Source organism: Nycticebus coucang, chromosome 5, assembly GCF_027406575.1.
Source record: "Nycticebus coucang isolate mNycCou1 chromosome 5, mNycCou1.pri, whole genome shotgun sequence".
NCBI classification, from domain to species: Eukaryota; Metazoa; Chordata; class Mammalia; order Primates; family Lorisidae; genus Nycticebus; species Nycticebus coucang.
Window position 1 is genome coordinate 15,685,279 of NC_069784.1, and position 144,179 is coordinate 15,829,457.

Below are 144,179 nucleotides of genomic sequence, written 5' to 3' on the forward strand. Positions count from 1 at the left end.
CACCTGCCTTGGCCTCGCAGATTACTAGGATTACAGGAGTGAGCCACTGGACCTAGCCTGCATTGTGGTTTTGAAAGTTGTCCACCATTGAAATCGCCCCGACAGTCCTGATACTAAAAGTATAGAAATGGGAGGGAGCCCAATTCTAGGCATTACTGCCCAAATTCTTAGTAAAAACCCAACCTCTTTCTTAGCCTTGAATATTCTCTTTCCCCTTATTTAGAGACTTCAAAAGGCCAAAGATCCTTTCTCCTTTAGGGCCAGCTGCTCTCTGGAGAATGCACTTTGGCTTTCAAAAAATCCACTTACTTTTGGCTTAGGTGTGGTGTGTCCTGAAATTCTTTCCTGACCATCATCAACAACAACCTGAGCAAATCTCCGCTTGAAAGACAGTAACACCATGGCTGTGGGGTGCTCACAATCCTGAAATGCTAGACAGAGCTGTGTTTCTCTGAAGATGGGGGAGGAAGGTGGCAATAACAACAACAAATATTTATTGAGAGGCAGGTGCTTAGAACTTCACACTGAATGCCCCAGTTAACTCCCACATAGGGCTACAGGGGAGGCTCTGCTGTGCCCTGAAGAAAGTGAGGCTCGAAGAAGGGCATTTGCCAGAGTGCCAGGCATTGAACCCCAGGTCATCTGGCCTGAGTTCTTTCAAATAACCTTATCTTACTGGGAGTAACAAAACCTGTGGAATTTGTTTCTTTCGGGTAAAATTCCTGGCTGTATCAGTAACTTTGAACTTACCTGGTGATCTGGAGTTCCCTGGACAGAAAGGAGAAAGGGAACCACCCTCCGCGTTGCAGCAGCCCCTCCCAGCCCTTCCCTACTCACCCTTGGACTCATCAGGCCTCCAGGCTTGAGCCACTGACCCGGAGATCCCCTTCCCCTCCTGGGCCCACTCAGGTCCGCCTGGTGCCTGGACAGTGGCTTGCCCTGTCCCAGCACTGGCCTCACCCAAAGGCCCCTCCAAAGCTGCTATCCCTGTCCACAGGGCTTCCCTTCCCCTTCCTCCTATGCCCCCACGGTGCCCCTCTAGGAACCTATGAGCTCTTAAAGTTGTTTAAATTATATGTGTGTCCCCAGCACCATGATTAAATGCATACACAAAACGTAACTGAATGGATGAAGATGATTACCCCCTGGTAAGACATTTCCTAAGTCGGATTGGATTCTTGTAGAACTTGAAACCCAAGGATAACCTCACCAGACTTACAATCACAAAGTAGAAGCTTTCAAATTATTGAGTGAGATTTATTATATGTATACACACACATATATATGTATATATCTAAAACAAGGAAATGTTAATACCCTAGAGACTGGTGCTTGTTAATTTCCTCACCACAAAACTCTCCTGCAGACCATGCTGGTGTTTATTTTTAGGAAACAAAGACCTTTTCCACCCAGCTGCTTTATCGAAGAGCCAAGACTGGAATCCACATCTTCGGCTTCTTATTCCAGTGTATTTTTTATTTCATAAGAAAACTAAACAATGATGTTAAGTGGTAGAAGGCTAAGAAGGCTAATAAAGTAGAGAATCAAATCTTTGTAGAGTTTCATTTTCATTTTTCCAAAGCCTTGAGATTACTGAGTAAAGCATTCTGGTGCTATGCAGCCCTTAGAAATCTGTAACCCCCCATCTAATAATCAGGCACCTGGGTCAGAACTGCAAATAGCTGTGCAGATTCCTGGCGTGGGAAGGAAGCAGCAGAAGGAACATTGCTTACAGCTCTTCAGGTCTTAAAGTGGGCTTCTTGGAGTCTACTGGGACATATAGTCTCAAGAGATTCTGCATAGCCATGGAATTTAAGGATTTTTAATCACTCACCTACTGCTCAGGGAGGGCACTACAACCACAGGCCGAATCACTGAGAAAAATAATTAGTCCAAAAATGTAAATAATAATGGGGAAGTGGAATCTACCTTTGCTCTTTCCACTCTTTCTTGTAAGTGTAAAACTTGATATTTTAGTTAAAACAACCAAAACATGAAAGATTTACTGCAGTTTTGCAGTGAAGAGTAATGTGGCAGAGCTTTGCATAGGAAAAAGTGTAGCCGTGTCAGCTGAGATTTAAAAACCGAGATATGGTCAGGAAAAAAAATTGAAAAACAAATATAATATTTGACTGGGAAACCTGTAGCTAAAATATAAAATCAACCTAATTTCTGAGGAACCTGCTTATTTTGTGCAGTAAGTATTTCATGACAAGCCTATTGCATCAGTTTAGGAAGAGTCAAAACACATTGGGATTAGCTATGTTTGCTTGTTTTTTTTTAATCCCTCCAATTTCTTCCCCCAAATTTGAATTTTCCTTTGTACTTTCCACATTATGATATAGAACATTTACTGAATAAATACCAATTTGGACTAAGCTGATATTAGGTTTTGATGATCTACCTATGTTTAGCCTAGGGACTAAGTGATTTTCTGAATTCACATTTTCATCAGTTTAATGAAAATGAGGTAATATGCTGAAATGATATTTTCTTAGATTGTATTAAGGTTTATATCATCTAGATCTTTCACAGACCCTGTGTCATACTTTTTCTCTAAATCAGATATATTATGAGCTTGCAGATATATTAATGTTTTTACTGCTAACAGCATTCTAGAGGTTTAAAAAGCTAATTTTATTATGTTTCTTGACCTTTTTCTAGTCTTTATACCACTAGCAACAGCATAGCTGTAATAGGACAGAGCTTGACTAATATAATTTTGTTATCCTTAAAAGCTTTTGTCACTGTTGTGTCTTTTGAAAACTTAAAGGTTTATGAAGATTTGTACCTATTCTTAAAACAGGACAAGAATGTAATTTGCCTATTCTCACCATGTTTCTATTACTATTTCAGAGATTGAAGGCTGCCTTGAAATAATGTTTCCAAATGGAGAGTATCCAATTCTGTGCAACAGTCAAGACACTACTCAGGCTACAAAAATCTCAGTACTTTTGAAAGCTACATGAAATAGTGCAGTTTATGCCACCATAGTGTGTAGAGACTCATTAAATGCAAACTTTTATCATAGAAGACCCAATACATGATGACTATCTTTTCATAAGGGCTTAGATTGCGTTCATGTCACATTCTTCACCATTTCATGCTACTTTGCATATCACGATTATTTTGCAAATATCCACCACTATACCTCAAGCTTACCATAAACATGACCACAAGGTTATCTGCCTATGGCCATCTGCTGGCACCAAGTCATCCCTTTCTGAAACCCCTGTTCAAATATTCCTGTGGAAATGACCAAATTCCCAAGTGACAAATGCAAGTAAATTTCTTGCACTGGATTTGACAGTGTTCATATTTCTATTACCAGTGTATATTTGATAAATAAATGATGAAATACCTTGATTACCTTATTAGTTTATGAATTTGTTTAGTTTTGTGTTTTCCAAAGTTTGCTCAATAGAACTAGTCCTGGAAGATGCACTGGATGAAAGTCTGGGAACTGGAAGGAAATTAGTCCGGGAACTGATGCTTAGACTAGTCAATTTCTGGAGAATCCCAGTGCATCTTAGTATAGCAAAGACTCCGGGAGAGATTAAAGTAATGAAGCACCCAGTGTTTTCCAAATTTACCTGACCATAGTGATGAGTATTATCAGCATACCCTATATATACATGATGAATAATTAGTAAATAACTCTCTCTAAATTATTATTATCTTATTCTGTACAAAAGAACTGAGTGTTTTATTTTGTTTTTAAGGCACAAAATAAAGGTTCAGAATCCTTGAAATTATTTCAGGATCACTTACTTTGTAACTTAAAAATATTTTCAGTCATTTAATTAAATGAGATCATGTGTATGTATTCATTATAATTATTATAAATATTTTAACTTTATCGAAATCATAACAAATTTTTGAAAATACATTTTTTTTTTTTTTACAGTTTTTGACCAGGGCTGGGTTTGAACCCACTACTTCCAGTATATGGGGCTGGCGCCCTACCCCTCTGAGCCACAGGTGCCACCCTGAAAATACATTTTTACGAGTCAACTTTTATATCATTTTGTTGTCAATTGAAAAAGCAAGGCATGTGTGCCTTAATGATCCCGCCTTGGGATTTTTATCCAAAGTGCTTGTTTTCTTTAAAGAACAATTATTCTAAGTTATTTATATACAATTATCCTAAAGCACAAGGTATGAATTGCAATAAGATATACTTTTTGAGGCTTAGTATGCTAGATTGTAACAATGACAAAATTATAGGCCAGGTGCGATGGCTTACACGTGTAATCCCAACAGAGGGATCACTTGAGCTCAGGAGTCTGAGACCAGCCTAGCAATAGTGAGATCCTGTCTCTACTGAAAATAAAAAAAAAAAAAAAATTAGCCAGGCACGGTGGAAGGTGCCTATAGTCCCAGCTACCCAGGAGGCTGAGGCAGGAGGATCACTTGAGCCCAGGAGTGGGAGGTTGATGTGAATTAGGCTGATGGTGTGGCACATTAACCTGGGCGACAGAACGAGACTCTGTCTCAAAAAAAAAGAAAGAAAGAAAAGATAAGAAAAAGAAAGAAATGACAAAATTAAAAATTCTTCAAAAAAAATAAACTGTAGACCTGAGGTGCTGACATCATCCTAATCAGATCAGTAATATTTTTATTATAATTTGTGATGCTAGATATAAAGATATAAAAGTGCCATTTCTAAATGTTAACACAGTCTGCCTTCTAGCTAACTAAGAGGAGTTGACACCAATTTTATTAATTCAACCCGATTTGAAAAGCAGGTAAAGGCATCTACATGGTGCTATAACATCTGTATTGCAGAAAAAATTACTGTGAAAATACAGTTCATCAGCCTACACTTGATCAAGAGCCAGTCTCTTCTATTACAAAAAACTGTGTGTGTGTGTATAAAACAGAAATAAGCATTTGATGACATACTGTAGCTTTCTTGTGTTAACATATTTTATTACAGTAACATATCTGAGTAATTGAAATAACTTCGCCATACAGATATCACATGCTGGAGCAGGACAATGCAATGCTAATTGCACACCGTGTTGACATTTCAAGCATATTTTCTATAACATTTGCATTCATATACAGGTAGTAAAGCACACGGGGATAATTTGAGTCATGATTCGTGTTAGCAAATGTATTGTTTTCAAGCTAATCCTCAAAGCTGGGATCTTCAGCAAATCCATTAACATTCAGACTTTGTAGCACATACAGTAGTGATTGTGAGAACCGAACAACTCAGGACCAAGAATTACTGTTAGCCTTTGAGACAGAAAGAACAATGTTATTGGATTACTTTTGTAAGGTGAGCCTTCATACTAATTTAGGAACTATTAATCTATTGATGGATGTCTTTACCAATAGCTTCAAGTTAATAGGAAGGGATAAAAATCATAGCTTTGTGTAGCTCTTCTTAGATAATGCAGCCCAGTTAATAGAGAATGTGTTACCTGAGTAATCTTCCTTCAATATACTGTGTACTCATATATGACAAGGCAAAACCCCCACAAAAAAGGCCAGCAATCTCAAAGTGCCGTAAATTTTAATATACCAATTTTGGTTGCAAGACTGTTATCTGTAACCAGGCATCTTGCTTTATGTAAATCCTGACAATCAATGCGCTTTTAGGCATAAAGACTGCAACCTGGTTCTTAAAACATCTCAGCAGACAAACTGAACTGATCCAAAAATATATTTTATCTATGTTTTGTTGTCACTAAGGCAAAGCCACACCACCATAAAATGCAAGAAAAACCAATGTTTAAAAGGCAGAAATTCTCTTTTCTTGACTTTGTCTACACAAAGGTCGAACTTCCATAAGGAACTCTGAACTAAAAAAAAAAAAAAAAAGTGGTAACCAATGAATGAGAAAACAGTAGTATAAGGAACAAAATTTTCATTGTCATGAGTAATTTCTACATTCATAATTTATTCATAAACCAAGATTAACCCACAATATTTAGATAACTAATACGGTGCTTGAAAACTTAAATTTCTTAATTGAAGAAGAAAAATAAATTTTCAAAAATCATGAGGTCACAAGAACATAATTATACAGTTATGCTTTTTATTGTTTAATCCTTAGGACGAATTAAATTAAGATTCAGAATGTAAATTAGCAATATAGAACAGGAAAGGAAAGTACGTTCTCTTCGCTCTTGAGGTATTTGCTATTATTCTGTTAAGAATATACATTTCAGAATTAATCAGTGCTTTATATAAAATCAAATAATGGTGTTTATGCATTTTGGTACTTTTGAAAAAGTCAAGTAATGAACGTTTAGAATGAAAGAGAATTTTTAAACAGAATTACTATGACATGCTAAAGAATAGTGTTTGAATGAATTAATATCGAAACATCTGAAATTTCAAGTTAGATAACATCCCATACTCATATACTTTACAAATTAAAAAGAGAGTTAAAATGAAATCATTTTCTTTATGTCTAGAAGCCACTATTATCTAGTCGTGTATACAGATGAGATGAAAAGAAGGTCGGGTTTTTTGGTTTGGGCTTGGTTTGGTTTTATTTTAGGGAGGAGGAAGAAGTTGAAGCTTTTTGTACACTTAGACCTAATTTTGAGACATGATAACATTTATATAGATCTTTACATCTTACAGATAACCAAGAACATTCAACTTTGTTCTAAGCAGAGGTTACCATTTGCTTATTTTCATATTTGAGCCTGTTACACTTCATTTTTATATGAGCAATGTAAATTACATGCTAATAAAGTAAAATTTGTTGCTAGTAAAATTAATCAAAGTAGAATCACAAAAGTTCCTTCAACAGACCACACAGAGCAAATGATAACTCATCTACAATGATAGACTATTCAAATGAAAACTAACTCGCCCTCTAAGACCATGTATGTAGATGATAATTTAAAATAGAAAGGTTGCTTCTTAAGCAAGTCTGGAAATTACTCCAATCTTGTGTAGTTCCAAAAAGCATTCCAATCTGATATTTCCTGAATGAGCGACGACATGTTTTTCTATAACAGGATGAAAATATGCTTTCATTGTCAGTAAAATGAATTGCCTATTAAGGCAAAACCTCTGGTAAGACTAAATAGCTTCTAGGGTTTTTAAGGTAAAGCTGTTTTCTCAGAATCAGATCTGTAGTATCAATTATGCTGGTATGTCTTAACCCTAAGAATAAAAAATTTATAATAAAAAATAAGGAATATTTGTACCTCTAGAACATTTCTATGGCTCTCGAGATTTCCATGGCTTACTGTGTCTTTTCTTCTTAGCTGCTCTTTAGGGAACAGATCTTCAGTAGACGTAATCCACAGCGTACCAGCAAGTATATATGAATAGTGAGCACGTGGCTTTTATTCACAACATCACATCAAACTAGATCAGTACCGATAGGTAAATGTGGGCAACGAAATTCTAATACTCAAAAAGAAGGCCAGGCTTAAGTAGCTAGACAAATGAAATCTGTTCTTCAATCCATCGAGTAGTTTCATAAATTTACATTTACTCTTAGTTTTAAAATGTTCTGTTTGCGTGCCTTTTTTTTTTTTTCCGACCTGGCGCAAGGGGTCCTCCCAATGTTGGCCATTCTTATTTTTTGTTTTACACAAAAAAATTCACGCTTGTATAACTAAAGACAAAAGTTCCAAAGCATACGCAGTAGCAAATTAAGTGGCCATTTGTGATTTTGGCTTATGCAAATGAGTGGCTAACAAACTTTAAACACTTAAAAGTTATGCCTCCTTTCTCGCCAAACCATGAACTTTCAAAATAATGAGTAAAAACTCTTCATGAAAAGATTTGCTTGTCGATTGTTCTTATGGTCATTTTGTAATATTCCAATTTTCACATTATTTATTGTAAGAAATCTATGACATATTTAAGATTCACAAAATGGAGTCATAAATGGTACACTTGAAGTTCCTTCATTCTGACATCCTTGTCCCTTTCTTCCACAAGGATAATAGCACATTTTTCTTTGGGAAGCATCCCACAGGAAAAGTATATAGAGAAATGTGCATGTTATATAGTCATAAAGTGCTTAGCAATAATTGAGGAAATTTTGAACTATTTCAACAAACTCAGAAGATGGCTTCAAAAGCAAAATACAGCTAACTTACAACTTTAGGTTGCAAATTATCCAGGTTGTGAATTAATTCAGGCCAATTTGCCCCCTCTTAGTTGTCCTTCTCCTGTGGGGCCATTTCTTGATTTACTGGAAATAACTTTTAGGATAATAAAAGAAGGTATAAGGTTCCTGAATTTTGAAAATAATTAGCATCTGTGAGAAAATAAAACTGTTGGGGGGAAAAGTTTGAATAAATTCTAAAAAGTGAATATTGCACTTTCTGGGAATTTCAGTATCAGCAATTGGGTTGTTTATATTTTTTACGGAAAACTGAAAGCTCATTCATTGTTTTGAAAACAGTATTAAATAAAAAGAAGCATTGCTGTGAAACTTATGCATAATAACTTTGGACGGGAAGAAAATGTCATACTCTATTTTGATTTAAAATAAAACCCTCAAGGGTACATCGATGATCAGTAATATGTAATAACTGGAATCTACTATTCACAATCATCTAAATGTTTTGTATGATGCAATGAGAAACTACTGTGTTAGACTCTGCAGTGTTAAGTTGGTCTCAATCTTGGGTGATTCCTAGGGCAGGTGTGAGTCATTATTACATCAAAATGAGTTTCTGCAAAACAGAAGAAATTGTATTTCACTGTATGTTAAACCCATCAAAGATTTACTTTCCAAATAAAAACAAGTGATATGAGACACAAAACCATGCAGGAAGATTTTTATCATCACTATCAATTTCTATTCCTTTATGTGACTCCCTGTGAAAAGTAAGAATGAAGACAGTTTTGCATTTTAGTTTTAACACATGGGATTGTCTTTCATTTTAGATCATAATATGATCTTAGCAGATCTTTACTGAAACTGCATATTATTATAAGTAGCTAAATTTCCACACAAAGGAATAAAAATGTTGGGGAGTCAGGTCATGAATTTTCTAGTACTTTACAGTGTGCTGTTGTGATGATAAAACCCGTTCTATACTTAACGCTACCATCGAGCAACACCAGGCTTCTAAATATTTTTGTTTCATTTTAAATGGCTGCTGTAGATGAGAATTAATAAGGTATTTTACTACTAACCCCTTTCTGAGTCAAAAGGCATGATATCTCGAAAATAATTTAACACCGTAATGGGATCTTCAAGATCAATTGTTTTATATACTCTGCAACAAAAATAACATTTCTAGTAGGAAGGAATTAATTATAAACCTAGCAAATTCTAGACATTCGCATATTTGTGTAAACAATTTTAACATGGTTTATTTCGTTTCCAGAAAGGTTAAGTCTTATAATCAGTTTTCTGCTAACTCTTTTTTCATTCATCATCATATTAATAAATATATACGTTATTTGAGTGCATGTGTGTACATATTATCACACATGTATATATGTCTTATATACATAAAACAGCACTTAATGGTCACTTTCTCTGCATGTTCAACTCGAAGGGGGAAACATCATTTGCTATTATGCATAACTCATGGCGATCTTCCTGTTTCACAAATGGCCATATCGGGATGTAAACAAAAGATGGGAGCGGGTCATTCCAGGTGAATTGTATTTCAAGTTGTAGGACGGTGTTCTCATGAAGAATGGGGTACTCCCTGGTAGCAAATACCTAAAAATGATAGTTAATGAATTAGATTTTTGTAAGTAAATTATTATTAACATCCCCCATTACAGGGTTATAGGGTTATAAATTTACATATTTTATATGAGAAATGTTACTATAACAATAATGTAACTCACATAAAAAGACTTCTTCGCCCAGACTGTGAGGGAGCAGGGGCAAGGGTCACAGAGCATCACCCAGAGAGTGGAATACAGACAGACATAACATATAATAATAAAATAGTGTCCCATAAAGATCCACTGTCCTGTGAAATTGTTTATGTGGCTAATGTTAATTTAGAATTCATCGTTAGTCCCTTTCAGTAATGTGTAGGGCCGGTCAAATACATCTTAAAAACATGTGAGATGAGAATTTGACTAGCCATCTTAACAATAATTGTTCCAAAGATGTTGTAAGCACTGATATATCTTAATAATGTGTCATTGATACATTATGACTATAGGTAATCCTGTAGAAAAAGTTAAAGATTGACATTTATAATAACTAGGTATAAATTTTAAATCTCAGACCATACAGTGCTTATGGTTACAAAACATCAAAACCAATCATGATTACTGGTAACATGTAACCCATGAAGCCAAATGTATTTCAAAATATGTGTTTGTTCCAGATTTTAGAAAGATAATATAGGGCATATACTATATCGTACCTCTATCAAGGCCTTAGAGCAGCATCTTGTAAACCATTAATGTATAAATATTCACAATACATTAGAAAGATAAAGGCTATAAATAACTTTCTGTCGATTCAGGTTAGATTTGCAAACACATAAGTTACAATTTTTCAGTTTTCGAAGCTCTGAAAATTAGGGATTGTAAATAAGACGTTGTGTACCTGTATAATATGTTTTCCTGTGAAGAACTTTGATTAGCATTAGTCTAGCCTGATGTATAAGTCTATAGAGAAAAGGTCAAGGAAATCCACATGAACAAATTAATAACATTATTCCAAGTATAAGTCCTAGTATTGATGAAAAGGACATTCTATAAAGTCAGGACAAAGATATTTATGAGGAATTTCCTAGAGCAGATGTAGCAATAGAAGGAAATTTGTAATTATCAGTAGACTTGGAAAAGGAGATAGGGGTAGACCATCAGATCGTATATTTTATTTCCTTTACTGGACAGTAGTATCCTCCAGTAACAGTATTGTACTTCTAAGGGATACATGAAAAATTTGAGGTCCAAGGGCACTGCTAGCTAACTATTCTATTCCAAATAATACTGATAACTGTGACACTTCCATGTCAATGGAAAATGACATTTATAGTTTTGTTGAATTTTGTAGAGAGAAAATAAATTCGCTATAATCAGATTAAAATAATATCCATAAATATTTCATCATGAATTATCTACTAAAATTTTCTAAATCTATTATCTAATGTCACAAACTATAAATAATTGCTCAAATCATTAAGTTAATAGACCAGTAAAATAATACACCCAAACCAAATTGAATCAAAATAGCATACTGGGTGAAGAATAATGAAACAATTGATTTCTCACATCACAGGTTATATAAATTATTTTCTTAGTATCACTCGGATAATTTATATGGATTAATTATTATGTCAAGAGTTGGCAGAATCATGATTAATCTGACATCTTTTGCCATGGAAAGGCCATCCTTACCATGTAGGGCAAAGGTGCAAAAGAAATTAAGGTGTTTGATCAAAACTCACTATTCTGTGGTAGTTGAGAGTCATTCTACCCTCTATTGAAGATATATCCTTTTGCATTGATAATTACACAGTAATTACAGTAAACAGTAACTTCCATCAAATTTATTTCAAAAAAATTCCAGGCAATAATTATTGACATTTCAGTAACATTCACATAAACTTCTGAGATAAAGATCTCCATTTTGCTTAAGAAAAAAATAAAAGCATCAAAGGACCACCACTAACTTAGTCTATTTTACTGAATATACATTTACATGGTGTTTTCCATGTGCACAGCACCACTCTAATCGCTTAAAAAATACTCAGTAAGTTCTCATAACAATTCCATACTATATATATTATTGTTAGCTCCATCTTACAGATAAAGAAACTTCATGAGGCAGATGGGCTCAAGTGCCTTGCCCAGGGTCACACAGCTGCTGATCAGCAGAGCTGGAATTTAGATCCATGTAGACTGGCACGTGAGCAGCGCCCACCACCACCCTACCCTGTCAGGACAATTCCACACAATTGTCACTGTATATGAATCTCAACTTCAAAACTAATGGCTACTATTTTTATATTTATCTTTTTAGAAATATGAAGTATAAAATAGCCTATAAAGTAGAAAAATATACATGCCATGAACCTAACCTTTTTAACAGAAGCAGAAAAAGTCAAGATGAAACTTACTTAAGATTTTAAAAGAAGAAGAAGTTCAGCATGAACTCAAAAAAGCATATGAAATTACACTGGAAGCAACACTTTGCTTCCTTAATGCAAGTGCTGTGGGGTATTTTAAAGGGTTACCGGGAAATACAATGGAGTATTTGTCTTCATATCTCTTGGGAGATCACATACTAGCTGAACATCAAAGATTATTTATGAAATGTTCTTTGAAATGTAGTTCAATAATCTGATTTTTTTTAAACAGGAAGACTATCTCAAGGAAGTAGATTTATAGATTATGTCTAAAGAGTAAAGCACCAAAAAATGTGAAACGTTTACAGCTTTATTTTTTTTCGCTAGCTTATTCTTACTGTAGAGACATAGCTAACTCATAGCTAACTCATGCCAGGGAGAAACAGCTCTGCCTGCCCTGTCTCCATTTGCTTCCCTCACAGAACTTCAGTCCCCGTCCTCACACATCCACCTACAGACATACAACACACACTTGTGTGACTCCTGACTGATGGAGATCAGTTAGTCTCTTATGGACCAACTTATTACTGTCTAGAACAGAAGATTGGTAGAAAATTTACTTCGAAAACAAGCTACACCACCTTCAAGGATCTTCCTGGAGTAAGACCAGGACCCCCGATCCTCCCAGAATAAACTCAGGTTCACAGTTTGGGGGATCAGATAAATGAAGGTCAACAGCATACCTTTCCTGTGTGTTCAAAAAATAATTGTTGTCGTAAAATGTATAACATGAAATTTACTAGTTTTTGACCATTTTTAAGTGTACAATTCAGTGACATTAAGTACATCCAGTGTTATGTAACCATCACCACTAATTACAGAACTCCACCACCATCCCAAACAGAAACTTTACTTATTCAATACTGGATTCCCATTCCCCCCTCCAACCCTTTGGGAACACCTATTTCTGTCTCTATAAATTCATCTATACCATATACCTCATGTAAACAAAATCACAATACTTGTTCATTTGGTCTGGCTTGTCTAACTTAGCCTGTTTTCAAGCTCCATCCATCCTGAAGCATATATCACAATTTCAGTCTGTTTTATACTCGTATTCTGTTACACATGCAGACCATATTTTGTTATCCATTCACCTGCTGATGAACTTGGGTTTTTTCTCTCTTTTGGCTATCATAAATAATGCAGCTATGAACACTGGTGTGCAAGTACTTGTTTGAGTCCTTGTTTTTAATTCTTTTGGGTATGTACCTAGATGTAGAATTGCAGAGTCATATTGTAACTATCTAACTTTTTGAGAAACTGTTTTGCTACCATGACCGCACTATTTTTCATTCTCACCAGCAATATACGTAGGCTCCAACTTTTTCATATCCTTACCAACACTCATTACTTTCTACTTTTTTGCTAATAGCCATCCTGATGATGTTCACTGTTCTGTGGTTTTTACTTTGACTTTAAGAAGGGGAGAGCCCTGATTTGAAGTTTCACATTTGCATACGCTACCAAGAGGGATTTGGACAACCTCTTGGGGCCTCAAGTCTTCTCCACTATGAAAGAAGTCCACTGGTTTCTGCCATGTCTGGCTCATAGCACATGGAGCCAATGAAATGCAGGTGTCCCCCAAGCTGCTCCTAAAGTCACCGTGCACAAGGAAAATGGGAAACTGTAGCTATATGTGCCTTTATTTACAAAATATTCATTACAAAATTTTACAAAGAGATGGCCAACACGTAGAAGATATTTTATAAATATTTTGTAAAATTTTGTAATGAATATTTCATGAATAAAGGTAGACTTAGCTACAATTTCCCACTTTCTCTATGTATGGTGACTTCAGTGGTGACTTTTGGGACACCTGTATTATTTTTAATGTAAGTATCATAAATGTCAGCCTTACTGGGAATACTATCCCTGTTCTGAAATAAATACATAGAATGATCCAAGACCATAAATAGCACCGCGTATTTAACTATTAAAACTTTTGAATTGTAAAGTATAAGACGCACTCAGAAAAGTGCATAAAACATAAATTACCAAGTTAGTGAGTATTATAAAGTGATTTCTGATATCACTACAATCCACGTGAGGTAACGGAACATTCCCAGCATCCCAGAACTCTGTGTTATATTACTTCCCCATAATGTTAACCACAATTCTGATCTTTATGATAATTAATTCTTTGCTTACCATCCAAGTATACATTCTTTAACGTTAGAATTTAATCTTGCCTGGTTTTGTGTTTTTAATAAATGGACATAATATCTCTTCCTTTGTAGGTGGCTTCTTCTGCTCAGCTTTATGTTTGAGACTCATCCATGTTGCTATGAGTGAGTGCAGTTGTTTTCATTTTCAGCATCATATGATATTCCACTGTATGAACATTAGAAAAGTGCCATGCATATCTGGGTCGTTTCATCAGTAAATGCTACCATGGTCATTCTAGCAAGTCTTGGTGCACATCAGCATACGTCTGAGCTGAAAATTTATTAGGAGCCTACTACCTAGAGAAAGGGTAGGCTTTTGTACGTAATGCTGAACTGTTATAAAAACAATTTTTACTGTCACCAGCAGTGGAAAGACGGCTCCTATTACTCTACATTCTCATCAATTCTTGGTATACGATGATGGGTAATTTTCGTTCCCCTGATTATTAATTAATGTAGAAGTTTTTCAAATGTTCGTTGGTCCTTGTTTTCAAATATCTTATTTTTCTATTAATTGGTCTGTTTTTTCTTAGAAATTTGTAGGAGTTCTTTTATAATCTGTGTAAGAGGTTTTTGTAGATTACATGGGTTGCAAATACCTTCTTCCATCCTGTGGCTTTCTTTTCCATTTAATGGGGTCTTACGATGAATGTGTGTTCTTCGTTTTAATATAGTCAATGACTCATCCATTCATATATGACTAGCACTATCTTTATAATCTCTGAATTCCTCTAGGTCATAAAAATATTCTTTTATATTATCTTCCAAAATCTTCAGTTTCATCTTTCACATCTACAGACTTAATTCGTCTGAAAATGATGGCTGTTTATGGTGTGGGCAAAGTTAAGCTTCTTTTTTATGATTATTTGGAAATCCAAATGTCCTACCACCATTTATTTAACCAATTTCCTTCCCCCATTTGTCACAGATCAAGTACCAGTCCTGCCTGGGATGGTTTATAGCTTTTCTGAATAGTTCCATTGGTTCATTTGTCAATTCTATCAATTTTATCAATATTGCATGATCTTAAATTGCTTTAACTTTGTTACAAGCCTTGGGACACTGTAGTTACTAAATCTTACCATTATTCTATTTCAAAATTGTCTTATCTATTCTTGGTCTTTTTCTTTCCTATATAAATGTTAGAATAAGCTTTTGTCAAAAGCTTCTCTCCACCAAAAAAAATTTGTTAGGACTTATAGCAGGATTACATTTGAATTTATAGATATATGAAATTATGTGAGAAAAAGTGACATATTGATAATATTGATTCCAATGATAAATAAGTTCTCTCTTTCCATTTTCTTAGATTTTCCTGCATAAAGTTCTTATATATTTTTTCTAGATTTATTCCTAAGTATTAGATATTATCCCATGCTATCGATAAATATTTCAAATTTCATATTTCAGCTGTTTGTTGATGATATACAAAGATACAGTTCATTTTTATACTGACTTTGATTTCATCAAAATTATTAAATTCACATAATGATTTATCTGTAGATTTATTTGCGTTTTTATGAATACAATCATATCTACCAGTAAAGAGTTTTAGTTCTTTCTTTCAAATTTAATGCATTTTATTTTGCTTATTGCATTAAAATAGCTAGCACCTCCCTATAATGCTGAATAGAAGTGGTAATAATAGATAGTTTTGTCTTGTTCTTCATCTGAAAAAGGAAGTATTTAACATTCCAACACCAGGTACATTATAATTTTTTTGTACTTATCTTTTATCAGATTCTCTTTGTTTCTAGTTAGCTAAGCATTGTTAAAAGCATAAATGTATACTGAATTCTTTCAAGGGATTTCTCTGTATCTTTTGAAATTATGTTTTATTTCTATTACTGTAGCGAATTACATTGATCACTTTTTAATATTATTGTATCCTTAAATTGAAGAAATAAGCAGAAGCTAGTCATGATGTATATTTTCCTATTTAAACTTTCTGGGTTCATTTTGCTAATATTTGTTGTAGGACTTCTGCACCTACGTTCAGGAGTGTGATTGACTGTCATTTTCCTTTGCTATAATGTCCTGGTCATATTTTGGTATCAAACATATGGTAGCCTCATACAGCAAGTTGGAGAGTTGATAGAATTGTTTAGTGAAGCCACCTACACTTGGAGTGGGAAGGCTTTTAATTATTGATCTTATTTCTTTAGTAGTTCTGACAATTTAAGGCTTTCTTTTTCTTCTCGTGTCACTTTTGGTGATATTTGTTATTCTAGGAATTTATTAACTTCATCTAAACCAAATTTATCAGCGTGAAATTGTTAACAATATTTTCTTATCAAGTTTCAAATATTTATAAGGTCTGTAGTAATGCCTCCCTTTTTGTTCTTTATGTTAGCTATTTGTGCTTTTTTGATCTCAATCAATTTCACCAGGTGTTTATCAGTTTTATTAGTCTTTTCTGAAACTACTTTCAGCTGTGTTTATTTTTATTCTTGTTTTTTGGTATTATTGATTTCTGCTCTCATCTTTTATTATTTCCTTTTTCGGCTTTTTTGGGGGGGTTACTTAAATGTCATTGTCATCTTTAAAAATGGTTTCTTCGATTTAGTTTTTGCCTTTACTCTTTACTAATACATTCAAATAAGTCTATAAATATTATCCCTAAAATATTGACTTAGGCATATTCTATAAGTTTTATTTGTAATATTTTTGTTATTATTCAGTACAAAATATTTTATTACGCCCATTATGATTCATTCTTTGATTCATGAGTTATTTATAAGCATTTTTTTTAACTTTCCAAAGTATAGATTTTCTGGTTATATTTTGTTATTGTATTCTAGCTTAAAGGAATTGTGGTAAGGAAAAAAATTCTATACAATCTCGATGTTCTTAAATTTGTTGACATGTGTTTTTTAATCCCAGCATATGGTTGACTTTTGTAAAATTTCACACTTTTGTATTATTTTGTAATTTGTATTTTGTAATATTTCACACTTGAAATATTGTATACTGAGGTTATTAATTTCTATATATGACAATTAAGTCTGTTAACTGTAATACTAAAATTTTCTGAACTTTCACTGATTTTTTTTCTAAGAAATGATTATTAAAATTGCCATCTATGGTTGTAGATTTCTCTACTTTTCCTTTTAGTTTTGTCGGCTTTTGTTTTGTACACCATCTGGAACATGATCACTCCCAGGAATCAAGAGTGTTTACTGAGGCCCAATCTTGGCAGGTCCTGTACTCCTACTTTTCTCCCCAGGCTCACGAGACTGTCAAAAGCACCACTCAGTACTAATAACAGTTGTTCACTAACAAGTACCTTGTTAATGCTCAGATGTCTTCAAGCAAATGTCTTAGTATTTAGTGCAGCTTATGTACTTGTTATCAGAGGAAGGATTTGTCCAAGTACCTCATATTCTATTACCAAAAGCAAAAGTACTAACTTGATGGTTTTTAAAAATGTTCTCAGCTGAAGAACTCCTGTGACATTAGCTTGTGTGAGAGCTCAGTACACAGAAGATAAAAAGACAGACATGTTGAGGCTGAAAAGTAGTCAGAGATCCCAAAGCTTCCCAGGGAAGCCTCCTTATGGTGAAATATTGAGCTGGTCCCAAGAACTCTAGTATCCTGGAGATACATACACATATATACACACACATACATGTATATATTCACATATATAGATGGATAGAAGTTCAGAAAATTAAGTTTGCAAACTCATCCCAGTAGAAGTTCAACATACCTCATTGCTGAATATCACTACAGTCACCTCTGAAGTGCTCTCTTTGGGAAACTACACACTGATGTCAGTGCCTAGACCAACCTTCAAAGCAATTTTGGAACTCTTTTTCTAGAATGGCCATCAGAACTATCATCATATGACATTTGACAATTAAGTTCACAAACTCGTCCTAGGAAAAGTGCTTTGAAAGGTGGACTATGCGCTGGCGTGGGTGCATAGTTTCCCAAAGGGAGTACTTCGAAGGTGACTGCGGTGACATTCAGCAATGAGGTAGATAGCATAGCACCATTTCTAGGGTAAGTTCACAGACTTAATTATTGGACCTTGTACATACACAGATACAAGGGCTACCTGGAAAGTATTAAGCCATGTAATATGAAAAATAAAGACATGCATGGCTGGATATTTTCTGGACAGCTGTGTGTGTGTGCGTGTGTGTGTGTGTACACATACATACCATCTGGCTTTATACATCAGTTCTACTTGCTTAGTTATTATGAGTCCATCTCTGAGAAATGGCTTCACTTGGTGTGCATATTAAATTATTATTTTTCTGAGACTGCAAGGTTGAAGGCCACTCTCTTCCATCTACTAGATCCTATATACTCTTTAAAGCTTCTTAAGAAATATCCTATAGGTCTTTGATCAAGATAAACATGGTCCATAAACCTGACTCATGTTAGATCTATTTTTTTTTTGTCTTCTAATTTTACAGATAAATTAACCAAAATGTATCTCCTCATAAATTGTTTAGGCATGCTTCATAAATTATTTATGATAGATATATTTATATTTATTTACAATTTATCTTTATTATAAATATTATGAATATAAATGCATCTTTACATTTTACCAAGTATATTTCATAAATAAAATGTATCGATCCATTAATAAATATTAAATTAAGTGACTTCCACATTTCAGTAAAATGCTATAAGGTCCACTACTTATCTATGAGGGAAGGAAGATATGGCCACTTTTTACAAGTCTTTAAATTAATGTGACCTTGTTGTGGGTTTTAATAACTAGATATTAAGGGGAAATGTTTATTTCATTTCACTTGTGTTTCCATTGAGAAGAACTGTCACTAGTGTAAACTTCCTGTCCTCTCAACCAGAACTCAACTACCTGATTTGTGAGTTTAAAAGGAAGGCACAGACATACTTAGTTCAGCCCCATTTTCTTTCTGCTTCTGCCTTTCTGCAGAGAGGATGCATTCTTTCTTGTTCTCCTGCCGACACTAAAGGATCTAGACCAGTGGTTCTCAACCTGTGGGTCGTGACCCCTTTTTAACAATGAAAATACTTTGCGGCATTAGGAAGGTTGAGAACCACTGATCTAGACTTTATAGGGTAGTGGCAATGGAAGGTTTGGGTTGATCCAGTTCTGCCTTTGGCAGGGTGGATAAGTTTAATTCTGAAATTCAGTATGAGAAAACTCACGTGGTTCACACCTATACCATGTCCCTTAATGTAATGTTTATCAGTAACAAAGCTATATTTTGATGATTATCTGTCTGACTGCTGCATTTCTCTCCCAATGGTTTTGAACTTCACCAAGAATCAAACTGTATTTACTAATACCCAAAATGCTTACAATTACTATACTGGGGTCATCCTCACCATTTAGCAGAAGTACAGAAGTCTAGATTCCAGGATCAGGAATACGAGGAGGGGAAGAAAATAAAAGGCTCTAAAGCAACTGCAAAGCATAACTTCTTCCCCTAGAGTAACCAGGAGGGCTCGTCCTATTATACAGATGGCCATAAGTTCATGTGCAACTTTACATTGTACACTATTCTAAATTCCACACGAACTTTATAGCCACCCTGTGTAGTAGAACCTCTGTAAGTTGACCATCCAAGGGACTGTAAGAAACTAGCCAACATAAGAAAGTGGTCAACATAAGGAACTAGGCCTACTGTACTGATACATACATATGGAGCATGTCTGGTCTATGAAAATTAGGTCAACTTAAGGAGGTGGTCGATGTAGGGAGGTGGCCAACTATGGAGGTTCTACTGTATTTTGCCTACCCACAAAAGCTACAAGATCAATCAACAGAAATTGGCTTATGAAATCTGGAATTGCAGCAGTGGCAATTCAGAGTTTGACTGAATTCCCTCCTAGGCTGGAACTTAAGGTTTTCCCAATCATGCTTCCAGAATAATCTTAAAGAGAAGGTTCTACATTTATATGTTGTGATGTCTAAAAAATGCCCTTCATTCTTTCAAATCAGGTGGAAATACTAAAGAAAATATTAAAGTTGTATTTGAATAATTTGTTTCAGTCAAAATGTTAAAACTATGGAATATAACTTTGATACTTATGAATTTTAAATACTAATGGTTAACTTCACCTCTGCTTATTGTTATAATCAATCTGCTTCTGTTTGCAGAGGAGTCAAAATAGGTTAAAGGTCCTATATAACAGGACAATAACAGAATCTAAGACAAAGATTAAAAATACAAATTTCAATAATTTATGTGAAAATATTCTTTTTTTTTTTTTTTTGAGACAGAGTCTTACTCTGTCACCCTGGGAAGAGTGCCATGGTGTCATAGCTCACAGCAACCTCAAATTCTTGGGCTTAAATGATCCTCTTGCCTCAGCATCCCAAGTAGCTGGGACTACAGGCGTGCACCACCATGCCTGGCTAGTTTTTCTGAGATCTTTTTAATAAGCAGATGAACTTTGCATGGCTTTTAGAAAACCATTTCAACTAGACAACATTTGTAAAACTCATTTCTTAAACAGAACTTGACAAAAATTCACCTGCTACATATCTGGCTGGCAATAGAAGTAATAGAGGCATACTGAGCAATAAAAATGAAACCAAAGGCATCTTCCTGCTTGCAGAAGCCACGGGATAAATGCTGAAATGTCTCTATTGAAGAACAAAAGCTAAATGTATCACTACATTTTGAGTGCTCTTATACTTGGTTTTTGAAAGCAAAATTATAAAAGTCTAATAATCTCATTTCCATGTATGTTCTATCATCATTATGTTCATGATTGCTGCCCTAGTTCGGTACCTTAAGAGTAAAGACTGTGCTGATTAAAAGTATTTTGTAGGTAGTAGCATGTATGAATTTTTGGTCTTTAGCTTTCTCACCAGCCACATAAGCAAAAGGAGACTCAATTTCAAACAGTAATTTAGCATTACTTTATATAAAAGTCACAGGGGCTACAGAATGTGAGCGAGTACCTGGAATTACCCCAGTCGGGACCAATGCCTGAAATTGATCCTCTGGTGTCAGTTGCATATTTGTAAACCACTAGCAGGCACTGTTTACAAAGCTCGACCAGGCGCTGGCAACATTGGAGCTGCAAAGAAGTCATCACCTCTGGGTTTTTACTGAACGTACTCTCCCAAGAGCATCTGTTGGCATGGAAACAGACATGACCTCGTATTTACGTTCGTGGTTAAAAATGGCAACCAGTTATATCACTTACCTAGCAACAAACCTGTAAGGGAGAGCAGAGACGGCCTATGATAACTACGGATAGTTGAAAGGCATGTAACAAATATAAATTAGGAAAGTGATCTTTACATTTAAAAAAACACAACATTGGGTGGTACCTGTGGCTCAAGGAGTAGGGCTCCAGTCCCATATGCTGGAGGTGGCGGGTTCAAACCCAGCCCTGGCCAAAAACCACAAAAAAAAAAAAAACACAACATTGAATTCGTGTACTATTTATCTTCTTTTCTTTAGAGACAGGGAGGCTCTCTGCGTTCCCCAGGCTGGAGTGCAGTGTCTAGTCACAGGTGCGGTCACAGCCTGTTGTGGCTCCTACTCCAGGGCTCAAGCGATCCTTGGCTTCAGCCTCCCAAATAGCTGGGACTGCAGGTTACCACAGGCACAAACCACCTCACTCAGTGCTATCTGTCTTTAAAGTTTTAATGCTGCCAACTGTGGGTAGCTAAGAGGATGATTTTCTAATACCTCCTATAAAATGGAAATGCGATATATTAAAATATTTATAAAATTCTGAGCTAATTGCTCAAAAATTAAGTGTTCTAGGAATGTGTATTTTTTACCTTAACATTAATAATGATCCCACAAGTGATTAAAAAGTTGCTGCAACTTAATTTGTGACCTCTCTGCATTAGAATAATTTCGGTTAGTCACTTGATTACAGCCACCCTTTCAAAAAACACTTTTAGACAGCATTATGTCCAGGATATTCCTAAAACATAGATTCTATCGATACTCTTAACAGTGGTGCTCAACCTTCATAATGCCACAACCCTTTAATACAGTTCCTCATGTTGTGGTGACCCCAATCATAAAATTATTTTCTTTGCTACTTCATAACTGTAATTTTGCTACTGTTGTGAATCGTAATATAAATATCTGACATGCAGGATGTATTTTCATTGTTACAAAGAGGTCACGACCCACAGGTTGAGAACCGCTGCTCCAGAAGTAAGGTAACCTTAGCAAGTACTACCCTATTGCAGTCCTAACAGTAGTGTTCTCTCCTCCAGCAGCATACTCAGCTTATTCCAAAGGTAACAGGGCATACTTCCTTGGTTAACGGCAATTGTGTGTGCCACACAATTCCTAAGGGGCCATCACGACTTAAATCAGGAAATAACCTCACCAACCCTCCACCAGAGAGAGCCAGAAAAACTGGCTTATTTCTTAGTATAAATGAAACTCTTTTCAATCTTGGAGGAGAAATTCTGGTTTGAGATTTGGTAATGATTCAAGTCTCATTTTACATAAACCAATTCGTGTAACCCTCAGAGAGAAAAGAGTAGACTTTTAGAAAGGAAAAAACATTAAGGAAAATATTTTCCTACGAAATGCACTTCCCAATGGGAAATTCAAAGACTCAACCTTCTGTGGATATTTGATATATCTGGAATTTTTTAAAATGCTGTAGAAACTCATAAAGGTATTTCTTTTTAGTAGAAAAGCTACTGTTTATTTTTTCGGGAGAAGCATGGTCTCAAACAGACAGCTTGTTATCAGTGCCTGACAAGTTTTCTTAAAGGAATGAGATTCAAGTGAGTTAACTGAAAGAAACAAACTTTCTTCAGTGTTGTGAGTTGTTCAAGATTAACTATAATAGACTAAAGATAATCTTGTTTTGTTAATTAACAAACGAATAAAAGTTATTTTCATTCAAGAAACAGTAATGCGCTAGTTAAATTAACTCTAAAAATGAAATTCAAATTGTTACCAAATATAAGAAAAACCAGGTATGAAACACATGTGTTTATCAAGATATTTAGATGCAGACATAAATATAAAATCACATTACCTGATTCGATCAAAAAAAAAAAAAAAACACTGGAGGACATAAATTAATTAGGGAACATGTATATAATTAATCTACCATAATCTAACAGACCTGGGCATAGAGAAATAAAATTTTGTATAAATGCAAATACACAAAGAAAACATCCTGGGCTTTGACTTTCTTTCTGCTGGGCTTCTGGGTATGCCTACAAAAGTCTACCTCCATCACCACCCTCCACCTCCATCACCACCCTCCACTGGCAATTTGGATGTGTTTATTTTTTGTTACTCTGGAGCCATTTGATTACATCAACTGTCAGGTCACTCACATCATGGTACCTTTTCTTTACCTAAATTGGGGTTTGGAGGTAGAAAAATAACAAATAAAATGGAAGAAAGATAAAAGGGCTTCTTTTACACACAGAACACTATAATTTGATGTAACTTTTTGAATAATATGTGATTTATAACATGACCAGCTTTGGCTTCTCATTTTCTCATTCTTTAAATATTTAAAATAAAAATATGAATCAAGGTTTTGCACTTATTTATTTCTGGTGGACATATTTACCACCACTGGCCAAAGGCTACATTCTACTCTACCAATCTCTATTGAAGTGTCAGCATTCCCAACCCCTTGTAAAGAAAACGAATGACTCCTGCTTCGTTTGGCAATTGGTGTCCCCACCATACAAAGGAATGTGAGTAAATCAGAACTGTGCCACCTCCTCTACCTGCCACCTGGCATAGCTGACTAAGTGTAAAATTCCTTTTATAATACATGTGCTACAATGCTTCAATTTTCAATCTGATCAACACAAAGTTTTTTTAAAAGGTGAAAGGAGGGCCAGCTGCAGTGACTCACACCTGTAATCCCAGCACTCAGGAGGCTGAGGTGGGAGAACCGCTTCATCCCAGGAGTTTGAGACCAGCTTGGGCTACATAGGGAGACCTCATCTTTAAGTGAAAGAAAAGGTGAAAGGAAGTAAAAATAGTTAAAAATACCAGTGTGTTTATCAAAGAAACCAGGGTCTCATCAACCCACTCTCTGAATCTAAATTCTAAGATAATGGAGCACCAAAATTTATGAATTTTTAAAAAAGCTAAATGATTAAAAAGTTCTTTCTGGCTTCCCCTAATCCTCAGAGATAAATGAAAGGAAATTACTTTAAATTACTTTTATTATTATTTTTTTTTTTTGCTAATACAAAGTATAGAATACTGAATACTTCTGGCAACAAAGGGAGTTATTAGCAAAATACAGAAACTTAAAATCCTTATGTTATCCAGTAATCCAATCATTTTCATCCACTTCCTCATCAAAACATTTCATAAAGCGGTCATCTAAAGAGTGAAACTGATTCATTTCTTTCTCCTCTGGCACAAGTATTAATTTATGATGAAGCAGTCTAAAGTTAAATAGCAGAAAGAAGAAAGAAAAGTTTTATGAAGGACAATATGCCAACTGAATAACCACAGGCAGAAAGATTAATCAGTGGAAAAGTACTAACAGCAGCATGTCCAGCTGGAAGTGAGGGAGAAAAGGGAGATATCTCCCACATGGCTTTATGTAGACCGTGTATCTCGCGCAATTCAGCCTGGAAACAGACTGCGGCCTTGGAATGTTCCTTAAAGTTTCTTCTCGCCCTGAGATTCTAAAAGAAAAGCTTTTACAATAGGATAAACTCTACAAGGAAATGCTTTTGAGTAAAGGGTCCAAGCCAGATTCTCTTCTTTGGGGTTGACACATCAGGGTTTTGAGTGGAGATGGGGCTTTCCGGCACAACCCACTCCTTCCCCCACACTGCCCCCCCCCCGCTCTTCCCTGGGGAACTCCTGCTCTTCCTGCACCTCTCAGCTGAACTGTGACCTCCCATACACACTTTTCCTGAGCTCTCAGGCTTGTATTTGAGTCGGGCAGAACTCTAGAGTTCCCTATCTCAGTGAAACATGGTAGATAATTTTATTTGAAAAACTTCTGAGAGCTTTTTCCTTCAAGAGAACACGTTCAGAATTCAGGTCATCGTAACACTCCCGGGAGGCTGCATGTGTTATAAAGACTACTGGGCATGGGCTTCAGAGGCCTGGAAGAGGAAAAGGGAGGGACAGGCTGTTGTCTGTTTGATGTGTCAGCAACCCGCCCCCCCGCCCCCATCCCCGGGCTGATTGTAGGGAAACCTACCAGAAAGACCTACATTACTCTCTAATGTTTCTGGAGGCCGACAAGGCATGGTTTCCTGACTTTGTTTTATCTGGGGAGCTCTTGACAGGCAAAGGCAAGAATCAAAGTGATCCAGGGTCATTTACATTTTTCCAAGACTTTACACCAAACCATGAAAGAAAGATGAAGTTTAAATTAAAATCATTCCTTGAGAACTGAGAAGAGTAGGTTTTCACCTTGACTACTGGCTGTTAGACCAAAAGTTATAGGAGTATATGTTGCTGACACATGATTCAGAGGATACAGGAGAACTATTCTAGGTCCAAACTGAGACTCAAACACACAGAGCACTATGTGACCTTATTAAATTAAGGAAGCCTAAGAAATTCATTTGCAAAGATGCAAAGTAAAACCTGATGTTAAACTCACCTCTACCAGCTACCAGATTGAAAAAAGTATACGGATAGGGGAGTCCAGTTGGACTCAAAGTTCCTCCTGCTCCACCCACCAGGCATAAAGGGCTCGGGATTTGGCTAATGCGGTGGGACGTGCAGTAAATCAAGCAGGGAAGCCACTGGCAAAGCTGCTGTGGAGAGTCAGTAAAGTCTATTTAAGGACTTGGGATCTCGACTTGGACCACCTGAGTTTAAATTTACTCAGGGAATGTGGGCAAGTGGTATACTCTGTTTAATCTTCAATTTCCTCATCTGTAAAATGAGGATAATAAGAACAGTTTACTCAAAATACTCTTGTGGAGATTATACAAATATTTAATATGTAAAACGGTGTCAGACATTTAGTAAGCCTTCAATAAGTGTTATTTACTATCACCATAATTACTAGTAGTAATAGATACCAAGAGAGAAATCTGGCTGGAGTACTGTGCCAGAGACAGGAGAAAAGGATTCTGAATCAAGTCACAGAGTATGGTATCAAAATAGTTCAGGAAAGAGAAGCCTTAGAGGCAAGGAAGTAGCACTGATGGGCCTCTTTAGGGTCTGATACTGGAGACTGTCCACAGTCTCAAAACCACAGCACTAATTTCAGAAACAAAATGTCTCACCGCTTTTCATGGTAGAGAGTAGCTGGGATTCACATATAATGTCAAATCAATGGATTAACAAATAGAAAATAAATTCCCATTATGAGATCAGATTGGGAGTACCTTTCCAGAGAGCCACCAACTAAGGACCATGGAGCACAGTTTAAATGTTTCACTAAGTCTCCATAGAAATAATTTATAGCTAAGATTATTCTCAGATTTCATCTCACCCTAAGTGCCTGATGAATCTCTCTGTTGGTGAATATCAGCAGAAGAAAAATACGGTACACATAAGTCTGCAGATAGTATGTGTTACTCAGTATCAGAGGGCTAGAATATTTAAATGGAGGCCATTATGAGATTTTTCAGAGTAGAATCCTCTGTTGAGGTTTAACAGAAGAGATAGGAATAGCATGGGGCTTTACATAGGAGTCAAACAATGCAGAAGGGATTGGAGTGATAGGATGTGGAAAGCACCCCAGTTAAATAGCCAAGGACATCGACAGTTCAGAGAAAGGAAAGAACACATTTTTAAGAGATTTGAAAAACAATGAGTTTGATTTCTGGAGCAAAGTTCAAGTAAGAGAGTAATGAGAAAGAAGACTAGAGAAATAAGGAAAAACTCAGCATATTAGCCTTTTATCTGTAGATAAGAAGTTTAGATTTTAATGATAAACGAGGGAAGTCATTTTAGAAAATGTTATGAATATGTAGTAAGGGAGACAAAAAAATTGGAAGCAAAAATGCCCATAAATTTATTAATTTCACTCAGCCTTTCTACCAAGAACAGATCTTCTTGTCTGAAATCCTGTCATACTTTATCTGTGTCTCTTTTGTATAAATAATACCATGTTTTATCTACTAGATATCAAAGCTTATTGGTTAAGAGCATAACTCTGGGATTAAGGCTAATGAATTTCAAATTCCAGGTCTTCAGCACCTGTCTCATGCCTCAGTTTCCTTATCCATAAAATGAAGATAATATAGCACCTGTCACAAACTGATTTTATGAGGTTTAAATTACTTACCACATGCAAAGTGACTAGCATGATGCCTGACACCCAGTAAGTAAAGTAGCTTATCTATCACGTTCAACTTGTGTTTCCAAAAATATCTAACACAGTAGTAAATATGTGATTATTATTGACAGAATGAATGGAAAACAATCTAGTGTAGCCACAGTGGAGTGGGACAAAAAAATTAGTAAGACTTAGCAAATAGTCAATAAAGACAGTGAGGGATAAGGAAGACGCAATGCCCCAGAGATATCAAACTTGGATGACTGGGAGAATAAGGACAGGATTAAGGGAAGCCATTTTGAATAAAAGGTCATGCGACATTTGATTGTAGATGTCTCAAGGCTGAAATGACAGTGAGTCATAGCAGCACTAGGATTCTGGAGAAGAAGAAGAGTGTAGCTAAGATTTTAGAAGTCAGCTGCATAAAGGGAACAGCAGAACTTGAAGCCTATTGGTTTGAGACTGAGATTTTTTTTTTTTCTCTAATGAAAAATACCTTCTCTCCACTGAATTCAAATTAGTTAGGTGGTGGTGTGTTCATATTCATCATCTTATCTAATCAGCTTAATTGATATAAATTATGGTTGAGTACTAAAAATTACATGCAGTCAAATTCCATATTTTAAAAGATCACTAAAGAAATGCAGCCATTTTACTGGGTTACGGTTATAACCAATTAGTAAAATATTAAAAGTTACAATCATAAAAGATGGCATAGAACTTACCCTGAATCACAGAAACAATTCCACAGTCCTTGACCATGATTCCAGAGTAAGCGATTAAAAACCCGGTTGAAAATCCGATACAAACTTAATTCCTCAACATCAGGTACCTTCCAGATGCGTGGAAGAACTGTACGGATGCTTGTTTTTACTATGTCCAAGACCTGGTAGAAAAACGAAAGTACTTAAGATCAGGTATGTTTATATGTGTCTAAAATTCATACACACACACAGAACAACAATGTAGAATAAAAAGTCACAAATAGATCCATGCACTTTTGAAACTTTGGTATATGACAGAGGTGGAAAGTTACACCAGAGTAAGAAGAGACTATTCAATACATGGACATGTTAAAATAATAATTTTATGGAAAAGAATAGGTGACATTGAATCCCTGCTTTATTAAATTAAAAAGAATCAACTTAGATGGGTTAAAGTCTTACGTGTTAAAAAACAAACCATCAAATACCTTGGAAAATATAGGAGAATATCCTTTAGACTTTGGACTAGACAAATGCTACTTACCTCACAAAAAGGTATGGACCACAAAAGATTGATAGATTTTGATAATTTAAGAATGCTTGTCATTAAATATACCTTAAAGAAAATAAAAGGCCAACTTCCAAATAAGGAAAATATATTCATAACAGATATGTATGACAAAAGATTAGTATGGGGAATATATAAAGAATGCCTGACCAATTCTTAATATAAACAATAGAAAAAATGAAGACAAAAATTTATGGCTAGGCATTTCACAAAAGCGGTAACAAACATGCCTGATAAAAATACGGAATAAAAATTAAGACTGTAAGATGTAACTTCATATCTATTTAACTGACAAAAATTAAAAGTCTGACAATCCCAAGTGCTGACGAGGATACGGGGCTACACAGTCTCTTAGACGTTGTTAATGTGAGTACAACCTGGGGCAATTACTGTGGAAAACAGTTTGGCATTATTTCCTAAAGTTGAAACTTCATAAACACAATGGCTCAGTGACTTGATTCCTAAAAGAAGCTCTCATAGTAAAAACAGAAGGCATGTATAAGAACATTCATAGCAACTGTTAGCAATCATAAATAAACCTAAGTCTCCAACAATGGTAAAGTGGGTAAATACACAATGGTACAAGCTCATCCCCTTCAGACTAGGGGTACTGCACAGCAGTCCAAATGAATGAAACACAGCACACAACACAGAGCATCTTGGTAACATAATGGTAAGTTAAGAAAGTACATACCAGAAATAACATATAACACCCTTTTAAGAGGAGTAAAAACAAATTTTTAAAAAACGCTTATGGAGAATACACATGGGTATAATAAAAAATATATAAAGAAAGCAGAACAAGGAATGGGTGAACACTGAGTTCAAGAGAATGACTACCTGAGACGAAGGAGCCAGGGAGAGAGCAGGGAAGACACATTTGGTTAGACGTAGGTTACTGCCAAGACCCGAGCTGTGGATTCGGTGTTGGGTTCACAGGTAGTGTAAGAACTGTGAAAACACTCACTAAAAGCAGCAGGCCGTGCATAGACGGATGATGAGAGGGGATCATGAAACAAGCACTGTGATTAATCTGGACAACAAAAACCCTAGAGGTCCTACAAAATTTGTAATCCCCCCAAAACGACTGCCAATAAATAGTTATTCCTAGCCAGCCAAAGTGGATTTTTCACTTTTTGCTTTTATCTAATTATGAAAACTGCCTATAAAAATGACAGAGAAAGACGAAAAGGGGGAAAGACTTTCAAACATAAAGGCTGAGTGAAAACATGATTTCTCTCAACAGGCAAAAACATATGAAGAATTGGAGGCAGATGAAAGAGTAATCTGTTTCTCTTTAAAAGAGCAGTATTTGAGAAGTGATACTAGTTCTCACTGATCAAAGGCAAATTTAGAGTAAACATCTGTTTAAAAATAAATTTAGTTAAAAATGTTCCAAATAACATCTCAGTTATAGAAGAATAACAGCTACGGTTTCTTGCACTGAACTGTGTGAGCAGCAGCATCCCTGCCCTTCCTGGTCCAGCTTCCCGCACTGCGACGTGGGCGCAGAAGGTCAGGGCGTATCGTGGGCAGGGGAGGGAAGAAGGGGGTGCGGAGGGACCACGCAGCCTGTGGTGAAGGAGGCTGCGAAAAAACATCTCCCTGGAAAGGCTCATTATTACAGAAAATGAATGCTTAATTATAAAGAGGATTTTTTTTAACTTTAATATGAATTATTCACACTAATGCTCATAGAATATGCGCATCTGGCATTAATTCATGCCTTAAATTTTTATTTAAGCTATTGGTTTAACGCTCCATGTTTTTTATTGTAAAAAGCAGTGCTCATGTCTGATGTGATGGAGGAATTGGCACTGGCAGTGAAGAGTCCATTCAAGTCACTTGCCTTCTCCCTATCGTCCTTGCTGTTTTCTGTCCATGTGTTAATAAATAATAACAGGCCAGAAGGAAGGACAGAATAAAAAGTAGCCAAGAGAACGAATAAAAATTGCCTCAAAGATAAATATGAACTATATAAAATAACTGAAATTGAAAAGTGATATCAGGGTGGCGCCTGTGGCTCAAAGGAGTAGGGCGCCGGCCCTATATGCCGGAGTTGGCGGGTTCAAACCCAGCCCTGGCCAAAAAACTACAAAAAAAAGGAAAAGTGATATCAATATCAAGAATTTCAACATTACCTTAATCATTTTTCACATTATATTATGAAGTAATTGTTTAACATTACCATTATCGAATGCTAAAGCTTTTGAGATTATGACATATTCACTTAGTTCTTGTTAAATACACTTCAAGGGCAAGTAATATGTATGGGCTGCCTGTTCTGGGCCAAGCACTGTGCTAAGTACATTATTTAAAGGAGAATCTCTTGGTCACTGCTCTGTATACATTTTCATCTTCATGTAGAGGGAATTTTAAAAGCATGAGGGCCCATTATCCTAGCCCATACAGCAATAAAAGCAGCAAGTTCAGAAAGGGGCCAGGAAGTTCTAAGGGGAAATGGTCCAGCTCTACCCCTAATGTTTCCTCCAATATGATGAAAAATCTTCAGGCCTCTTGGAATCCCACCAAGCACCCCTACCTAAGAAGCTATTTCCCAGATTGGTGAGAAGGGCCCCATCTGGGCAATCAGATACCTCCTCCCCCTTTTCCAGAGCTTTCCACTGAGAACACACATACCCCCTTTGTATCTCTTTGCCTTCCGCCTTCCAGAAGCCTCCCCAAGAAGGCAAGCTCTGGTCCTGGAAAGAGGGATGGGTTAGGGAGACCCAGGCCTATAATTTGGAGGCAGGAAGAGGCATAATCCAAGGGAACAGAAACTCAAATCCTTCATCTGTCCTCTGCATCTTCACAGAAGATCTTTCCTTTGTCTGGAACCGTCTTCTCTCTTTTTTCCTGGAGAACTTCTATGTCTCACCTCACACATCACTTCTTAGGAAGAACTTACCTGCCACTAAACTATTGTATGATACCTTAGTGTCCAGTTCTTTCTCCTTTTGCAATCATCTCATTTTATTTTAATTTCCAGCTTAATCAATGGAAACTACTATCTACATAAGAGAATGGATTATGCCCATCTTGTAACAACGTCACCAGGTCCCCAAGGCTTAAGACAAGGTCTAGTGCTTAACAGTTGCTGATTTCAGTGAGCTATTCCTTGAAAAGAGAGAGAGAGAAGGAGAAACCCAGCCCCCCAAAAAGCAAATATATAAATAAGTAATTGAAGAGCTTTCTCCCCTGGATTTTCTCCTCTTCTATTGCATTCCCTTCTGTGATAAGCACTTTTGTGACTCAGACAATTAAACTCAAGCAATTAAACACTAGAATTTCAACCTACTGAAGGGGTAGAATTACTGTACGATTCTGTAAATAATCTCCATACTACCGTTTGCCAAAGGTTTAAATTAAATGTTTGCTGGAAATAACACAAAACATGCAATTCACTTTTCTGACTAACCAACATATTAAGTCATGGAATATTATACAGCAAAGAAAAATGAAAAGGAAAATCTTAAGAACCAAAAAGAAAGAAAGAAAGAAAGTGAAACCTACATAGACAAGGTAAAAATAAGTGCTAAGACTTAAAGAAAACTTACTCTGCATCAAGCATTGCCCTAAGCACTTTTATGTATATTATATGTAATATACACTTTTATGTATATTATTGTATAAGCATTGCCCTAAGCACTTTTATGTATATTATATGTAATATACACTTTTATGTATATTATTGTATAAGCATTGCCCTAAGCACTTTTATGTATATCGTATGTAATATACACTTTTATGTATATTATGTATTTTAATTCACTTAATCCTCAAAACAAAAACATGAGGTAGATACTATTGGTCCACTGTCCCTTTCCAAAAATCTGGCAGTAGATTCCATAATTGCACACATTACTATTTCTGCAAAAAATATATAAATATTCAAATGTAAATATTCAAACCAAGGGATAGATACTTTTGGGTCACCATCACTAAATGAGTTCAGATGGGTTAATTTTGCTGCCCGGTGGTTACAAAAATTCTGGGGATTGTGAAATCACTTTAGCTCTCCATGAAAAACTCAGGCCCAGAGCAGATAAGTAAATTGCGCAAGACCACCCAGCTGGTAAAGGGAGAGCTGAGCATCCAGACCTACCCTCTTCACCACTGCCTCACAATTTTGTGTTTCCAGATGCAAACAGCAAAAGCCTAGTGAGAAACCAATTGACTTTCCTTGGACTCAGATTCAGCTATAGTCAAATGGTATTTAGGAAGCAGCGTGGGGTCACTGAGCATCAGCAAGGCTACCTAGGTGTCTCCTCCATCACAGCCATGGAGGATGGACTAGTTTGCTAAAAAGCTATATAGATGGGGCACAGTGACTGCACTCTGAGCAAAACACCCACTGGATGATTTTAAGAAAGCAGAGAGCAGGCAGGCAAGAAATCAGATTGAGATGAGGTGAATTCTTGCCACTTCTATTTATGATGTGTTTTGTTTTGTTTTTATTTTTGGTGCTTTCGGGTTAGAAGAAATTGGATGGAAGATGAATAATTTGGGAAGCCCAAAAACAAATGGTCAGCAAGGCCCCCCTGTGTTCATCTGTGGGCTCAAGTGAGGCTAACTTACAGAACACAGACATCCATTTCCTTACGTCAGGACTTTTAAAAGCATCCCAATCCAACATCATGCTCTCCAAGGGAAAAAATAAATGGGAGATCAGTCAATGACAACATTAATAAAATGAAAAGACTTGTGTTTTCCGTAAGAAGTACAGCACATCTGAAGGCATAAAGCACACGGACAAATTCATATTTTGCAAGAACATACAGATGTTGAATGACAAACGGCTCCATATGGCTGAACAGTTGGTCCTAAATTAAAATAATGGCATGAGGTGAAGGCGGTTTAGAAATAACATTAAAATCACTACATGCTGTACTAATGATGCATGCAGCAGCCGCGGCTACAGGGTGAAGGCATCTTTGCTGATGCAAAACGAACAGCTCTAAACAGCATCTATGTCAGCCCAAATGAAGAAGAGATGGAAAATAATGTCATCAAAATGCATGCAGAAGCAACTAGGTGCTGGGAAGAAATGGCTATTTGGAGAAGTAATACTTGACAAACAAGGAGCTCTTAGAACCCTAAAATAAATGCAAATATAGTACAACCTTAACATCACCACTTATTTCTCTTCATCCTCCGATCTTAGTTTATCCCCCGATCATGCATCAGAGAACGAGCTTTTCAGCAAATTTGGCATTCTTCACAAGGCACCAGCAACTGCACTCTTTTCATACTTCATGTACATTCCTCCCAAACTATGTAAAGCAACTGCATCCTTGGCAGAAAGGTAAATTATGCAAATGTGTAGTTACCACAACAGGACGTTGAGTAAGCTTAACTGTCTCCATTTTCACCCAGTGAGGATTCTTTTCAGTATTTTATTCCCATACCCTTGATCATGTTACACCCATTAAGTAAAATTTGAAGTAAGGCAAATAATTTTATTTCCAAGAACACGAGAAAGGAAGTCAGGTGGAAGACTTGCATGAGGCATTATCTAACCTTGGTTTTATCACACTCTGATGAGCAACTAGCAAATGCCTTGATCACCCAAATACATATTTCAACAAAGGTCTCTAAATGGAATGAAGATGTTGAAATAAGCATCTTGGCCCTCCACACCTGAATGATGCCTGGGACATGGCAGGCTCTCAATCAATACCTACTGAATGCATGAGTCAGTGAATGAATGGGTACACAGCTCTGAGAATCCCAATGGTGCCTCGCACAGCGTTTGTACTGAATTGACAACCACAACATATGTCAAATTAAACTGTATCATACACAGCCTTTGAGGCAGCCAGGGAGACATGCCAGTTAAATCAGTGTCTCAAGGGGTACAGTTAGCTGATGGCGTCCCCATTTGGGGTGCACTGCCATATCAAAGCCGTGATTACACTCTCCCCAGATGGCTCCCAGCCAAGGATTGAGCATGGCTGGGATACTAGCAAAGGGCTACTTCTGTCTGGTGTGATCCCTACAATAACCATGATGATAGCAAGAAAAAATTGCTACAACTGAGTTGCACACGTTTAAATCCTGGGCTTCCACTTCCATGCACAGCTTGGGACTAGCGTTCTACTTTGAAGGGATTCAGGAAAGTGGGCATCTTTGCAAGATAAATTTGCACTGGTTAAGAACAGCCCTTTCTGTACTTTGAGAGCCAAAATTCAATATATGAATTCTTCTGCCAAAAACAGAACTGTCTACTAAGTTACCTACGTAGAAGAATGGCTGTAACTGCTTGGGTAGTGCAAACCATGGGATTTAACAAGCTTTTATTGAAGAGGGGATGTATCATTACTTTCTACAGGCACAAAGGAAATGTATACCTTTGATTTACACCAAAAGGAAGAAGCAACAAAGGGGCTCAAAGAAAGGGGAGTAGAGTTGAAAAGTTGTAATGAAGATCCCGCCTCGCACGTTAGTTCTCCCACTCGCTCAGCATAACAGTGTGTGATTAACACTTAAAGGTGGTTGCACATCTGACAACTGGAAGAAAAGATTACACAGAGATAGCTCCAAATACTCTCAGAGTCAAGCAATATGGAAGAAGATATGCAGGCATTCAATCTTTCTAGTAAATTTATAAATAACAAACTTATTTTTACTTTAAATTTAACTCAATTGAGCATGGTGCACTGAAAGTTCCTTCCAATTCACAGATATTATGAATATTCTCCCACATCACTTCATCATCCTATACAATGTTTGTTAGACCTTCTCATACCACATGTAAAAACTACAATAGCACTGTTTTAATTTGTGGTTCTTTTTCACATAAACACATATCACTGGTAAAGACAGAAAGGTACAAAAGGAAGACAGCTTGCTATTGAATCTAGAATTAAAAGTGTCTAGAATGGAATCAACTTAAGCAACGTTTATAGAAGTTCTATGGGAGGACGGAGCTCACTGACAGCCTGTGTGCCTACTGGAGAATAAAAACAAAATTCACCCAAATCAGAAAGGCTTCCTCCGTGAATACAGGGACCACATATAGCTGGCATTTGTCCCTGTGGACCCAGAATGCCTCTGGATACATGAAAAGGGCCCCAGAGAGCCAATACACTCAGAGGTCCCGCACTTGGTGACTGTTTCTTATTGTATCCTTTGCCCATAATTATCAAACACATGGCACAATCCGGTTAACTTCACTAATGTGTGTTTGTCTCTTATGTCAAGAGTCATAGTCCTATTTGATCCCAGGTTAAGATCTATGATTCCAGAATAGTATTCAAGTGAATGCAACTGAATGGTGTGGATGTACAAATCTATTGATAGACTTTTAGACTGCTTTAAATGTTTTGCTTTTACAAACACACAGTACTACAAGGAACGCTCATATACACAGATCTTAATACATTCATGCTATTATTCTATAGGATACAATCACGGAAGTGGTTTTGCTGAGTCAAAAGGTTATGAACATTTGTCATTTTAATAGAAACTGCAAATTACCTCCCTACAGAGTTGCACCAGTGTCTTCCTTGTCTAATAAAGGCCCTCTCATTCATGTCATTTCCATCACTGAGATTATCTGTCTTATTAATTTTTGCCAAGATGATGGTTTTCTCTTGCTTTTCCTTCATCATTAGTGAGGCCAAGGATCTATTTCTATGTTAATTGGCTATCTGAAGGTCCACAAATTGCCTTTTCATGGCCTGTTTATATGCTTTGCTATTCTGTTAATATGTGTAGGCTAGTTTGTCTTTTCTGATTGTGGTGGGTATTAGTTTACAAGTGTTACTTTTTGTTTTATATGCTACAAATACAAATAAAAATTCCTCAACCTCCCCATCCCCTATTCAATTCCCCTCACTGCTTCTGCCTTTTAACTTGGTTTAAGATGTCATTTGCCATTCATCAGTTTCGATATGATGAAATCTGTCAATCTTCTCCTTTAACCATTCCAGGTTTTAGCTTTTTAAGAAGTTATTTCCATTCTCTAAGATATTACAGACCCATCCTTTTACACTTTCTTTTAAGTCTTTAATATTTTCCTTTTAATATAAATAATATAAAAGTACAACCTATATGGAATTTGGCTTTGTATGTGATGAGAGATAAGGCTCCAACTTAATTTTCTTACAAATAGTCAGTTGGCTCAAAACCAGTAGGTGGAAAAATCATCTTTTCTCCAATGATTTGAAAAGCCATGTTTATCCTGCATAAATACTTTAATCTGTTTCTGGACGCTAATTTGTTTTAATTAGCAATTTACTTGCACTCATCTTTCTTCTGGATTTCAGAAATTACATGGACTTGAGGAAATTTGGGGTTCCAACTCTCAGAAAAGGCCCTCATCTTCATTAGTCAGAGCCAGCGTTGCTGACATGGCAAACACATGTCCAAGGCACACCCTAATTTTTTCAGTCGCCTGTTACCAGCTTTGCTGCGCACCCCCCACCCACAGCAGCATGGTGTGGGACACCCCATGTGTGTTTGTTGAATGAGTTAATGTGGACTAGTGAGTTCACTCAGACAAAAGTATAATATGTAATTTGAAAGTCCTCATAGGATCAGTGTCAAGTTGCAGCTGATTAACAATTCATCCCAGTAAGGGCAAAAGATAGTTTATATCATTGAAAGAATACAGCAGTTTCGCTAAAGCTACTAAAACAGCCATATCTCCTAAAAAGTATTGTTATAGTGCATTCTGGTGGGCTGCTCAGGGTGCCGGCCACTCCTGCCTCCACTCTCCAAGACAGCAAAGTATTTTTTACCCTCTCTCCAGATTTCCAGAAGAAAACCTTTGCATCTTCCTACCACACTATCATGCACCCTGCTTCCTTCCTGGTAGAAATAAATGCCCTTGGTAAGGACAAACCCCCAGCTAACTTGCTCAAGAACTTTGTATTACCTCTCTTTCCTGTGCCATTCCTCTCTTCTAGATCATTCCCAGCAGCACACAAACTGTAAACATCTTCATTGTGAAGAAAACTTCATCAGCCCACATCCCTCTCCAGCTACCACATTTCCTTTCCCCTCTGTAGTGGAATTCCTTGGGGACGCGCCTGTACTGGAGGAGGTGTTGTCCTCTCCACTTTTCGTCTCTTGAACAGACTCCAGTCAAATTTGATCTCCACTGCTCCTCTGACTTTGTTACAATCGGGGTCATCACTACCTCCACGTTGCCAAAAACAGTCACTCGGACTCAGTGCTCAGCCTACGACCCCTATCAGCCACATCGGACTCAGTGCTCAGCCTACAGCCCCTATCAGCCACATCGGACACAGCTAAGCACTCTGTCCTGTTCCAGGACATCCAGTTCTCGTGGTTTTTTGACAACTCGCTGGCTGCTCCTTCTCAGGCCTCTCTGATGAATCCTCCCCAACTCTCCGATTTCTCTCTGTAGGAGTGGCCCAGGCCTCCATCCTTGAAACTCCAGGGAATCTCATCTAGTTTCAAGGCTTTACGTATCTTAGAGATGCCTCGATTTTTTATCACCATACAAAACCTCAGTCCAGAACACAAGTCATGTATACAGCTACACACTCAGCACCTTTACTGCGTGTCCACTCAAGACGTCAACACTGCAAGTGTCCAAAGTCAGAAGAACAAGAGCAACCCCAGCCCTGCTCCTGCGCTTCCTCGGCATCTGCCCATTCAGCTGCCACCGCTGCTGAGCAGCCTTCGGCTCTGCCTCAGTTACTCTGAGTACCTCCTCGCTGTCTTTACACCCATCCCGCCACATTCCCTGTCCCCCAGTCTGTTCTCCATGAGTTGCTCTCATGATCTTTTAAAGCTATAAACCACGCGATGTAACTCTTCTACTCCAAATTTTTCAATGGTTTCCATCCATCATTTGGAATAAAACCCACTATCTTTGCACCTCTGAAGTTGTGCTTTGAGCACTGCCTGCCTGTCCAACCTCAACTCTAACTACCACATCACTCACTTTCCCCCCAAACACAAACTGTGAATAGACAGACTGGTGCCTGCTGTGTCTCGGGTGTGCATCAAACTAATCTCAGGCTCAGGGTCTTTGCTCCTTGCTCTTCTCTCTATTGGATTCTCATTTAAGTTTCGGCTCAAATGTTACCTTTTCCCTACTATTTTCTTATCCTGCTTTCTTTTTCTTCATAGTCCCTAACACAGTCATCTCTCAGTATCTGTGGGCACAGGTTTCAGATGCAAAATCCCTGGATGCTCAGTTCCCCCATATAAAATGGTGCAGTACTGGTTTATCTGTAACCTGCACATGTCCTGCCATATACTTTAATTCATCGTAACTGTAAAGCTTAACACAATGTAATGCTGGGTCAACAGCTATTACATTGGAGTCTTTGGGGAAGAAAAAAAGCCTGTACATGTGTGGTACAGATGCAATCATCTTATTCCTCCAAATATATACCTGGATACACAAGCCACAGGTACGGAGGGCTGTCTGCACTACAGTACATCCCGTGTTTGTTATCAAACACCTGAACTAGAATGGGAATCCCATGAAAGCATGGGTTTCTTTTTACTTGCCTTTTGTTATCCTCAGAGACTAATACAGTACCTGACAGACAGTAGGGACCCAATAAATATTTGTTGAAGAACTAGGTAAACAGATGGGCATGCAGAAGGTTTGACTTCTACATGAACTTGGCATAACGATCATAGCTTAATGCATAGTCTGTCAGGGCAAAACTGTTTTTGAGCATTACTTACTTTGCGTTGTTTTGTGGAGTCCAGTTTTATGAGCCAATAGGAAGCCACTTTTGTTTTATGATGCTTCCAATTATCGATGATCTATTTTGGGGAAGAAACATTAAGAAGTTAAACTAGATTGTTTATCAAAAGTAATAAATACAACGTTATTTTATGTATATAAATGAACATCAACTTTATCAATTAATTTATGTAATATTAGCCCTGTAATATTACTTGCAATAAATAATGCTGCCTTTTATAGAAAGACATGTAAAAAGATCTCTAACATGAGGCAAAGAACCCATTTGAATTCAAAGTTTTCTCTTCTTTTTGGACCAAGAACACACTCCCTAGTGAATGAAAGTCACATGTTTTTAGGAATATAATATTTGGGAAGAAATCCTTATTCCAAGGGCTGTATCTACCGTATCATTCACAATAACAAAATAGGGAATAATGCATTAGAAGGTGTCTGTAAATAATTAGGATTCTACTATCCCTTTGTTTAGTTTTTTTGTGCATATCTCAAAATTTCTAAATATATATTCTAGTACTATATACTGTAGCAAACAGATTTAAATACTCATTGCATTTGGTGAACGTGTAGTAATCTAATGCCTAATGTATTCATTATATTTTGTTAATTATATAAGATTATATATGTTCTTTACATCGCATTAGCCATGGATATTAGTTCTACTGTCTACCTAATTTTCTTCAATCTGATTCTAAAAGGTAGAACATAACTAATATCTCTAAGAAAAATATATGAGTAAAATAAAGTGGTACAAAGTCATTGGCTTTATGCAGAACTTCATCAATAACATAAGGAAATGAACACATATATCTTATAACCAGTGTTATTTTTCTTTCCATTCCTTTGATATAACATAAGTAGCAGCTCACTTGCAAACAAGATATCATTTTCACTTTTTAAAAAGTATATATAAAACAAAATGTATGTTTGGAGGCTTTGTTTAAGACTGTCCTTATTACACAATATAAACTGTCATTACAGATGTTCTACACCAGGAATGTCTCTTTTATTTTTGTTTGTCTGCTTTTTGTTTCTGTACACTTGCTTCAGACAGGTCTAAAGCAACGCTAAAAAAAAGACCAAGTGCCTGGCTGTGGTTTTTATCCTACAGTTGGCCACTAGATGGTGACTTCTCCTCTGGAAAAAAAAAAAAAAATACACAGGGAACCCAGAAAACAAGGCTCTATTTCTGAGGAGTTATCTAAGAATGATCTTTAGAAAAGGATTTCTAAATAAGGAAGTAGAACCTTGTGTGAAGAAATGCTCTTTCAACCAAGAAATATTTATTCAAATATTTGAATATTTGAACCTTTTTCTGAATTAGGACAAGGTCGTTGATTCTCCTGTGAATGTTAAAAGGACCCTCTGCCATTTCAGAAAGCTCCACTGGGTGGTGCACATGTGTGTCTAACAAGAAAAACACACTCAGCTCAGCATAAATCATTTCAAAATTTAACCCCCCAAAATATGACATTAAAGGTGTCACATCCAAATATTCGTGAAATTTTATGCCAGGGTCCCAATTTTCCATCACAGCCCATCCCATACTAGATCTTTCTAACTCTCTGTAGATAATTTCTTTAATCATAATGAACAATAATTACTTAGTACTAATTATTCTCATTTGATGAAGCAGTCTTATTAAAATAGGACTGTGTGCTACAATCTATTTTGCATTGCTGATTATAAATGTGATCTCATTGTTCTCGAATCATAATTAAAATAAACTCCTATTTTTCTAAAGCTTGTGGATATTGAAAATAACCAACAGTCAAGTTTGCTGTGTCATTGAGCATGTCCTCAGGAAATAAATTTCAATGTTTTAAGAAGAATATAAAGCACTGCCTCCTTGATATTTTATTTATATAAAACACTCACATCTTCTATCAGAAGTTCTGACTCTGCATCTGACTTCCCCGGAAACCGGATCTTCATGTCCTTGAGAACAAACAAGGTCTGACTTGTTAGATCATCTTCTTGTTCTTTTGTTTTCAGCTTCCGCAAAGACTCGCTCTGAAATGTCAAAGAACACAGACTTTTGGAGGGGGTCTTATTCATTGTGCCAGTGTAATCTGAAAGACATTTCTAGGTAAAAATGAGGCACTTTTAACTTAAAAAGTAACAATGAAAAAGGAAGGGAATTTTTTTAGGTTTATAAATTCTTAAGATTAAACGGTTATGAATCCTAAGAGTGTCTTTCACACTTCCACATAGCTGTATTTGGCTCAAAATGCCAAAATAAAAATATGACCACTGAAAAAGCACTTCCTGATTAGTTTCGTGTGTTATATAAACCTTGATTAGACAAAAAAATCTTGATTAGAAAATAAATCAATCATTGCTGCCAAGTGAAATTCATTCCCTTTCTATTTCCCGACTCTTCCCTTTGGAAACGCCATCCACATTAAATAACAAATTTAATAAATTGCTAGTCTAAGTGAAGACATCTAAAAGTAAGCCTGCTTGCAAATAAACTCACTCCTTCCTCAATACTGAATCTCAGGGCTTCATGCTGAGGCGGGAATACTGTGTATTAATTTAATGTGCAGAACTTTATAACAACATTGTAGTTCATTGCCCTAAGGAAAATTTGTCAATCATCTTTTAACCTACTAATCAACTGTACATCACATAAAATTTTCCACAAAAAGATTTTCCTCAAATTTACAGGCACACTGCACAATACGCTGCAAAACTGTACCTTTGCTCGCGTGATTTTCAACAATATTATACCACTACATTAGCAAATGGAATAAAAACAACAGTGTTATTTGTCACCCATCTTCAAGTTTGGTGACACTGTGGAGTCAGCCTTTTAAGAGTCCACACTAAATTGTAGCCTAAGATAGAGGAACAACCCAAATTCCAGGAGGCCATGAGTTGAATTATACAGAGGGTCTGCGACTCCCTCTGTCCTCCTCACCTCTGCCCCCGCTGTCACCTAGATTCTGAGGACAGTACTCCCTGCAACCATGAAAGAGCAAAGAAGTTGCCTTACCTCCTGTGAGTTGGTGGAGCTGATTCCATTACTCTGAGGTACATACCTCACATAGGAGGAAGCACGGTTTAAAGAATGTGACCGAGATGCCGAAGTTGGCCGGGGTATAGATATCATTTGTTGAGCAGAAAAAGGGCGGATGTCCCTGCCAGAAGGTGACTGCGCAGAGATGGACCGAGGGCAGCTGACTGAGCGTCGTATGGAGCCTACTGACGATGAAGAAGAGGGCGATATGGTAGGATAGTGTCAGTACAAGGGTCCCACTGTACTGGGTGTATATAAACTCAAGGTTAGACCAGGTGGGAGCACAACAACAAACATCACGGCTTAGGCACCATCGTGAGAATGTGAGTTTAAAGTAAATGTTTCCATTTACACAGTGAACTTGGTACAGAACCCCTGTAACGTATAAAGAAAGGCTCAACTGGGAATAATACTATTTTAGAAGTAGTATTTTAATGTTATATATTCTCAAACAATGACATGAAAGAACCCGAAGAAAGGAAAATTAATATTTATAGAGCATCTTCTATAAGCCAGGCATTGGGCTGGGTGCTATACTTTTATCTTATTCTTCCTTGAAACCCTCTGAAGTAGGGATCTCATTTGCCCAGACATTCAGAAAAAGGACTTTCTCAAGGTTGCACTGCAGAAAAAGTAGCCAAGCTCAGGTTTCAATCCTGACCTATCTAATTCAAATGCCCTCCCACTTTCTATAATACTATGATGCCATCCACCATCTCTGGGATTAGACCAGTCACTTATTAGAATCCATGTATAGGTTAGAGATGTTACGTTTTATATCAAGATCTGTAAGGGGAGGGAAGGAAGGGGAAGGAGTCCAAAGAGTGGCCAGGCCAAAGAGATAAGTTATAGAATTCAGGGTCCATGAGAAAAGTAATGAAACAAAAGAAAATATAAAGATTATAAGATTAGTACTAAACAGGTAGGCTTCTTATTCATTGGAGGAGAGAATTTTAAACTAGATTAAATTTCAATAGTAAACGATTTAAGGGAAGGAAAAAAATTGTAGACCTATAGGGTTCTTGTCAGAACACATTATCTAGGGGAAACTATAAAATATCTTCCCCAATGCATACTAAGAACATTTAAGGAAGAGAAGCAATTATCCCAGATAAATTTTGATTCCTAACACAGAGAAATAGATTACCTATCTACAGTCAACATTTTAATTTTTAAAACTCATATGTCTATATATCCTCTGTGCTGTTGTCTCTCTCAGCTTGGGGAGAGAGACTGTTATAGCAATTCTTCTTAATCAAATAATTTAATAAAACTCACATGAAGTCAGGTTGAATACCCAAATATTTCTCTTTATTAGCTGTTAAAGAAAATTCAGACCTTTATAAAGGCACAGATATAAACTTTATATTTAGGGATGTATTTTTTAAAAGTAGCCTAATATTTTTGTCATTTAGATTCTAGAGAGTAAAAAATAGAATATACGTAAAAGCTATAAAAGATGTTTTTAAAAACATTTCTATCTGTTTCAGCTGTTAACTTTCTTCTGAATCTGAAAATCACACCACTTTTTGAAAGGACTCTACTTCTAGAGAAAAGTTACATGACAACCATTATCACTGGTCAATCTTTTTTCTTCTTTACAAAGAACTGCAGATATATCATGTGTACAAAGCTCAAAGTCATGGTAAGAAAATACCTAAAAGGATGCACAACTAACTATCCTACAGTCCTGCTCCCTTTGAGGGGTGAAAGTTCTGTTACATATAACCTATTAGGGCCAAAAAAAATTAACTTTTTTTTTTTTTTTTTTTGTAGAGACAGAGTCTTACTGTACCACCCTCGGGTAGAGTGCCGTGGCGTCACACGGCTCACAGCAACCTCTAACTCTTGGGCTTACGCGATTCTCTTGCCTCAGCCTCCCGAGCAGCTGGGACTACAGGCGCCCGCCACAACGCCCGGCTATTTTTTTTTTTGTTGCAGTTTGGCCGGGGCTGGGTTTGAACCCGCCACCCTCGGCATATGGGGCCGGCGCCCTACTCACTGAGCCACAGGCGCCGCCCAAAAAATTAACTTTTTACTTGAATGATAATTGATTCCCCTTTTGGCTTACACACATTGGAAATTCAGACAGAATAAGTAGCGAAGGCCAAGCGCAGCGGCTCATGCCTGTAATCCTACCACTCTAGGAGGTCGAGGTGAGTGGATTGCTTGAGCTCATGAGTTTGAGACCAGCTTGAGCAAAAAATCAAGACCCCATCTCTACTAAAACTGGAAAAACTGAGGCAAGAGGATCACTTGAGCCCAAGAGTTGGAAGCTGCTGTGGGCTATGACGCCACGGCACTCTACCCAGGGCAACAGTTTGAGATTCTGTCTCAAAAAAAAAAAAAAAAAAAAAGAAAGAAAGAAAAGAAAAGAAATAATAACTAAGTAGCTAGACATGCCAATGATGAGTGGATAGATTAACAAAAATATTCATAACATAATCTTCAAATTATGTGAAAAAATATTTACGTGGTTTTTATGTGACTACCTCATATCAAACCGAAATATACCCCTTTGACGCTATAACAGGTCTGAATTTTTCAAGTTAACTATCTACAACAGAAAGTGTTATATATAATCTGGATTTTGTCCCCAGCCATCAGCATCACTCTGGGGACAAAACACAAGGAGGATTTGTGGCTATGATCTTCCTTTGTTTATGATTACAGACAGAATATAAAACAATGTGAAATCCTTGTGATGATTTCTCATGAGTATAAAAAGAAAAGTAACCAATAAAGAAAAACATAAGTGATTAAATTAGGCTAGCTTTAAAATGAGAAAACATACTCAAAAGTATCTTTTAGATCTGTGTCATATTTTAGTACATTATCATCTGATCGCAATTTATTAACTCATTGGTCTGAGAACACAGATCTTCCTCTATTGGTTCTTCAATCCTCAAGCATTTTGACAAACATGGACAGTCAATTTTAAAATACACACATTATCTGGAAAGTTAACATATTAATCTTGTTACGGACAGATGAAAAGGGGCTAAGAGAAGTCCTGGCTTGGAAGGAGTTTTCTAAGTGAGCCCAGGGAAAACAGCAAGACCACATTGAGAAGCTGAGGATAGAAAAGACTCACAGGCACAGACATTTGAGGTTAAAGAAGGAATGAAAGAAAGTAAAAGAGAGAGAGAGAGAGAGAGAACGTGCAAATACGTAAAGAAGGAGTGAAGAGGAAGGAGAGAGAGAAGCTGGTCGCTGCTCTCCCAGGCACCAAACCCCCGACTTGGGTGGTCGCTGCGATGAAAATGGGATGGAAGGGAACTTCAGCTGTTTCGCAGTTAATGTGATTCACAGATACATCCAAATCAAATGCCTACAGAGATTGGTACATTTCTTTAAAAGAGGTGATAGTATAAACCATAGTGGGTCGACAGAAAGGTAGAGGGGGGGAAATGGAATGAGCGAGAAGCGCATTTGATAAAACCCTCGCAAAAATCTGGCATTTAACATAAACTCTGATACACAGAAGGATGGAGCCTTGATTCGGCCCTTTTGTTTTCTATTGGCAGAACCTTCAAGGGATTGAGGGATGTGCCCAGGTCTGGCTGAGGAAGGACGTGAGACGGAATCGGGGTCTCCTCACACACTGGGTTCGTGTGGCCCAAGGGCTTTTACTGAGTTGAACAATTTCAACTCCTTCCTGCTTTAGGTCACATGGAAATCAGAAGAAATTGACTTACTGGGCTGTTGCACTAATTTGTAGTGGTTGGACTGCTGAAGAGCGTAGGTGACCTCCTTCTCCTTCTTCTTGTCTCCATACTCCTTGTCATTCTTGTCGGATTCTGAAGAGCTGCCACCACTGTCATAACTGCTGTCACTGCTGTCGTACTTCTGTCTTCTCGTGACCTCAGTGCTCTCCGGCATGGAACACAAAGGCTGACGCAAGGCAAGCACGCGCTTTGGTTAGAATTTGGGGAAAAGGAGGCTTGTTAGCACGATTACTGGCTATTTTTAATTTCTCCCTTGTGTTGGGCACTTTTCACGGAAGGCTGAGACTCCCCCAAGAGATGACTGCCGCTGTCTGCGCAGCCCACAGGACAGAAGAGGAAGGAGAGAGAGAAGCTGGTCGCTGCTCTCCCAGGCACCCATACCCTGCTCACTCGCTGTTCTGCGCTGCAGAACGCTCTTTCCTACACGGCTCAGCGCCACCAGGACGAGGAAAGTGCTGTTTCTATGTGGTTGGAATAAAGGGCCAGAGTATCCATAAGGAAAAAGTAATGAAATAGAGAGGATCTTTGAGATAAAAATATAAAAATCAGAAACATAATGAGGTTTTGTCTATTCCACAGATTACTCATTGAGACTCAGAGATACAATTTTGAGAGTTAATGTGTGTGCACGTGTGTGTGTGTGTGTGTGTGTGTGTGTGTGTGTGTGTTTTGGGAGAAGGAGGAAGGCGAGACAAGAAGAACAAAAAGAATAAACAAGCAGCAGCCAGAGAAGGCACTTTATAGAAGGCCGCATCTTAAAACAGAGCCCTGCAACCTCCCCGCTCAGATGATGACAGCATGGGGTTAGGTATTCTCCACATGGCTAAACTGGAGGTAAATATTTTAAAAAATTAAACATTTTAGTTAATTATTCAGTTTCCAAATTGGTCAGGAACTCCTATCTTTTCTCAGAGCATTCCTGACACGCAGGTACTGGCTGTAAGAGAGTAACATCGCTTTTGCTGTGCTACATTTCAAAAAAAATGGTATGATGGGAAAATCAATATGGCATAAAGGGTTTAGAGGAGCGATGCCACATTGAAGGGCAAATCTGTAAAGATTCAAAAGGCCAAGCTCTCATGTCCTAGTAGCTCTGTTAGAATCACCTGTTTTCAGTCTTCCCAAGCAACGTGCTCCCAGTGATGCCAGGTGGGAGGAGAAGGGAAGTGGGACGGCTTCGCGTCAGAAAGATAGCGCGTCCCTGAGAACAAGACGGCTCTGCAACTTAGTCACTTTGAGAGACTGTTTATTGCACACGCCATATGCCTCCTATCCCTGCTGGGAGAGGTGCTTGCAGTGGCATACTAGCTGCTTGTTCTCCGTTAAATCAAACAAAAATGTTTTGATGTTAGCATACCCTGTTACGAAATCCTGGGCTAGCATGGGAATTCACTGAACAAGTAGGCATATCCTCTCGTGTGACAGTGTAGAATGAAAGATAAAGAGAGAAACAGCATTTCATGAAGTGCCTGGGATACGCTGGAAACCAAAGACTGATCTTCTTACATTTACAGCCTTTGCAGAGGGTGAAAAATCACCAAAGCGGGAAAGTAGTTTTTAATACACTAAGGTATCAATGTGGGTTTAAAGATATGCTCTGCTTTTGATGGTCTAATATTTACTGAGCTCTAACCATGTTCAAAGAGATATGCATAAAAACATTTACCAGTAACACAGTCGTCAAACATTTTGACAGACTTGGGGAAAATGAATTCTAGAGAAAGGATGTTTCTTCAGAATTTTAGCATAGCCAGAAGAAACAGTGGCACAAGCAGGCTTGCTAGGAGTGCCTTTCTTTGTGTAGCAAACAAAGATTTCTTAAGGAGCTTGACTACAAAATGAGTTATTCCACCCACGAAGACTCAGAAGGGGAAATGGATAGCTGAACCTTTGTGTCACACGTGCGTTTGGGACTTCCTAACCAATGCACTGTTCAAGCAATATTTATTTATTTATTTACTTATTTTATTTGAGACAGAATTTCACTTTGTTGCCCTAGGTAGAGTGCCGCGGTGTCCCAGCTCACAGCAACCTCAGACACTTGGGCTTAAGCTATTCTCTTGCCTCAGTCTCCCAAGTAGCTGAGACTACAGGCACCCACCACAACACTGGGCTAGTTTTTTTGGAGATGGGGGGGGGGGTCTCACTCTGACTCGGGCTGGCCTCAAACTGGTGACCTCAGGCAATCTGCCCACCTCTGCCTCCCAGAGTGCTAGGTAGGATTGATTACAGGCATGAGCTACTGTGCCCAGCCCTCAAACAATAATTAATTAGGAGCCACAGCACTATAAACTCTAAATAGTGCCTTAACTACAAATGGAATTCGTATTTAAATTTACAATCTGTACTTAAAAACAGAATTTGTAAACTGGCATTGAGTTACGATATAACGTACTACTTATTTTTATATCCAATTTTATTATGAAATGGGCCATATGTAAAATATGTATAAATAAATAATGTATAAAGAATAATAAAACAAATATACACACATAACTACCACCAACCTTAAGAAAAGCAACATTGCTTATATTTTATGTGGCATTTATTATTTATGTAGTTAATTAATATTTCTTGGATTCCAAACAAGTGCAAAGTTATTATGTCTTGAAGTATGAGTTTTATTTAACCTCGATTATTTCCAATTATTTTTCTACCAGTAAAAACCCTATCAGGGGTGTCCAGCCTGTGGATCCAAGCCATGTGGCTTACTTGAGGCCTATTTTGCTTATCCGTGGTGTCGGATATCATGAACATTGTCCAAGGACTTTTTTTTTTTTTTTGCTCATCAGCTTTCGTTAGAGTTTGTGTATTTAACAAGTGGCCCAAGACAACTCTTCTTCTTCCAATGTGTGGCAGAGAAAAAACAGGTCTAACACCCTGGATTAGATCATCCCTCTAAAAGGAAAGGGCTGCTTTGAAGTTCAGCTCACTTTAGACCCTTAGTAAACATAAAGATAAAAGCTATAAAATATTTGGACTTCAGACTGATTCCGCACACTGAAATACTGCTTGGCTTCAGCAACTACAGGAACTACCAAGCTCATTTCATTTCAACAAATTCAATGTTAGTTCCTACTACCTGCTTAGAACAAGGGAACTGGAAAAAACGCACAGTGTGAATTCTGGCCTCCAACGGTTATAGTTTTGTTGGATGCCAAGGCTTATATAAATGAAATAAAGGGGACTATGCGACAACATGCACCTGTATCTGGTGTTTGCTTCTGCCATTCTATCAGGAACACTGCACCCCGAGGTTGTCTCAGATCTGGTTTGCTGAATTATAGTAATTAATATATAAAGCTTAGAAGTTCTTGGTGTTTCCTAAAGTGATGCCATGACTCAGACAGGTACTCACTTGGATATGTGTTTTAAAATATATTTCTTCCAAAGGAATTATCAACTACATGTTCTGCGATGCCTCAGTGTAGATCACATCATTCAGAGCAAGGTCTGACATTGACAATTTCCACCAAGATAGGCATCTGTCACCAACACTCATCTCGCCTTTCACTGTCCAAGACCCTTCCACTGAGCCACACAAAACACTTCATCTCTTCCAGATCTTTGCCTTTAGTGTTTCCTCTACCTTGAATGTCTTTCCACCCCTCCTAAACACTTAGGGTGGCAGTCATGTGTCAAGGTTCAGGGCAGAGGAGCTACCTTTCTCAAGCCTTTCCACACTCAAGTCCTCCCTTTTCTACTCCACGGTAGTCCCTTTATTGGGAGTCCTTGCCATGCTGTACCCTGGTGTTTCGTTAACTTATCTCCTTTTCCAATAGCCAATGAGGTTCTGTGGACATATTTAATACATTTAACTAATGGAGAAATTACTATGTGCCAGACACCATGCTACGTGCTAGAGGTACAAAGATGAAATCTACTTGCTATGGTAAAGGAACTTACAAGCTCATACTAACACAAACATACAAATAATTATTTGTTACAACTGCTTTATAAAAACGTTATTTATGGCACAGCAGGCAAAGGAGGGAAGGAAATATCTAAGCCTGACCAGAGGAAGGAAGGAAGTAAGGTTTCATAAAGGCAGCCACAGTTCAGCTGGATTCGGAAGGGCTCTCTAATCAAGCAACAAATCAATGATCTTTTCAGAGGCATAGAAAAGCATGAAAAGAGGACATGATTTGTCTATGGAAATATAGGAATGCTGAATTATAAAGTAAAGGGAATTGAATGGAAAAAAATATTTTTAAGTTTCAACTCTTTCCTACTCTCCTAGAGAGGACTTCGACATGTATCAAAAGATCTTATGGATGTCACCAACACAGAGCAGGGCTGGTAAAGCAAACACCTGCCCATTTTACTACCTGGCAGCTCTATATTTATTCCTAGGAACTGTGTCTATTTTTACTAACACACTCTCCATGTGGTTAGTGTGGGCTAACCACGAAGGGTCTCTAGAGTCATGGTTTGCATTGCTTTATTATTCATCTAGAGTACGGGGGAAACATTAGTTTAGAATAAGGGTGCTAGTTCTAGATCCCTCTTGGCCCTGAATTATAGCCTTTTCACTAGCATCAGGGAAAGAACCAAAATATAAAAGACACTTACAAAAACACCTAACATCTCCTACGCATTAGATAACGTCGGCTTCCCAACCCTACCTCCACTGGTCCCTACTGCTCCTTGATAGCAGCACCAGTCACTCTTATAACAAATTCCAAGGGGAAATGATAACTGTAATTTTTAGCATCTACTTTGATACTAAGGAAGGTAGAAATACTGTACCTTTGGTCCTCGAATCTTGGTAGTTTTTCCTGTCAACTTTTCATCATCAATTTCACATTGTTCTAGAAGATCCAAAATATCTTCCTCCTTCAAAAAATATTTGAATTAAAATTATGATCATTAATTGACTCTAGAACTTTTCCAAGTTCATTAATCTCCACAAAATAACGTATAACAAAGATTCCTGAAACTATTTAGTGAAGACTACTCAGACCAAAGTAAGAAAGAAAGGGTTATGGCAAACTCTCCTGAAGAAACTTTCACTAAAATCTGTCAACTTGAGTAATATGTAGTTACAATTTATTGTGTATTAATTATCAGAGACAAATATATCCTTGCACTCCAGTTTACTATTAAATTATTTAAGTACAATATTTCAATAAATTAGCCCATTGTACACTTTAAAATTTCTGGAAGTTCACTCTAATGTTCCAGGCTACAAGTTCATCAATCATTTCTGTTCTGATTACTGCATAATAATATTAAAACTCCAGACAGAAAACTGATGATTAGCCTAATAGTTTCATTTGGAAACAATCTAAGGTTAGTTTTTGCTGAACAGGCACTACATAATAAAACTCTTTCAAAACTTTAATGATGGAAAAAAAGAATATTTTTAAAGTTTTGTGAAGATGTTCATCCTATAGTCAATAATGGTGGTACAATCCCCATGGGCCCTAACACCTCAGTCTAGAATCATTCTGAAGTCAAAAGAGAAAGTTGTAAAAATATACAGCGCAGTGGACACTGAGCAAACCAGAACAATAGGGGGTATAATAGTGTACTGGCAGAGCGCTATAATCAACTGCTTCATTCAAATATGTAACATATACAAAATCACAATTGTATCTACACATTTATGATTCATACTTCAATGTCTCTTTTAAAAAAGATTTTTGAAGAAACTAGAAATTGCATTATGCAATAGACATTTATAAAATAAGTCACCCTTTGTCCCAATCTAAGGAAGTTTAGCTATTAAAATACCAGAAGTCTCATATTATGAAGTTTTGATTAAATAATAATTCTACAATGAATTCCATGGATAGTCACACAAGATAGTTAAAAAGAAACTCAAGGACTTCTTGAGATCATAACGGACAATGCTTTCATCACAGCAGCTAGAAATAGGCTAAACGCTCATATTTTTCAAAACTTTAGAAGGTTTTGATAGATAAAAACTGGTCTTTAATCTATAGCTATAGATAAAAAGTAATGCAAAGAAACTAAATTCCAGAGAGTGACAAGTTCTTCCCAGGTGAGGAGGGATGAGTGTTCACTTTCTATTTTGGGGTCATTTGTCAATTCTGGACATGGGTGAGCAGGAATCAGCTCTATAATAGTCAGAGAGATTCTGCCAGGATAAAGAGAATCTTCTTGAAATTTTCCCTTTTGAAACTCTGAGCCACTCTCTTAATAGATCTGGCTGCCCTGCTGATGGACCACAAAGGGAGGAAGAGCCACCCAGCCGGCTTCCAGATGTCCCGGTTATCTGACACAACAGATAAGCAAGGGGGGCCGCCTTGAATTCCTAGACCCCGTTGAGCTTTCTGGGGCTAATAAATTAATAATAATAATAAAGCATAATAAATAAATGCTACTGTGTGATTCACTTTAGGCAAGACCAGCAGAAAAATCGCTCAGCTGTGCCCACCCAAGATTGCAGAATAACGAACAAATAAATAAAGTGGTTTCTTATGCTGCAGTCGAAAACGAATAGACCTTTCCTTGAGGTAAACAGATTAGAATGTGTTTGTGTATGTGTGCGTTTCAATTACCTCCCCTTATATGGTAGGTCTACAAAGTATCAAGAAAAAAATACTGTACAATGTTACTTATAATCCAAATAATGACAGCAGAAAGTCACAACCCACTAGGTTAATCAATGGATTTCTTGATTGCAGGTACACATCTATGTAATAAGACATGTTTTCACAACATAGTGATATTACAACATAATATCAGAATTCTCCACTCCATAATTTCACACGTCACACATCTTATTTATAAATCGCTTGGTTCATCATGAAATGTTACCAACCATGAAAATGAAAAGCCTGTGGAAAGTGCCTCTCAAAATGTCTTTGTATGTAGGACCAAGGTGGGTCGTTTTCAAAAACATACTGAAAACGTTTTATTCTTTTTTTCTATCTGCTTTTTCTCTTACCTTCATCTTTTTCAAAGGATTATTCAGCTCCCGCTGGAAGGAAGCTGCTCTTCCTGAAAGGAAGGTCTGAAAGGCAACAGCCAACAAGTTTTCATACTTTTCAAGCAGTGTTTTATCTTCAGGAGGATAAATTCGTCTACAATAAAATTAGATAAACCAATGTGTTTAAAAGAAACTTACTAAATGTAGACTATAAATGTCTTAACACAATAACTAAGAAAATGCCAGGAAGGCTATGTTAACCAGTGTGATGAAAATATGTCAAATTGTCTATAAAACCGGTGTATGGTGCCCCGTGATTGCATTAATGTATGCAGCTATGATTTAATTAAAAAATACATAAATAAAAGAAGCTATCACAGCTCAGTAGTTAAGATTAACTGTATGGATAATCCTCGACTTTCTACTCTGTGCCAGTCATATTTCCCGGTGCTAGAAATAAAGATTAATACACCTATGAGAAGTTCATAAATTCTACTCACACAAAGTAAAGTTGATCTAGGGAATTATCATTGAATGAAATATTTCCAGAGGGTATGGTATAAGGATTTGCTTTGGGGGGAGTGGCTGGAGAAGAATGGCAATCGGACAAATTGGAGAAAGGGTGAACTTGATGGGATGATGTCAGGTGATACGGGATAATGTGGAAGTTTCTGACTTAGTGTGGTTGTGACGTACACAAGAGTGACAGGCACTTGTCCTAATGGTCTCTTCTGTGCTGATGGAATTTTTCTCTCCAGTGGGAGAATGAGGTGGAGGTAAGGTGGGAGGAATGTGAGTGTCACAGCTATCGATGGTGTGAAGGTCAGGGGCAAACTTCTTCCCACAACGGCAACAAACTCTGCCCTCGCATGTTCCTCAGTCTTACAGGGGCAAGTCGGGAACTTGGGAGGATGGGCAAGCTTGCCCAGAAAATGAAGAGCTTCGGGGGTCCCCTCTGGATCCTGCCAAGGGTGATACAGCGGCAGGGTTTCAGGTCAGCACTGTCCACACCCCTCTCTGCTGTCTGGTACTCAGCTCCCTCAAACATCGTCACCATTTCCCTAGTTCCTGAAGCATTTGAGTTTTAAGAGAAAGGACAACAACCACTGTGAATCAGCAGGAAGGGTCCTCAGAGACCTGAGTCCTGACCTTCCTGAAATACCACATGCAGCTACATTCAGTTCCAGGATAATAACCGGTTAAAAAGCCCTCCTCTGACCGCCCAGGGCTGGACTGGCAGGGCTCTCTCAAGCTGCACCACCTACCTGCTGACTACTTTTCTTCAAAAATATTATGAAAAAAGCTCTTTCTCTGAAAGAAAGCACCATGCTTAAAATGAGCCTAAATGTTGAAAAACACAGAATGATTGCTTTGACACTTCACTTTTTAAAATCGATACAAAAAATGGCAGCAGTTACCTGTAATTCCCCATGTGTCGGTTTTCATGTTCTTCTCGCGAGATCTGCTTTCGCACTTGAGCAAGTCTCACTTTCTAGAAACAAAGAGATTGTACAAATAAAACCTGACAAAGGAATCATACAATTCAGACGGCGGGTGCTTTGCGAAAATTTTCATACCAACTCTTCTTTCCGCTTCTCCAACTGATGTCTCTGCTGTTCCCAGTCTGACGAGCCTGGTAAGGGCCTTTTTACTGAATTTTGACCATAAAGCCTCCTTTGAGCCTCAGCTTTTTGTTTGGCCAAGTTTCTCCTTTTATCGCTGGTCCTAAAATATTAAACACAAGATCATATTCTAAAATTAAAGGAAGTTCTCATCTTATTCCCGTGTGGACATTTGCATAAGAGGGGTGGAACGAAGGCGGAAGTCAATGTTTACAAAATTTACATGTTCACATACATGGTTGTCACCTAACCATCCATCTATTTAAATATGAGTCTCCCTATGGCACATAGATGTTCTGAAGATGATAAGAAAAAATGGAAACAGTGTGGGTTTTAAAGAGTCAGAGAAAACCAGTTCCACACCCCTCTGAGCACCCTAACTAGTTATATGTTATCAGACTGTGGTCAACCAGCTGCTGAATTTGTTTCTACCTTTTAATTGGTAACAATATTTCCTTTCTAGAATTCTTTTAAAGAGTAATGTGGGGTAACATTAACAGGTAGTTAAGAAATGTTGGTTTGCTTCCTCTTCAACTGATTCCATTTATATTTAAACTCTCCTAGTTATGCTGACCATTCCTGAATACATTTTTACCTCTGACTGAAATCCCAGCCTACCCATCATCATCTATTCAAAGACATCTGCACTGCCCTTCTCATTTCTTGCCCAATCATAAAAATCAAGTTACGATTCTCTGAATTGTATAGGACAAGTCCTGCTAGGGGATGATTTTCCTCTCAACTCCTTTCTGCCTCCTCCCAGCCAGGCTGTGCTGACAGTAGTCTGAGGGCTTTTCTCCCCAACCTCCCCAACTTGCACTCTATGTACCACCCCTGAATGACAGAGCGGAAACAGGGTGGACTCCTCACAGGCCCCCCAAAAAGGAAAACCAAAACCTATTCTGCCCTCACCCTGGGAAGAAAAGGTTCTTGTCCCTGAGCTTGTATCTGCACATTTTCTACTCTCTTCACCCTGGAAGGGCCCAGATAAGAGACTAAACTAAAGGAAAGGGACGAGAAGGCTACTCGGCCAGCTGCAAGAGGGGAGAGGTAAAAGAAGTACTTAGGCTTACAAACCACCCTGCCCGATTCATCAGGAGATCGCTTGAGACCATGGCCGAGGCTCCAGACAACAGTGTCCTTCTGTCTCAAGTACAAAGCACCTTCACAATGGAACTGCCAGGAAAGCTACAAAACTGATCCCTTCTCTCTCATGACAATACTGAGGCTTGAGGCTGGAGTTTAACAGGGGGTCAGTGGAGGAGAAAAAGAAACAGATGCATCCAGAAAACTGCAAGTCATTCAGGACAGCGATGGCTATGGGGGAACGCAAGAAACTCAGCTTATCATGGCTTGAATACTATGCTATTGGGCCTCAAATTAACTTTAAACAATGAAAGGAAGCATGAATTTTAAAAAAAGAGGTGGGCCTAATTATATTTTCATGTGTTAAAGATTATGCATGTGCTCAGGATTATGCCCTTGGTGGTGAGTACAGCGGCTTAGAAGTGGATAAGAAACAAAGAAAGAAGTTAAGATAAAATGGTATTTCATTAGCAAATATAAAATAGGAAGGCCTGGACCAGGGAAACATCAGAGGGATTAGAGGGAAAAGGTGAGTTTAGAAGACTATTTTGGTATAAAAATGGATACACTCTGATGACTTATTTTTTTTAATTTTATCTTATTATTAAATCATAGTTGTGTACATTAATGCGATCATGGGGCACCATACACTGGTTTTATAGACCATTTGACACATTTTCATCACACTGGTTAACATAGCCTTCCTGGCATTTTCTTAGTTATTGTGTTAAGACATTTATATTCTATATTTACTAAGTTTCACATGTACCCTCGTAAGATGCACCGTCACCACCAATCACCCTCCCTCCACCCATCCTCCCCCCACTTCCCCCTATTCTTAGGTTATAACTGGGTTATAGCTTTCATATGAAAGCCATAAATTAGTTTCATAGTAGGGCTGAGTACATTGCATATTTTTTCTTCCATTTTTGAGATACTTTATGGATTAATAAATTATGGTATATGTACACCATGGAATATTATGCAGCCTTAAAGAAAGACGGAGACTTTACCTCTTTCATGTTTACATGGATGGAGCTGGAACATATTCTTCTGATGACTTATTCAATGAGAGGAATGCCACCAAGATTTCCGATTTTAGTGACTCCACTTCCAATGACTAATACAAATTAGGTTTATCCCCAGTTAAGAGCAAAGGAATGTCATGGTGTAGATAGCTCCTAACTTTTTCATGTTTTTTTATATCCATTTAATCTAGAATGATCATTTCTATATAGCATTCATTTTAAAAAAAAGAGAGGAGAGAAAAAGGAAATAGAAATGAGAAGAATAGAGAGAAACAAAGACCAAACAATCAATAAAGGGGAAAAGTAAGGAAGCCAAAAAAGGAAACAAAAGAAAAAAGAGGAATGGAAAATAACAAAGGGCTGAGGTGCGTTAGTATTCTGTGAAAGAAAAAAGCGTCTATGTGCTCATCCACTGCAAAGGAGACGCTCACAGACGAGGGTGCTGATGCACAGCAGCTCAGACACACACAGGCCCAGCGGTTCCTCCAGACAATCTCAGAAACCAAGAAAAGCCAACCACACTGGGGCAATTTTCTAAAAAGTCTAGCCTCCCACAGTCTGGTCTTTAAGACCATTGTCACTCTAACAAGTGTATAACTACACATACAGACTAGTACTAAGAACCCTCAAAAGAGATCAGAATAAAACCTGACCGAAGTCCCAAAGACTGACATTCATTTAGCATTTTATTTACTATTTCCTTTCAACTGTATCCACACGCTGACCTAAGGAGTTTTGTTTGCCACTTTCTCCTGTCCTTTCCGCCACCCATCACCCTGAGATTCCATCCAGGGCCTTCTCCGACCACTGGCCTCCCATACTCAATGTTCCAGTAATGCCATCACTGGAAATTCTATGAACAGGCTTTGCTTTGTCTCATTTCTTTACCTCTCTACAAGGAGTTGAATGAAGAGCCCTCCCCCCAACATGGTCTTCAATACAAATTTTATTTTTACCCACTATCTGCTGGGTCTCAATATGGCCCCAGGATACAAAGAGAACCAGACAGGGCCACTGCTCTCAAGTAGCTGACACTGTCTGGAGCCAAGGGCCTAGGAACAAATACACAGGGTGCTATGCTGCTATTTAAAATGTGATGGTGATTATGGTGGTAGCACAAAGGAGGAAGTACACCACTTACCTTGGCAAAGGTTTCAGATAGAAAGTTAGGCTTAGGCTGGGTTTTAAGGCATTGGCAAAGGTTTGGTGAACATAAACATATAATGAAATGTTATTCAGCCTTACAAAGAAAGATCATGATGACACATGTTACAACCTGGATGAATTTGAAGACATTGTTCCAAGGGAAATAAGCCCACAACAAAACCACCAGTACATGTGATTCTGCTTCTCTGAGATACTTAGAATAGGGCGCTCAGATTCATAAAGACAGAGGTATAATAGTTATGGCCAGGGACTAGAGCAGTGGTTCCCAACCTTCCTAATGCCTTTAATACAGTTCCTCATGTTGTTGTGACTCCCAACCATAAAATTACTTTCGTTGCTACTTCATAACTGTAATTTTGCTACTATTATGAATCATAATATAAATATTTGATATGCAGGATGGTCTTAGGCAACCCCCACGAAAGGGTCATTCGACCCCCAAAGGGGTCGTGACCCACAGGTTGAAAACTGCTGGACTAGAGGAAAAGGAAATGGGGTTAGTGTGTAAGGGGGATAGAATTTCAGTTTTAAAGGATGAAAAGAGCTCTCTCAAGATCAGTGGTGGTGATAGCTGCATAACAATGTGAATGTATTTAGTGCCACCGCCCTTTAAATAACTTAAAAATGGTTAAAATAATAAATCTTATGATCGTGTATTTTTACCCTGGCTGGGAAAAAATGAGTTGAGCATGTCAACGCGAGCAAGTGCGGAGGCGTGAATAGGTGAAGCGGCTCCACAACAAGGGCTCTCAGAAAAAATCAATTCAAGGCAGAGAAAAAAAGACAAGAAGTGATCAGGTTGGAGAAATATGCAAGGATCAGATTAAGAAGAGTCCTGTACATAATCTAAAGATCAAAAAATGCCTTGCATGTGATGCAAAAGAGTTTAAATTTTATCTGACAGTGTGGAAACAATCTGTTCGGCATATTGGAGTTTAAAAACCTCTCTACAAATGCTGGCATCCCTCAGGGCTCTGTCCTGGCCCCTCTTTTCAAAAGATGCACCAGTGTGTGAGCTCATCCATCAGATTCAGCGGCAAACATGCATGTCATTTAAACAGGTGCCTCTATCTCCTGGGGCCCCATACATCAAATTTTCCATTTATCTCAAAGCACCTCAAAATTAGCATGTTTCAAATTGAATCACCTCTTTTTTTGAGTTTGTATTTTTTTTAATTTCAGGTTAATCATGATTCGGTTACATGATTTGCATTTGTTAGGTAAAGTCCAAGTTTTGCTTGTTTTGTTTGTTTTGTTTTTTGTAAGAAAAATATACTACCAACCAACCTCCACTGTGAAGTTGGAAGCCCTGAGAACGACTTTTTTAATGTAGCAAGTTAGGAACATATTCCTGCCCACAAAGGAATGAGAAGCAGACATTTCCATGTGCAATCTCTCTTTCTACCTTTCCCCATCACTCACACCTTTAAGCCTCTCTCCCATTCCTATAATCTTTATATCGTACCAAGGCATATTATCAAACAGGTCTTCCAAGCCAGAAGCCCAGGAATCACAGGAGGTTTTGTGTCCACCGTAACTACTGCAGTGTTAGTGGGCGCTCAGTAAATACTATGGAGTGACTCACAGAGCTGTTGAGTGGAAGCTGCAGTGTGGGGTGGATGTGAGTGCTGGGGGCAGGAAGGAAGCCCCTAAAATCGTCCAGGAGAGACACAAGTTGGTCAACTTGGAAAGGAAGCTTAGAAATGGATAGTCAGAAGTTTGAGAAGATTTAGCTGATTGGTAATTAAAAAAGGAGTTAAGGACAACTCCTAGTATTCTACCCTGGACTTTCATGTGGGTGGTTTTGCCACTGACCACCAAAGCAAAGAAAGATAGAAAACTCAGTTTGTGTGATTATTGCTGTATCGTACTCTGAGTATATACGTGTGTATTGCCCTTTCGGTAACTAACTACTTAAGGAGAGGACATTTTATTTATTTTTGTATCTCCTGTTTGTTTCTCTAAAGTGCTAGAAAAAACATTAAAGGCTCTTTAAAAGTGTCCAGAAAATACATATGAATCAATAGATTTACACTTTGCGGGTAGGAGATATTTGCTAACATTAGCAAAGAAAAGACGATAAACCCAGCAACATGATTGAAGGAAAAAATAATTCACCTTCAGTCGTGCTGAAATTACAATGTCATCAGAACTGTCATCCATTCGTCCATCCACTCACTTATTTCCTTGCTGCCTCGCTCGCTGTGTGTTTATAGAGCCCTGACTGGCCCCGAAATGTCCTGTGCCCATTGTCCCCAGAGAGCTACAAATGCAGGAATCAGATTCCAGGGAGGGTCCAAGGCAGCGAGAGGCCCCCCAGTTACACCTCGCTCCATTCATGTGTAGGTTAGGGACTCAGGGGCAGACTTAGAAATGATGCCACAAAAGTGAATGAGATTGACAGAAGGAAAGACGGCTGAGGCAAGAACACAATAAGAAAATGACAAGTAAGAGCTGAAAGTGAGAGAATCAAGAAGACAGAGAAACACTCAAAGTTAAGTGACTAGCGGCCCTGAGACCAGGGTCAGAGAAGGCCAGCGAGGACACACGTTCAAGGGCAGGGGAGCATTAAATGCCGCAAGCCTGTAGCTCGTGAATTAGTTCTAAATAAGGGAAAGGTAATTTAATTTAATCTAATCTAATTAAAAAGTATTTCAGACCCAGGGACTCAGGGGACTGTGAAAGACTTTTCTAGATTCTATTTTAATGATTGTAATAGAATACTTACAGAAGAAAAAGATTCTTCTTATCAACCCACGAATGCCACCACAATATAATTGGATTTTCCTTTTATTACAGGGAAAAAAGAACTATTACTTTTTTACATACAGCCCCTTTCATGCTCTCTTATCTCTAAAGACCCCAAGCCTAATGTGTCAAAGAATTACTTGAATTTGAACCCAAATTGCATTCTGCCATCCAAGTGCAAACGGATCAATTCTGATCCCCTCCACGTGAGGTTCTGTGTTCACAGCAGAAGTGATGGAACATTCTGAGCAATCTATAACATTCTTCCAGATTTCCTTGAGACTAAAAGCACATGTTTACAAAATGAACTTTGGGGTATACATGGTGTCATACTATAAAGAAAGCACTGTTCTAAGAATGGTGAAGAACATAAAAATATAGACTCTTCCACATCAAGGAGCTTAAATCAAATTGAAAAATCAGCCATGCCCAGGTAAAACAGCACAGACGGTTACAGGGTGAACACCGTGTGTATTGCCCTTAGCTCTGCAGACCACAGTTCCTTCTAGACCTCAAAGAAAGGAAAGATTAATTTGAACCAAAAGGCATAGTTCATCATAAAAGATGGGATTTGAGTCACAGGCAGTAAAGAAGGATATTCAGGGTAGGGAACAGAATAAATCATCACAGTGAAAGAGCAAGCTATCTGGGAAAAACAATCAGACGATCATCCTAACCAAAACAGCTGGGTCAGAGAGAAATGGGCAAGAAGATGGTTAAGTTACACACATTGTCAAAGAAGTCTTGGCTGAGTGTTGGTAACAGAAGTCTACTCAGTTTCTTGAACAGAAAGATAACTTAATGAATAAAAATCATTACAACGGTCTGATCAAAATAAACAAAATAGGAGATTTCTGGAATCACAGAATAATTGATTCTTTTTAAAGTAAAAGTCCATGTGAAAATTAATCCTGTTAGATATTTAATAAAAAGGCAAGAATTTTCCGAGCGTTGCTACTTCCTGCTTTTGTTCCCAAGACGTGGCCGTCACAGGTCCAGCTGAAATCCAGTCTAACACAGGGGCTTCTTCTGGAACTCTCCATCCAGCTGGAGAGGAAAGGCCCGGCTCCAACATAAATCTCATTAGCACATGTTCTCAATTTTAAGATATGTGCTAAATGCTCTGTGGAACAGCCCTAAGAAAGACGAATGCCAACTTTCCTTTAGTTTTAGGTATAGAAATTTCTGACTGCTGAGCTGTACATAACTTGTTTTAAAAAAAAAAACACCACGTCCTGAATTGGTACTATCACTAGCAAAGTCAAAAGTCACACAAAACCCAAACCAAAGCAGAACAAAAAAACCAAGCAAAAGGCTTACATCACACAATAATAGTAAACTTGTGTACACAAATAGGCATGTTGTTAAATAATCTAAAATACCTAACGCACTTGTTTAAGGAAAACAAAAAAATCCTCATTCTATATCTCTTTCCTTTCTACTCATTTCTTTTAGGATAATTGAAATGTAAGTAGAATTTACCAATCTTTCATCAGGCAAAAGAAGCCACATGAAAGTTTCTGAACAGGTTTATATGTCTGTCTCTTTTTAAAATTGTGCTGCCCACATAAAGCTACTTCTTAGGGAGGCACCTGCTAAATGCTTGAAAACTTCTTAAATTTAAAAAGTGCTTGGAAGCATCCCATCACTTTCCTAGAGTGCTTGAATGACAAATAGAGTAAATTGAAATCACAGAATCTCTGAGTTTAAATGACCTGCATTCCTTTAATCCAACACACTCAGCTCTTTTGAGAACTTACAACAGAGAATTTACTACTTCACGAAGCAGTTCAGTTAAAGGACTAACGACTGTCTTTTACAATGAGGCAAAAGCTTTTCCCAAATAATATCATTTTGGATATTTGAAATCTATGATCGACGTATACTGCAACCAGCCCTGTACCCACACCAACCACATCTTCTCTCAAATTTTACTTGCCTTCTGCCAACAATCTGAACAGGAAAGTTAATCCCCCCTGAATAACTGTCTCCTTTTTTTTTTTTTAAAGCAAACAGCAGGATATAGTGGGAAGACAGACCCCTGGACAGAAAGGTGGAAATCCATAATCGAAACTGTTTATTTTCCTGAACATCTCTGACTAAATAATTAGACCAACACTGTCATTTAACCATATTTACAGCAGGCACAAAGTATTATCTGGGAAGTGGGAAGAGCAGTGCTCAGGAGGAAGGGAAAAGGTACTTTAAAAAAAAAAAAACCAGGCATTTAAAAGACAGAATCAAGAAATTAAAAATAAAGAACACAAAAATACAAAAGGTTACAAGCCAATTTCACGTACAAACAATTCATCTATACTAAATATGGAGGAAAAAAATTCCAAAATACAGGGGAGATACTTTACCTGATGTTTAGCAGCTTGAGTGCATTGAGCAGTACTCCCCTTTTGACATCATAGTCTATTTTCTGATCAGTTCCAAAGCTTGGGGCTCGATTAATCTGAAATTTACAAAGAAAGTGATGTGAGAAGCCACATGTTGGAAGGTCAACCAATACTCAGCATTTGTTAATCTAATGTGAGATCTTCAGCCAACAGAACTTCACAATGAATCTCAAAGTTTTTGCATGGTGGAGGCCCCGCTACCACTGCCCACCGCTGTTCCCCAGGCCCCTAGGTCAGGGAAGCACCAGGAGCGGGCTGCTGGCACTGCGTCCTTCCTGCCACTGACTTGGTTCAGGCTCTCACTGTCAGCAGATCTGTCCTCACTCTTCTCTGCTCTCTCCAACTCATTACCCCATGCATGCCAGGGTTTAAGTTTACTGAGGTTATAAGTGACTTGATAAAAAGGTAAGTAATCATCAAATAACCAATATAGTAATAATTATATGTGTATATTTAAAATATAGATATGATCAGTGTCCTGTGTTCACTGTTTCAGATCTTTCTGATGAGTTCATCTATTGCTGCCTAAAAAATAAAGTTTGTTTTTTTCTACCTGGCTCAAACAATAACTCATCAATTTTCATCTCGAAAGAAACTGACTATATTGCTCAGAAGACACCATTAAGGGTGGCTGGAGACTAACCTCTATGAGCTTTTCTAACTGTGTGAGGGAAAATGAGCCATTCATGACTGTCCTACTTTCCAACGCCATTTCCAGGAATTCATTACAATGAAAAGAAAGAAAGAATTGGACATATACTCTGAAATCCATTATAAAATAGTCTACCACTTCAAGAGCTGGGTTTTTTGTTTTTGTGTCTATTGTTGTTGGATTGTGTTCTTCTTACTAAAATGTAGCAAATGTTTAAGAAAATTACTTCCTCAATTAAATCAGTTGGTTAGAACATGGATGAGATAAGCACCATAGCTGAGTTCTTGACCAGCCACTAACCACTAAGGCTGTCTCCAAACACACGTGTGCTACTAGTCCTAGTCCTGTCCTCACCACAAGAGATAAAGAAAGAAATAGCACACATTCTACAGCTAACACATGAGGAAATAACATGCTAGACTCTGGAAACCGTCTAGGAATACGTCGCTAATTAGAATTGGGTCACAAACTCACTGCATAAAAATTAGTAAAAAGAAGCAAAACAAACAATAAAAGATTACCTGTAATCCCACTACTCCAGTGCATTGCTAACCATTTGTTAGATAGTATTCCGGGTATTTTCTATGCATACATATATAACGCATGTCTACACTAACCATACTTTATTTTATAATCCAAGTCTTTCTCTAAACCAAGTACCACGAAACTCTTGCATCACGCCACCTTCCGATGGGCGCCTGGTGCTCCTTCTACAGGGACACGTCATGCCATGCTGCATGTTGATTTCTTTGTTATCTTTGATTTAAAAGGTGAAGCACATATTCCTGTCTTTCTAATGCAATCTCAAGGAGAAGGAAATAGCTTGAAAATTGCAAGAAAATGCATTTATTCTAGGTCAATTTGAGAAAGAGGGTATATTAATCTTTTACTTCAAAGCTCTAAGCATTTCCCCTTACAAGTGCAGAGAAAGCGTAAAGTAATATGAAAATCATGTGACCACACCTATTCAAATCTCTGGAATTAGTAATAGATAGTTTTGCTAGTACATGTGACAAGATTTATAATAAGCCAGACATTTAGGAACTAATGATTAAGTGGCTCATTGGAAAGTAATCTATCTTTATACAATGCCTTAGGGTTCCATTCCAAACTGGGGTTGGGAATTCTGTCAGGTACATCCCACATAGCCCTCCCCCAGGACAGTAGGAATCCTTAGTAAAAAATAACCTCTGCTCTCCCTTCTTACCAATTTCAAATTCTTCCATCTACTATAAAAGAATTTGATCTATGGTGAAATGTACCTACACAAGGTAAATGAGTACGTAGAAAGGCAGAAAATCTTTTTTTCAGTTTAGGTGATCATTGAAAGTGGTCTTGCTTTAAAAAAATAATAATAATAAAGGTAGAGAAAAAAAGTAAAAGAACCACAAATGGTGCAGAAAGGAAACTAAAATTAGATAATGTCTACCCAGCCAAATGTTGCCCCCACAATGCTGGTGGTTTCTTTGGCTCTCATTTCCTACTGATTCTAAAACAGATGGAGCCCAGCAGATGTTAGAGTCTTAAAACTCAGAAGTTTGTAATGTATGCAAAATGAAAATTATTAGAAAATAATTTTATTAGTGAATGTTTTTATTAACCGATCAAAACAATCATTTTATCAAAACACACACAATCATTTTGTGCACATATCAAAGTATTCAGAACATTCTAGATCGTGTGTTCCTAAATAAGTACTGCTCCTCTGCCCCACGGCCTTCCCCATATTCCTGCCGTCCCTCTGCCCCTCCCCACCTTCTATAGCTCTAAAAACTCTGCTCAGCTGTTCCTTCTGCAAAGATATTTTTTAACTCTCGTATACACAAATGTACACAGAGAGATTAATCATGCCATTGTTTGTGCTACTTCCTGTTTTTCTACTAATATTTATAATCATTACCATAAATCACATATCTGAATACCCACTAGTCCAGGGCAAGTGTCCTGTCTCTCCCTTCCTGGTTCTGCACCACCCAGCATGACACCTGCAGCTCAGTAGATCCTTGCTTAACCAGTGTGCTTGAACTACTGAGAGTATATTCATAATGTACCCAAGCTCTGTGTTTCTCCCTAAAAATGTTTCCTATGATTAAAAATGTCTGTAATTTTGCTACTAGTAATTACTACCCCAAATTACTGTAGTTCATTGAAAGTTATCATATTCTCAGGAGCAACTTCTACTTCATTCCACTTGATGGCGCCAAAAGGTTTTGAACAATGTGCATTAGCGCCGCTACAATTTCAGCTCAGAGAGAAACACAAAGCAAAATCTAAGTAAGGTTCTTTGAACTGTTTTAATGTAATAAACGTTCATGATCCACAGCTGTGGGCCACTGTGGATTTTTTTTTTAATAATTCTGACTGATCTGGAAATATCAGGGAAAAAATAAAGAATGAAGAAACATTCATGCAAACAATGGTATTTTTGAGCCTTAAAAAAAAAAAAATCAGAATTCAAGCATTCAGTCAATCTGATTTAGCAAAGTTTTGGGAAGCTCTGAGAAAGCAAATACTTAACACAAAGATAAGCAGGATTATCAGTGAAGTCATTCCTTCGGTTCCTCTCTTATGCACATGCCTCTATTTCTGCCCCACCCCATCAATGATGAAAGACAAGTAATAGGGCGCAGCAGAAAACAGAGCTAAGAACAAAAAAAGATTCCTGCAGAAAAAGCAGTAAATCTAAGGAAGAAAATTTCAGCCTTAGGAAGAGGAAGAGCCCATAGGGCACAGTCAAGTGCTTTCATCTGAGAGGGATACAGGAAGCAATGCATAAGCAAAGCAACTCTCATTCATCTCATCTCGAGGACCTAAGCAAGATTTGAACAACCCAAAGAGAGAACTACATTTACCTGGGGACAGAATATACGTTATTTACTCAAAGTAGATGAACGAACATGTACACACACGTGTGCGCGCACACACACACGGAGACGAAATCTTTGGCCCTCGAATTGTATGGGTATTTTGCTCTAAAAAACATGTTTGGAATATTTTTACCTTACAATTGTTCACTTAATTCATTTATGCAAACCTTGATAGTACAGATGCAACTTCCACCTTGTAAATTTCGCTTCAATTTAAAATGAAAAGGAGTTGTTGATTACATCCTCTATGGCAGTATAGTCCTTAAATGTAATTAATTCAGTAAACACTGCTGAGATATATAGTAGTAGTCTGATAAAGTTTCCAACACTCGGTATCCCAGGGGCCAGAAGAAAGTTCCATGACCACAGAACAGAGAGCTTAAAGGGACTAGCTGGATGGGGTCCAGCTGACCACATGACTTGTAAGGTTTTTTCTGGTAAAACAGGTATAAATATAACTAGAAACATAAATTTGACAGGAAAGATATAAAAAGATACAAAAATCTCAAACAGATGATAATGATTTCCTCCTTTACAGGCAGTCCCTGAGTTACAAACATCCGACTGGTGTGCAACTCACACTTACGAACGGCAACTATTACAGGTAAAAGGTAAATGTACCTGTCCCAACTTACGAGTAAATTCAACTTAAGAACAAACCTACAGAATCCATCTTGTTCATCAACTGGGGACTACCTATGTATCATTCTGTATATGTTATATGATCTTTTATATAAAATAGGAGCAATGACAGTGCTTAGTCCACCAGTGACTGGTGGCCAATCGGAAGGTATACAGTTGACAAGCCGGACACAGGGAGCCCCAGACACAGAATTCGTGTCATGTAGAGTGCTGGATACTGAACTCTGAACAGTGATTAATTAACCAACAGGAGCCTGAACATGAAGGGCAGATATGCTGGAGGCAGAGACCCACACAGAGGCAGGACGATCTCCAGAACCCAGGAAATGGTGGAAGCCGCGTGGCTGAGAAAATAGTAGGGCAGGTAAGTGACAAATCAATAAAAGCAGCTCTGCACCGAGGTTCAAAATTCCTGGCTTAGAACTTCACTCCATGCTAATTTGGGAAAAGTAATATTTTCCCATATTGATTCATTCTGAGAACTGTTCTTTTTGCTGAATTTTCATTCTCTACTTCCCACATGCGCCATCCAGGCCTCCTTCTGCTCAGTGAATGAAAAAACTGTGTCGGGTACACATTTAAAAACCATTTCTTTTCACACACTAGAACAGCGATACGTTCTCTTTCTTCTTAAAGAATGCCTTACCTCCAGAAGCCATGGCTTTAGTTTTCTGTCCAGCAAAATGTCAAATCCCAGAACTTCGAAGCAGACACTTTCACTGCCTGGAGGTTGCCCCGGCCTGCACATTCGATACGCGTGCAAGACGTGAGGTTCTGCCACAATCAGAGTCTTTACCACCAGTTCCTACAAAGATGGTGACAAAAGAGGGGAAATGCCTTACTCCTTCGTACATGTGTCCCCTTGACATATGTCAGGGACATATGTGCGAATACGAGCTGCGCCTACCAACCAGCACCCTGGCCAGGCTTAAAACACTCCGTGGCTTCCCGCCCCAGCCCTGCTCGGGCCTCCATCTTCACTCCCCTCTGCCCACGACACTCCAGGAACACTCGCCCACGTTGGGTTCCTCAAGAAAGTGGCCCTTCCTCCCACCTGAGGACCTTTGCACTGGCTGTTCTTTCTTTCTGGAACATTCTTAGCCCCCTACTGCCATGTCTGGCTCTGTGACATTCAGAGAGGCCTTCCCCAGCCCCGAGTTAACACTGACCATGGCTATAACCAGCTGAGATTTTTCTTTTGTTGTTAGAGCAGGACCCACGCCTCCCTTATTTACAATCCCATTCACCAGTGCCTACAGTAGTGCCTGATACTTAAGAGACGTTCAAAACCATTCGGAAATGCACAAGTGAAATAAAAGCTGGTAAACACGGCTTCTCCTTGGTAAGTAAGGGTAGGAGCAGGCACTAGCCCCACACAGAAGGGGACGAGGGTGGCAGGAAAGGTGAATTCAAGGACACTGAAGATTTTCACAAACAACAGGATGGAACTCTGGACAAAGGCTGGAAGAAGAGGAAGATAAAATCTGTTCAGAGCCGAGTTTCTTGTACAGTGACGATTCTGCGGCTCGCGAGGCTTGTCTGAGGAGGGTACTGCAGCCACAGAAGCGGCCGTCAGCGTCTTCTGTGAGGAAGCACCGACCAGTACGAGGCTGAGCCGTCGATGCTAGTAATGAAAGTTGTTTTAATGAAGCTTGAGAAAAAGCTTTAGATTATGGAAACGCTGTCTCGCTGGTTTTTACAGCACAGGTTTGTCACTTTAACTCCCTCTCTACAGGTACAGGCCACACAGAAGGGCAGTGAAGAACTCGGCTCTCAAGTCAGACTTCCAGGGTTTATTCTTGACTTTGCTACCTGTAGCTGAGGAACCTGTCACACTGCCTGAACTTCGTGAGTTTCATTTTTTGCCTAAATATAAACTGCAAAAAAGGTGGATGTAAGAACAAAATCAGATTGTGTGTAACACGCTTAGCATAGTGCCCAGATCAGCGTCCACCTACAGTAAGCATCGGCTACTGAATATTAGCCTAATGTTATGGTTACTCCACCATTCCTCCAGAATCCCATCCCCCAGGTCAGACACAAATATCCCACTGTCTGGAGGAAACAACATTTACTATGTAGGGAAAAAAACGGGAAAGATGGGAGTCAGCATTATCTTTCCCCAGAACCACAGCCCAGTTCATATTTGGGGATCAGTATCAGAGATACCATGAAAGGCTGTTCTCAGAAACTTTTGTTCCAGATACCAAATTCATGACACCACCAAAGCATGTAAGATAAAAGATAAAGGCTATTTTATATAATCTTTGGAAATATTACTGAAACCACTTGGAAGTAGAAGAAAGTTAAACTTTGGCTAGTAAGTATCTGTGTGAAACAAGGCAGGCTGATGGGGCAAAGTGAATATTAATTGACCCAGAATTATATACATATTTTTTTCTCCCTGGAAAACACATATAAACTGTCCAGTCAAGACTGCAAGGAGATGTGATAGTCAGGAGAGGTACCACCACACACAATGACAATCCACTATTGCTTCTGAGAATACCCAGCACAGTGTCACTGCTGTGAAATATGATTTGTAGATTTTTACTTTAAGCGTATAAAACGCATTCAGTAGAGAGGGTTTTGGAGGGATTACACTTATTTCTAATCTCCGTGGCCTGATGTTGCCTTGATTTCTTACTCTCACTGGCTGGCCAGCATAAAAGCATACAGCTCTGTTCTTCACAAAGGTGTTGATGAATGTTCGTTCTCATATACTGATGATTACTTTTTAGAGAAATTAGCCCCCCAAAAAAGGTCATTGAAAAAAAGTTATAAGTTAGTCATGGAATTCATAAACTAAGATACACGATGAAAAATTATTGCATAATTGCCTCCTCCAACTCCTTCTGTCGTTCTTATTACCCCACTGATTCACCTTAAACATATATAAAGTATGCTGGTTCTTAATAAAGACAGCAAATTTTCAAATAATTAAATGCAGAAAATTTTACAAGATAATTAAAAGTACTTGAAAAAGTTAAAAGTTGATTATTATTTAGCTGGTTATTTATAGATTGTTAATGTACATTTGAATGATCATAGCCAAGAATGACGTAAAATCTGCTCATTTATAGACAAGACTATGAAATGTATTGGAGCTTAACAGAACCCCATTGGCCGTGTTTGGGTCATATCTAAAAATCATACTTCAAGGCTCTAACAGAAAAGCTAATTTCCATAACCTCTCTCTAGTATTAGTCTTGCTTGTAAACCTTCTCTTAATTCAGTTGTGTGGGGAAAGCACCACTTAAAACTAATGTATGTAAAGCTAATGACGCTCATTTTTCTGTCTGACTGTCTTTATACATCACCAAGGTCACCCAGCAGGTTCTACCTCCACACGCAGACTTCCCCAAAGAACCAAACCTACATGGAAGTTAAAACTTTGGCAAAGAAATAAAAAGATGCCAGAGGGTACATAAAACCTTTACAACCCACTGATCTAGTCATGAATTCATTAATTCATCCAGGCATCATCAGGTATGATCTTCCATCAATGAACTACCATAGACGATTAATGAATTTCACCCTTAGATGGTCCTCTCATTATCAGAGAATGTCCACAAAATTTGCCTTTAGGAAAGAAATAGATAAATACATAAACACTATTGTTGTAATCAAATTTCTTATTTGGGTGTTATTAGTCCATCAGGAAGATAACCCCTGGAGGGTTAACAAATTGGTGGACAGCTGACCAACACACGACAGGCATCGCCACTGCCCCCCACGTTAAGCCTTGCTTTCCAGGGCCCAACTGGGGCTCCATATACTCTTTTCAGCCATAGTCCTCACGAAGCTGCCAGGAAACATTTGTGACAACCCACATCACCATTCTCAGACCATTCTACCTTTTCTTATGCTTTTGTCTCCATCTAAAATTCCCTCTCCCGTCCAACCTAAGTGCTACTTCCTTTTTGAAAATACTCTTTATCTGCCTAATTTAATGGAATCTATTCTTTATTTAAAAATGCTTGATGGTAGTATAAATGATCGCTGAGAAGAGACAGTGATAATTATGGAATGGCATAGTCTTACTGAAATGTCACTCCAAAACTTAGCAACATCATGCTGGTTGGCTTGTAAGAATTCTGTAAACCATTTGATGGAACGTTTGCTGCCTTTGTTTTCAGTTTCATCCCGTTCAAAACGCTCGTTATGCTTGTTGACGGAGTAGTTCGTCAGATGCATGTATAACTGTGTCTGTAACAAGTCAGAACCAAAGTCATTACCACGTGTGAGATTCTACAACTGTGAGCTGTCACAGAAAAGACAGCAATCAGAGACTAGAGACAATTTTAAATTTTACACTATACAGACTGACAATCTCACGGTTATTTAGATAATCAAATGAAATAGAAAGACACATTTCCTTCAAAGACTTTAGACCGTAATCGTCTACAGAGTTACTCTACACATTATTCAAATGATATCTACCATAAAAAGGATCAAATTAACAAGAATATAGAAAGTAAATTAAATTAAAAAGTAAAACTACGGGCGGCACCTGTGGCTCAAGGAGTAGGGCGCCGGTCCCATATGCCGGAGGTGGCAGGTTCGAACCCAGACCCGGCCAAAAAACAAACAAAAAAAAAAGTAAAACTATGTCTTGCTAAAGCAAGAAAAGTGCTCTGAGTTTGTTTTTGTTAGTTTGTTCTTAATGTTTCAGGCCCTCATAGTTTTCACCCAAATTTGTTTTGGGAAAGAAATTTTCTGAGAGATCGTTCTATGTCTTTTCAAAAAAAAATAAAAAATGAAGTCTCAAGTATGTAAAATAGACAAAGAAGCAGGACACTCCCATACTTATTGGTAGGCCGCTTTACAACTTCTTAACAAGACTCAGTGCTCTGAGAGCCGGCAGACAGGCGGCTCCACTCAGCATTGTGGCACTTCCAGATAATTAACACAACTGCCTAGGGCAGTTGATACTATTTTCCTCAAACTTGAAAAAAAGTCTGAAGTTCAAAACTTCTCATATTTTCAATTAATATGCCTCTAATGACTCTTATCAAGTTACTGTAAACATTCAAGTCTCTCTTTAATTGCTAACTACCTCATGGTCCTATACCCTTGATAACACCATTTCCATGAATAAATACTTCATACACATGGTTATTATTTTCATCGGTTATTAACTAACCATAGTCATATCATATTTTATTTTCACTGCAGTTTCTTACGTCTATGGTATTGAAATCTTTGGAGCAAGTAGGCAGAAATGATTATTCGAGTTATTTATTAACCCAAGTACCTACCTCTAATTAAGAATTTTTTTTCACTCATTCAGCAATATTTAAGGATCATCTACTATCTGCAGGAATTTGTGCTGAGCACTGTGGCTATAAAGGTGAACAAAATAGACACAGTCTCTATCCTTATGAAACAAAAAGCTTTAAATTAAGTGATACTTAAAGATCACAAACTTGATGCGTCTCGAATTTTAAGGCCCTAATCTAAAGAAAAAGGAAATTAATCAAACTATAATATTCCCTATTTCCAAAATGTAAGTCTTTAACTTTAACAAAGATACATGAGAAAATAATTTTTGAGGAACTCCCTGATTGGCAAGAATATCTCAAAATCAGTAACAGTAATAGTAAAAACACTAGCTATTCTGGTAAATAAGTATGTAAGGGAACTTTGTATTTTTCTTAAAATGTTATCTTTGTAGATGTAATTGGAAATTTCACAATCTCATATCTACCTTGACAAAGATCACTGCCAGGTCATTTGCCATAAACAGAAGTAAGGACAGCTATGAGCCCTCTATCAACCAGCACGGGTGACAACGATGTAACCAGATCACACCCTGGTTTTCAGCATATAGGTATAATAATTTTCAGCATATTGATATAATAATTTGGGATCTGTGAAGGTTTTTAAGGATTGGCCTATAACTAGGCCAACTAGGTAACGAAAAGTGAATGTTTATTATATATTTCAATGTTTGAAATTCTGTCATATAATCTCCTTATGTGTAATTATGAACATTTAATGCTTACAGAAATACACAACTCATTCCAAAATATATGCATTATTTTAAAAATTTGAAAGAGAAAAAAGGAAAAAAATATGCAGCAGGCTGCCATCGAAATCGGACAATGAGACCAAACTCAAAAGTTTCATTTTTTTCTAGTCTTTTCTTCTTAAACTTATATTTTACATAATGGTAGTCTTACTTTATATAAATTTTTTTATTTCACTTTATTTATACTGTCAAGTCTCAATCTATGAGTTCAATCATGTAGTTTTACATACGTGGGAGGGACATTGATATTTACGTAGGGGAACATCTTTCATGTGTGTGAAAACCAAAGCCAGGAGCCTCTGTGATCAAGAGCACATAGCACAGTAAGCCCAGCAGCCACTTTTGCTTTCTCTAGATCCTTCCTTATGATTTCCTAATGAAGTGGGCTTGAGCAAATCATATAACTTAGGGTATTATAATAAAGTATTTTATCACCTAGAAATTCTAGGTGTTACCCTTTCCAATACTATCAAAAGATCACTACCACCTTACATCATTTATTCTTACCTACTCCAATTATTTAAATTATAATCTATAAACTGCCAAGTCCCAAATCATGCCTATAGCTCAGATCTCTCTTCTGAACTTCAAACCTATACTGTGTGTCCAGATGTGGATAGAATAGGTCCATTTGAAGACTCTACCGGCATTTAAACACATCAACTTTCCACAAAACCTTTCATGGCTCCTGTATCCCTTTATCATGGTGAGTGTCACCCCATCCACCCCACTGCCAAGGCCAAAATCTGAGTTTTATTCGTGATTTCCTTCTCCTTTTCCCTCATTCCACTAATCCAACCTGTAACCATATCGTATCAATATCTCAAGTTCACGCTCTTATTCTGAGTCCAGCCCCACTACTGTTACTTCAGTTGAAATCCTTTTTACTTCCATGTGTGGTCTCCCTCACTCTCACCTTTCCCATCCATCTCTGCCACGCTGTCACAGTCCCACACTGCAGACCAGTTGGACATTTTAGAAGTCTCATTCCGTTTTTTTTTCCTTTGTTTAATACATTTCAATGTTTCCTTTCATCCTGAATTAAATTCCCAAATCCTAGACAAGGCCCACAAAGCCTTGAAAGATCGGAATTCTAAGACTCACCATCCTCATCCCCCTTTCTTAGTCTGTTCTTTAGCCAAACTGAACTTGTCTGCTTTCTCCAGACATACTCTCTTCTCTCTTACCTCTGAGCCTTTCTTTGCCGGGAGCTCCACCCCACTCCCACCCACACCCCGGCTAACTGCTCGTTATTCAGATCTCAATTTACCCTCACTGGGATTGGTGCTCTGCTGTGCGCTGCCATTGCACTCTTGGTCTCTCAGGCTGTCGCACTTACCATCGAGCGTTATAATTCCTTATATTATTTTCTGCCTCCCCACCAGACTTGCTCCTGTGAGGTCAAGCACTGTTATCTGTCTTGGTCACTGTTTTTCCAGCATAACGCCTAGAAGGTAGCAGCGTTCAAACCTGACCTGGTGATTGGCTGTGCCTATTATGCCTATGGCCTTTAATGAGATCACAAAGGTCTTTCTCTTAACTTCCTCTCCTCTGAAAAGTTTGACAGTTCCCTTATCATTCCCTTGCCGGTTTACAACATTTCTCAGTTGATTGAACACAGGAACATTTATGATCAGCTATTATTTAATTTTGAAATATGACCACTCTTAACAGGGTTCATGGTGTGTATAATATCGGGGGTGGGGGAGACAATAACCATGTCTTAGAAAAACTGGGAAACAATAATTAATTGTAATTTTTACTATAACTAGTAGACTCAAACTTAGGGTTGAGTCTAAATTTAAACCCAAACTAAATTTCAAGTGTGCATAATAAATTATAATTTACCTTTTATAAACTATACATTACAGTTACGATCTTCTCATAAATTATAACTTTGATGAATAGTTACAGCAGCACAAAGGAAACGTGAATGGAAAAATATCTACAAAATTTCCATTTAATAGATTTTAAAATGCACACTGAAATGGCTAATTTATGTTTTAATTTCGCATTTGGTCAATGTAAATGTATAGCCATAATTCTCTTTCATTTCCAACAGAAATAAATGACTCACTTTCTGATAATATTTGCGTTTTCTGCTTCATACGCCTCCTTTGCATTCTACATGCTCACATCCTGCCTTTTCAGAAGGCCTGCTCAAATGCCACCTCCTCCATGAGGAGCTAAACACAGGCTGTCCCAACACTCAGCTTCATAACACTTTACAGGACTTGTCCATTGCAGGTTATAATTATTATTATTATTTATAGTATAGTCATGTCTATACAGGACCACTGCATACAGATATATGCTCTGAAATCCAGCCTTGTGCTCACAACATATAGAGAGGGTACATTTTCCTAATCAGCCAGCTTAGAGCTGACACCTTTTTATTTTTTTAATTTTCACAACCCTACCTGTATATTAGAAGCAATCTTATTTATGCATGTGATTCTTCTAGGCCATAAAAAGCTCAGAGGAAGGATTTTGGTTCACACAATCTTATGCATAATGAGTGTTCCAAAAGTACATAATGAACAAATGAATGAAAACATAAATTCTTTTGATGTGACTTACCAAATTGGACTCATTAGGTGGAATGTACTTCTCTGTTCCCATTCGCACAAGTCCGTCATGGTAGAGAAATATTTTTAATGGATCACATGACGTTACCAGAATATAAATTCGTAAATCAAACTTATAACCTTCCATTAGGAAAGGCTTTTCAATATATTCTTGAACAATCAAATGATCCTGAGATGGAAGTTTGTCACCATTTCTTATCAAAGAAATCCTAAATTTAAAGAAAAAATAAAAAGAATAATTTTATACAAAGGCAAGACATTTTAAAAGTTACAGATATACTCAAGAAGAAAAATATTGACATAGAGGACTCCAAAAGTCTGTCCCTCCACAAAAGCAATGAAGAGAAAAATAATTTCAAAATTAAATTTCTATAATCCCCAAAACCAAGTGAATGCTTATAACAGCCAAACAACATTTCATTAAGAAAAAACAACTAAATCTGTGTAAAATAACTTTGTTGCATTACAATTTAATATCGTTCCCCCAACTGCTCCCGTTCCAGTAGTGGCCTTGAACAGCCTGCATTCTCAGGACAAATACTAGTCTTAGAGGGGGCAGAATGGGCCTTATTTTTCAGGTTGTTCATTTTGACCTCTCTGGTGGCTCCCTGGAGGACATCAAAGAGCTTGATTTCATCTTGTCTGAGGTGGATCTCTACTAGTGATGAGGAAGCTACCTTAAGGGACAATTGCTGAAAACATTTAAAGTCCTGGGCAACAGTAGGAGCAAGCAATAGGCTAACTGAAAAGACTGAGAAGAAAGTCTGGGGAATGAGAATCTTTGGGATTTTGAAAAGCTCTGACATGGGCCTGCGAATCTAGAAGACCATTTGTGTGCCCAGGGCTAGGTGCATGCTCAAGAAAGCACAGAGAAGGCTCTATTCTCTGCCCTGGGCTAAATGCCACACTCTGCACAAGCAGGAAGTGAGGGCTGAGGCAGAGTTGTAAATTGCCTGCCTGTGTGCTACAGGTATGCCCTCAATAAACACACAGAGCCCTGCTGCAAAGATTGGGTGATTTTGTTGTTATTTGTTTGTTCATTATTACAAGCACTTAAGAAAATCTATCCACTTTCTAGCTGATCACTGAGCTAACAGAACAGGAACCTTAGGGGCAATGCACAATAAAAAACAGATTTCAAAAACATAGTTCAGAAAGGTTACTAAACAAATAGCAGCTACTACAATGAGAAGGAACAACAAACCCTGCAGAAGAGGAGAGTCTAAATTCCAGGATTGCTACATTATAATATTCAAAATGTCTAGTTTAAAAAAAAAAAAAATTGAGGCATGCAAAGAAAAAAAGAACGTATGGCCTATATACAGGGAAATTATCAATTGAAAAAAACTGTCATTGAGAAAGCCCAGATATTGGGCTTCTGGATAATCAACTTTTTAACATTTGAATATTCAAAGAGCTAAAGGAAACAATGTACTAAGTACTGAAGGAATGTCTCACCAAATAGGGAATAGCGATAGTGACAGAAATAATTTGGCAAAAAATAAAGAAACCAAACAAAAATTCTAGAATTGAAAAGTATAGTAAATGAAATTAAAAATTCAATAAAGTAGCTAAATTGTGTATCTGGGAAGCCATAATCGTGAAATTGAATGTAAGCCAACTGAGATTGTCTAGACTGAGAAAAAGAATAAAGAAAAATGAATAAAGCTTAAGAAACCTGTGAAATACTATCAAGTATAGCAATACACACATAATAGTAATTTCAGAAGGAGGAAAGAGAGAAAGTAAAAGAAGGAAATAAATAAATCAAATAAAGAAATAATGGCAGGCCAATTGCAGTGGCTCACTGCAGTAATGCTAGCACTCTGGGAGGCCAAGGCAGGAGGATCACTTGAGCTCAGGAGCTCAAGACCAGCCTGAGCAAGAGTGAGATGCCCTCTCTATTAAAAATAGAAAAACTAATTGGGTGTTGTGGTGGGTGCCTATAGTCACAGCTACTAGGGAGGCCTAAGGATTACTTGAACCCAGGAGTTTGAGGTTGCTATGAGCTAGGTTAGTGCTGTAGCACTCTAGCCTGGGACAACAGAGTAAGACTCTCTCAAAGGAAGTCTTTCTTTCTTTCTTTCTTTCTTCTTTCTTTCTTTCTTTCTGTTTTGGGGGGGAAGAAAACTTCCCAATTTAATTTTTTTTAAAAAAAACATTAATTTACACTTCCAAAAAGCTCAATTAACTTAAAATAGGATACACTCAAAGAGAGCTACCCTAAGATACATAATAATAAAACCATCAAAGAACACCAGAAAGTTAACTACCTAGATAAATACAAAAGTCACTATTAGTTTAGGTTCATAATTCCTCATTTTTTCCTAATGGCTTAAAAGACCATTGTGTAACAGAATAGTTATAAATCTAGGCTGACTGACACAAAAAAAATAACAACAATAAAGTGAGTGAATCTATGTAAGAAAAATGTTTTGTACACTATTAGAACTAAATTGATACTACTATAGACTAGAATGTTATAAATTAAGACATTAATTGTAATCCTAGGCAAACATTAAAAAAAATCAAAACTACATAGTAAAAGAAATGACAAGGGAACTAAAATAGTACATAAGAAAATATCTAACACAAAACAGGCAAGTAATAGAGGAATGAAGGAATAAAATATATAGGAGGCATATATAACACAAACAGCAAAATGGCAGGAGTAAATCACTCTTTTGCAATAATTGCTTAGATATAAATAGATGAACTCTGCAGTAAAAGGCAAACCTTGGCAGAATTTTTTAAAAAGCACAGTGCTGTTTATGTGAGACTCCCTTTAGGGCCAAAGACTCAAACAGGTTAAAAGTGAAAAGATGGAAAACGTACTGCAAGCAAATTGTAACCTGGAATAGCTACGCTGTAACAGTATCAGACAAAATAGACTACAAGCAAAAATTGTTACAAGAAACAAAAAGTAACATAATGTTAAAAAGTGAATTCATTGAGAATACATAACAATTATAAATATCCATGCACCTAACAACAAAGCCCTAAATAAAACAAAAATTGACAGAATTGAAGAAAGAAATAGCCTAATAGTTGAGGTCTTCAAGACTCCACTTTCAATAATGGATGGAACGATTAGAAGATTAGCAAAGAAATAGATACATCAAACAGACAGGAGAGCTGTCCTTTACCTAGGTACTACTGCATTACATGAGATAAACCCTGGGAACACAGAATGCTCTTTCACTTCTCTGCTTTTCCAGCTTTTTTTTATATTATTGTCAAAAGAGATAAGAAGATTATTACTTACTTATAATGTTATGACATTAAATATAAATACATGTAATTGCAACTATTTTAACACTAAAATTCAGAAGAACATGAAATTAAAGTATCTCCCCCCAAAATTTCCTTGGAGCCAACTTTAACATTAAGCAATTGATAAACGATTTCCATTAACAGACATTATCTCATTTTTAACTCAGCAAATCACATACTAAAATAATGTATGATTGAATTAATAAGTTATGATTAAAAGTTAAAGGGAATTTTTGAAAAATAATTTACCTAGTAGTTACATATCCAAACATCCTTCTTTTTCCTGTAGTATTTTAAATTAAAAAATCAAAATGACTCAAGTGTATTTTATTAAAAGCTGCCTCTGCCACATTCTCTTTGAAAAAGTACACTGCTTAAAAAGAAAAAAAAAAGAAAAAGAAAAAGTACACTGCAGAAAACTAAACATAAGTAAGCAAAAGGAAACAGGAATATTAAATTGCACATTCTATTCTCAGTTAACAAGTTTAGTTCTTGGCACTTTGTCTTAAAATGTGTTCTACTCATTTTCAATCCAATTGCCATGGATACATAAAGAAAAAACTTATTTATAAGGCAAAGATGATATTATGTTTTGCTTCAAGATTTCTAGCTATGAAAAGAGTTAACTCCTTTTCCATTTCTCTAAGTCAATTTTAGCTCTACTGTAGCTGCTGATTTTATTCTCCAAATCTATCAAAATTATAAATGTGAGTTTTATGTTCAAGAAAAAAATAGAAAATAGGGTTTTTTTCCCTCTTACGATTTTATCCTATTGAAGTCTGACAAACGGTTGATTTAATTTTTAAGTTGAATTACTGAAGCCTGTGGGAAAGGTTGAAAGAATCAGGCTCAATAAGTATTTAGTTCCAAAAAAGCAATAGTCAGAAATCTATTTTATTATTTTTTTCATCTTGTACCCAACCATAAGTACTTAATTACTTATATTTATTCTTTTCCTTGAAGATTTTTAATTTTTGCATATTCCAGGTTAAAAAAAACTTACCCATGACCCATTGCACCATTAGCTGGTTTTACTATAAAAGTTTTTTGCTTCCGTTTTTTCTTCAGTTCTTTCACATAGTTCTGAAACTGAGTATATTCAGCAGGGAAGATCCATGTTCGAGGAACAAAGGTATAATCCAGAGGCCGAGACTTGATCATTCTGTAAATTAGAGACAATAGGAAAAATAATTTTTATTCAAACTTTTATAAGTTTACTTTCTCTGTGCTACTGATAATTTACCACAAAGATTTAAATTACCTCAAGATTTCATTTATTTATTCATTTATTCACTCACTCAACAGGTGTCTAGTAAGTGCCTATTCAATGCTAGACACCATTCAAGACACTGGGGTACATCGCTAAAAAAAAAAACAGACAAATATCTCTGCCCTAATATGCCCTTATTTACATACCGGTGTATCAAACATTTATGTGAGTATCCAGTCATGCTAGATGCTTGGGATGTTAAGATAAATTAGTGTGGTCTCTACCACCAAGGAATTTACAGATAGCTATTAATTACAAAACAATGTGATACGTACGCTAACAGTATATATGATGAGCTAACGTGCAAGGACAGGGGTAGGAAGCAGGAAATCAACGAGACCAAATGACCTGTACAGCTTCTTTAAACATGATTTTGAATCTCTGGGTCACCCATAGGAGCAGTTTTTGCTGTTTTCTGGAGTTTATTTTTCTGAAAAAACCCTGTGAAAGCCTCTGAGTCAAGAGGGTTTTGTTTTGTTTTTTTAATGTGAATTACCTGTGCATGTGGTTTGTAACTACAATGTATGTTCTGATACTTTTACATTCACTAAAAATTAGGTTGCCCATATGATATGTAATTTAGGGACAATATTGGGTAAAAAGGACTTATTTATTTGATTCCCAGTAAAAATGAAGAAATAATGAGAAAGATTTAAAAAAATTATCTAATAAAGAAAATCAGATTTTCTTTTCTAAATTTATATAAGTCTTTTAAGGTGAGTAGAGATTATCCCCAAATAAAATTGGTAAAAATTAAAATGGAATCATGGTGTAAAGTATGTACAGAAGTTAGCCCTAAATTCTGAGACTAAAGTATCTAAGTCCCTTGGCTCTCACAACTGGAAGCCTCATACACTTATCATATTTCAAGTGGTCTTTCAAGATGATCCTGTAAAAAAGTTACGTTACTGCTATGCAAAGTAAAATATTTATCATCTGTCAAATCCAGATTAAGCCAACAAGCTAAAAATCTCAGTATAAAATAGACTAATTTCGACTATTTTGAAAATTACATACACCAAAAAAAAAACCGAAAAAAGCACTGTAAGAGTGCTCATATCCTTGATTTTGCTTCCAATACTTTTGAATGTATTTATATATTTATTAATGACATGAAATTAGATCAAGTTAAAGCTTTGATTAGAAGAATATAGTTTAAAACTAATGAGTCAGTATTTATGAATGGTACTGTACTTTCATATATATGTTTGGAAAAAATTCAAGCACACATACATAGAAGTGAAATACCTTATTCCACTGAGGCCTCTATCACAAATCACAGGAGACAAGAGGTTTTACTTAGGAATTTGAGAATATGAGATCATTTCTGCTCTTGGTTCTGTCATAGACTTAAGAATTAACATTAAATAGTAGTTGACTTAACTTAGTTACATTACTGGATAGTTAGTTATATTACTGAATCATAATATTGAATCATGTTTTATACAATATTGAATCATGTTTTATCCAATAGAAAACCACTTTTTCCTTAAGGAGAATTCCAAGAACTCTATGGAATAAGAAATTGCCTATTTGCAGTAGCCTGCTAATGGGTCTACCTTTTTATCCTCTTACCTCTCCTGACCAAGTCTGATCACCGCCAGTCTCTTCACCTCCACCTCCCCAATGGCACTAAGACCATAATTCTGACCACTACCCCTCAGCTCGTCTATCCCCATCCATCTTTCTGTGCTCCAGCTGCACTGGGCATTATTTCAATATCCTGACTCCTCACTCTTTCTTCCCCCACGTAACATCAGCTCATGCTGTTGTCCCTGGCTGGATGGCTCTTACCTACCATCTTCACCAGTAAACTCCTACTCATCATAAATACTTCAGTTTCCACGTGACTTTCTCAGGGCAACTCTCTCCCATGCCTTCCTAACTAGGTCAGAGTTCCTTTATGACACAGCGGGGTAGAACTAAGCACCTCTATCTAGTTCACAGCACCTATCATATCCTGCAACCAAATGTTGGAGGAACCATAGTTAAATCAGCCCAGCACCATGCTCAGAATACAGTAGGTAATAAATACAGTATGTGTTAAATGACAAATAAAACACATGTCTAAAGTCCCTTTTCTCTGGCATCCATTCTTTTCCTCATAATCCCTCTGTTAATAAACCATAAAATCTACATAACATCTAAGGCCAAAAACCCGGAATCATGATAGAGACTTTCCCCTTCCGACCTTCACATTTCACATCACAGTGGTTTTCAACTCTTAGCAATCCCATCTCCTTAACATCTGTCAGATGTGGTCTCCCTTCCCCATGCCCACTGCCTTTTTTTTTTTTTTTTTTTGGTTTATTAACCGCTTATTTTTTCTTACCAGATGTTGACAATCAACTCCTCCTAGGCTTTCCTCCTCCAGCCCTAACACTGAATGCACTGCCCACAGTGCCACCACAATTCTCTAAAATATCATGTCTCTGCTTAAACCCATTCAATAACTCCTCACTTCTCTCAGGGGGATAAACAAATGTTTGGTGCATAAAGCGATGAATGATAAAATAAAACACAACACTGGTCTCTGCACGTCTGTCACCAGCACCATCTCAGGTTGAGCCTCCCAACAGAAAGAAGCCACAGAAAATGTTTATAGGTCCTCAAACACATCATGCTCATTCAAACCAACATAGATTTTCTCCCATTGATGTCTCTGCCTACAATCTTCTTACCTTCTTCTCAAAGGGTGAAGTCCTTTACGCTTTTCAATATCTATCTAGTATTTCATCTTCTCCAGAAAGCCTTCCCTGACCTCCCCAAAATGATCTTTTCCACCATCTCTGTCATCATCCGACATTGACTCGCCCCAAATGTGGCCTCATCAAACGGAACTGTGTGTCTCCTTCATTAGAATGTGAGTTCTAGGCAGGGACGAGGTCTTACTATGTACTTATCTTGTTTAACTAAAAATTAGCAGTCTCTTAGGGCATAAAGTAGACATGCAAAAAATTTTTATTGAATGAATATATGCAAACTTATAGACTTTCTCATGGAAGCATGCGAACGGTTCCCTAATTATACATGTAAGTTTACTAAACTTTGTGAAAAGTCCTCTTTTAAAAAAATTTTCTCACTTTATCAACTCAACTCCCTTAAACTAAGAAAAAAAGACAAAAAGAAAAAGAAAACTACAATATAAATATAAACTGGATACAAAATCTGCAGTTTATCTGGTAAAACATTGGGGTACCTGTTAACAGTTTTCCTCATGAAAGTAGATCATTAATCTAAATGTAGTTCTCAAAAAGGAACATGTGAGCATGCATATCCCTGGGCAAGCACAAATACGTACGTCTGTTGGCACATGTGAGCACGCATGCAGCTGGTACAGGGCCTGGCACGTATCACATGCTCAGTATCCCCAGTCACACACACACAACACGTAAGGCAACAAATTACTTACTACAACATTTAACTGAAATCAAGTATCTACTGAATGCCACAGACAGATAACCCCTTACTTTTAAAAGAAAAACCTCCATTGCTAAGGGACAGCAAGTTGTAGGGAAAAGTGAACTGTGATTCTGGAGACTGGGATTCCCATCTAACTCTGGCATAACTATCTGCCTGACTTGGTGCAAGAGCTACATTTTCCTGACCCTTCGTTAGCTCCCAAAGTGAGAGACGAAGGCCTAGCTCTTTCATCTAAATACCATTTCCAATCAGTGTAAGCTGTGGAAAACAGCACCATAATATTCAGAACATAAGCTTTCAACAGGTCTCCTCTAGTATAAGAAAATGAAGATTACTTGGTCATATTTCTTGCTAAGAAATCCTTCCTACAGATCTCCCCCATTCCTGGAAAATGGTTGATCCTCTGGAAAATAAAAAGGTAAATATTAATATTCTCATTGACTTAATGAATATATGCATTTACACTATAGTTTCAGCCATCTTATGAATTTTATGTTTTAATAAACTGACAATTATTGCTGTAAAAGATTTCAATTTAAATGACCTACAATGAATTTGTGAAATTAAAGAATCCATGATAATCAGAGAACAAAATTGCAAAATTTTAAAGAAATCAGAAAAGGGTGTTTACGTAAATGATAAAGTTATAATTTTCTATGTTAAGTGATAATTCAATATCCAAGTTACTTTGGGTTTTCTAGATTGACTATGTTCATACACATACACACATAGGCATTAGTGAAATAATGGACTTATATTTGCTCCTTACGTTCAATTTTTTATTCCCCTCTCTACTGATGAAGAAGGTCTATGTAAGCTGCCAATTATCTAAAATTCCTTATGTGTGTATTGTGACTTTTTAGTTTGATGTCTAATTTTCTTCTAAATGTAAGTCTGTATCGAATTTTAAAAAGAATGAAGTCAGGTTACGTATAGATGACATTATAGGTTTCTTCACATCCTAATCCCCCGGGCAACCTAGTCCATGTTTAAGTGTCACAAAACCATCGTTGTAGGAAGAAGTTTTTTCTATCAATTCTTCCTTAAAGACAGAAAAGGATTAAAAGTTACATTTGACAAAGATAAAGGCTTCATTCAAAGAGTGATACAACTAGAGAGCAACAAAAAAGGTGCTTCGGGTAGGTTAGAATTTCCTCATTCCAATAATTGGCCATGATTAATTTCCCACCTGGTAATTCTGCAGCTCTGCAATTTTCTCCTGCTGCACAGCAGAATCATACCATATAAGGTTACTCGTTTCATCCTCATCTGGAGTTTTCATAAATCCCATTTCATCTATTACTAAACGGACTGCAAGTAAACAGGTAAGGTAAGCCAGGATTAAAATACTTCTGAAATACATTCATTGTGGAAACATTTATATGTGTGTGTGTATATATATAAATTCTGATTCCCAGTTCTTCATTTGAAAATATCCATTAGTTACAGCATAACCTTTTTATTATATTTTGTCACAAGTTTATCTAGGGTCACATTATGCTCAAGAGTAACTGAGAACTGTTTTTAGGTGGCACCCAAAATCTTCAGTTTCCATCCTCTCAGATTTAACAGGTACACAAAACAGCCAAAGGGGTTGGTGTTTATTTATGGCACAGTGAAAAGACACAAACAGCTGAGACAACACCTCTATTCAGGAAAATGCACCTTTAAAGTTTTGTCGTGACCTCGGGCCAGGTACAAAAGAGCCAAGGTCAAAATACCCCCAGTCATCAGACCTATCCTATACTTTCCACTACCCTAGTTCAAATTCTTTGTAGCTCAAAAAACCAACTCATCTGTGTTTACTCGGGACATGAAATAATGAAGCAGAATTCACGGGAGGGCTTTGAATGTCGGCCTTCCGGAGCTCCGACCCTCTAATCCTACAGAAAACATCTATGCTCACAGGGAAGCTTCCTTTTTAGAGCAAACCATTTATGTATTGCTCTGTGATCGAGAGCTCACAATTAAAACATTGACATTTTCTTCCTTTGAATTTCACGTTTAGAACAAAGGTAAACAAAATACTGAGGATAACTGGCAGCTGCCAACAGAACCCTGCGTCTTACAAGAGGAGGGTGATCTATATAGCAGTGCTTAAATGTTGTGTTTCTTTTTTTTTTTTTTTTTTTTTGTACAGAGTTTCACTTTATTGCCCTTGGTAGAGTGCCGTGGCGTCACACAGCTCACAGCAACCTCCAACTCCTGGGCTTAGGTGATTCTCCTGCCGCAGCCTCCCAAGTAGCTGGGACTACAGGCGCCCGCCACAACACCTGGCTTTTTTTCGTCATTGTTGCAGTTTGGCCGGGGCTGGGTTTGAACCTGCCACCCTCGGTATATGGGGCTGGCGCCCTGCTCACTGAGCCACAGGTGCTGCACAACAAATGTTGTGTTTCTAAACATGTTCTTTGTATAGAACCCTATACAATATATGAGAAGAAATTGTTCAAATAATTTAGTTCAAGTACGGAACTGACTACCAGACACCTATTTGTCTCAAGTCCTAGAGGCTTTTGATTATGTTTTTGGCTGAGGAGAAAGAAAGGATTTTTTTATGCACTAGCACCCAGAATATAGGCATAAAAGGAGACGACAGGGACTGGGGGCAAATGGGGTCAGGGACTGTTGGGTTCAAGTTGCTGCTGTCCATGAGAGGCTTGGTGAAACTTGGGAGTTTTACTCAAGTCTGGGTGACCAGGTACTAACGCTAGAGTTGGGGGAAAGGCCATTCCTCTCTCATCTGTTGCCGATCACCAGGGCATCCTGAGGACTCAGCACCTGCTGTACCACCGAGAGTCCCTATGAAGGGCAGGGGCAATAGCAACACAGCCTGGGAAACTCCTCTACCTGGTACATAAGCAGAAAACAATGATAAATTCAGAAGAGCAGGTCAGAAGCACACCTGTTCCTGAGTATATGAGAGATGCGGTCAGGTTCTCTGAGAAATAACTGGAAGACTTTGATGAAAGAAATGAAACTCCTGGCAGTTATTGGGGGAATAAATGTAATGAGCTACATTAATTTAAGTACTGATGCATATACAAACCCATGAGGCAGGGAACATTCAGGTTCTATAAGAATACTGGGAAAGAGTCATTTTTCTTTACCTTCACTAAATCAAATTTGGAAGGTCAAAATTAAATCTCTTTTATTATGAAATTCAAAGCTCAGAGAGCTGAGAAAGCTAAACTCCAAACAGAAATACAAAGAAAAATACAATGTCAGGCATTAAAATGTCCTTTTTCAGCTAAGCTATTTAATTGCATTTTTGTTTCACTGAAATTTTAGGAATTAGTTGGTATCTTCTTAAGGACACCATCCTCCACTGCATAGAAAAGGATTCCCCTAAAATGTCAGAAAGTTTATAGAAGGCATTGAAAAATCCATTCCATAAAAGACAGTTCTCTCTGAATTTCTACGTTGCTTTTGACACCAGACCGGTTTTTCCAACAATTATGAAAATCCCGAGGTTCCCAGGAAACCTACCAATTTCAAACTTTGTCCCAGCAACATTGGCCGTAATGGTTCCCTTCTTTTTCTTCTTTCTGCCTTTCCTTTTCATTGTGCTTTGATAAGGTAATTCTGTATTCAGATCCAGTGGAGAGGGTCCCTGAATAACTTTTAAAGAAATATAAAACAACCAGATATCACTGAAATAACAAAAAAAAAAAATCCATACCACAGAACACAAATCACCCCCCCCCACACACGGAGTAAAATTATAAATTCTGACACTTTAAAGGTCCCTGATTAATTTTCAGTGCTTTAAAAAAAATTGCAGGAATGATCATGTTTTGTGACATGGTCTATCCGCTTACCTCCTTCTTGAGGCAGAGATGGCATTATCACCTGTGCTGAGTAGCAAGTAGTGTGCGCTGCTGTACAAGGCTCTCAGGAAATCTGGAAGTTCCACATAAGTCTAAGTAGGATATGGCCCCAAACCACTGAAAGTTCTTATCATATTATCTTGGTGGAATTCTCAGATTTCAGGACACTGAAGTTATGAGATTAGAAAGTACCTGCAGAGATTTTAAAATAAAGTCATTTAGAAAACAATTGTTAGGAAATTTTTTGATATATGCCAATACTATGCTTTTTAAAAGTCAAGTAAAAGTCAATGTGTTCAATCAACAAATATTATTTGATCTATTTATTGAACCTTGTGCAAAGTACCAAGCGATGGTTTTCTGTCCTGAGAGAATTTAGTGGAGAAGTTTTATTAAGTCATGTATAATATTTACATGCAATAAATAACATCCCATAGACGAATAGATGCTTTTGTTCCCATCATAGAGATAAGTAAATTGAACTCAGAAAAAAACAAATAATTTTTGCCTATCTTTACCAAGAAAATAAGCTTGAAGTACAGACTAAAATTAAGATCTTTCTGGTGTCAGAGCCAGAGTCCTTTAACCCAGAACCCATACAACCCTCACCCAAATGCCTGCAACATAGCCATCCCCCTGCTTTTAACATGAGGCAGGAAATAAGTGCCAAGATAGAGGCTGCATGTGGACAGAATGCAGAGAAGTGGTTCCTCTTTAAGGGGGTAGAGGAAAGGGCTTCCTAAAGCAGCCCACACTTGAATTGTGCCTTGAACAGTGAGAGCGATTTTGAAGGGTAGAGAATGGAAGGGGTAGTCATTGCTGTGAGAACCTTGTTTGAACACACAGAGGAAGGCAATAATGAATCAACTAACTTGATTTGGCTACATCTCAAATATTTTGACTGCATCTATATGAACCAAGTTATTTATGCCCTAACTACACTATATGCCCTGTCTATGCTATCAACTTTCTAGTTTCGTCTTCATTTTGTAAGAATCTTGGAGTTTTTGTAAAATGAAAAATTATAAAGCCTGTTATGATAAATAAAGGTAGAGATCAATGCCTTTGTCAGAAAATTATCAGAAGGCTTATCAGAAATTAAGATATATCCAGAAATTCAGCTACATAAAATGTGACTTATAAACGTCAAACCAAATATTCATTATTCATAATGTTTCATTATTTTAAAAAATTAAAATCTTTATTTATTCTCAGGTATTTTTCTACTAGAATAATTTCCTAGTATAATTTACTATCAAAACTAGGGAAATATTTATGACAGACCAACAAAGGATATGCACTGTGTTAATTATTTAAAATATTTTATCTCATTAACAAACTTTCAACTTAGGTATCATTTCTCCCCATTTTCTAGCCATAGAAGCCGAATCTGGTAAATGAAATTAATCAAGGCAATGCAGCTTAGTAAACCTAGAATTCAGAACCACCTTTGTCTGAATCTATTCTATTCATGTAGATCCAAGCTTTTCGGCCACCACACTAACAGAGTTTGCAGATGAATGAGAAGTCGGCAACTCTCCTGCAGTCCACACTGTAAGATGTGGCGGTACTCTGGGAATTCACAACACTTCAAACCAAACAGTGAGCTCACAGTAAAACATGTCTAAACTGATCTTACCTCCTAATTCCAAGCTGGAAACAGACTAGATTACTTCTCAGAATGAAAGAAAGGAGTAGCCTGACGTTCAGTTCAGTTTCTTTCTGGAGGCTTTCTGATACTTCAGGGAGGTAACTGTTTGAGTTTACAAGTTCTCATCCAACATCTTGTTACTGGAGTAAACAAAGGTCCCCTTTACGGTAACAGAGCACCTTAATACATTAAAAGTAGGTGACAAAGTCAGTAAGACTTTGAAAACAATGTTTGCCTAACTCAGCAAGACTTTGAAAACAATGTTTGCCTAACTATACTAGGCCCTAAAAACAAATTTGCTCATTTCTGACTCAAATAATGAGCCAAACAACTTTGATGTGATGTGCATAGAGCTCAAAATAAGAACTTTCATCACTTCCCCCAGTCACACAGAAATTTAAAGTTCACAAAATCATTCTACCCATATACAGTGTATACCTTACTAAATTCCATTTATGGTTCAGTAAAAGTGCTTGAAGAGACTCAAGAAGTTCAGTCTACCATGGCAATTCTAATTGTTTCACTTTATTCTAAGCAGGAGATTGAAGATTTATCACAGCACTCAGTTGAGCCACAGTTACCTACTTTCCAAAAGCCAAGAAGTCAAGTTTCAGTCACCTCCAAATACCATAAGCCAAAGGTTTCTCATCCTGAGCTGCAAACCCAAATTACCTGAGCAGCTTTTAAAATCCAGGTGCCCAGACCACACCCCAGAGCCAGGTGGGGCCCAACCATCAGCGCTTTTGAAGCTTCCCAAGTGAATCCGGTTAGCCAAAATTGAGAACCTGGCCTGCAAGCACAGGACATTGAAAGAAATTGCAACATGCTCGTATAAAATTATAATAAAAAAAGTAAAGCAAGAAAACTTGTAAAAAAAAAAAAAAAAAGGCCAAATAGGAGAAAACAATCTATAAAAATCCTGTCTAATTGAACTAAAACAATTGAGAAAAAGAAATAGAAAATCAGCAGACACTAACGATTTCTAAAACAAAGAAATCATTTTCAAAAGGAATTAACTTTCTAAAATTTCAAGCAATGTTAACCTTGAACATAGAACTTCTAAGTGCCAATAAATAAATAAGATAGAAACAAAACCGAAACAATTCTAATACATTTGTGCCAGTAAAACAGTATTAAGAAGGGGGGCCTGTAGCAGGTGATTAGGTCATGAGGGCTCCTCTCTCACAGGTGGGATTGAGGCCCTCATCACAGATGCGTCACACCGTCTGAGGTTCTCTTTGCCTTCCCATCCCTTCCACCATGGGAGGACACATCCTGTATCCCTCCGGGGAGAAACAACAAGGTGGCATCCTGGAAACAGAAAGAACAGCCCTCACCAACACTGGACTTGAACTTCCCAGCCTTCGGAAATGTGAGCAGTAAGGCGCTATTATTTTATAGCGGTAGCTCTAAGACAATTAATTAATAAATCAATTAATAACAGCTGGGAGAAAGGAGCGCTGTCAGAGCTCTCAGAATCAAATACATGTCACTTACAAAATATTACTTTCACATTTTTAGGTGAAAGAGGCAAAGTACATAAAAGTTACGTATTATTTATATATTGCCACTTGGGCAAACTAACAAAAGAACGTACAGAATGTATGTGCAGAGCCAAGCTGACTCACTGTGGCTGGGGACGGGACTAAGGGAGCCTTACTTGTGAGTTCACCTTCAGGACACTGCGTGGGCATTACCTATTCACAAAGGTAAAAATGTACGTGATAAAACTTTGTGTCAACGTTGTCATGTTGCCAGCTGAAACCAAAATTCTATTTTCCATTTATATGAAATACTTCCATTTTGCTGAGATGAAAGTGTAATATGGTAGGAAGGGCACTGAACAAGGAGTGGAGTTGAATTCTTTCCTTCTCGTTGCCACTTCGCAGATGCAGATACTTAGAATGCAAAAGGAAAGGACTGATTCTTTCTAGCCCTAACATCTAAAATGTCAACCAATGAAGATAACTTTACTAATGTTTTGATGATGAGATGAAGACAAAACATCTTTTGTGGGGGAAAAAAAAAAAAAAGGAAACATGAAGAAAATTCAGAACTATTCCCCAAGCCTTCTTTTGAGATATACAAAAATCAAGAAACGTAAAATCCGCATGGAAACAAATGAAGCCTTCCCAGCAACACCAATAAGCTGACCAAGTTGAAACTTGCATGGGTGAATCAGAAAAGATGCTGTCGACTGTTTCTTGAAGATGAAATAAGGGACCATAACACAGTCTGTCTCAAAACTTTCCTAGTGACCTACATATTGATGAAGTTTTACTTTACTTATAGATGATTAAAATAATCTAACAAAAGGTTAGTAGAAACCAAAAATAAGATTAAATTGAAAATACAGTAGTATTAAATAAAAACATAACAAGAGGTGTTTTATGGTGAGGAGGGGAAGGAGAAGAGAATCACTGCAAAACAGCCCTACTGTGTGCTAAGAACTTTCCCATGACTTTGTGTTTACTTAGTCCATCCCACATGTGCCCAATACATTATATTCCAATTTTGCAAAGAGGAGAATTTGGGCTCCAGGGTTAGGACACTTGCCCAAAGTCACTCTTCTAATAGGCAGCAGTGAAGTGATTTGTCTCCAAAGCCCATATGTATTCTTTCCCGTTTTTTGTCTATCTGCAAAATCAGTCTTGCAACATGACATATTGAAGATTTCACAAAAGTGCTTGATTTTGTTTCACTGGATCTACTGTCAGAGCTGGGGGCCAAGGTCAAGAGAATTGAGTTGTGACTTTAAAATGTGGTTAATACCACACAGCTACATCAGATTCAATTGCTCTTCCTTGAACTCCATGGAGTTATCTACGTCCAGGCTGTCCTCCTGATTCTCCATAATGAATGTACTGCAGTTCACTACAGATCAGGCACTGAATGAAATGGGCAAAACTTTGCTTACCTTCTAGTGCGGGGAAACAAACTGTAACAGTAAACATATGAAACAAGCAAACTAGAGGAAGTGCTAAACACTGTAGGGGAAATGGAGCAGGTTCGGAGATTGGGAGTGTGGAGGGAAAGGATGGAGAAGGGTTGCAATTTAAGTACTGGGCCCACGTGGGACTTACAGGGTAGGTGATACTTCAAAGAGGTTATCACAAGTGGAAATGACAAAAATTATGATATGCACAAATACGTGGGTAAGCACGTGTGCTGTGACTAGTTCAAGTGTGAACATGTGTGATGGGGAAAGGAACCACTCTCTGGGGCACTGAACAATCTTTAAGCCTCCAGTGTAGTTCTTCCTAAATTCTTCTTTTCCTACATATTTATTTTCTAAATGGAGTTTAAAATTATTATTTTCACATTGATAAAGGAGTAAAACGAACATGTTTCACTAGTTTCAGAGGCTTTTGATAGTTGTATCACTATTCCGACATACTTTAAAGAAGGGTGTCATTGGGCAGAGACCAACCCCTCCCTCCACTTGTTGTCCCAGGACCAACCTTGGGTTTTTACACCCTTGTGACGGCTTTCTTTGCTTCCTGCCTCCTAGCATCACAGCCTTTGGCATCTATCTCATGCCCAACCCCATTTCCATACTTGTTACTCTACTGTATGACATTCCAGTTCTCAAAACCTATCAAAACAGTCTTTAGTAGTCAGGACAGGCTATATTCTGTTGTAATAATAACTCACACCCAAATCTCAGAAGCTAAATTTAAGGTCTATTCTTGATCACACCACATATCCACCAAAGATTGGCAGGGGTACTCTGTGTATCGTTGTCACCCAGGAATGAAGGCTGTGAGAGCAGCTGTCAGCCTCACAATCACTAGTCATTGTATTAAAGGGAACAAGAGTTGTAGAGGATCACACACAGGTGATTAGAAACACACAAAACATCTACTCATAATCCAATGGCCTAAAGAAGTTACATGACCCCACGCAACAAAAATTAAGACATGTGAGCCTATCAAATGACCAGCAGGGGAAAAAAACATTAAATAACACCAACAACCATCACAGATTCTAATTTTGATTACCTCCCCCCCCCTTTTTCATTTGCAGTTTTTTGGCCGGGGCTGGGTTTGAACCCACCACCTTTGGTAATGGGGCCAGCGCACTACTCCTTTGAGCCACAGGTGCCACCTGAGATTACTCCCTATTTTAATCTAGCTATTCACCCCTATATATTATTTTATAATTCTCCATAGCCTCTCTTTCTTATGTTCTCTCATGCCTGGAAAAAATAGCTACCAATCTATTCTGAGTGCTCTGAACAAAATTGTGTGCCCCCAATATTGAACCCTAACCCTCAATGTGACGATACATGGAATTGGAAACTAGTTGATTACTAAATTTAAATGAGGTCATGAGGATGGGGCTCCCATAATGAGATTAGCACCCTTATATGAAGAGGAAATTATCTCTCCCTCTGCCATATGAAGACCAGAGAGATGGCAAACATCTGCAAGACAGGAAGAGGGAACCAGGAACCTAATTATCCTGTAAATTTATCTTGGACTTCCCAGCCTCCAGAACTTGAGAACTAAGTGCCTATAGTTTAAGCCACTCAGCCTATGACAGTCTGTTACAGCAGCCTGAGCATACTAAGTCCAGCCTATCCCCTGGCTTTACACAGTAGATAATTAAATTTCTCTATCCTGAGCTCGCTATGGATTGTAGCAATGATGATAAAGAAGAAAAAGACCATAAAGAGAAAGAAAAGGATGGAGTTGATGTAGTCATTTATGTAAAATATCCTATATGCCAGGCACTTTTCTAGGTTTTCACATGTAAAACTTAGATGTTCAAAACCCTAAGAAATACCCATAGAAAGCTGTGTAAAGAAGAGGTGCAATGAACAATGATATTGAAACACAAGTTATAAGAATTTTAAAATTATAACAATTCTGCAAATTTGCCTCAAGAAAATTCTTTCCAAATACCTAAACTATAATTATCTGATAAAAGATGTTTCTACTAATAATTAAAAAACTATTAAAAAAAAACAACAAATACAGCAAAAATATATTCAATTAAGCTTTTACTTTGGGATAAAAACACTCTCCAAACACCTAACATGTTACCTGCAGGAAGATCATTACTAAATAGTCAGAAATCTATCACTTAATGAAAATTATAAAGATAAGGCAGTTAATTTTTATATGCACAGTAATAATTCCAAATATCACATAGTGAATGAAATTTTGCCCACTTTTGTGCTATACCACATTAAATTTCAGTACTTGGTTCCCATACCAAAACTGATATATTATTTTTATCGTCAGAAAATAATGTTTTTTCTTATGTGAAAGAGAATGAAAGTAAATGAAACGTATCTTTTTAAACATCAAAAATTGAAATCTTTGTTTTGAATATTATTTAGATTAGATTTAATGTGAGTCTTAGAGCAATGTTTCTTAAACTTTAATGGGCAAATTAACCATCTGAGAATCCTGTGGAAGTTCAGATTCTGATACATTAGTGCTGGAGTGAAGTCTGAGAGTCTACATTTCTAACAAGTTCCCAGGGGTGCTGTTCCACGGAACACATTTGTTACTTTGAGTAGCAAGGCTCTGGAATAATCACAACCTTTAAGATTATTATGCCAACACAAATTTTTTAACTTAAAGCCGTTATTTATTACATGTAAAAATTGGGAAGCTATAAACTGAGTTTTAAATTTCTATAGATGTTTGTGAAATTATATATTAATGTTTAAAAGAGTACATGACTCAAAAAAAGGGAAGGAGGTTGGGAAATGCTGACCTAGAGCAGTGCTTGTTAAAGGATGGTCCAAGGACCAGCAGCACCAGCAGCATCTGCTAAGTTTTGAGAAATGCATATTCACAGGCCAAAACCCAGAACTTCTGGATCAGAAATATGAGAGTAAGACCCACCAACTGACAAGTTTCCAGGTGATTCTGAGGCAGGCCAAAGTTTGAGAATCTCTGGACTGGAGGATCTGGAATTGGTGGCACGCAGGAGGAAAGTGCGGGGTGGGGAGGACACTTGCAGTGGAGTCTGTTCCCTCCCCGTTGGTCTTTTTGGAAAGCACATCCACATGGATAAAAGCATTTGCCAAGCGTGGCTGGAAAGCACATACAAAGCAAGAAATTTGCTACAATGGATCTCACTGCTACTGCTGACAGCTCTCCTAAAGGAGATGCGCTTTGCTACAACTCTAGAAAGACTGTTCCTGGGGTCCCCAACTCATGGCCCACAGGTCACATGCAGATTAAGTGAGGACTTTTCTGCTCATCTGTGATGTATGATATTGAAAAAAATTATACACCCACCTCCCCCCCCCGACCCCGCCTCCCGCGCTAATGCTTTTGTTAGTATTTGTAGATTTAGTGTGTGGTCCAAGATAACTCTTCTTCCTCTAATGTGGCCCAGAGAAGCCAAATGGTTGGACACCTCTGGTTGCCTTTGCACCCTTTATGTGAACCCAAATCAGCTACCAATGCTGACCAAGCAACACGCTCATTTTATAGATAACCAATCCATGAAAACCCATTCAACAGTGAGGATTAACAGCAGTCACAGAGATTAATACTCCCTAGTATTGGGCCGCAAGCATGGAAACTTGAGCTGAAAAGGTCATGGAGAGCCAAAACATTGGGGCCAGAGGAAAGAGGAAGAATGGAATTAATATCAACAAGGGAGTGGATACATTGTGGTACCTCCGACAATGAAAATTGAATACTACATACACGTAAGAGTGAAAATAAATGAGCTAGAGCACGTGCTGAATCAAACAGCGCAGAGTCAAAACAGCCGAAGATCACATATGAAATACCATTTGTATAAAGTTTATCTGAGTGATACAAAATAATACATATTGCTCAGAAATTAATATATGTGAAATGAAGATAAAAGGAACTACATAGGAATGATAAATATCAAGTCTGACACCTCCTGAGAGGAAGGACATGCAATAGCCGGTCCTGTTTGGCAGAGAGTGAGCAGCTGTGTTCTTATACGTACGAAGAATGGAATTCTTATCCTGGGTTGGCCTTTTGAGAATAGGCAGAAATGAAATAGCCCCAATACTTTTTCTTGAGCAAAGTACTGTGATCTAAATCACACAACTGAAACTTGGGTCTGATTCTGACTCAGAAACAATTTAGAATCACTGAAGGACTCTAAGAAAAGTAACAGAAACCGGATTTCTTTCTAGTAGATTAGATTGGCAGTCATTGTGGGGGCAGGAGTAAAGACTCAGAAGGAGAGAGATAAGAGCTTGATCACAAATAGAAGCAACAGACACAGGGAGAAAGAGTACTCTACTACAGAACAGCAACAGGACTTGCTGTCAAGACGGAAAAAGTAATCTCAGATGACTCGGGGATTTCTGGCCTAGGGAACTGAGTAGAAGACGGCTCCATTTATCGAGAGTAGGCCTGCAGAAATTAGAACTTATTTGATGCGGAAATTGATTTCAGTTTTGTATTTGCAAATAAGGACGGATGGAAAAAATAGAAAATAAGATAAATGAATTAAGTGCTTAGAAATAAGAGATAAGGAAATCTCTGCTTTTATAAATAAAATGGCTTTAATTTAACACACAAACATCCCTTCCAAAGCGTCACTCCTCCAATGTCTGTGTTTTTGAGCTGCACAGCTGCATCACTGGTATACAGATTACATCAACCCGACACCCTCAGAACAATAACACATTGCCAAGACCCATTGTGTGTACAAATTGAAAGGGTTTTTGGAGAAGCTACTTACTCCTTGAACATAGTAACCTTTGTCTCCCTTTCTCAGGCTGGGTCTAAGCCCCAAAGCTAGATCCGCAGTGTGCTCTAGACCTAAAAGAACCATTTGATTAAACACTTCTGAAAACCTGATAAGAGCCAAGTATGATATTATGTAAGAATGAACAGAAGAACTGTTTATTCATTCTAGTAACAGAATCAATGTTGACCTTGAGCAACAGCAGCTCCCACTGATACACCACTTACTTATTTATCAAATTGGCCTTAGCCTATTCCACAGAGCCTGTAGCATGGAAGTTAAACTGCCAAGCTACCATATAAGGGGGATTAGAGTTTCCAAGTTTTTGAATTTAAAAGAAGAAAATTTCAGTTTTCAAATCTCATTAAACTAAATCTCAGTAAAAATTAATCCATGGTTCAAGAATCAAAGTCCAGAAAATCCATATGAAAAAAGGCAAATGTACCGTATGTGTTCAATGTCTATTTTTAAATTATACCACCCACATAATATGTCCGCTAAGTTCTCCAGAGTGTCTTGTCTTTGGAACTTGGCCTAGTATGATATCACAAAGCAGGGATTGACAAATAGGTAATATGAACACAGCATACCTGGAAGGCATTTTCCCCTACTAATATTTGTATTCCAGTATCTAGGATAATGAAAAAAGGGGAAAAGCTCACTCAATAAATGGTGAACTTTAAATAAAGGTCAAAGCAAGTAACGTCTGTAACCGAGTTACTAGAGTGACAGAAGACAAGGTTATTTCAAAACGTATCCATCCGATGCTTAAGTACAGTCACATGCCCCTTTGGGCTCACTTCTCCTACAATACTGCAGCTCTAAATGTTTCCCAGTAGCCTAGAAAAAAGTCTCACTTGGGCCCTAGAAGTAACACGTAACCTTGTCGGTTAACTTTCGCATATCTCACTTACTTTTGTCAGTCCTTTTATCTCCTCCCATCCCTTCACCCTGAAAGAACTGCACCCTATCTAAGAGATGAACGCCATATCCTCAAAACATCTGACCTGGACTTGCCTTCACAAAGACCTCTCTTGTTCTAAGCTATGAAGTTGAAACTGAGGGTCCTTGGACTTAACTCTCCCTGGATTTTAGTATCCTGGATCACAAGGGGGAAGCAGAGACTTTCTAAAATAAACAGTTCTTCGATCTTTGCCAGAAAATGCACAATAGATACCAAAATGTGCAGCTGCTAGGCTGGTGGACAAATGACATCACCCTGATGTCCTTTGATGCCTGCATTTGTAGTCCTTTGCGTCCACAACTTAACTCTTCGCCCTCCCCTGAACACCTGGTATTCTTCTGTTTCACTTCTTGGTAAAGGGCATCATTAGATTGCAAAACAACTAAGAGACAGAGATGTCAGAATAATCTCTCATTTTCCTTTGAACTCTGCGTTTGATACTCATTCACTGCACACATCACCACTATTTTTCCCCTACTAATATAACACCTGTTGCGTTATGATTAAGGGTGGCATTGTGCCTCACTTAATACCTACATTTCTCAGACTACTTTACAGGTGTATGTGACCATTTGACCAAGTTCTGGACAATGAGGTACACAGATGACAGTTTTGAGCAGGACTTCCCAAACACCGTGAAGGGAAAGTAGACAGTCAGTAGGCACGACTTTATTTGCTTTTCTTCCTTCCAACCTGGAATGCAAATGTGATTGCAGGAGCTGCAGCAATCTAAAGAGACACTGGTTTTGTCTTGAAAATGCCCCATCAGTCTTGGACCGCCTACCTCCAGAGAAAGTAAGTGTCCACCTTGTTTAAGCCAATGTCAAGCTAAGATTCTGTTACCACCAGCTAAATGTATCTTCTAATAGACAATACTACTCCAATAAAAATTACTATTTTGCTTTCTGAAAAAGATAACAGCCTAAACATAAAGTCACTGGCACAATGACTTTGGACATTGATGACTGCGGCAGCCTCCAACCACCCACTTTCTTCTAACTGTAATGTGAGTTTCCTCTGGTGAAGCCTGGGTCCTCTGTTCTCATTGCATGTGCTTTGGGTAGGGATGGTGTCAATCCCAGCTCTGAGGATGGGTAAGCGACTTAGACCCCAGTGATCATGGAATCCCATCCTCTTGACCATGGAATTGGTCCAGAAATGAACACAGGATCCAACTAAGGCCAGTGAGAATCAGGCCCAGAACTCATTTTCAGACTCCGAAAGAAGACGGATTCTTTTCAGAGCTGGCTTTGGGCCTGAGAGAATGCAGACCAGCAGTTGCGGGTCCCCAGCTTGCCTCTACCCCGGCCTGAGAATGAAGTCAACGTGAAGGAGGGAGAGCAGGAAGATAAAAGGTAACAGATTTCCCAACTTTTCAATAATACAACCTGAAAAAAAAACAAAGGTTTTTATGATTAAACTAGGTTCCTAACCATACAAATCTTAATAAGGTTTCATCTTTTTTAATAAAGAAAATTTCTTTAATAGGTCCAGGTATAAAACAACCCAAGTGAAATAAGAGGTTTCCTCACATGTCACTCCAGGGAAGCAGCTTACAAGGTGTCTCCTCCTTGCACATCCGTCAATCTCCAACACAGACCCTGGAGCACAGAAGCTACACCGCTGGGCTACTATGTCAGGGTGACACGGTCACCAGAAGGTTTTCAAATTTAAAATAAGAAAATTTCAATTGTACCAATGTCTGGAATCAGGTAAATTTTTCAGTTTCAAATTCCCCTAAATTAAGTCCCCGTAAAAGTTTAGCCATGGCCCAAGAATCATGCAAAGCCTAGAAATATTAAGCTGTGTGTAGACTCGTGAGACTTAAGGAGGGAAATAATAATAAGGCTATTCTATTTCTATATCATTAAACTAGGTGCAAAGTGAGTTTACATCACCTTTGGAAAGTCATAAAATACTAACAGCCTTTACCTGAAAGGCCCTCTGTGAAGAACACTAATTAAATTCAATGATATTTTAATATGTTTAGCTCATTTTAAAATAAGATTCTTTCCCCCAAATCACTCCAGATCCTTAAAAACACTGTATCTGGCACCACAGTCTTTGCCGTGAAACCAGTCCTTTTATAGAATTGCAGAGGAAAAGGACTATTTTTGTCCTTCATGCTAACAAACAATAATGGAATGCAGAAGAGAAGTGGTGCCCGAGGTTAACCAGCGCACAATAATATAACCTCTATAAACACTACCAAACGGCAGATTTGTTTTTTCAATCATTCTTTCCTCTCTCGGCCTCTGCCTTCCCCTCTCACAAAGAGCAAATGAATACTCTAAAGATAAATCACCAATCTGCTTAGAAGTTTAGTTATCCCTTTATTATTTCATTATATATCTTATTAAAGCATTAGATGCATTAGCGTCAGCATTTACGGTCCTTATGTTTTTAGATGCTCTAGTAAGAAAAAAATAGCTTCCTTCCTTTAACACACAGCATTTTTTTTTCTATCAGAGAGGATACTTGGCAGCTCCAAAACTACATGAAAAATAAAAATTCACCCCAAACATAATGATACTTATCATACCAATTATAAGTATACCCAAGCATGACAGCATCCTAGGTATCTATAAAATTATGCGTGGAACCACTTACCTACCGTGTGTCTCTCAGTGTCACGAATTACACTAAATCAACAAGGTGATTTCCAGTCCTACTGCATGGAATTTGGACTTACTATGGTTTAATCCTACCTAGTATTTATTTATTTATTTTTATTGTTGGGATTCATTGAGGGTACAAAGAGCCAGATTACATTGATTGCATTTGTTAGGTGAAGTTGCTCTTATAACTGTGTCCCGTCCCCAAGAGGTGTGTCACACACTGAGACCCCCATCCCCTTCCCTCCTTCCCACTCTCTGCTTTACCTTATATTTAAAATTAGCTATACATACAAGTTTGAATGTGCAAAAATCTGCACATTCTTTAGAAAAATTTAATCAGTGTATTGCAAAATTGTTCCTATGTCTATCTTGAACTGGGTTTGCTGAGCATGCCACATTGCTGGAACTTGTTCTCTTTTACTAATAGATTATTTTGAAGGCAATTATCTCTCCCCAATCTATTAAAAAAAAAAAACAGACTTGCTGACTTAACAATAAACATTGCTAAACATTGTTTAACAATAAACATTAGGTATGCAATTTTAAATCCTCTCCCTACTTACATCATTGAAATCAGTAGACTTTGAGTAAAGCATATTGCTCCCTGTAAATAAAGTAGATGGATCTTGTCCAATCAGTTGACGATTTATGAGACAGCAGACTGAAGTTTCCCAAGAAAGAGCCTCAGACGGTATTCAGGTTCAAGTTGCAAAATCAACTCTTCCCTGGGTCTCCAGCCTGCCAGCCTCCTCGGCAGATTTTGGGCTTGCCAGCCTCTACAATCCATTCTTTTAAGGGGGACATAATCCTACTTTGAATAACTATAAGTCCATATATTTATTCTACCTCCTGACTCTCACTTGGGTTCCAGTTAGACGAAACTGTAAAACAGCTGAGTCCTAAGTAGAAGAGGTTTTATTACAAATATTAATAGAAAAAAAATACTTATCAGAAGACTCAAAGTAAGCTAAGATATTGGCCTAGAAAATTATTTCTCTTGGACTCTTGTAACACTGAGGCTAGGGAAATGAAGTGTCTTACTCAACTCATTAATTTCTCATTACTATGCCTCCTTAGACTTCTCTTTTTAGGCTATCAAAGAAAAATGAAAATGCTGACTTCAATCTCACTTTATGTAATTGTCAGATGGAATTTTCCTTTACCAAAGGAAGAGGTAAGTTGTCATAAGGATATTACTTATAAACATTAAAATTGTTTAGACAAAGTCTCCCTGTCCTTTACTTAATGTTATTAAACATTATTTTAAAATTTCCACAATTTGTTTTTCATAATGACAAAATAAGGATTTAAAGATTAACAAGTTTATTTCAATTATTAGAATAAGAACATTCTTACCATAATGGTACATAAGAAAAATATACACAAAAGAATAATTTTCACTTGAATATAGAAGCATCTTCTGAACATAGTTGGCACTGCATAAATAGCTCTCAAATGAAATTAATAATTTTATATAATAATTGCAAAAAATCTCTATTTGATTTCATTATTTATAATGAATTTTCTCAAAGTAACATATCTCAGAAATGTGTCAAGAACACCATCTGATGATATTCAGTGTTAGTATTTCTCTGGTTACATTACTTTTCTCAAGTTTACTTTTGGTAAAGGGACCATGAGTAATTTGGTCAATGAAATATTCAGGTTCCTAGCGAGAACTCGGGTACCCCAGAATGGGCTACTCACGCTGGACAACAATAATGTCCTCCCTCAGTTCACTCTCCAGATTAAATTGCTCCAATCAGTGTTACATTACTAAATTTGAAATGTCATTTCTAAATAAAATCTCACATAACACAAAACTGAATGTCATGTTTGGTTTGTGTATATAATCAACACATTACGAAAAACCCACCGACTTCAATACTATTAAATTAAAAAACTAAGTACAAAATAGCACTGAAATCAAACTCAAAGCAATTTAAGTTACTAGTCTAGTTTTTGAAGACAGCCTATCATGTTTTTCTGTCTAGATCATGACTAAAGGGAACATTCTTGAAAGAAACTAGAAAGTAGAGCAAAAGCCTAAAATACGCAATATGTTTATGCGCTTAATTTGGTAATTCCACTTCTAGAATCAATCCTGATGCAATCATCTAAAACGTTGAGGCATATTTGTGAACAGGAATGTATGTCAAGCCATTATTTATAATACAATAAGACTTAAAACAACCTAAATATATCCAAACAGAAAAACTGAATAAATTATGATGCAGTGAAACAATGGTTAATTATATAGTTGTTGAAATTGACTATTTAGAACTATTACTGGCATAGGAAGACACAGAATTATTTGGGCAATTTTATGAATGATTCATAATAAGTGAAATAATATTTATTTTACCATGAATTAATGAATGTTATAGAAGATTTATTTTTATTTACTAAGCCTAAACAAATATACCTAAATTGGAATACTCACTTCCTATCAGCTTTATGTGTCATATTAAATTTGTTTTTTGAAGATTCAAAATATTTTAAAGCCAATATATGAAAATAATCAATTATGAATTATACACCAGGAAGAATTTTACTCTATAGTTTTAATTTAAGCCTCTTAAAATAATCTAGATAATTGGCTACTTTCAAAATAGGCTGATTCCTAAGTAGTATACAAAGATTATGGTTGTGAATTACAACATTTTGTGTTTATTTTGGTACTCTGAATATTCGCTAAACTACCTCTGAGGTAAAACACTTCCAGAGTAAATCTAAATGTAAACTAACTGATCCAAGATTCCAGGAATTCAAGCCAAGAGTGAGATCATTGTGTGGAAAATAGCTAGCAGTGAAGTTACAGTACAGGTTATATTTGTATGAGGTGTTATTCACACCCAAGTTGGAGGAAATTAGGAACACACAGTACATATCAAATCCATTTAAAAGATTTTCCTTTCAGAGATGAACAGGAAACACACGGATGAAGCCCAGAGATCTTCTCTTCCTAATCAATGTAGAAGCAGTTTGTCTTTCAAGTTTTTATTTCAGTTTGGACCTGTCAGGTTCGAGCTATTAACAGCCTGTCCAAGTAGAAATTCCAGGAAGTAGTTGAAAATCAAAAGATAACTGCTAAGAAAGGAAATAAGATGTGGTTCTTTACTTGTCTGCCCTTTACTAGTAGGTCTTATGCAAGAGGTATTAGTTACAGACTCTGATGTAAGGATTCAAATACGAGTAGTTTATTTGGAGACATGCCTGAAATACTGGTAAGGGGACAGGGAAGGGAAGGCAACCCACAAACTGTGTGTCACAATGCCAGCGACACTACGGACGCCTGGGGTATACTCCCCTAGGAAACTCCGGGAACCAGTGTGAAACACACAGGTTCAGAGTTAACCCAGCTGGGGTCAATCTCTGGTGAAAGACTGCTCTCCAGGGGTAAGGGGAGCTGATTACCCCTAAGTGGTGTGAAGTGGTGGTGAAGTGAAGAGGTCTCGGAAAGGCCAGGGCCTCAACTCTCTAGACCAGGCGTCCTCAAACTTTTTAAACAGGGGGCCAATTCTCTGTCCCTCAGACCGTTGGAGGGCCGGACTGTAGTTTAAAAAAAAAAAAAAAAAACTATGAACAAATGCACACTGCACATATCTTATTTTGAAGTAAAAAACAAAATGGGAACAAATACAATTCACACGGCTTCATGTGGCCCGCGGGCCGCAGTTTGAGGACGCCTGCTTTAGACTTCCAAGAAAGTCCTCAAAAGCCTTCAGGAAAAGAAATGAAGACACTGGCAGGCAACTGGAAAGAGGAAAAGTATAATGAAGCGGTAAGATACAGGGCCATGGGAAGGGCAGTGAGGGCATCTATTCAACACCTACCCTTAAATTATATTATTGTGTCCAAGATTTCAATTATCATTTACCTAATAATTGAAACTTTGACACATGGCCTTTAAATTCAACCCACACGCCATGCCATGCCCCAGCTACCATAGAAAAGTAAATTAAATATTAGCTCTCAGGTTCTTAGCAAGACCTGGGATCCAGTTTCTATGCAGAGGATTCTGAAATTATACTCTGGTTTCTGTGGATGGTACTGGAAGATTTGAGATAGTGCAGAAGGTACACTAAAGTTTGATTATATTGTTTCTTTGCTGCACATGCATAGCAGGAATTCTACATTTACTTACATTTTTCTTGAGAATGATCTTGAGGGAGTTGATGGAGAATGGTCACATATGGTTTACAACCCGGGACACCCATGAGTGACCTATTGCTGGAACCTTTTGCTTTCTGTCAAGTCCACTGCACTGGCTGGAGTCTGCTAGGCTCCTGGTTCTGCACCACATCTTTGATGGCTTTTTTGGCTCCAACAGTTTTGCAGCCCACTTAGACGTACCTTCTAATCTTGGTTCTCCTTGTTTCTAAGGTGGTCATGCCTCTGTTGTCTCTAGGAATAAACTCCCTACTTCAGTCTCCCTACCCTACAAAAACAGTCCTAGACATCATAAAAATAGAAGGTAAGAAGAAGACAAAGAAAGGGGAAGATACTGGGGAGAAGAGATTTAGACCATCTACCTAACTCTACATAAAACTCTACAGTCATGTTGCTGAATTTTTTATATTTATTTATTTATTTTAAAGACAAAGAGTAGTGTCAAGTTTAAGGCAAAATTGACAGGAAGATACATACAAACACGCTGTTTGCCTGAATACATGCACAGTCTCCCCCATTATCAACATCCCCAACCTGAGTGCTGCATTTATAACAACTGATGAATCTACACCTGGGTATCACTGTCACTGAAAGTCCACAGTTTTAGTTAGGGCTCACTCTTAGTGTTGTATATTCTATGGATTTGGACAAAAGGACCCATCACTATAGTATCATAAAGAGTATTCCCACTGCCCTAAAAATCCCCTGTTCTCTGCCATGTCATCCTTCCCCAAACCCTACACCTCAACCCCCAGACATGACTGATCTTTCTACCACCTCCACAGTTTGCCTTTTCTAGAATATATACAGTTAGAATCACATAATATGTAGAATTTTAACATTAGCTTCTTTCATATGATAATATACAGTTGGGATTCCACATCTTTTCCTGGCTTCATGGCTCATTTCTTTTTAATGCTGGATAATATTCCACTGTCTGGATATACCACAGTCCATCCATCTGCTGCAGGATGGTTGCTTTGTTGCTTCCAGGTTTGGGCAATTATGAATAAAGCGTCTACAAACATCCATGTGCAGATTTTATGTGGAACTAAGTTTGAAGCTCCTTGGTATTTACCAAAGGTGTGACTCCTAGATCATATGGTAAGAGAAAGTTTAGTTTTATACCAACTATTAAACTGTCTTCCAAAGTGTCTGTCCCATTTTTCATTCCCATCAGCAAAGAATGGGAATCCCTGTTGTTCCAGATCCTTATCAGCATTTGATGTTGGTGTTTCAGATCTGGGCCTTTCCAGTAGGTGTGCACTGGTATTTCACTGTTGTTGTAATTTGCATTCCCCTAAAGACAGAAGATGTGGAGCAACTTTTCATGTGCTTACTTGCCACCTCTATATCTTCTTTGGTAAGACAACTGTTAAGGACTTTGACTAATTATTTAATTGTGTTGCTTGTTTTCTTATTTTTGAGTTTTAGGAGTACTTTATACATTTTAGATAGCAGTATTTTTGTCAGATGTGATTTTTACAAATATTTTCTCCTAGTATGTGCGTCTTATTCTCTTGACACTATCTGTCACAAAGCAAAAGATTTTCATTTTCACAAAATCCAACTTATTGTTTCTTTCAAGGATCATGCCTTTGATATTGTATCTAAAAACAAACTGCCATACCCAAGGTCATCTAGATTTTCTCTTATGTTACCTTCTAGGAGTTTTATAGTTTTGCATTGTACATTCAGTTCATTTATCCATTTTAAGTTAATTTTTGTGTGTGTGTCTAGGCTTATTTTCTTTTGTATGTCAATGTCCAGTTGTTCCATTGCCATTTATTGAAAAGACTGTCTTTGCTCCATTGTACGGCTTTTGCTCCTTCTTCAAGGATCAGCTTTCTTTAAGGTTGCATAATATTCCATGGTGTACATATACCACAATTTATTGATCCATTCATGGGTCGACGGGCACTTGGTGTCTTAACATAATAACTAAGAAAATGCTGTGAAGGCTATGTTAACCAGTTTGATGAAAACATTTCATATTGTATATAAAACCAGCACATTGTACCCCATGATTGCATTAATGTACACAGCTATGATTTAATAATAAAAAAAAAATCAGCTAACTGTATTTATGTGGATCTGTCTTCAGGTTCTCTGTTCCCTTGATCTACTTTTTCTCTTTTTTCGCCACTACCTCACTGTCTTGACTGCAGAAGCTTTAAAGTAAGTCTTGAAGTTGGGTAGTTTCAGTCTTCCAACTTCTGTTTTTCTTCAATATTGTGTTAGCTATTCTGGGTCCTTAGCCTCTCCGCATGAGCTTTAGAATCAGTTTCTCAATATACACAGACTAAATTGCTAAAAATTTTACTATGATTACATTAAATTTATATATCACATTGAGAAGAACTGAGGGGTCATGACAATATGGAATCTTCCTATCCATGAACATGGAATACTCTCTGGTTACTTAGTTCTTTGATTTATACATTGGAGTTATTGTAGTTTTCCTCATATTAATGAAGTCATAGAGAGTATACATAAGATAAATATATATACTCTCCATGACTTCATTAATATGAGGCTAAAGAACAGGAAAAACTAAATCTAAAGTGACAGAAGTCAGAAAAAAGGCTATGTCTGGGCAGGATTAGGGTAAGCATTTTGGGAAGAGTTATGAGGGACCCTCCTGAGATCATGGAAATGTTTTATATCTTATGTAGGTGATGCTTATACAAGCATATGCATATGTAAAAACACATCAAGCTGTTCCCTTTAGATTTGTGCAGTTTATTGTATACATGTTAGACCTCAAATTTTTTCATGATAATGATACAGCTATCATAGGAGAAGGATACAGAGACTCCAGAGTCACAGAAGTGAAAGGGAGAACAGTGCAAAAAAGGTATAGGCAACCACGTGAGGTATATTACAGAAAGAAAGATCAAGAAGAAAGACCAGGAAAAAGTCATCATATTTAGAAAAGGGGAGTTCATGATTATTGTTGTGACAGGAATAGGAAAATTCATATTACAAAATTTTAACTAGATAGAACCAAAAAAAATGACTTTCAAGAAGTGAAGGGAAAAGAATGATGTACATATGTAGTTCAGGGGAAAAAGATCTCAGTGAAAATCGTTTGGGGTATAGTTGGTGGAGAGGGGGACATGATAAAAAAAAACTTGAATATGTTTGAGATCTAGCAAATTGAAAATAATTAAACATAAATATGAATACATAATGGACTAATTTTAGCCCACAGGCAAGAACGGGCACACATATGTTTTGTAAATAAAGATTTATTGGAACACAGCTGACCACATTTGTTTATGTAACATCTATAGCTGCTTTTGCCCTAGAAAGGAAAAGCTGAATAGCTGTTGAACAGAAACCATTTGGCCTTACACAAAAAAAGTTTGCTGACCCTGGAACTAGAGTCATGAAGGACCTCTAGGAGCTGGAAGGAAATGACATGCACACAAGTAGAGAAGCTAGCCTTGGTAATAAGAAGAAAATGCAAAGGTTTAGTAAAAGAGAGTAAGATGAACATAAAAAATTAGTCCTATTCTATGTCAGAGAACAGGCAGGATACTGATTACCCACAAATAAATGGGAAATGATTTGGGGGCCCTGGAAAGTAAATCAGTGATGATAATATTAACAACAAGTGTTGATGCTGCTACGGCTGCTTCTACTACTGTAGCAAGACTAATATTAATGTAATAAAGCCTACGAAATATTTCCATCTGGACTGTGTCAATACCACCACAAGCCCAAAAGGTTCAAAAGCAAACTCATAATCTTGGCACTGTCCTTTCCCTCAACCCTTAGCAATTCCATTCCCAAGCTCTGTTTATTTTATCTTCTGGATATTTTTGGAACCTGCCTATACTTGTTTCCCTCCCTTTTACCTCCACCTCTAATCCTAGCCACTATCATCTCTCACTTGGACCATGGCACCAGGTTCCTCAGAGATCTGCTCATATCCACTTTTAGTTTTCTTCAATCTATTTTCTTTCGATCCAACTCTCTCATTGTACTATGACTTTTCAAAGAACAGGAACCACGTTTGGGTCTGTTCACATATCCCAAGCACTTAGCAAAACTCCTGGGTCATGGTAGTCCCTCAAATATTTATTGAACGAGTACATGAATGAATATTGGCTCTATAACAAGCAACGTGCTAAGTGCTTCATATAGGTTATATCTTATAATACTCACAAAACTCCTCTGAAACTGGTACTGTTATCATTCCCATTTTGCAGATGAATAAATAGAGGAGGATACATTGTAAGTATATCCTACTTACATATACATAAGTGTAAGACTTATGTATCCTACTACTTATAAGCAAAGACAGTTTTAATTGGGTTTTCTCCTCTTCATCCTGATTTCCTTCACAACACTATAAAGCCAACTTAATAAGAATTATTTTCTTCATCTGAAAAATAAAGCAGAGAATGAACAGTATAGTTGACTCGCCTAAGACCACAGAACCCAGTTAACACTGAGTTCACTGATTTTATAAAAACTTGGTCTAGTCCATTTCCCTGTAGCCAGAGCCCAAATTCATCCCTCGTCTGTTATCCATATTCAGATTGACCAACCCAACTCCACAGTTGAGAGATCAATAAAGTCGGGTGAAAGATACTCAGCATTTCAAACAACACGGCTGTATGCTCCCAACCAACAATGTCATGGCTTGTTTTTCATTAGTGCTTGAACACATCTCAAGCCCTATAATAAAAAGGTTTGTATAATGGGAAAAATGTGTATCATATCCTACTTCTACGGAAGTTTTTTTTCGTAACGAAAATTTTTCATAAGGAAATGGAAGGGAAAAGAAAGAAATATAGTAAGGATGGAAAGTGAAGGAAGAAGGTGGAAGGGAGGGGTCGAGGGTTAATTTTTTTTCTTGCTAGGAAAATCAAGTCAGTTTTTTCAGTCGCTGAGGAATATGTGATTTCATATCTTCTACAAAATATTCTAGACATTAATCCTAATAAATCACACAGTCACTGACAATGCTGTCCCCAAAGCTGGGGACACATTCTAGATTTAAATTCTTTTCTAAAATTAGACTTAGGCTTCTTTTAAAAGTAATTTTTTGTTGTTTTTCACTTTTTTATTTCAAAGGAGGTACAAATGTTTTTTAATCACAAGCGACTCCTATGGTTTCATAGTGTCAGAGGAGATAATTTGAGAATGACAATAGCAGAATGAGACCACATGGCAGATAATCACACTGACAAGACATGTCAGTCTTCAAAACATGCAACTCTTCAAAGAGATACTTCTCACAGATTCCAGAATTCAATCAAGTGGATTATTCCTAGCTTGGGTTTCACCATATTGGAATGCTCTGGAGATGATACTTCATTCAAAGCCTGCATTCAAAAAATGTTCCCCATCCTCTATTAACATTCCCCCTTAAAACTCTTCAATAGATATTGAATTTAGCTTCATGTCTACAAAATCTAACAATGGATTAGGCAGGTATATAGGCTTCTAGTTCTTCAATTTTCTCAATATTCATCATAGCAAAGCTTTTCTGAAATAAATTATCTGTAAAACATCAAAAACTAGTTTCTCATCCTGAATCCAGACACTTCAATTTTAAATATGAAAATATGATACTTACTGGCATATCAAGCATCTATTTTTAGATGGTAAACACTGATAAGCAATAGTAATAACATTTATTCTCAGTCATGAAACTTAAAATTCTTTAACTTCTTTTCCAAATATCTGATTCTCTTAGATAATAATATACTTTGCATTATTCATTATTACAAATCATGCATAGTGGATAATAACATTTATTAATAACAAATGCTCACTAAGCATCAGGTACTATTTTAAGAGTTTTCTGTAAATTAACTCATTTACACTTAAGAATGTTTTAAGTGTCCGGGCGCAGTGGCTTACATCTGTAATCATAGCACTCTGGGAAGTGGAGGCAGGTGGATCTCCTGAGCTCCAGAGTACCAGACCAGCCTGAGCAAGAATGAGATCTGTTTCTACTAAAGTAGAAAAACTGGTGGAGTGTAGTGGTGGGTGCCTGTAGTCCCAGCTAATTAGGAGGCTGAGGCAAGAGAATTGCTCAAGCCCAGGAGTCTGAGGTCGCTATGAGCCATGACGGCACTATGGCACTCTACCCAAGGTGACAAGAGTGCTCTGTCTCTTAAAAAAAAAAAAAAAAAAAGATTGTTTAAGGAATCCTACAAATGTTTCACTAATTGACTAGGCTAAAAGAAAAGACAAGTAGTATGATGGTTACCAGAGGCTGGGAAGGATAGGGAGAGAGGGGGATGAAGTGAGGATGGTTAATGGGTACAAAAATACAGTTACAATGAATAAGATCTATTATTTGGTAGCACAACAGGGTGACTATAGGTAACAATAATTTACTGCACACTTTAGAATAACTAAAAGAGTAGAATTGTAATGTTGCTAACACAAAGAAATGTTAAATTCTTGAGTAACCCTAGTTACGCTGAATTTATCATTATACATTGCACGCCTGTAGCAAAACATCACATGTACCCTATAAATATATACAGCTATTGTGTACCTATAATATTTTTAAAAATTTCTTATCCTCAATAGCATAGTAGTGAGTAAAAACAACAGAAATAAAAATAGAAATACATTTTTTAAAAGAAGAGCAAAAAAAAAGATAAACAAATGTTCCTTTCACCTAAACAAAAATAATTTATTAATTTATAAATCTATTTTCTGGGAACAGGGAAAATGTCTATTTTGTTATTTGAATGTGTATTAAGTGTCAAGAACATATACGTCTATGAAAAATGAATGCTTTTTAATGTCATTATAGAGGCTGTTATTGAAAACTAAGAACACAGTAAAGACTATGACAAGAATAAGTAAAAAGTTATTAAAATGCAAAGAAAAATGAATAAAATACATATTTGAAATAAATCATTTTTTTTGAGACAACAGTCTCACTTTGTTGCCCTCGGTAGAATGCCATTTATTTTCTTCCTTTCAATATTTCTTTTCTCTTCAGTAAAGAAAAAAGTCATTGGGACCAGATCAGATGAATAGGGAGGGTGTTCCAATACAGTTATTTGTTTACTGGCTAAAAATTCCCTTATAGACAGTGCCATGTGAGCTGGTACATTGTTGTGATGTAAGAGCCATAAATTATTGGCCAAGATTTTCAGTTAATATTTCCCCAACTGTTTCTCTACTGAGGTTTACTTAGTCTGCTATGCTTCTCACAGTCAACCAACAACTTTCACACATAATTCATCAAATTTTTGCAACGTTTTTGTCAGTTCAGCTCATTACTGACCACCCTGACCTCTCCCTATCAGTAACATTTTTTCTCCCCTCAGAAAACATCTAATCCATTTGTACACTGCCATGTTTCTTCATGGCATTATCTCCATAAACTTGGACTCACGTGTCTCTGACTTCACTTCCACTCTTGCCAAGTTGAATAAGAAATTTAATGTGTTTTCTTTACTCTAAATCAAGCTCCAGACATTCCCACGACAAAACATGCAACAACAATAAGGAGTGATGCCACTCATCAGGACTCCACCACACATTGACAGGAACACATCTGTGAGACACTAATACACCAAGGTTAGGAAACTCACCAAGCTGTTCGTGCTGCCAACGTAAGGGCAGGATGGCGAGTTCATGAACTTAATTGTCAGACCTTCGTATTTCTGCTAAAATTAGAGTTGTTATATGTTTGAAGTATTTATGTATGTTAAGTTGATCCATTATACCTACCCTGCATGTCATTACTTAAGGTTTAAATTTTAATGTAAAAATTTTTAAGTTTTCAATCTCTATTCTGGAGACTGTTCAATGAAAGCCAATTCAGTAGTTCACTGAAATAACTACATAGACAACTTAGCTCCTGATGGTAAAAGTAACCACAGTCCTCTTTATGGGGTGTTCTCTCTTTTTATGTCAACCATATGCTATTCCATTATTTAACAGAACCATAATGAAAATAAAGCACACATTTTCTACAAGCTATGCAAAGCACTTCACGTAGTACCTATCATACAGTGAACACCATAAAGGGGCTGCTATACCTTATTGTTGATGTCTACTCAAGGGAACGAGGCATGGATAGAATGTCTATCGGGTTACACACATTGTACTATATGCTTTCCAATCCCCTTTTTAATTGGTCTGGAGTGCAGCCTGACCATAGGGATTTGTTGGAGCTCCCCATGTGAGCTCCAATGTGCAGCCACACTGTGAATGACTGCTTAAATAGGTGTGTTATTTCATTTAGTCCTCATAGGTAGCTTCATTAATTCCATTTTACAGATTAGAAAACTGAGACTCCGAGAGATTCAATAACTTGTCAAAGACTTCGCCAGTTTTGACTCCCAAAGCCTGTGCACCATCCCCTTTGCCTCTTACATGGCAACTATGCCAAAGCCATCAGTCCGTTTCTTACCATCTTGAAGCCCCAGGAAAAAGGAGTCAAATAGTTACTCTGCAACTCTGCACACTGGATACCAAGGGGTCTCACCATGTATTCTAGCTCTACTATGGGTTTTTGTTTGTTTTTGTTCCATTTTTAAGTACAGACCAGGACCCATAAAGGGTCATGAAATCAATTTAGTGAGCCTCGACTAGCAGTTAAATTGAGATAGTAAGACAGATAAAAACATCGCGGTGTCAGAGGGCACCGTGTGCAGTAAGAACAGCGTCAACTGTAAGGACTGTGCTTTGAAATTTTTGTTTGTGTGTGTGCATACACGCCCTATGTTAAAAAGTAAATTCTATTTCTTAGTGAGGGGCAACCAAAATAAGTTTCAAAGATATTCTAGGGAGAGATCAAAAGCACAACATGAAAAGACAATCCTGAACATATCCATTCTCTAACATCCATTCGTTTCCTACACGTACGTGTGTTTTTCTCTAATCCTGGACCGTCTTGCTTCTCTGGCAGCCTTAAGTCCAGCCTAACTGTCCCCCTGGCTCCCCCTCTTTCTCTAGGGTGGGATGTCCTTCTGTGCACTGCCACTTTCACATTGCCTACCACATTGTATCGTGTTTTTAAAAGGCTTCTTTTAACGCTTACGTTGGAAAGGGCAGTGTCTCCCACTCTGAACAATATGAGCTTCACAGAGTCTAACACAAATTTAATTGTTGTTAACTAGGTACAGCAGCCCTCCAGTATTTCACTCATCCAATTTTGGTAATATGAAATAAATTACCAGGAATGAACCAAATCTTCTGTCTGTGTTATCACAAATTCCCACCAGAGTGATTTTCATAGCTAGATTATCCACACCTAGGCCTGAGGATACTCTCTCTGCAAAAGATTACACCAGAGGAGAAGGACGACGACTTTGAAAGCAGCTCTCCTGGGTTAGCTGACACTGTTCATTACTAGACTATTTTCTTACCCCCTTTAACATTAAATAGACCTTTCCAATTTCTGTTTCCCTACTTGCTTTTAATTTAACAGACATTTATTAAACTCTTATCAAATAAAATACACTAAATAAGTTTTGGTTTCTTTCCACTTTATGAATGGTAATGGGAGGAAAACATTTAGAAAAGTGTTAATCAAAAAGAAACAACCACTTGACTTATTGACTCCATCAAACTCTATTTTCTACATTCACCTACCTAAAGCCATTTTATCATGTCATTCCCATTTCTTAACTTTACTGAAATATTGGGACTTTTGATTATTAAAAAATGTTTTTTTAAAAAATAAATATTACATACATATGTATATACGCATATACACGGCTTTAACATCCATATTGTCACAGTGATCTGAATAATTAAGACATTCAGAAGTTTGACTGCATCTAGTAAGTCCCAGTTAGTATGGAAACAATACATAGATTTAAATAAAACAGAACTAAAATTTACTTAGCATTAGAAGAAAGTAATTTAAAACTATAAATAGGATAGAAATGAGAATTAAACTTGGGAGAATTCCAGAGAGCATACACACTGCTCTACAAAAATCTATTTTAGGAACCCATGTGAAGCAATTATGCCAGTCTTTCTGAAAAGTTAACCTTCAAAATTTCTAGTTACAAACTTATGCAACCTTAAAATCTGGGAGGAAAAAAATAACATCTCTTTTTTTTTTTTTTATTTCAAACTTTTGGCCTAAATCAAAGGATTTTATGTTCACTTTATGCGACTAGACCTAACACCCTGGGCCAGTTACTAGATTCAAAGCCTGCCATGATCTGACTGGCAGACAGCAATGCTGATTCATCTCACAAAGAGACAGCCTGCAGCAGCCACAATTCTGGTGATGTCCAAAGAAGGTAAAGAATTGGTCATAAGCCAAATATTTCCCCTTGGAGCACAGACGGAAGGACTGAAAGTGGATAAACTCAGAGCCTACTGGTATTTGAATTTCAATTTCAATGCAGCTCTCTGGGGCCAGAAAAAGGGGTGGAGGGAGGAGAGCAAAAAAGTAATAATCTGCAAAGCCATATCGTGACTCCAAGATCAATTTAGGCATGTTTTCAGAATAGAGCAATGTTTTCCTTATTGGTTTAATGGCATTAACAGGAATTCTATAACTAATTCGCCTAAATATTTACTTTCTACTTGGAGTATAATACCCTTTAGGTAGCTCATAACAAAATAATAAATTCCCTATTTTCCTCATTTTAGTCCATTAAGTTTTATATATTATCTATCTCACCTACCAAATATATAACTGAATATCACAGAGTTAAAATAATAATCCTTCATCCATTATGGAATCTGAGGCAGCAGCTTAAGTCGACCATTAGCATAAAAAAGGATGCTGACACCAGTCAGAAAGATTGAGTTACAAATGTGCCCAGGGCAATGGATGAACCAATGAAGCTTCTCTTTCTGAGCTTCCCAGTCTATTTAGCTAGCTCCTCACAAGCATAAGAAACCACAAATAAGAGAAGACAGCCTAATGAAGGGACCCTTAACCAAAGCCCCTATCCAAAACTCAGATGAGACAGAGAAATTATCATCCTTTCAAAAAAGGGTTATCCATCTTAATAACTCTATAGAATGGTACACTGGAGACTTAACACATTACAGAGAAGAAACACTCTTTGTCAAGCATCGCAGGTAGTTTTTCTATGAGAAATTACAAATTTCAACTATGAAAGTAAGACTCTAATACTGCCAAAAAATTATTAATATTACAATATCTTCATAACTGATTTCCATAACTCATTCTGTTAATGATCAATTTAAATCAAATTATACCAGAAGACATTCTACTAAAGGAAGAGGTTCTTTAGTTTTGGAAAAGGAGAAGTAAATGAAAATGATAGCATTTATTTAAAACCCTGGAACTCTAATCTAGCAGCGATGGAAATGGCAGTGTCTTATATGAAAGACCTTTGGCTGTTATTATCAAATTAGTTGCTTATAATTTCAAAACAGTATGAGGGCTACTATATAAATGCGACTCGTAATTGACTATCAATTTATTCATTAGTTCAACACTTATTAAAAGTACTTAATGGCCTCAGAATTTATGATCATGACCTCTCCCCTGAATTAGTCTGGGCAGAAAGGATCTGGGCTCTTCTTTTGTGAGCGCTCAGAAGCAGAAAGAGATCACGCTTAGCTTCAGCAGCCTGACGACACCACAGTGAACCTGAGTTAGTCCTCGGGGGTTGAGTGGAGATGGTAGGAGTTGCTTAGATAGATGCTCAAGGGACCACTGATGAAAGAAAATTCAACTCCAAGCAAGATTTGAAAGATTTTTGAAAATCAAATAATCCAGTATGTTCTTCTAATAGCTGACTTTAAAAGACTTCTGGAATGCTTGCACAATTACTACAAACTCAATTTCTTCCTCTGTTCAACTGAAAAATGTTTACAAAGTGAAGGCCTAATTAAGCTTTCACTGGGTGAGATTTTACCAAACCCCAGCACCTTTGTTTTCTCTTTCCCTTAACAGAGACTTGATTGATAGTCGAAAGAACCCTCTAGGAAAAACAAAAACAAAAAATAACACAACAACTTAGTCTGAAGAAAAAAATTATACTTCCCTCTAGCCTAGGCAGAAGCGGTAGTACCTGTGCGCAGGCCCACGCGAGCTGAGATGGGCGTTTAGAGCCATGCTCCATGTCATGAGGTCAAGACGACTGTCACCCACTCTCCTGTGCATTCGAACAAACCCAAAGTTGATTTTGGAGGAATTTTCAGAGTCTAGCCTCCTTGAGCACAGGGGTGGTATGGCCTCCCATTCAGGTGGATATATTTGCGAAACTGCTCCTATTCCTTAACCAAGTTGACTCTCAAATCATGTGATTCTTCACTTGACTAGGAACAAATAATAACAGCAGGTAATTTCCAGGGAGGAAAACTTCGTATGTACTGCCCCTCAAATTTTCAGCTATGAAAAATAACTTTGATATGTATGAAAGATTTCCTAAAAGATATGCAGAACCTTTATTTTTCAGACATTATCCATTATCCATTTCTGGATTAAGCCAGGTCACCTGAGAGCTACGTACCTGGACCACAGCATGCTGCTGGTCACAGCCACTCTAACGGAACTGCTTTAAGGATTACAGTTATCATTTATTGAGCTCATATTATACGGTCTTTACCAACATCACAATGCATTCAAGGCAGGTATTATCCTCATGTCAGAAAAGGAAAGAATCAGACCTTGCAAGGTTAATCTACTTCCCCTGAAGACACAGAGCCAGGCCACAGGCCCACAATGCAGGACACATCCTCCTGTTGAATTTCACTAAAAGCACGTTGAAGACATTGTACATCATACTACACTGAAGCCACTGTAAAAGAAACCATAGTAAAAAGTTCACTCTAGATTCAATACAAGAACAACTTTGTTCCTCTTGAGCAACTGGTTTATTTTTGTTATGGATCGCTTTTCCAATTAATTATTAAAATGTTTGCTTTCCTTTTTGCCTGGAAGTTAGACAACTAGGAATTAAATGTGTGCCCACCTCTAATAAACATCAGGATTTTGGAGCACGCCTCTCCTCAAGCTCATTTATTTTACATTTTTCTCACTGATATCAGCTTTTTTCTTCCTATCTTGCATGTCCATACTATTCCAAATTACTCCGTATCTTCAAAAGCCATTTCCCAAAGTTTTATAAAGAATCACCAAGTTGTATATTCTACTATAAATAAATTATAACTCAATAAAGTACTGGGAGAAGTGCAAAGAATGAAAAATAGCAATTCAAATATTTTCATACTATCTTTGAGTATGTTCTTGATAAAACTTTCTAAAGTAGTTTATCCTTGCATAAGTCATCATCAAATCATACTATTATTCTATTTATTATAATTTATAACTTAAAATGTAGTTACATTTCTATGTATGGTATTATACTTATAAAGAGTAAATTTAGGGTAAGGACAGTTTTGAGGAAATTTAATGTTGCAAAGATCACATTTTGGAATTCTACTGGTCTACTTACCATACAGAGAGGATTATGTATCAATGAGTCAACGTGGAGGGAAAAGCATCCTCTGTGAAAATGAAAGTATTACAACAAAATAAGCACACAGGACAACTTAATAAAACCAATGTCCTGGCCAGGCATGGTGGCTCAGGCCTATAATCCTAGCACTGTGGGAGGCTGAGGCAGGTGGATCACCTGAGCTCAGAAGTTAGAGACCAGCTTAAGCAAGAACAAGACCCTGTCTCAACTAAGAACAGAAAAGCTGGCTGGGTGCTGTGGGGGGCACCTGTAGTCCTAGCTTCTTGGGAGGCTGAGGCAAGAGCATCCCTTGAGCCCAAGAGTTTGTTGCGAGCTATGATGCTACAGCACTGTACTGAGGGCAACAGAGTCAGACTCTGTCTTAAAGAACAAAAAACCAATGCCTTTCACTTGCCAAGTTTAAGATGCTCACTTTTCTCCTCAACTTGATTGTCTTAGGCTAGTCATTCTCAAATGTTTTGGTCTTAGAACCCTTTAAGTTCTTAAAAATTACTGAGTCTTGAAGGATATACCTTCAACATTTACCATGTTAAAAATCAAAACCGATAAATGTTTGAAATATTCATTTATTTCAAAATAACTAATAAAACTAAGATATTACACAAATATTTTGTTCCTATAATAACTATTATTTTCAAAACAAAAAGAATAATTAAATTGTTCCATATTTTTTCAAATATCTTTATTATCTTGCTTCTTAGGAGATGGCTAGATTCTTGCATAAATGTATATGCTTCTACATTTGATATAAATTGGTTTGTTGAAGTAAATGAGAAAATTTGGCATCACATTTCATTATACTATATCAAAAATCACCTAAGTGATTTCCTCAGGAAAGTCATCAGGTATTAGGAAATTCACAAGGTCACAACTGTGAATTAAAGTTCCCAAAAATCTTATTTCTCTTGCAAGCATAAATTTTGCCATTGGCAACAAATACTGTCAGTGTTTTTCCTTGAAGAAATAGGCTTAATTTGTTTATTTTCAAGAAAAAATGTCTGCTAAATACCCAAGTCTGAAAAACTATGACTTATAAATCAGGTTTTTTTCTAATAAAAACGGTCATCCATGAAAAAAGTCACAGCAAATGAGGTTGCAACTCAAAAACATCCCACAGCACTTTTCTTGAGACAGTCACGCCTTGGTATTGCAGCAGCAACACCGTAAGTATAGTTTCCCAGGAGTGAAACAGTATATAAGAAGGCGTGTATTCTGATTCTGGAAGAAAATGGAATTGATTCACTTTCCCTACTCCTCTTCTCTACGTACAACTAACTAGCTTGGAAATTACCCATCAGACAACAAGAAGAAGACTCTGAAATCCAGAAGGAAGGAGGGAGACTGGTTAGGAACCTCAGGATGTGAGGAACAACACTGCACTGAGTTCCCTGAGGTTTTTTTTATCTCCTATATACTCCAGGACAGGGCCTGGGTTGTGTCAACCCATAAACTCCAACAGACAAATAAAAAAACAAGAAGAGCCTGGTCTTCTTGACCAAAGGTGTGGCAAAAGGACTGTGGGTGGGCCCCACTGCACCAGAGAAGCACCAATGGACAGGCTGGTCCAGTAGTTCAAGCATCATCAAGAGAGGCTTGTGTCTCTTCCTTCTACCCACATACCAAAATCCAGGAAAATCAAAATACACATTTTAAAAAATCAATCATTGCTAATACCAAAATAAATCAGGTAGCGGAATTATGTAGCAAGGATTTTAAAGCAGCTGTCAGAAGAAACTTCAGTAGTCAATTTTAAGTTTCCTTAAAACAAATGAAAAAACAAAATCTCAGCAATGAAATGTAAGCCACAGAAAGAGAACCAAATGAAAATAGAACAAAAACATACAATTGTTAAAATTAAAAACGTGCTGGTTAATGTGAATATAAGTAAAGTGGATACGACCAGAGATAAAATTATTGAACGTGAGATATTTCAAAGCCTCTAAAATCAAAGGGAGAATAATAATCTCACAATCAGCTCAGTGAAGTCCCAGAAAAAGAAGAGAAAGAGGGTGGGAATGAAACAAAGTATTTAAAGAAATAATGCTTGAAATAAATTTGGCAGATGACATAATGTTACAGATTCAAAAAGCTAAGTAAATCTCATGTAGGATAAACCCAAAGAAATATACACTGAAATATACACATCAAAATTACACTTCTGAAAAGACGGGGGGCGGGGATCTTAAAACAGCCAAGAGTGCTGACATACTGTAAAGGAACAAGGATCCTCATCTGAAACCAGAGAGGCCACAAAAGGTGGCACTTTTTTTTTATTATTAAATCATAGCTGTGTACATTAATGCCATCATGGAAAGTGGCACATTTTTGATATGCTGAAAGAAAATAGCTGTCAACCCATCTCCGATACCAGCAAAACTATCATTAAGAGTGAAAAAGACATTATAGACAAAGCAAAACTAAAATTTGTTACCTGCAGACCTACCCTAAAGGAAGGGTTTAAGAAAGCACTTCTAACACAAAGAATAATAACAGAAGTCTGGGACCTTCCGAAAGGAAAGAAGAAAAACAGAAAAGATAAAAGCAGAAGTACACACGATAGACTACCATTAGCTCATGAAATTCTTTAAGCTTACTTTATGGAAAAAGCAAAATTAAACACCATCTGTTGTGGCACTCGATGTATATAGAAGAAATACTTAAAACAATTATACTTTAAAAGTAGAGAGGATAAAAAGACCTAAATGGAGGTTAAGTTTTCTATTCTGAATTCACAGTGGTTAAATGTCAACAGTAGTCTGTGATAAATTACATATGTATATGGTAGGATCTAGGCAACCACCAAGAAAATGATACAAAGTGATATAGTAAAAACATTTTATTTTTTTGGAGACAAAGTCTCAATCGGCACCTGTGGCTCAGTGAGTAGGGCGCCGGCCCCATATGCCGAGGGTGGCAGGTTCAGACCCAGCCCCGGCCAAACTGCAACCAAAAAATAGCCGGGCGTTGTGGCGGGCGCCTGTAGTCCCAGCTGCTCGGGAGGCTGAGGCAGGAGAATCGCCTAAGCCCAGGAGTTGGAGGTTGCTGTGAGCTGTGTGATGCCACGGCACTCTACCGAGGGCCATAAAGTGAGACTTTGTCTCTACAAAAAAAAAAAAGTCTCACCCAGTTGCCTGGGCTGGCGTGCCATGGCGTCAGACTAGCTCACAGCAACCCCACACTACTGGGTTCAAGTGGTCCTCCGGCCGCAGCCTCCCAAGTAACTGTCTTAACTTAGACCACAATGCTGGTCTCATTTTCTCTTTTTCTTTTTTTTGCAGTTTTTTTGGCCGGGGCTGGGCTTGAACCCGCCACCTCCAGCATATGGGGCCGGCGCCCTACCCCCTTGAGCCACAGGCGCCTCGCTCTTGCTGTGGTATTTTAAAAAATTGTAAATAAATAAAAATGCAACTTTAAAACATGTCCAAGTAACCCAAAGAAAGGCAAGAAAATAAACAGAAAAATGAGAAAGAGAGGAAAAGAGTAGCCTTGCATAATATGTCAATAATTCTTCAGATGTAAATGGTATAAACACACCAAGTAAATGAGAGATTGGCACAGTGAATTAAAAAAATGCAACCAACTGTATCTGTCTACAAAAACTTCTTTTCTCACATAGTAACATAGGTAGTTCTAAAATAAAAAAGTAAAAGGTATATTATGCAAGCATTAATTTTAAAAGTGTATTAATATCAGATAAAGTAAATTTCAAAGCAAAGAAACTAACTAGGGCCAAGGAAGGCCACTGCAAAATTATAAAAACTTCAATCTTCCAGAAAGTATGATAAACATTTTCATATTATCAGAATAGGTACAGTTACATCAAGGGGAGAAAAACTCTCGGTCTACAACATTTTACTTGGAGATCTAAATCTCCAGATTCATCAATACCTTTGAGTGTATTTGCTCAATTTTGTTCCAGAAAAAGCTACATTTTTGGACCTTCACACATGCTATATGTGTATTATTCCAATTCCTTACAGATTTTAAAAACAAAATTCACACATATACTCTCAAGTACAAAATAGAAGTATCTATGCCACACGCTAATGAAGAACCCATTTCACTTTTAATCCTTAGTCAAGGATGAAAATATCTTGTTACATATTATGTACTCAAGATAAATGTTAAAAAAAGAAAACGTCTCTTATTCCGAAATGACAACCCAACAACATATGCAGCAGTAAGTTTTTCTTCTTGCCAGAAATTGTCATTTGGCACTTGATTTCTGACCAGGGAAAAAGCGTCTGCTAAGATACACAGTTTACTTAATTCTGAGAAACATAAATCCCTCCTTTCAAACTCCTTAATATGTAATTCGTCTATTTTCATTTAATTATTGTGACAAGTTCCAGAAACAACTTGTTCATATTTTCTTAAAAAAATGGGTTGAAATGGGTGTGTTCTACCCAAGGAGAAGCTGATGTAAACTGAAAATCATTGTCATAGATCATTAAAAATATTCAAGAAGGCTCGGCGCCTGTGGCTCAAGTGGCTAAGGTGCCAGCCACACACACCTGAACTGGCAGGTTCAAATCCAACCCGGGCCTGCCAAACAACAATGAGGGCTGCAACCAAAAATATTCAAGAAATGTGTATTTTCTCAAATACGCTAAAAGAAGTAAAACCAATAAACCAATAAAGGTTGTTCTCTTATTGCAAATGACAATAAACACTAGCACCTAGTGGGCCAATTTCTCAAGCCACTGTTACTCTACATACTAATTTTGCCTCCCCCTCCCATCCCCGTCTATCCTGATTTTTCACACTGTTAAAATGGTGGAAATAACATCTGCTAATCTTTAAGATTCATGAGTGAGAGGGGTTAAGTAATTAATTATTATCATCTTGAATGTGATCAAATGTAAAGTTAAACAAAAATGCCCCCATCTGGTGTTGTAAATATTAAACTGGTTATAGAACGTGCTCATTTTCCATCATTCCTCTCCATAGAACAACTAGCACATATTTGTGGGTTAACTGCAGGCTGACTGATTGTAAATATAGACTATATGTGTGCTAAAATTACTGTCCTGATTTTACAGCAATTATTATGAATGTCACACATGGCCATAGATTTTATTTGTTACATAACTTGCAAAAAAAATAGCTTTTTATAACAGTGATTACAAAATTACACACGGAAATGTTTCCCATCAAATATAATACAATGATTCAGATTAAACCTACTAACTTTTTCTACAAATACTCCACGCATATGACGTAGTACTAGGACTATGTCAATTAAAGCAGAGCTTACATGATTTGCTTACAATAAAAAGTCAGTGCTACCTTAGATGACAGATTTATGTAAGCAGCCTTAAAATTCTAATCTGACAAATAGCCTTGAAATGATCTTAAAGCTGCTGCCTGAATTGCTGCTGGTCCCCGAATCTACAAATACTCAATTTACTTAAAAAGTCAACTTCACTGTCCATACATTAATGGGAGAGAGAGGAAAATTTCTACAAAAACAGCTACTGGTTGCTGTCTTGTTGAATCAGCTGTGGCACCAGTTCATACTTTTCAAAGTAGTTAGCAAAAGAGCTAGAAATGCTTAAAATAATCCTTTTTCAAATATAATGTTCCATTTTACGTGGCTAAGCAAAGTAACAAAACCAACGCAGAAGGTTGGAAGCTCAGGTGCTACAGAAGAAGCAGAGAACGTTGGTTGTTCAGCACACCCGGTAGACGGATATCATCAATTTCAAAAGGAAGGTGCTTTCAGAGATCTTTTGAGTCAACCCCACAGAAGACCCAGTGAAGGCCTCACCACTTAACTCTAAAGCTTCAAAAGAACATAAGCCAACCAGTTGCTTTCAAGTAAAAAGTGAAAGACAAAATAAGAAAATGAACTTAACGTGTACTTCCCCAGAGCCCAAATGATCCCAATGCCTTGGCTTTGTCAACCCCTATATGCACTATGAGCGGGAGTGTGTTGACAGGCCAATGTCACATGGGAAATAACCAAAAACAAAGGCTAGTAGGGAATAAAAAGGCAAACCTACTTAAATTTAACTTTTCCACTTTAACTATAGGGAAACTGCTGAGCCCACTTCAACTTTGACAGATAAAGCTTGAGGGAAATAGAAATGGATTTACTACTGCCTTCTAAAAGCTTAAGTAAACTTTTTGTAATAGGTTTCAACAACCACCAGATAAATGCTACCTAAAATACTCTATCTGCCTGGATGTCCAACTTCCATCAGAAATGATCTCTCAGGGCCTGAAAGGGGGAGGAAGGTCTCCCTGGTTTGGACTGTGATACTTTCATATTCATTGTTTCCTTTCAGGTCTCCCGAGACTGACCCATGGCGTATTGTAAGAATCCATCCTCTGCTCCCAAGTAGTGCCCTCAAGACACAGTCTTATCTTTGACTCCCCTTCCATTGGCCCTCACAGACACCTAATGGTCCACATGCCTTAATGAGCTCCTAGCTTCCTGCTCCAAGAAAGGTGGAGGCTAGACTTGGAGGAGGCCCAGGTGAGAAAGTGGGAGAGCAAGTCAGGGCCTGACGAAAGTCCCTGTCCCTTCTCATCACAAGGACATACTGCCATGTTCTCCACAATAGATGAGGGAAACTGAGGCACACTCTTTCCTCCACAAGAGGAATTTCCTCTAGTGGAGGGATCCTGGGAACAAGAGGAGGAGGCACCTGAATGCTGAGAAGGGATGTTGGGACTGGTATGCATCTCCCAGTGGTCCCTGTGCTCAATGGTGATCTACGGCAAATGTTCCCGAGAAGGAGGCAGGCGTCCTGGGTGTCCATCAGATGTGCCTCTCATGTACCACTGGACCTTGTGCCCAGGGCTTTTGCTGAGAATCAACCAAATTCTTGTCCTCACTTATGTGAATTCTCTAAACTAGAGAACGAAGGTGAGCTCATATCCATGTTTTGCATTACCAAGATCCTGAAGCTGGAGATCTGGGAATCTGCTGCAGAGAATGAAAGGAGCTGAAATCCGAAGGTGAGAGATGTAGTGTGTGTTGTGCGGGCTTTGTGGAGGGGGCAGAGGTTTACCCCTGAGGTCCACAGATATAACCCTAGGGCCAGAAGGCAGTCCCCCACGTCTGCCCCTTCTCCGACTGTCAACTCTGGCTCCCTCCCACAGAACCTGCCCTCCAACCTCATCTCTGCTCAGCCGCCCCACTGCCTGCACGGCTCCCAGTCTCCATGAAGCATTTAGCCCTTCTAATCAAAAGATGTTGGTTTAAAGAGTATAACTGGAGGAGCCACAGACAAGATTGGGTGATATTAATTATTAATAATCAAATATTCTATGCTCAATACATCAATCTTCCAAATTGAACATACAGAATCCAGTACTTTCAAAACTTGCCCAAAAGAGTCCCAGTATAAGAATTCACACCATTTAACCCAGAAATTTTATTTGAGACTCTATCCTAAGGAACTAATTTTCAAAACACAAAAAGAAAGCTTAGGTATAAAGATGTTCAGCACAGTACTATTTATTATTATCAATGATACAGTGACAATGAAGAATGATTAGGAAATTGATACATATACCAAATGGAAAATTATAGAGGCACTTTGAAGCCTAGTGTTAAGCATTTTAAGCCTGGAATGGAGCCCAATTAGTTAAATGAAAAATAATGTCATAGAATTTAAGGGAAAAATAAATATAAAAGTTATATACAACCGGGCGGCGCCTGTGGCTCAGTCGGTAAGGCGCCGGCCCCATATACCGAGGGTGGCGGGTTCAAACCCGGCCCTGGCCAAACTGCAAAAAAAAACCAAAAAATAGCCGGGCGTTGTGGCGGGCGCCTGTAGTCCCAGCTACTCGGGAGGCTGAGGCAAGAGAATCGCTTAAGCCCATGAGTTGGAGGTTGCTGTGAGCTGTGTGAGGCCACGGCACTCTACCGAGGGCCATAAAGTGAGACTCTGTCTCTACAAAAAAAAAAAAAGTTATATACAACCTAATTAAAAATGTGCATGGAAAAAGTATAGAAAGAAACACATGAAAATACTAATAGCAGTGTCTTCGGTTGGTAAGATTATGATGATCTTTTTTACCTTTTTATAGTTTCCAGATTAGTCACCATCTATAATGGGAGTGGGTGAGCTTTTAAAAAGGTAAATTTCTAGAAATGGAAAAATGTTACTTGCATAGAAAACGTTTTCTGCATTTAATTGACAACAAATCTTTTTAGTACAGTACCAAGGAAATATACTATTTTCTGGAAGGGCACTAAGGGCAAGGCATATGGAAAGCATAAGCAAAGGAAACAATTACCAGATCAGAAACACATTTTACTGCCTTCATAGTCTGTCACCACGTACCCAAACAGGGTATGAGCGCATCTCAGCTGGACCTTCTCCATCATTCTCTTTGCCTATCAAAATCTGTCCCATCTCTCAGAGACTAATGTAATTCACTTCTATCCATAAAGACTTTCCAGATCCTCTGATCACCCTGGCCTCTATGATTTCTCATTTTTTTAAGGTATTGTTACAGCACTTAAGTCTGCACCACCTTTTTCTGGTATTAAGCCAATTCTAAATTATTTTAATTACTCATGTGTAAGTAACTATCTACCTAGTTTGACTTGAAGTTCTTTAAAGTCAGGAATTTAAGATGATCCGCAGACAGGTATCGTTAAATAAACAGGATGGGGGGCTTTGCAATCCTAAAGCCAGGTCGGTATGATATTCGTAGTCTCAGCAATGTTATCTAAATAAAACATGCTGCCTCTTTTCAAATGTTACTGCTGACTATCCATCATTAGGACATGTACTTTCTTTTTTTAATTTTTTAATAGCAGTGGTGTTGTATTTTTGCTTATTCATTCACACCATTTCTGGGTCCCCCTTGGGATTAAACAGATTGGATTTCAGGATGCCTGGCCAAGGTTTAGGATATAGCCTATAACCACATATAAAGAACAAAAAGATATGATCTCCTAGGAATCAAACTTAACCCCCTCCACGGGATTCTACTTCTCTTTATCATCTTGTCTTAGTGACAAATACAAATTTGTGCCTCCACTTATGTCCTTATTTAGGCAATGGGCCTTACTCTATCCAATATCCCCATTAACTTAAAAAAGAATTCTCCAGTACAATGGTTCAATACTTTAGAAATGACGGACTAAGGTTACTCTATTCCCGTCTACCAACAAACACTATGCCATTACTTAACGATAATGAGCATTTGTACTATAGCAACCTGCCCCCCACCCAGAGACAGCAACAAGAGTTGAGTATCTTAAAGAGAAAATTCATAAATTATAAATGAAAGCAAGCAAAATGGCCCTCCAAATGACAAGGAAAGACCTGCCATCCATTATTTTTGCAGAATGAGCATACAGGATCAATTGTTGACTCTGAAGGGCAGGGCAAAACAAGTCAATTCAGTTTCCCCCTAAACCAAGCTGCATTTTACCACAAAGCATGTATTTTTTTTTTTTGGCATGTATTTTACCACAAAGCATGTATTTTTTTTTTAAATGGAAGAGGTAGCACCCAAAGTCCATAATTTGTCTAGATTCCATCACTTAACTAAGTGATCTTGAACCTTCCTGTATTTCAGTTCTTTAGTCTATAAAATGGAGTTATCATCTGCTGTGCCAAATCACAGAGCTGCATGAATCAAATGACATTATCCGAGTCTAGGTTTACCTGTCACCCTATTGTGGGAGGTAGTTCGGTCACAGACCACATGAACAAGGTAACTGTTGTTATGCAACTGTTTCCTTAAAGAAAAAGAAAAGGACTTCCAGATTTCTTTTTACTTCTCTAATTGATTTCCCCAGTACATGAGCATCCACCATGTGTCACTGCCAAAACATGTCCTGTTAGGATCTAGCTCTCCTATGTACTGTTTCCAGACATTATTTTATGTCATATGCTTTCTAAGAAAATAGGTTTTTTTCACATGATTCCAAGAATGCTCTTTCTTTCATAGTAAAAGACCAGTAATTCCACCTGCACGAAGTTTACAGGTTGTTGTTGTTGCTTTGAGATAACCTCTTAATTCTGCGTTTAATGTCCAATAAAGCACATATATGGACACACGGACAGACTGGCCATTCATACCGCGGAAGGTCCACAGAGAGCTGTATTCAAATTCCTGTTCTGTACTTTGAGAATGTAATCCGACTTCCCTGCTCCTCACTTTTGGTTCTGAGTTACTGGGATGATTTCATGAAATATTTTTTATATAAAAAGTAAGTGCCTGGGTTCTGAGAGTATTATTTCCTACCTGCCCTAAGTCTTTTCTTTATATGCCAGGACCCAGACAACCTACCCACAATAAGAGGCAACTTGGATGGGGCGTCTTTCGCATCGGTCGAGGGAATGCTACCACGTGAAAGAAAGGGGATGATGGCGCGAACCCGGCATCCGGCGGAGCAAGGAGAAAGTCAGAGGTGTGCACGCGGGCCCAGACTCCACCCGCAGGTGCGAAAAGATATTAAAGTGACACACTTTCCAGAATACGCCGCACACTCAGGGGGACGGTGTCCGGGCGCGGGGAAAGGACGGACTGACAGAGCAAGCCCACGGGGAGCCTCCCTGTTCACCCACCGATCCTGCCGGCGGGTCCTCCATCTGGAGCCGAAACGCGGAGGTGACAGCCGGGCAGCTGACCTCGGCACCCTCCGCCCGCCCCCTCCCCCATCCTCCCAAACCTCTCGGGGCGCGAATGGTGCTGAATCATTAGCTCTGACAGCAGCAGCTCCCCGCTCCGGGGAGCGTCCAGGGGCAGCGTCCCCAGAGCGGCGACTGTCCGGGATGGGGGCGAGCCCCCGGGCGTGCGGCGATGGCTGAGGGTGGAGGAGGACGGCGGCAGCAGGTACTCACCGGGGGGGGGGGATGGCCCGGCTCGGTCCCCGTGTGGCTCCCGCGCCCCCGGCTGGCCCGCGGGCGGCCGCCCGGCCCGGCAGCCTGCGCTGGTGGTCCGGTCTCCCCTCGCCCGCCCACCGCCCGCGGCAGCCACGGCTGGGGCTCCGGCGCTCGATCCGGAGCTGCTGGAGCAGCTGTCGCTGCCCGAGCGGGTGGCGGCTACCGACGGGCCAGACCATTCGCCGTCCGCGGCCGGGGGTGCGCGACGTGCGCAGGGGCGCGGGCGGCGACGGTTGGGAGGAACCAAAGGCGAGGGGAGCCCCCTGCCCCCTGGGCGCCGCGGGTGGCACGTCAGGTGGAAGGTTTGGGTACAGGAGGGACCAGCCGAGGAGCCGCCGCTTCGCCCGTGTTTAAGTGAAGCCGGTGGTTGGGCTCCCGCGGGCTCCCCCCTCGGCGCTTGCCGTGGTCCCCTCCGGGCGCCTTTAGAACGCGGCAAACAGAGGACCCGGCAACCCGGCGCGGCGCCCCCGGCGACCAGCGGCCAAGGGCGCTCCGTGCGCCCCAGTGCCGCGCGGGGATCGCCGCGGGCGTCTCCCGGCGCGCAGCGCAGCAGCCCGGATCCTGGGAGGCGCTCTTCACGTCTTTCATCTAAGCATCTCTGCAAAGCAAAGAATAAAAGGGTACCCGAGGCCAGCTGGAAAGTTAGAAAATAAACGATGTGGGGAGGCGAGGGACAGTGCTGAACCAGAGTTACTGATAAACAAGTGTTGGACCATAGCAGCTGGAAAAAATGTAAATTTAGGAGCCATTTCAACATACGGATCTATAAAAGATTATGGAACAAATTTATGAATATTGGAGGTTCCTTGTTCACCTTTTTAGAGATTTGTATCCTTGGAAACCAGGAGGTAATGATGGCCTTATATGAAATCAGCTGATAGAACTGAAAAAGTCCCAACACACGACGTTCCTTGGACTTGTGTGGTTCCTGCCTCAGGCACTGCACGACCAGGCTTAAACAGGTGCATTCAGAGTGCAGTGAAGAGCACGGCAAGTGCACAGTTTCCCTTGTAGAAAGAGCGAAAAGACAGAACACATGAAGGAAGAGGCCTTGCAAATTCATCCCCCAAAATATGAAATTTTACAATTTAAGGTCATTCTTCCGAATTTTTGTCCTTATTTGAATGAATCAACATACATTGAAGCATGTTCTATGGACCAAACGCTGTACTAAGAGTATTTCCAATTTCATCCCTTCATTCACTTTTCTAAAAACTCCTGTGAGATTGGTAACATTTTTCCTATGTTTTGAATGGATAAACTGGGCTTAGCGTTTATCGTGCTGGGTTAAAGTCTCAGAGATAATAAGTGACAGAGCAGACATTGCTGCCTGGAGCATTTGAGTCTCCATCGCAGCCTTCTTACTCATCTTTATGCTGTCTTAACGTTGTAGGATACTTCACACTGCTCCTACACTATTACTGCAATGTGTCTTATCATTCTTCCAATTCCAGAAAGGGGCAAGAGTTTTTAAAGGGACCTATTGTCATGGGTCCTCATAGGCCTTACCAGAAATTTTACAGAAGTAACAGACGAACTAACAGCACTTCATCACCCCAAGAAAACAAAATTAGTAACAAAATTAAATCGTTTCTGCATGATGTGCCATTGTTATGATGTTAACTGTTATTGTTAATGTTCCCATGTCAGCACCAGCACAGCAGAAATCCCCAAAGCTCCATGTTGCCAAAGAAGCAGAGCACTCAGTCCCCTGTGAAGCCAGATAACTGGGACTCAGGGCCAGAGCCTCTGCCTCAGAAATGCTTGATGTTTTTCTCCAAACACAGTTATTTCACTTTCAAAGGCAACCACAACAGAAACAAAATGGAAATAGATGAGATACCTTTGGAATTACTGCTTTACATCGGACACGGAAAATAGGGATAGAGGAAGGGAGGATGAGGTCATGAGTGGTCCCCCGGAGACCAAAGTGGGTCTTAGGACCTTCTCATTTATGGCCCTGATAGACGTGTGATATCTCTAGCCATCTATTTGTACAAGGCGACATTCTTGGAATGCATGTTTTTGAATAAAGAAGGAAGGGGAATTTTTGTCCTAACAGCCTTGGGAAGCTATCAAAAGAAATGGAAGGAACAAAGCAGGAATTGAATTGTTCCTGAGCACCCGGGAGACACAGCTGAGGGTTTCTTGCCCTAAATGATGGAGCCCAGTGTGGGGTGGGATGCCTGTTAAACTTAACATGATTATTAAACTTTATTTAGGCATGAATAAAGATGAATTCATTTGTATTCACAAACCAGCATGCTCCAGAGAGAGGTAATATTAATTTTTAAATGATACTGATAAGAAGAAAGAGAGAAAAAGAATACTCCATGCCTTTGATAAAACTGCAGTGTGAGCCACACAATGTTGAGCCTTGACTCAAGAATATTCATTTTTAACCTACCACGTGCTGGTCCCTCACTAATGCATGTGGTTGCATTAACATCCCAAAATATTCTTGCTGAGGAGAGCATTTGTGTTGTTTCTATTTGTTTGCTTTCAACTAAAATTTATCGAATCATTAATATTTGAGGTAAGTACTAGAACTATCTTGTGAATTAAACACAATTATCACCTCCACTTTTATAAATGTAGAAACTGAGAATTAAGGGTCAATTAATTTGTTAAAGGTAACACTGCTGGAAAGACGAAAAGCTGGGTTTCAAACCCACACCAAAAGATGACATTAATCTCAACATCCTTTTGTTTCCTCCTGATATATCAGGTTATAGAAAGGTATACATTGCATGTTTCTCTACAATAATCTATTCTTATTTATTATTTGAAATCCTCAACTCTCCCTCCTAAAGGGAAATGAGTAATTCTCACAAAGAAGATTCAAATGACAGCTCTCCCAGTGGAAGCATTAGTGCCCTTTACTAGTATTCTGCATTTAGAAAAGAGACCTTGAAGTAAGAAGAGATCCTTATAGAATAAACTTGGCCAGTAATTCTTAATTTTTGCTAAAGATTCTGATGTCAGGAACTCTGGAATTCTTGTGAAGCTGCATAGGTGATTCCAATGCACAACCAAGTTTGACTAGACCATTTAGGACCAGAACAATATGGGGCTTACAAAAAATCCATTTGACCTCCTAGGCTTAAGCCTTTACCCACACTCTTTACTGAGAAGGAAATGGAAGGCTGGTATTTAAAACCTACTACATGTAATTGTATATTTATCTTAATTGTAAATTTATCTTATAGAAATGCATTATTAGTGCTCAGAAAATTTTGTTCAGTGTTGTTTTGATCATTCTCAACAAATCTTCCAAAATTTTCAGGTTAAAAATTATACTCATTCACAATTACTTTGCTATGTAGTTACTTTAGAGACTTTTTATAACTACTACATGGTATTTTATGAAAGAAAGGAAAGAGTAATTAGAATTCCATTCAATTTATGTGGTAATTTTTGGAGAATTGACATGTTTATAACAATCATTCCATACAAAAGAATAATAACCTTTGCCATTTGTTTATATTTTGTTTTGCATTTCCCAATATCCATGTCCTGTATGTTCTGTACTGTTTTTTTACTAAATCCATAGCAAATTATTTTATACCATTTGGCTTCTTAATGAAATGTTCTTCCCATTTCCTTTTCCAGGTGTTTTTGCCCACATAGAAAAAGGCAGGTTGATTTCTGTAATTTATTTTGTATTCATCCAGTGCACCAAATTCTTTTATTATTATTTTTTTTTTTAATGAGTCTCTGGGGTTTTCTAAGAAAACAGGCCTATCATCAGTGTCAGAAATTTTAACTCTTTTTTCGTCATTTATACCAGTTATTTATATTTGCTAGAACCTCCACTTATTGCTATAAGTGATTATAGCGATGCCTGTCTGATTCCTGATTTTAAATAAAAGATTTAAATTTTGCCATTTAGCATAATGTTTGCCAGTGGGCTTACCTTTATTATTTAAAATATTTCCTGCTATTTCTATTTTGCATTGAGGTTCCCTTGACATTGGTCACTTGACCTTTATCTGGTGCCTTCTAATGACTTACTGATAATGGTTGGGGCTTTTTTTCCCTTTAATTTTTAATGTAATCAATACATAGCTAGACTTCTTGATATGGAACTGCCCTTTCATCCTTCTAATAAAGTCTGTTTTGTTATGGTGTATTAATCTTTTGAATCATTCCTCTATTGCATTCTCTAATATTTTATTTAAATAACTTGCAGCCATAGTCAGAGGTAAGTTGGCCTATACTTTTCATTATTGTTGCACTTTTTCTTAAGCTTTGGTATTCAAGTTATTCTGGCTTCATAAAATTAACTGGACAACTTTCAGTCTCTTTCTAAGACCTTCAATAGTTGAAATAATATTGGAATTATCTATTCCATAATAGTCAGATTAAAAATTCAGATGTGAATTCATCTGCCTGCAGCCCTTTTCAATAATCAATCATTTATCAATTTCTCCAATCTCTATAATTATTGGCCTCTTCAAATTTTTTATTTCTTCTCTATAAGCTATGATAATGTATATTTTCCTAGGAAAGTATTTGTGTTTTCTAGGTTTCTTTTTTTAATGGATGGCTATAGAGTCATCTTTAATTTTTTCTTAAAATTCTTTTAATCTTTATCCTACTTTCACATATTAATCTTATCTAATTTTGATTTTATTCTATTACCCTTAGCAGCATCACATGGCATTTACCTATTTTATTGGTCTTTTAATAGAACCAATCTTTGAATTTATTATTCTTTCCTACAATGTTATTTGTTTTTTAAAAATTCAGTTTTATTATTAATACCCTCTTCAAAGTTTCATTTGTTTTGATATTGTTATGTAGTTCTTCCTTGGATTCATCAAGTACATAATTCCTTTCTATTCACTCTTTAGCTTCCATAATTAAAGACACATTTTTCTGGGTTGTTTTTGCTGTGCATCATTATTTTTAAACGTGTTTGATATTTTCAACATTTCTGGGCATTTCTTTATTTTTTTCTTTAATTTCCTCTTTTTACACGAGACTTATCTCATTGTACGTTTCTTAATTTACAACTAACTTTATTCGTCTGTGGTGATAGAATGTGACCTGTCAGCTTTCCACTTCTGTGAATTTGGTTTTCTTTTAGGTTAAGCACATGATTTGTTTTTGTAAAAGTACCAGGGAAATATTGAATATATTTACGTGTGTACGTATTCTGTTTAAGGAATAAGCTGTCCCATTTTAATATATGCTACAATCTGGATGTTTATGTTGAAACCTAATGACCAATGGGACAGTGTTAGGAGGTGAGGCCTTTGGGATGTGATTAGATCATGAAGGTAGAGCCCTCATAATTAGATTACAGCCCTTGTAAAAGAGGCCCTTAAAGCTGCCCTCCCCATTCCACCATGTGAGGACACAGTGGAAAAGCACCACCCATGAACCAGAAAGCAGCCCCCCACAAGACTACAAGTCTACTTGGTCTATTTAATCTTGAACTTTCTAGCCCTGGGAGTATGAGAAATAAATTTGTGTTGTTTATAAGCTATCTAGTCTGCGGTGTTTGGTTACACGCACAGCAGCTCGAATGGACTAAGGCAAGGCGTAACATGTTAAATCAACTTTAACTATTGCATTATTCATTTACTCCACGCCTCTCTATAGCTCTTTTGGTCAAATTATTTCAATTCTTGAAGAGATACACAGAAAAATCCAATACAACTTATTTTTAATCATGTTCTTTAATTTCCTTTCTAAATTGAAATAAAATGTCCCCTTGTGGTCCTAAACGTTTTCTTTGTGCATTTAGCTTTTTATTTTGTTTGCTAAAAATAGCACATTTAATCCACTTTATAAAGTCTGTCCTTACACTATTTAGTGCTTTAACTTTCTATTCCTTGCCCCTGTTAATATTTTACTGTGCTGTTTCATTGTTTGGTTTGGTTCTTCTTTTATTTTCAACTTCTTTTATTACCATATTTTAAGTACTATTTTGCAAAAAAGATAAATCTGCTTTTTTAGCCAAGTATTCCCTTTTTAATAAGGGAATTCCAGTCCAGTCATATTTTGTATAATACCTGATATGCTTAACTTTATTCTTCCCGACTTATTTTATACTTACTTATCTTACCATGCTATTTATTTTCTTTTTTACTTTTTTCTTATGGTTATCAGTCTAATCAGTTTCAGTGATTTCCCTTTCCCTCATTTATTTGCAAGCTCTGCTGGTTTTTTTCTTTTCACAAATGGTTGTCTTTCCTTCCCCTGCTCTTGTCATCAGAGAGTCCAGATAAGCAGATGCATTAGTTCATGAAGGCAAGATGTTAAGTATTTGCCTCAGCAAGTCTTGTGCTTCCCCCCTTTTCCCTCCATTTGAATAATATAATTGTAGAGTACTTTCACTTTCTTCCTTTTCACTATTCCCTCTCTACTATCCTCCAGTTCTATTTCTCTCTCCATCTCTTTCCATTCTGAGATGCCTATTTTGGTTTATTTATTGTTTGGTTCAGGATTTTTCTGTGATAAAATACTAAGTGGTAAACTCTTGTACATCTACAAACATTTTTTCCTCCTTGCTGAGAGGTGAATGATATCCTGTCCCGGTTCTGAGTTTTGTTTGTGGCCCTGTACTTAACAGGTCCTAGTTACAGTGGTTCTCAACCTTCCTAATGCTGCAATGTACTTTCTTTTTTTAAAAGGGGTTGCAACCCACAGGTTGAGAACCACTGTAACTAGTGAATTCTTGTTAAATTCTTCTTTCTGGCTTCCATTCTTGCAGATGAGAGAGCCGATACAGGTCTGATGCTTGTTGCGTTGTAGATAATTTGTTCTTACTATTTGGAAACTTCCTTATATTCTTAGCATTAAAGAATTTTACTATACTGAGGTCTTAAACTACGAAATTTTCTTCTGGTTATTCAAATTATTGCCTTACTCTTATTCTTTTCTTTTAGTTTGAAATGCTAAATGTGCTACGTCCATTGGACCTGATTTTCATTCTTTTTCTTTCTTTTTTTATTTTGAGATTATCTTTTGCCTTTTGCTTTGAAATATTTCTTAGAGCTTGATTTTTCAGACCATTACTTCAGATTTCTATGGAAACAATCTCTTCTTTCTTTTTCTGAACATTTTATTTGGGAAGCGATGTTTTCAGTTGTCTCAACTCAATTCAAGTTGTCACTGTCTACTCCAGCGGTACCCTGGAGCTGGAGAGCGTCCAGAAGGAGCCAGCGAGTGGCGCGGCCCCTCACGCCCCTGCTGCACACGCCTTGAGCCGTGGGCACCGGCAGACGGGGCCCTGGGGCAGCGGGGCCGCTCGAGCCCACGGGCCACGACCCTGGCCCTCCAGACCCCCTGGACTTCTCTTGCCTGCCTGAACCCCAGGCCCTGTTCCCAGCTCGCCGCCGGCCCCCTGAGTTCCCAGGCTGCCCCATCACCCTGACCTTCGCCCCATGGCCCCGGGCAGCCGCCAGTCGCCTTTGCTTAGACCCCTGGAAACTGGTCTCCTTCGGCTGGACACTAGCATCTCGCCTGCCCTCAGGCCAGACACTCCGGAGAGCTCTGGGACCCCAGCACGCAGCCCACGCTGCTCAACATGGACTTGGAGGGGCAGAGCCAGGACAGCACAGTGCCCCTGTGTGGGGTGCACGCCCCGACAGAGGCCTGCCCACCACCGCCAGTCTGGGCAGCGACGAATGTAGCGCCCCAGACCCCGCCCCAACCTGCCATGCCACAAGGTGGAGGAGACCTGGGCGGGATACTCAGTGGTACTGATTGGGGAAGGGGGGAGGGAGGAGACTTAATTTATTCCTTCGCACCGCAGGGGATAGAGCCCTGTGCCCACCCTGCACCGGGGAGAGGATGGGCAGGGATACTCAGCGACAGGACATCATGGGGGATTTGGCACCAAATGCAGCATTAAAGGTAATCCCTGCCCCCTAAAAAAAAAAAGAACGTTGTCACTGTCTGCTCCAGCAGTACTCCAACGGTGGTGTCCTTTTTTCTGATGACTGTATTTCTCTCTGCCACTGGCTGGGTTATTTTTCTGTTCCACATGTCAGTTCCCTGGAGCTCAGATGCTGTCACTGTCATCTCTACCTACAGGGCCCTCTGGTTGAGAGAGGCTACCAGCCCCAGTTGTGGTCCTGAAGGAAAGCGCCTACTGTCAGGTGTCCTGGTTCTCTCAGAGCCTGAGGAACAGGAGGATCCAGGCGTCCTGAGCAGCCCTTCCTGGGCCTTGTCAAGGTAAGGAGATCTGACTGGACATTGTCTTCTATGCAGAGAGCCCCAGCTGTCTAGCCAGCCAGCACTTCCCAGGCTCTGCTGCTCTCACTCTCACTGGCTCTTGGACCATCCCTTTGGAGAGAAAGTGTCAGGCTAGTCTCCTTCTCCTAGAATTCCAATGGAGCCTGAGACCTTCTCCCCAGCAGTGCATGAGAGCCGACAGCCTTCATGCTCCTGAGAGGCTGAAACCTTAGAGCTGAGGATTAAGGAAAAAGCATCCGTGTGGTATCAACAAATGACCAGAATCCCTCTTAGGTATAACTGTGTCATTTTATAAGTCAAATTAATGTTTATTTGAATGTCCCACTCCATCAGGCAATCAATATTTTGTCTCAGTCCACTGAAGAACTTCCCATGTTTGCCCAGGAACTGGGTCACAGTTCTGGGGTTCTTACAAGACGCTCCTGCTCAGAGCAGGAGAGGTCGGCATCTGGTCTGAGTCATCTGTCCCTTTTGGCACCTACGTGGAGCCAGACTGTGTTAGTTGTTATTGCATGTTTTTAGCACCTATTTTCATGTTATAAAAAGGATACAAAAAGGACAATGAAGCAAGGTAGTTCAGTAAGCTCTAGGCAGTCCATGCTTTGAAGATCAGTCAGGACTTGTCTGGAAGACAAACGTCTGCCAAGAACCTATCTGAATGAAAGACTGAGGAGTTCCCTGCTTAAAAAGTAAAATAATACTAATAATTAGTTGCAAGGGAGAAAAAGCAAAACCCACAAGCTTGTTTTAATAACCATGCCTCGGTGTTGGAAGGGAAGGGTGATTTTAGTACAGCTTGTTACCTTTTGCTCACACTGTCCTCTAGCCCATCTCCCAGGTTTTAAGTCCTGGGAAGGTGAGGGAGAAAAGCCAAACTAAACGGTTGATTAATTGGAAAAATTCAGTAAGACATGGAAAACACAAAACAATAATATTTGGGATCTCTGTGACAAAGATAGGTGAGTCTTTTCGATTAATTTGGGGATTGTTGCCCTTTGTTGATTTCCCTAACGTCAGCTGTGCACAACTCGCAGGCAGTGAGTTATCATGGCAAGGACAGCACCAGCAAAGTGGGGGAGAGGCGGCGCGGAAGGCAACAGTAGACTCTGAATTCCTGGAATCAAAAGCAGAGGAGAAGGATGCCCCATGCTGAGCGAGCATCCTGCGTGGAGAGACTCTCCGCCAGCCCCTTTCCTCTCTCTGAAATGAGGGACTCAAAGTGGCTCAGAAAAATAATATGGGAAGAAGCAAGGCTGGGTGACTTCTTGTTGCCTCCAGCTGCTGAAGTTTGAGGAAACACAATTTGATAATCAGAATTTGAGAAGGAAACTGGGTCATATGGCCATTCTTCAGAATCCAAAAAGGAATCAGTGATTGGTACAAAGGCTAAACAAGTTTGCTCTGCTCGTAACTGACATAATAATATCCCTTAAGGAAGGAATGATTCAAAATAAATCACTAACAAAGCAGAATAAAAGGAAATGCCTCATATATTTGTTCTATTCATCGTGGTACTGTGATTTTTGTGATGGAATTTGAGGACTACAAACTTGTTAGCCCCTCAGTCTCGTGCACAACCCAGGGCGATGTGATTGGAGGAAGGGACAGGGCTGTTGTTCAATGCAACCCCACTTCTTCACTCTATCAGGGATGTAGCTTAAGGTTTTCTGTTTGTTGCTCATAGTGACAGACACTTTCTTCTTATAATTATAATTTGCAAGTCTGGTTTTTTAAAGTGAGACTAAAATTTCTGGTTGACAATTATAATAAGCAATGTGTTAACAGCAGGATTCAATGTATCAAATTCATCTCCATAAAAAAAAAACAACTGTAAACAATTTAAATCACCAGGAGAAGCTTTAAACTTGATAGACTATTATGGTAAAAGACCCAATACCAATAGCAATTTTTTACTGAGATTTGAATAAGCACAGTACGCTGTACAAAGTATTTGCTTTAATGTTCAAGAGGAGACCATACTACTCTCATGTTATGGATGAGGAAACAAATGTTCAACGTATCAAACGACTTCCTCCAGTTACTAAGGTAGAAATTGACAAAGTGGAATTCAAAACTGGTTTGTCCTAATGCAGCAGGTTCTGATTTCTGAGCCCCACCCTTACTACTTCACTTTGCTGCCTCATTAAGGAAGAGAACAGTTCACATCTGGGGACTCAAGTGTCATAGAACACTTCATGACCAGGCCAATTCCTTAGGAAAACCATTCCGTCTGCCAAGTAAAAAATATATTAAACTTACTAACCTTTTGGCCCACTTTCAGATTCCAAGAATGGTGTTAATATTTTCTTAGAAGCACAAGGAATGAAAACCTGACTCACAATAAGTAATTCTAGCCAGTGTTCTATCACTGATCTTACCTTTTTGTCTTAAGTCATTGCCAAGACTAACAGATCCCATAATATTCTCAGGACATAGAAAACAATTACTGAAATTCACCTAATGATTAAGAGAAAAAAACATAATTTTATGCTCTGCAGAGTATCTATCTTCTAAAGGCAGTGCTATCTTTTCCCTATATCATATAATATTATCCCCATGATGATTTTGCATTTTCAGTGTTTCACTTCCAAAACAAAAGATTAGCATTCTTACATGTTCATTATACCAGGAAATAAAGCTCAAAAATTAGTGATTTCATTTATAAATGCTTTTTATTTGTGTTTTTTTGCCAGTAATTCCAACAAATAATATTGCTTTACATGTAACAAATACCAAATAAATATTTATTGAATGAGTGAATTAGTGAAACCTGGATTGCAACAGAAATTAGTAAATCAGCCACATCTGTAGGCATAAAGTAAAATTATATTTTACCTACCCAGAATCTATTCACCGAATTCCAATGATATAACAACTATTTCAGTGCATTACATTCTTCATTGCATCTTCCTGAACTCATGACTTGGAGTCTACAGACATTAGGACTAAGCTGATCATTCAGAAATACTCCTAAGACTTTAAATCCAGAGAGCCTAGGATAGTTGGAGTTCATTTCTTTCAGTAGAGGTACCCCAACAGGGTAAGGTAAATAGTCTTTATTGCCTGAACCCTTAAAATTACCCTGGTTCTTATATTAATGTAATTTTGAATCTGTTTCTTTAGTTTGCCTGAGGATTCAGTTAGTTCTCAAATATAATATCTCTTTTGCTTAAGTTACCAAGAATTGATTTCTGTTACTTCAAACTGGAGAATGCAAATTTCAGTTTCCTTTTAGGATATAATGGAAATAATTTTGAGACAAAATTTAGCCACACATAGGCTAACACGTCTGTTTGGAATAATTGGACGTCCCAGAAACACATGGAGGTTGGACTGACTGACTGGCTGGCTTTTTCCCACAGGCTCCCACAGGTGCTCATGGAAAGACTGAGAGCTGAAAGGGCCAGTTCGCCGGGCTGGGGCAGGTTAGCAGATGGGCAGGAGCCCGTACTTTCTTTTGTTTCCTTTTCTTCTGTGAAGCAAACCTTTTAAATACTGGGAAAGGAGCAGCAAACTTTCTTGCCAATGAGGTCCAAGCAAAGACCCAAATCATGAGGAAACATTAGAAACAAACCCATCTCTCTTTGGGGGAGAAACAAGAAACTACTGTGGGCCCTCTGACATACTTTTCTACTGATCATAAGTCTGCTGACATTGGGGGAGAGGCAGGATACCCCTGCACAAAACCAACCTCAGATACAATTTCACTGCCACTTGGAGGATGTAGGGGAATACTAAGAAAGCTGCACCCCCAAAGCCCAGCTGCACAGGGCTAAGAATGAGGCTGGACCAGAACCAGAGAGTCTCTTCCTGGAACAGCTTTCTACCATTGGGGACAGGAAGAGCACAAAGGTAGAGAGAGATCCTCTCTGTAGCACAGGTGTGCAGGAACAAGTGAAAGTCCAGGAAAGAGCAACATAAGCGAGAGAGCCCCTCAGTGCCCTGTCTCCTACCCCAGGGAGCACAGGGTGGTAGCAGCTCAACTGCTACAACAAGTAGAACCGGGTGGTGCAACAAAAGTAAAAGTAATACCCAAACCCAGCTCAGCTTCTGACTACATTGACCCAACCGCTGGCCTGCCAGAAGAAGAGGCATGCATCCATCAGGTGTAAATACTAGTTACCTTCATCTCTCTTGTTGTACACACAAGGGGCTAACATGCAATCAAAAGTCACGTGACTAAAAAGCAAGAAAAACCAAAATATTACAAGGATGGAAATCAATCAACAGACTCAAACTCAGAGATAACCCAGATATTAAAAACACCATCTAGAGGGCGGCGCCTATGGCTCAGTGAGCAGGGCGCCGGCCCCATATGCCAAGGGTGGCGGGTTCAAACCCAGCCCCGGCCAAACTGCAACCAAAAAACAGCCGGGCGTTGTGGCGGGCGCCTGTAGTCCCAGCTGCTCGGGAGGCTGAGGCAGGAGAATCGCGTAAGCCCAGGAGTTGGAGGTGCTGTGAGCTGTGTGACGCCACAGCACTCTACCGAGGGCCATAAAGTGAAACTCTGTCTCTAAAAAAGTAAATAAATAAAAAACACCATCTAGAATCTTTAAATTAATCTTTAAGATTAATTTGCAAAAAATCAAATGTAAGACATAGACAACCTACAAGAACCAATGAGCAATTTCAGCAGAGAAATAGATAAAGAGGATCCATCTACATTTTTGAAGAAATTATATTGCTAAACTGTGGACTCTTACTAAAACAGCATTTAATGATTTTTGAGATTTAAAACACCAGAATGAAATAGGCTGTGAATGCTGGTCAGAGTCTGCTCCAGAAGGGTTTGCAAAAGGGCCGGATACGGGAGATGAGAGAAATAAAGGAGTTAAGAAGGCCTCCCTTTCATCCTCACTAATTGGAAGTATCGAAATACATTAACTGAGTTGGAGAAGAAAGTTGTTGAGGGTGGGGAAGAAAGGAGTTCTATTTTAGACACACGGTAAGTTTAAGATGTTTATTAGATATTCAAGGGGAGTAATCATGTAGATAGTTGGATATTTGAGTCTGGAATTTTAGAGAGCTATCTGGACTGTAAAAATAAAATTGGGAATTAAAAGCATATAAACAGATTTACAGCTATGATTCTAGCTGGGGACACTAAGAGAATGAGACGTCTATAGAGACAGAAAAGGTTTAAGGACTACGCCTTATCATACTGTATTTCAAACATAAAAAGTTAAGAAGAGGAGCCAATGAAGGAGACTGATCCACTATCCCCAGATACACCTGACTGTGAGAGATGGTATCGTCCTGACAGACTGACAGCTGTCCCTGAGCCTTATTTCATTGGTCATCTTAAACAATCTGACCTTAGTGACTTTTAATAAATGAACAATCATAATATTGTTTAACTTGTACCAGGGTTTTGAGCTATTTTTTTTTTTCAGCAAAGGAAACAATTTAGTTTGAGAAAATGTTTTTGTTCATAGCGCATTTTTAAAGATACTTAGTGGTTAGTTCTAAAATCATTTGCAGTTAGCCAGATGTCATACCATTATGTAAATATGTGAATGTAATAAGAGAGAGAAGAAGAGTTCAAATATCAAATTTTGCAGTACTTACACAGGAACTGTCCCCACGTGGTGCAAAAGAAAATAAATTTAATGAAATCTTGGATTCTGCATACTGATGAGAAAGTTCATGTTTTTCAAAGTTCCATACGTTTTCAATACAAATTTTGGCTACATTTTTTTCATAGCACTAATCACGAAGTATAATATATTTTTTGTATAGTGACCATATTTTGTAGTTTTCGTATTTTATGCTATGACCTCTGGGACTTCATCCTAAAAAAACTGCTAGTTCCACGATATCAAGCAGCTTACCTGCCTGCACGTCTCTCATTGGTTGTAAGCCAACTAATCCAGAGCACACTTCCCCACCCAGCTCCTTTATCAGACTCTTACATCCTGAGCCACTACCTAACGTCATCACCCCAGGTCCAGGTACCAGACAACTAGGGACAGCCGTCTGGGCCAGAGCCTGCAGAAATTATTTGTGGTAGCCAATCCTAAACTTACTAACCAACTGTGGTACTTCCCCATGTGGACCTATGCACTTGGCAAGCCAACCGTTCCATATTTCTAAGGATGGTTTCTGAGTACAGACTTCTTCCTTTGTGACAATCATCTCTGTGTCTTTGGTCTTACCAGGTCTGATTAACACAAATCCAGGTCCTTGATCAAAATATTATGCATTTCACCTCACAGCAGGAACCTTTATTATAAGAATAGAAAACAATGCCTCGCTCAGAAAAGGCAAAAATACCCCAATTCAAGTTTTCCTTAATGTCTGCTGGTTTCTTACTTTGGGGAATGAGTGATACATTATCATCTCCAGTTTGCTGCAGGAAATATTAACTAGAAGAATAAGTTGAACCTTTACCGTGTAAAATAACTGAAGACCTCAAGTTATAAGGTTTCAGTAGATGGATGTTCTTGTCATTTTTCCCTTTTTCCCTGAGCAATTCTTAAATTCACTTTTGAAATGATTCATATCTTTCTCTGGTTCTACTGTATTTTACAGTTTTCTTTTCTGACAAGCAGCCGCTTTATTTTTGCCCCTCCTATGCATATCTCAAATTAATGCGAGTTGAGACTTACTAAATTGCTGCTCTGACATCACCCCATGGAAGTCATTAATGGACAGATTAATGATAATTTTCTTCAGTCAAGGGAGATGGAGAGCCTTAGCTCATCCCTTGTGAGATGAGTTCAGAGGCAGCGTGAATGTCTGTCTTTTACGAGCCAGTTTTTTATGCTGACAGGAACCAAGAGTGGCTCTTTCTTTCATGTGTTCACCTTTTGCCATTGCTTGCTGGACCACTTTGCTCCAAGACTGTGAAAGAAGATACCCTGAGCCCCCGGAAGATTTTACTGCTGTGTCTCAGGCCTGGTATGTCCTTCCAGCTGTCTGCCTGCACCTTCCATTCAG

The 144,179-nt window shown here is 38.0% G+C and overlaps 1 protein-coding gene and 1 non-coding gene across 4 annotated transcripts; both read right to left on the bottom strand.

Moving 5' to 3' along the window:
* Positions 1–4,919: 4,919 nt before the first annotated feature.
* On the bottom strand, positions 4,920–101,158 carry TTLL7 (tubulin tyrosine ligase like 7). Of its 3 annotated transcripts, none has more exons than XM_053592126.1 (21): positions 101,143–101,158; positions 87,634–87,834; positions 87,302–87,433; positions 85,005–85,126; positions 84,151–84,218; positions 80,126–80,284; positions 75,842–76,058; positions 71,272–71,436; positions 67,874–68,032; positions 63,028–63,122; positions 54,591–54,738; positions 54,432–54,505; positions 53,032–53,167; positions 50,865–50,951; positions 46,086–46,281; positions 42,364–42,569; positions 41,244–41,378; positions 39,347–39,427; positions 28,123–28,283; positions 21,132–21,305; positions 4,920–9,670 (listed from the first exon to the last, which is right to left on the bottom strand). In XM_053592126.1, exons 2-21 carry the CDS (start codon positions 87,656–87,658, stop codon positions 9,550–9,552), a joined length of 2,661 nt encoding a protein of 886 aa, XP_053448101.1. In that variant the 5' UTR covers positions 87,659–87,834; positions 101,143–101,158; the 3' UTR covers positions 4,920–9,549. The 3 variants fall into 3 exon arrangements, with proteins under 3 accessions (XP_053448101.1, XP_053448100.1, XP_053448102.1); XM_053592125.1 differs by having other exon boundaries at positions 42,364–42,572; XM_053592127.1 differs by lacking the exon at positions 71,272–71,436 and having other exon boundaries at positions 42,364–42,572.
* LOC128587095 (small nucleolar RNA U109) lies at positions 59,174–59,308 on the bottom strand. The gene has a single exon (XR_008380511.1). It is a non-coding gene; the product is annotated as a small nucleolar RNA U109 (small nucleolar RNA).
* Positions 101,159–144,179: the final 43,021 nt, after the last annotated feature.

Bases quoted from the DNA above. Each gene is read 5' to 3' on its own strand.
- TTLL7 (XM_053592125.1), bottom strand. From the start codon at position 87,658: ATGCCATCTCTGCCTCAAGAAGGAG. The intron at 85,127-87,301 runs GTAGGTTTCCTG...GTTTACTTGCAG, and splicing joins TGGGACAAAGTTTGAAATTG to TCCGTTTAGTAATAGATGAA. The intron at 80,285-84,150 runs GTAATCTTCATT...TCTAATTTACAG, and splicing joins TTAGCAAGAAATATGACCAA to AATGATCAAGTCTCGGCCTC.